At 58.9% G+C, this 120,068-nt stretch overlaps 5 protein-coding genes across 5 annotated transcripts; all 5 read left to right on the top strand.

Moving 5' to 3' along the window:
• Positions 1-682: 682 nt before the first annotated feature.
• BPIFA3 (BPI fold containing family A member 3) lies at positions 683-10,954 on the top strand. The gene is made up of 7 exons (XM_062202547.1): positions 683-806; positions 5,776-5,926; positions 7,692-7,799; positions 8,343-8,492; positions 9,816-9,900; positions 10,223-10,393; positions 10,799-10,954. Exons 1-7 carry the CDS (start codon positions 683-685, stop codon positions 10,952-10,954), a joined length of 945 nt encoding a protein of 314 aa, XP_062058531.1.
• A 10,267-nt stretch (positions 10,955-21,221) lies between these two features.
• BPIFA1 (BPI fold containing family A member 1) lies at positions 21,222-28,052 on the top strand. Its single transcript, XM_062202338.1, has 8 exons — positions 21,222-21,294; positions 23,191-23,277; positions 23,449-23,605; positions 24,868-24,975; positions 25,251-25,400; positions 27,001-27,085; positions 27,606-27,669; positions 28,012-28,052. Exons 1-8 carry the CDS (start codon positions 21,222-21,224, stop codon positions 28,050-28,052), a joined length of 765 nt encoding a protein of 254 aa, XP_062058322.1.
• Positions 28,053-47,814: 19,762 nt separating this feature from the next.
• On the top strand, positions 47,815-67,411 carry BPIFB1 (BPI fold containing family B member 1). Its single transcript, XM_062202548.1, has 15 exons — positions 47,815-47,929; positions 50,529-50,661; positions 51,209-51,316; positions 52,157-52,306; positions 53,019-53,100; positions 57,369-57,432; positions 59,100-59,185; positions 60,224-60,403; positions 61,181-61,234; positions 61,651-61,809; positions 63,348-63,415; positions 63,891-63,936; positions 64,653-64,716; positions 65,603-65,679; positions 67,379-67,411. Exons 1-15 carry the CDS (start codon positions 47,815-47,817, stop codon positions 67,409-67,411), a joined length of 1,419 nt encoding a protein of 472 aa, XP_062058532.1.
• A 4,035-nt stretch (positions 67,412-71,446) lies between these two features.
• On the top strand, positions 71,447-86,123 carry LOC133768176 (uncharacterized). The gene is made up of 18 exons (XM_062202549.1): positions 71,447-71,523; positions 71,684-71,929; positions 72,094-72,229; positions 72,353-72,473; positions 73,670-73,886; positions 75,304-75,408; positions 76,671-76,802; positions 78,140-78,224; positions 78,320-78,383; positions 79,095-79,180; positions 80,267-80,449; positions 81,674-81,727; positions 82,402-82,554; positions 83,428-83,495; positions 83,640-83,685; positions 84,940-85,003; positions 85,893-85,972; positions 86,091-86,123. The coding sequence occupies exons 1-18, from the start codon at positions 71,447-71,449 to the stop codon at positions 86,121-86,123; spliced, it is 1,950 nt and encodes a 649-aa protein (XP_062058533.1).
• Positions 86,124-99,617: 13,494 nt separating this feature from the next.
• Positions 99,618-111,836, top strand: LOC133768177 (vomeromodulin-like). Its single transcript, XM_062202551.1, has 14 exons — positions 99,618-99,888; positions 101,980-102,481; positions 102,785-102,886; positions 103,806-104,069; positions 104,766-104,850; positions 105,121-105,178; positions 105,803-105,873; positions 106,983-107,129; positions 107,793-107,915; positions 108,137-108,204; positions 108,498-108,528; positions 109,724-109,784; positions 110,452-110,531; positions 111,813-111,836. The coding sequence occupies exons 1-14, from the start codon at positions 99,618-99,620 to the stop codon at positions 111,834-111,836; spliced, it is 1,887 nt and encodes a 628-aa protein (XP_062058535.1).
• The last annotated feature ends 8,232 nt before the right edge of the window (positions 111,837-120,068 follow it).

The raw sequence follows: 120,068 nt of genomic DNA on the forward strand, positions 1-120,068 counted from the left end.
GGCTTCAAGCACCTCTGTTCCCCTCTAATCTCATCAGAAAGATCCGTCCACCATCCACCTTTCCTTCACACACTCGTGTCATCAACAAACACGGGTGCGTGCCTGCCCGCGGCCAACACGGAGACGCCGGAGACGTGATGATTCCGTAGCCGCACACCTGGACCTCCAGGAGCTCCTCGTTTGGCGGGAACCCCAGGCTCAGCCACCCTCACTCACGCATCCCTGCAGTCCCTTGGCCACCATCCATGAGCCCTCGGTTCCTGCCAAGCAAGCATCGTCCTAGGGACTGAGTAGAGCTCGCCCTTCAGAAAGTGCTAGGCCAACCGGAGAGCCGAGGGTTAGCCGTCCTCACCCATTTGTTCATTCGTCCATTCACCAGAGTCACCAGGACCTGCTGGGTGACCCAACAGTGGGCCCTGGTCAGTGTCTCCAAGCAACAAGACCACCCCCTGGAGCCCTGCCTCCCCCGCCCACAGTTCCACCTGCTGCTCATGCCATGTGGGCAAACCCTGGTGGCAGCTGCCAGAGCCAGTCGCGGCTCCACACAGCATGCCGGGGGCTAACTCTGGTGTCATCTTCCCACAGAAAACCATGAGCCCACCTATCCAGGTGGCTACCCTCGCAGCCAACTGCCCAGGCCCGGTCTGACCCTTCTCAACACCTGCAGGTGCCGGAACCCGAGATGCTTCTGCTCTGGAGGCCTCTCTTCCTCCTTGGATTGCTGGCCTGGCCCTCCGACCTGCGTGTGCAGCCATGGCCTGGCCTGGCCAAGGCCCACACGGACAGCAGATCCACCCTGGCAAGAAGTAAGCGCAGCCCAGGCTCTGCCTGCTGTCGGCCGGGTGGGTGGGGAAGGTACGGTATCCTCTGGGCTCCCACCCCCGGCCTGCTGGGTGACTGTGCTGGGTCACTTTGCCCCTTTTCTTCTTTCCTTTCTTGGACCTCAAGTACAAAACATCGGGGTTAACTGTGCCACTGCATAGCGCATCGTCATGGCCACAAGCCTGCATGCCCGGGAGCCCCCTCCTCTGCTTTATTTGTGCGACTCCCCCTGTATTCCTGGTCCCCTCTCCCACTGCCCGGCCGCTGCATGTGTTGGATGCGTGCGTGTGGTGCACTGAGCGAGGCCGTGTGCATCTCATCCTGGTTCTGAACGTTTTCTCTCAACACCGCCGTTCACATCTACGCCGCTTCAGCCGGAGCAGAGACTTCCTTAAGCTGCGTCACCTCCGGTCACCTCCCCTAGAGCTGGACACTGAGGCCATCTCTACTCTCCCTGCTGTGAACTGTGCTGAGATGAACACCTTTGCCGTGTCCATGTCGCAGTCCGTGGGAGAATTCCTCTGGGATCTACCCAGAAGGACGAGGGCGGGGCTGTGGGCAGAAGTAAACTCCATTCAACCCCAACTGCCAGAGTCCTCTCCAGAATGGCCGTGCCCGGCTACCCGCGGCCCACACCTGCGGCCCCTCTTCCTCAACGCTGGGGAGGGTCTGTCCGCACCAGCCTGCTCCTCTGCCCTGGCAAGAGGTCACGGGCTGGGGGCTTCAGTGGCAGGCACTTATTTGCTCACAGTTCTAGAGGTTGAAGGACCAAGGTCAAGGTCAAGGTGCCTGCAGATTTGTTTCTGGTGGGGCCTCCTTGCTGGCTGACAGACGGCTGTGCTCTCAACACTCCCCTACACCGCCTGGCCTCTGTGTACCCACAGAAAGAGGTCCCTGTGTCTCCTCCTCCCCCTGTGGGCACAGCAGTGCTAGCACCAGATGAGGGTCCGCTCCTATGACCTCATTTAACCTTAACGACCTCCCTGAAGGCCCTGTCTCCAACTCCAGTCACACCAGGGAGAGATAGGGTCATGACTCAGTCTGTACCACCGTCTTCTTACTTCTTGCCAGTCTCATGTGTAGCTGACAGACAGCTAACGTCTTAGCCTGACCCCGTCTGCTTAGTGGGAACTCTGAGCATCTCATCGAAATGTTTTGACCATTTCAACTCCTTTGCTTTTTTCTTTTTTTAAGATTTATTTATTTATTTGAAAGGCTTAGTTACAGAGAGGCAGAGACAGAATGAGAGAGAGAGAGAGAGAGAGAGAGAGAGAGAAAGAGAGAGAGAGAGAGAGGTCTTCTATCCACTGTTTCATCTCTAGATGGCCACAATGGCCGGAGCTGGGCTGATCCAAAGCCAGGAGCCAGGAGCTTCTTCTGGGTCTCCCATGTGGGTGCTGGGGCCCAAGGACTTGGGCCATCCTCCACTGCTTTCCCAGGCCACAGCAGAGAGCTGGCTCATAAGCGGGGCAGCAGGTTGATTCCTTTGAATTCCCTTTTATCCATTTTCAGTTTGTCTCCTATTTTATTGTTCATCCTCTTTGGTCTGAGTGTCAACATATTCTTAGCATCAGAATCACTTAAATCACTGGCATGCCATTCAGCCCTGGGTCCTGTGGGCATTGGCTCCAGGACCCTGGCCCTGTGTACAGAACTCCGCAGGTGCTCACGTCTCTTAGGAAACGGGGAAGCCTTTGCGGGCAACCCACACAATCCTCCCGAAGACTCCAAATCATCTCCAGATTGCTTCTCTCGCCTGCTCCAGCTGAGTGCTGCTGCATTGCGTGGGGCCTGGCGACACGAGGGCACGCACGTGCTCAGTGCATGCCCTTTGCCTGCAGTATTTCCGTCTGTGACTGGTTGGTCTGCAGAGGCAGGGCTGGGGCCCCCGTGTTTCTCCCTGATCGCCCTGTCCTGTGTTGGTGGAGAGACAACGTCTTCTAAGTCACTGCTAGTTCATGGCTGTGTTGGGAGGATCTTGAGGCCGCGCCCCACCCGGTGATAGCCTGCTTTGTGTTCTCTAAGAGCTTCTACTTTTGCCTTTCTTATTTAGGATTTTAATCCATCTGCAGGCCATGCTGCTTTGAGCCATCTTAGTATTTCTAGAATAAACCCATTTTTAATAATGTACTGTGTGTTTATTAGCTAATTATGTAGGATCTCAGCAAATTCTTAAACTGCTATTTAACTTTCTTTCCTCGTGCCGCCCTGGGGCTAGGTAAGCCATGCTAGCCTCATGGAATGAATTCCTCTTACTTTCCCTCTTTTCTTCCACAGTCGCTTCTTTTAAAAAGTTTAATAAATGTCTTCCATAAAGCCTTGTAGGCCAGAGATGTGGGGGATGGGATCTTCATCTTTTCACCTGGCATCATAGGACTTGGCATAAAGGGATCCCTCTCATTTAGGTTGTTACATTTATTGCTGTGTAGCTGTGGGCTCAGCTAACCGCATCTATACAATGGGTGCAGTTAAAATGCTAGTTCCTGAGGCTGCTTTTCAGACGTCAGTGAGAGAAAACATGTGTGAGGTTCTTCCTGAGCTGCAGGCGTGTTCCTCACCGTAGCCACTCCCCACGCATGTGTTAGGGTGCAGGGGTGCACGTAGCAGCGAGCCCGGCTCAGTGGCGCTCAAACAGCCAAGACCTTATCATTTCCACAGCTGAGAGTCAGAGGGAGGCAAGCTGCAGCCCAAAGCTGCCATCTGCACTGGGTTTTATGCATCTCGCAACTCTGTGAGCCTCACGGTTTCGCTCTCGGGCCTGTCCCCAGTGTGGCAGGGAAGCCACTGCATAGTGCATCATCATGGTCACAAGCCTGCATGCCTGGGAGCCCACTCCTCTGCTTTATTTGTGCGACTCCCCCTGTATTCCTGGTCCCCTCTCCCACTGCCCACTGCAGTGGCAGGAAGCCGTGGTCAGTGGTGCTACGGGCCTGGAAGGGAGGATGGATGGGTGGATGGGTGGATGGATGGGTGGATGGGTGGATGGATGGGTGGGTGGATGGATGGGTGGATGGGTGGATGGGTAGATGGGTGGATGGATGGGTGGGTGGATGGATGGATGGATGATGGATGGGTGGATAGGTGGGTGGATGGGTGGATGGGTGGATGGGTAGATGGGTGGATGGATGGGTGGGTGGATGGATGGGTGGATGATGGATGGGTGGATGATGGATGGGTGGATAGGTGGGTGGATGGATGGGTGGATGGGTGGATGGATGGGTGGGTGGATGGATGGGTGGGTGGATGGATGGATGGATGATGGATGGGTGGATAGGTGGGTGGATGGGTGGATGGGTGGATGGGTAGATGGGTGGATGGATGGGTGGGTGGATGGATGGATGGATGATGGATGGGTGGATGATGGATGGGTGGATGATGGATGGGTGGATAGGTGGGTGGATGGATGGGTGGATGGGTGGATGGGTGGATGGATGATGGATGGGTGGATAGTGTCCGCTGCTCATAAGTTCCCATTGTTAACCAAGTACTGCTAAGAGCAGTAGTCTGTAGTCTTTGAAGCTATTTGTTTAGCTCATGTGGGTACTTAAAAAGTTTTGTTGAAAGTAGAACGAAGCGATAAGCTGATTTAGGTGCAAAAAAATTAAAGCCACACTTCAGGGAGATCTTCAAAAAGTTCATGGAAAGCAAGTATAATGATAAAACTAGACAGATTTCAAATTTTTCTCTACCAAAATAAACAAAGATTTATCTATTTGAGAGCCAGAGTTACAGAGAAAGAGAAGGAGAGACAGAGAGAGAGAGAGAAACATAGAGAGTGCTTCCAACTGCTGTTCACTCCCCAAATGGCTGCAACAGCTGGGGCTGGGCCAGGCCAAACCCAATAGCCAGGAGCTTCTTCCAGGTCTCCCATGTGGGTGCGGGGGTCCAAACACCTGGGCCATCCTCCACTGCCTTCCCAGGTGTATATCAGCAGGTAGCTGGATTGGAAGTGGTACAGCTGAGATTTGAATCGGTGCCATATGGGATGCTGGCACAGCAGGCCACAGCTTTAACCTGCTCAGCCACAATGCTGGCCCCCAAATAAAGTTATTTTTGAATTCTGCTTTCCACAAACTGAAACATCCTCTTAGGTCTCTCCTACAAGACAGAAAATGGACTTGGGTGTTTAGTGCTGAACACAGGCCAGACACCAGGTCAGTGGCCAGTCAACAGCTGCTGGATGAACGGTCAGCGTTCCTCACCAGGCCCTGTGACTTGGCCACTCTCCCTGCCCCCTTCTGCTGACACGGAAGCCGAGGAAGGCTCAGGGAGGTGAGAGCCAGGCTTTGAGGCCAGCTTTGTGATGCAGACACACGCTCTCATTTGCAGGCAACAGAATCAGGGGCCCCATCAGGAGGGCTGGGGCCGGGAGGGGCGCCCAGGGCGCCCCACTTGGGATCCAACAAAGTGGGGCAAGTCGGGGACATCAGTGTCCACTGTGGGGACCTCTGAGCTTCCTAAGTGCTGGCCCCAACCCGGGCAGAAGGTGTGCAGCCCGGAGAGGCAGGAGGGACGCAGGCCCATAGCTGTGATGGCTCCCCTCCTCGGGGAGTCTCTCCGTTTCAGCCAGACGCTCCCCTGGTGCTGGAGCCTATCCCCAGAGCGGGGCGGAAGTGGCCTGCGTTCCTCCTCTCCCTATTCACCAGCCTGTTGGTCTCTTCCTGGACATCTGCCGCTGTCTGCGGCTTGTATGTCAGCTCTGTGTTCCCAGCTCGGAGTCACCGCCCCGGGGGGCTCTTCTCAATCAGCTGCTCCCACCCCACCCCGAGCAGCCGCTGCCGGCCAGCCCCTCTGCAGGTGTAGGTTTGTTTGCTGTTTCATTTCCCACAGTGCTCTTGCACAGGGGAAGGATGCGGGTCTGAGTAGGGGAGGAGCTGACAGGCACCAGTCACGTGGTGGGCAGAGGGCGCCCCGCTGCCTGTGCTTTGTCCCTGGCCCCTTGTCTGTTTCCAGTTATCGCCCAGGGCCTCATGAACAGCAACGTCGAGGGCCGCATCCAGAGCATGCCCCTGCTGGACAGCCTGAATGTGTCCGGGCAAGGGGGCCCGGGGATGGTGGGCTGGCTCATCGGCGGCAGGAGCGCCCAGCAGCAGCAAGAGATCAGGTGAGACCCCGAACCCGGCCCTCACCCTGGGACGCTCTGCTGGGCTCTGGAGGTGACAGGCTGTGAAGAGGGAAGGGAGGGGGATGGAAAGAAGAGAAGGTGGGGGCCCAGGACCGAGACGGGGGACTCCGATGCCTTGCTCCCTGGGAGGTGGCAGAGCAGGGCCAGTGAACAGGCCCGCTCAGGAGTCACAGCCGTGTTTCAATCCTGGCTCTGCCACCAACCCTGGAGAAACTGCTTGACCGCGCTGGACTTATCTGTGAAATGGGTGCACACTTTCCCCAAAGGGCAGCCAGGATAACCATCGGGGGCCAAACCAGCCCAGGACCAGAGTCAGACGTCCAGGTTCCCCAGTCTATTGCCAGGTGGCGGCTCTGGGCAGAGTGTGGGTGTGCTGAGCGTCGGCCTTGGGTCTCCCCAGTGACATGGGGGCGACAGTTCTGCTGGCCTCTAGGAGCTGTCAGGAGCTTCCCGTCTGCTATACAGGTGGCCACATAACCCTGACAGCCGTGACTCTCCTGCGCCCACCGCCATGTGACTCCTTCCTCTCTCCAACTGGTGCACACATGGCCTGCCTGCTGCACACGTGACCACATAGCCCTGACAGCCGTGACTCTCCCACTGCTGCCCCTCCATGCGGCTCCTTCCTCTCCCACCGTGCACGGTGGCTCCCCAACCTCCCCGGCCCCTGCAGGGCTCCAGCCTGCTCTGCCCTGGAGCTCTCTCCTCCCTGATGCCTGTCCCATCCTCTGCGTGCTAACGGCGCAGTGGTCGCCAGCAGGGTTTTCCTATGAGACAAGCAGCTGCAATTACTCCCCTCCGTTCATCCCTTCAACAAACGGTACAGGTGCTGACGGGGCACCTCCCTGTGCCAGGACTTGAGCCAGGTACTGGCAATTCAGCTGTGGACAACACACATGGTCACTGCCTTTTTAGATATAGCATCCTGGCTAGGCAGTAAACAAGTTCAGGTGAAGGGGCAAGCAATGAAGACAGATTGAGCCAGAGAAGGGGTGTGGGTGTCTGTGTGGCTGATCAGAAAGACCTTTCTAAAGAGGCAGCCTTTACGTGGAAACTTGGAAAGAGAAAGAGACCTGGAGGGCGTGGGGAAAGCACTGGGCAGACGGAGCAGTGAGTGCCAAGGCCCTGGGGTAGGGAGGAGTTTGGTGCATTTGAGGAAGGGAAAGAAGTCCATGTGGGAGGAGATGGGGCTGCAGAGGCAGGGCACAGGGGCACGGGGACCTCACCCTGCAGGTCTTGCGGCATCTGGATTTTGTTCTAAGAGCCATGAGAAAGTGGTGGAGAAGGTTGAGGGGAAGGCGAGTGCTGGGCTCCCTCGGGCTTAGTCTGTACTGAGGCCAAGACCATGGCAGGGAACCTGGGAAGGAGCTGTAGCACCCCGGGGCAGGAGGTCGGTGACCTAGGCCCAGCCACAAAACTTGGAAATGGCCAGACTCCAAGTCCAATTCGTAAGCAGAGCCAGCGCACGTGGAGTGCAGGGGTGAGGGGTGGAGGGAAGTTAGCCACAGCTCCTGGGCAGGTGGGGTGCAGGGTGGCCCGGCCTGACGTCAGCACCATCCACAGCTGGCCTGGGCTGCATGAGACGGAGGAGCGGGCAGTGTCAGGGGCGCTCCCGGGCAGCCCCAGCCCCCGGCTGCTGCACCTGCCTCTAGCACAGGTGGCTCTGGTGGGCCCCTGTCACCGGCCCCGGGCCGTTTCTCGGCTCCCTCACCGTGGCGGGCCTCTGCTCTTTCCTCCCGTGCAGCATTGGCATCGCCCACGTTCAGCTGGACTACGGTGGGATCCAGACGTCTTTCCACGACGACTGGTTCTCGGCAAACATCTCGCTGCAGTCTGACATCGAGTTGGGCCTGTGAGTCCGAGTGGCGCGGGGCCTCCTCCTGGGGGAACCCGGGAGCTGGGGGACAACCTGGCAGCCTGGGAAACCCAGGGCTGTCTGTCCCCAAATCCTTCCGAATGCAAACCCTGACCTCCAACCCCCCTTGCTGTGTGACCTCGAGCAGGGCGCTTCACCTCTCTGAACTGAGATGGAGGAGCAGCCCCAGAGCTCATTCAGACCCAGCACAGCTCACTGCACTGGGCTTGACTGGGGGAAGAACCGCTCGCAATTCCTGCCCAGCCTCCGCTCACCATTCCCCCCTCGGAAGAGCCCTCCGTGTCCGCCATCCCCGTGGATGCGGATGGGAAGGCCCTCATGGAACACAGAGTGACTCCCGGTTCCATGATTGCAAGGGCGTGTAAAGGCCGCTCTGGCTCCCAGCAGCTTTCCTGTTCATCACCAGCTTCAGGGTCTGGCCGGGCCTGGCCTGTGGGGAGGGGCGTGACTTGGGGTGCCAGAGCCACCCCAGCAGCAGGCGGGCTGCTTCCCCTCGTCCTCCGGCCCCTGTCCCCGCAGGCCCATGGCTAACACCATCGTCACGATGCTCGCGTGCATGAACCTTGTGGTGGAGTTCTGGCTAGAGAAGGACGAGTTTGGCCGGAGGGACCTCGTGATGGGCAAGTGCTGTGTGGAGCCCGGCGGGGACCACGTGCAGGTCCTGACCCAGTAAGGCCACGCCCCAGTGCTGGGCCCTGCCTCCCCCTACCCCGGGATGAGGCCCAAACAGATCCCAGGATCCACGCCTCTTCCCGTGTCCCCTCCCAGCGATGGTGCTGCCACCCTTCCCAGAAGCCAGACCTTCGCTGGTTCCCATCCTGGTGGTCCTTGCTGTCCCCTCTCTCTCCTGTGCCCCAGCACCGCCCCCCCTCATGGTCCTTCTCTGGACCACCACAGGAGCCTCCTCCTGGCCTGGCCTCACTTTGGCCTCGCCCCCTTCCCTCCATTCTCTGCTCTGAGGCAGCTTGTGCCCCCAGCCCCTGCTGCCAAGCCATCCAAGACACCACGTAGGGCCCCACCTGCCCTCGCCCTGCCCGACTCTGCAGCCCACTGCCCTCCCGCCTGGCTGCAACGTGCCCTGCCCTTTTACACCGCTGTGCCTTTGCACAGGCTGGCCCTTTGGCCTGGGACGCCCTTCGTGTCTTTTCCAAAGCTCTTCCTCATCACTCCCGCGTTCCCGCGTTTCCCAGCGTGCCAGGATCCACGCCTGGTGCTGGGGCTGCAGGGTTTCACGAAGCTCTGTGGCAGGGCTGGCCAATCCTGTCAGCCTGTGCTGTGAGCTCCACGTGGGCAAGCTTTGGGGCTGGCTTATCCCCGAATCCACAACGCTCGGAGCCACGAGCACCTCAGTGCACGTCTGCTCGCGTGGTCTTCAGACGTGGTCCTGAGCACCTGGATTGTACCTGATGCTCACAGCGGGGAAGCCCATGGCCACTGGGGCTCCAGACACCCACAGCAGGAAAGCCCGCAGCCGCTGTGTGGCCGTGGACAGGCTTGGGAATTCCCCCAGGGCAGAGTGAGGCACGCAATCTGCAAGGGGCAGGGGGCTGTTAAGATGCCACTGGGGACGCCCACATCCCGAATCAGAGTGCCCGGGGCCAAGGCCCAGCTCTGCTTCCAGCTGCAGTGTCCTGCCCATGTATACCCTGGAGGCAGTGGCGATGTCTGCTTCCCGCCCGGGTCTCCCCTCTGCCCAGACACAACAGACGGCGCTCCTGGCCTGGCCTGTGTTCCCCATCACATCTTGAGCCCACATGGAGTTCCTGACCTCTGGCTTCAGTCTGGCCCAGCCCCTGCCGTTACAGGCATTCGGGGAATGAATCAACAGATGCAAGCACGCTCGCTCTCTCTCTCTCTCTCTCTCTCTGTCTGTCTCAAATTTAATTAATCAGTTTTTGGGAAGAAACTGAATGTGTCCTCAGCCCGTTGGGGCAGGCGTTGGTGCTGCCCGACGGCTGGGTGCGGGTGTTCCACACATCTTCCTCTCTCTAGGGCTATCCCACCAAAGACCAAGCATATTGTCCACAACCTCGAAGAGAACCTGGAAAAGATTATCCCACACCTGGTAGAAAATCAGGTAAGACTGAGAAAAAAAGTGTGCCTTGGGCATCTTTGAGTCCGAGGGCCAGGCATATCGCTTGGCAATTTGGCAAAGTTGAAGAATCGCAGTTAACAATGTCAGTTTTGCCCACCTGTCCTTGGGCAAGGAGACTCAGCCTCCCCCAGCCTCAGTGTCCCCACCTGCAGCATGGAAGCCGTGGCACTCCCTGTCTCAGGCAGCTGCCGTGAGGATTCGGGGGGACAAAGCATGGCGCCTGGTGTGTAGCTGGTGCTGCTGGAAACCCAGCAAGGCTGCAGCTTCCGGCCACAGGGCCCCACTCTTCTCTCCCGCGGCGCAGGTGTGTCCCCTGGTCAGCGAGATCCTGCAGCAACTGGACGTGAAGCTGTTGAAGAGCCTCATGGGTGAGTGTCTGGGCCGCCCAGGAAGACTGCTCTGGAGCGGCAAGGGGCCGAAAGGGGATCTCCAGTTCCCGGGGCCTGGCGAGCCCACCAAGGAATGTGTGTGGGCTGTGAGGGCACGTGACAGCTGATTGTGTTACCATGGCCACCGCGGTCCCCTGAGAGAGCCAGGGCAGTGGAGGAGACCGTGCCCTGCCAAGTCATGGAACCTCCCCCCAGTCCTCCCCCCAGAGCGTCACTCAACCCAGCAGGGACCCCAGGCCCCACCCCAACCCTGCGACCACCCCCACCCCAGTTGCAGAGGAATGGGCACAGTCCCTGCCTTCACAGGATCACAGCCTGGGGCTCAGAGGACATGGAGAAGTGAACAATCAGGTGTCACCTGGCAAGAGCTGTGACGGGGGTGCCCCGGGCACCCGGCCTTGGTCGTCAGGGATACAGGAGTGCTCCCCTCGCTGTGGACGGGCGCGGGCAGGGAGGGTCCCCGGTGACTGCTGGTGCCTTTTTCCTTCCAGAACAGGCTCCTGCTCATGAACTTGATCAACTGTGAATCCGGGCAATGCACTCCAGGCTGGAGGGCCGTCCAGCTGCCTACTGTTGGCCACAGGGAGATGCTACAGTTTGGGACCTTGTCTCCCACCGTGGGGCTCTGCGGCCTCTGGAAACCTTGACCCCAGGCCCTGTGGACATCCTATCCTCTCCCACAATAAACTGTAGCTTAGGTCCCCTCTGCCTGCACCCCACTGTTAAGCCCGGGAGTCAGAGCCGGTGGTGCTTCCACCCCAGGAGGTTTGCTCGTCGGCTCTGAAATAGCAGCAGAGACCCTCGGCCTGCCTTTGCACCAGGGAGCCCCGCCACGGCTTGCTCCCCCATGTGGGGAGGGGCCTGTTGAGACTTCCCATTCATTCATTCATTCGTTCAACCCATTTCTCTTGAGTACCTACCATGTGCCAAGAATATTGCTGGGCCCCAGGGAGGTGTAGAAAAAGGGTCACAGAGTGGAAATGCAACAACATTGGTGCCAAACAGCTGTGAGTCCAAATGTGGCTCCGTCCAACTGTAGAAGTTCCTTGAGGGTGTGACACTCACCTGCTGTAAGCCAGGAGGCCCCAAGGCCCAGCGGAGGGCTGGCCCAGGTCTCTGTGGCCACACACGCAAATGAAACCGGGTCTCAGGACTCCCTAGCAGGGTTTGGAACAAAGCACTTTATCCTTTGCTGTTCCCACCCGCAAAATGGGAAGAGGCAGCTCGCAGGATCTGAGCGACAGGGCCCTCCCGCCCTGCTGGAGGGAGAGGGACAAGCACTCTGGGGCAGCACCTGGGGCTGAGCCCGCGTCTGCTCCACACCCCAGCTCTCTGCAGCTCAGGCGCATGCGTGCCAGGAGACCAGCAGCAAGGTTCACAACCGCCCAAACTAGATGCCCACAAGTGCCAATGGGAGGGGGTAAATATCGGGGTCAAGACACTCACGTCCCATCAGAGTGCCGGGCTCCACTCCCGGCTCCGCCCCTGACTCCCCACCCCCACCCCGCCCCAAGAGGCAGTGGTGATGGCCGAAGTAACTGAGTTCCCGCCTCCCACGTGGGAGACCTGGACTGGGTCCCCGCTTCCAGCTTTGTCCCTGGCCCAATCTCAGCTGTCACGGGCATCTGGGGAGTGAACCAGTGTCTGGGAGCTCTCCCCCACCTCACCCTGCCTCTCAAATACACCTTTAAAACAATAAACTTTTTAAAAAGAATGAACAAATAGAGTGAGTAAATATCCATGGGCTACACACCCACTGGAGTGCCCGTAGTAACGAGAATGAAGGCCGGCCACACCGGGCCACACCAGGCCACACTGGGCCGCACCAGGCCACACTGAGCCACACCGGGCCACACTGGGTTGCATGGGGCCACACCAGGCCATACCAGACTGCACAGGGCCGCACCAGGCCACACCGGGCCGTGCAGGCCCAGAGGTCACCCTAGCCGGCAGAGGCCAAGCACAAAGAGCGGGAGCTGCGTCTCCAGGGTGCATGGAGCTCAAAACCAATCCCCGCCCCCGGGGTCAGAGACAGACACCTGGGGGGGCGGGGGCTAGGGAGCGGGCAGGATTCTGAAAAACAGGACAGGCACTGTCTCTCGAGCTGTTCCCACATGTCAGAATTTAACATCTCTGTGTAACTCTGACTTTCAAACAAATAAATCTTTAAAAAAAGAATTTCACAAATGTTGAAATATTTGCCATCTGTTCTAGGCCCTGGGGAAAGGCTTGCAACCGTCATCTCGTCCACTCTCCATTACTGGGCTGTCGGCCATGGATTATTCAGCACTGATCCCCACCCTGCTCAGCCAAGGGTCGGGAAGGCCTCCTGAGAGATCAAGGGGCAGTGACAGGCACATGCCAGCACCAGCAGCGCACACCTATTAAGCACTTGGTGTGTACCAGGCTTGGTGCTCGGAGCTTAAGCTCGGCACCTCGTCACTGCCTCCCAGCAACCCCAGGTAACACATGAGCCCACCGAGGCTCAGACAGGTAACGGCACCTGCCCTGGGCCACATGGGCAGATCCTGCAGCCCACAGCGTAACCGCTGCAAACCCCTGTGATGGCCTGCTCCCCCTTCCACACACACACACACACACACATGTGCGCACACATACACACGTGTGCGTGCGCAGCAAGGGGAGGCGAGGAAACGTGAGCTCAGCCGGCTGACCAGCTCGCACCGGGAAGTGTCAACAGCCCAGAGATGAGACGCGGCCAAGAGGGCTTCGTGTCGCCCTAATCCGAAACGCTTCACCGGGAACTTGCAACCCTGCACGGCCGCCCGCACAGACGAGGCTGTCTGACGGTGAAAGCTGCAGTTTGTGGCTTCTTCCTGCTCCCAAGGGAAAGGGCAAACATGGGAGGGCTGGTGAAGGCGGCTTTTGTCACCACCTCCCGAGCCCCCTGGGCTCCCTCAGGGCTTCCTCAAGGGACCTCCTTGGGTTTCTCCAGTTCTGTGTTCTTTTGTGTTAAGGTTCAGAGAGCGGGAGGCACCGCATCTTCTCCCAGAAGAGCTTGCTCAACAATGGGTCCCTCTGATGAGCCTGGAGTCCCTGACAGGGGCAGGAGACCTAGATGGGTCAGGGGAGTGGGAGGGAGAGGTCAGATAGCAGATAGCAAAGCACAGTCAGGGGCAAGGGACAAGTTCAAAGTCGGGCAGTAGGCCTGGGCTTAAGACACCTGCTAGGACACGCGTGTCCCATAGCAACACGGGGAACACCAGACGCGACCCCTGCTTCCGGCTCCCGAGTCCGCTCCTGCTAATTTGGATGCTGGGAAGGTAGCAGTGATGGCTCAACGAACTGGGTCCCAGCCATGGACGCGGGAGACCTCGACTGAGTGCCCAGGCTCCACCCCTGGCCCGACCCCAGCCATCGTAGGCATTTGGAGAGGGAGCCAACAGATAGGATCTCTCTCTCTCTCTCTTTCTAATAAATAATTTTTAAAAACCAAAATTCTTTTTTTTTAAAGAGTTATGTATTCAAAAGGCAGGTGACTGTGTGAGAGAGAGACAGAGATCAAGAGATCTTCCATCCGCTGGTTCACTCCTCAAGTGGCTGTAACAGCCAGCACTGGTCCGGGCTGAAACCAGGAGCCAGGAACTCCACCCTGGTCTTCCACATGGGTTTCAGGGGCCCAAGCACTTGAGTCACCACCTGCTGACTTCCCAAGTGCATTATCCAGGAGCTGGGTTGGACATGGAGCAGCTGGAACTCAAAGCAGAGCTCTCGTACGGGCAGTCAGCATGGCAAGAGATGGTGTACCCGGCGGTGCCACAGTGGCAGCCAGGAAAGAAGTCTCCGAGAAAGGAAGCAGTGGCAGTGTCCTGCAGTGCTGCATCGCACAGCCACGTGTCACGTGCTGTGCAAGGCACTGGAAGAGAGGAGCTGGTTGGCTCTGAAAGGAGAAGAGAATTGCCTGATTAGTCCATGCTGTATACCTGTGTTGTCGCATTGCACAGAACCCCCATGAAAGTGTATGGCTATTACACAGTAATCAAAAAAAAATGTTTTAATTAATATTAAAAGAAAGAAACAACTACTGGCCAGCCCTGCGGTGGCAGCCCCGGCCCTCACAGGCTGTGGAGCAGGGCCAGGGGAGACCTGGCATGAATGGAAGGCCCCACCCTGGATGACTGAGCAATGGAGCGGACACGGCCGTGAAGGCTCACTGGACTCCACTGCCCACTTACTGTGTGGCCCTGGGATCCAGCGCCCCTCTCTGGTCCCCAGTCCCCATGTGCTGATGTGTCAATGTGCACATCTTCCTTTTTAAAAGAATATCTATCTGACAGGCAGAGAGACAGAGAGCTTGCCTCTGGAGAAAGCCCCAGAGGCCTAAAGGGTTAAATACTTGTAAAATCCTACAGGTGCTTTCAAAAATACTGTGAAGTAAGCAAGTGCCTCTTGTTGGTTGATGAGTTTATAATTTTAAACATGGCGACTTAAAGTCTTTTGTCATCCACAGTTATATATGATTTGCTGCTCATAAAACTAAAGCGTTGTTGGTTCTGTGTTTAGCTGTCCTCCTCTAGGTTCCTATGGACTTTTTCCAGCCACTTCTATGGTATTCAGTACTTTGGGATGGCTCTGTAAACAGATGAAGCCAATAATGTATTAACAGTACCAACTGAGAGAAAGTATGGTTAACTGAGGTTACTAAAAACAAAAAGCAATTCAAATCAATTGGCAATCTACAAAAAGAATTAAAGATTTTAAAAGCTATTATTAAAATTGCTATATTGGTCTATTTTGCTATGTTATATATGTGTACATATTGTGTGTCCACATGGGAAAAGTTTATTAAGAGTTTTATTTTAATTGGCTTATAGATAAGATTGTCCATAAATTGAAGCTGCTAAAATCAATCAAAGATACATTTTAATTCGTGTGACCTGAATCTCTGTATCATATGTTTTATACTTGTTGGTAGAAAGAAACTAAAAACATTTTATATGGTTGTGCTTAAGTTTACTGGTTAAACAAACTATACCATATTAGATATTTAAGAGGTGTTTCCGGCCGGCGCCGCGGCTCACTAGGCTAATCCTCCGCCTTGCGGCGCCGGCACACCGGGTTCTAGTCCCGGTCGGGGCACCGATCCTGTCCCGGTTGCCCCTCTTCCAGGCCAGCTCTCTGCTGTGGCTAGGGAGTGCAGTGGAGGATGGCCCAAGTCCTTGGGCCCTGCACCCCATGGGAGACCAGGAGAAGCACCTGGCTCCTGCCATCGGAACAGCGCGGTGCGCCGGCCGCAGCACGCTACCGCGGCGGCCATTGGAGGGTGAACCAACGGCAAAAGGAAGACCTTTCTCTCTGTCTCTATCTCACTGTCCACTCTGCCTGTCAAAAAAAAAAAAAAAAAAAAAAAAAAAGGTAAGAAGAGGTGTTTCCAAATACATGATTCTTAAAATTTATAGAAGGCATTGGACCTTCTGGTAAATGTTTTCTTAAGTTGTTATCTAATGGTTGAAACTATTTGCTAAGTATTCATGTGATATTGCTATTGTCAGCAAGCGATCTAGGACTTCCTCCCTCATTTCTCTATTCTAAGCCCAACTTGTTCTTTCATTTCTCTATTCTCCTCAAGGTAGGAAACTAATTCTATTATAAAGGAATCTGTAGGACGCACAATTTAATCTTTAGACCTTATAAAAGAGGTGGCTAACATTTTTCTGTAATAGCATAGCCAAAATAAGAACTTAAATAATAATCTCGTAGCTAGATTTACTTCGCCATCAGCGAAGTATACAGTAAGTAGAAAAAACCTCCCTTTCAGACCAAAGGGAAAGAAAGTTTTAAAGTGAGAATATAATTTTCCTCATGGGCATTGTCTACCTTAGAAAAACTACTACAGAACATGCCTGTGACTATAGACTTGTAGTTCAGGCCACCGAAGATTAGAGATGGGACTTGGGCACTCCCTTGACTTGCATCCTCTGGTCTGCTTTAACAAAAACCAGGAGGAAAAGAAAGCTAGGCATCAGAAGCAATGGGTGGCAGGCCTATCAATGGCTGATCTGTACAGTGATCTGCCCTCAAGGAGACCCAACAGGCCAGTCCACTGCAGTGGCTTTCAATGTAGTAAGCCTGGGCTTCAGCAGAAGTCAGCTTGTGAAGAGCCCTGGCAGCTCTGCCAAGAGTTGGATCACTGGAAATGGACCTGCCCTGGAGTCGAAGGATGCCCAGGTCAGAGCCACAGATCTTTTTGGCTCTAAGCTGAAAAGCCCTTCACTCAGCCCAACTTCCAAAGTGACCACTGCAGCTGAGGGGATGGTCAAGTAGGGTCAGCAACATTGCAGGCAGAACTGTAAATTTCTTGTTAGAGATGCCACCTGCCTTTACCTGGCCAGCTCTCCTCCCAGGCCAGCCAAGTAATGAAAGTCAACAGAGTGCCTTCCCCTAGGAGGTTCATACCTCCCTTAGGATATACCCCATGTGAAGAGATAGATAGGTCTGGGCCTCTTAACTTACAAGGCCTAAAGCCCACCAGATTATTATCAAGCCCCTTCTATCAGGTTCTATTTGCCTCTCAATCAGAAAACTTAATTGTAGCTTAGACAGCACCTTTCTTAGCTCCTCTAATAATGACTCTGTCCTTTGTTCTAGACCCTGTCTAGCACACTTGGGCCTCATTCCTTTGTAATCATAACCTCTACTCTACCACCAATGGCTCTACTCCCTACCTGTGTGTACTGATGGTCCTCTTCCCCACTCAATGCTGTATAATTGTTCAAACCTGGTAAATGCCACTCTTAGGATCATTGGTTACTATCCTCACTCTGTCTTTTATGACCTTGTCTAAATATGATCAGAGTCGGCAAACTTGGAAGGCTTCCATAGCCTTGGCAACTCATGATGACAGCCTAGGGTGGTTACTGGCACCATAAACTAGAGTGGCAATTTGTTGGGTCAACAACAGGAGTCACTGTGCACTTGCTCCTCATGTGGGATCTCTGTCCTTAATGTGCTGTACATTGTGATTTAATGCTATAACTAGTACTCAAACAGTATGTTTCACTTTGTGTTTCTATGTGGGTGCAAACTGTTGAAATCTTTACTTAATATATGCTAAACTGATCCTCTGTATATAAAGAGAATTGAAAATGAATCTTGATGTGAATGGAAGGGGAGAGGGAGCGGGAGAGGGGAGGGTTGCGGGTGGGAGGGAAGTTATGGGGGGCGGGAAGCCATTGTAATCCATAAGCTGTACATTGGAAATTTATATTCATTAAATAAAAGTTAAAAAAAAGAATATCTATCTGACAGGCAGAGAGACAGAGAGCTTGCACCTGCTGGTTCACTCCCCAGATGCCCACAACAGCCAGAGGGCTGAAGCCAGGAGTCGGGAATTCAATCCAGGTCTCCCACGTGGGTGCCAGGGACCCAACTACTTGGGTCAATGTCACTGCCTCCCAGGGGGAGCATTGCAGGAAGCTGGGGTCACGAGCAGAGCTGGGAACCGAGGCCAGGCACTCCAGTGTGGGACAGGGTGTCTTAACCACCAGGCCAAGGGCTCACTCCCCTGTCTCCCTTTGGTCTTCAAAGTGGTGAAGACAAATGCTGGGTTGTCTCCCTCGGGAAAGCGTGGAGGCAGCGTGAGCGGAGAGACCTGGAGCCACGGGAGCCCTGGGGGGAGGCAGCCGGGAAGTCTTCTCCAAGATGTGAAGGCGGGAAGCAGAAAATCTGCAGGTTGGGGGGTGCGGGGGTGGGGCTTTCACCTCAGCTCAGAGACCCAGGAAGGAGCAGAGCGCGAGTGTCGGCCCCGGGGCCAGCTGGGCCACCGCACACCCGAGCCTCAGCGTCCCCCTGGTGAAAACGCATTCCTACCTCGCACGAGGCTGTGAACACTCATGAGATCTTGGGCGTGGTCCCCGCACCCCGCCAAGTTCCCACGGGGACGCTGGCATCCCATATCACAGTGCCCGGTGGGAGGGCCGGCTCCTCTGCTTCGATCCTGCTGCCTGCTCTGCGCCCCCTGGAAGGCAGCAGATGGTGACTCTGGTCTGCATCCCGACCACCCACGTGGAGACCCAGAATCAGGTGCACTGAGGCTCCTCCTGGCTTCAACCTGGCCCAGCCCTGGCAGAGAACCAGGGCATGAATGATATTTCTTTCTCTTTCTCTTTTAGGTAGTCTAAAATAAATAAAAAAGAAATATTTTTAAAAGATGTATTTTGTGTATTTGAAAAACAGAGTTACAGAGAGAGGTAGAGACAGAGAGGTCTTCCATCTGCTGGTTCACTCCCCAGAAGGCTGCAACAGCCAGAGCTGTGCCAATCCGAAGCCAGGAGCCAGGAGCTTCTTCCGGGTCTCCCATGTGGGTGCAGGGGCCCAAGGACTTGGCCCATCTTCTAATGCTTTCCCAGGCCACAGCAGAGAGCTGGATTGGAAGTGGAGCAGCCGGGAGTAGAACCAGCGCCCATATGGGATGCCAGTGCTTCAGGTCAGGGCTTTAATCCGCTGTGCCACAGTGCTGGCCCCGACATTTTTTTTTTTAAAAGAGAGAAAATCCCCATCAGACCTGGCACACAGCAATGGCTCCACAGGTGTGCACAGCTGCTGTGGCTCTTACTGTCCTCATGGGGTCCAACTCGGCCACATCCCCATGTGTCTTTGGGCACCGTCTCCTCCAGGCCTCAGCTTCCTCCTCGTAAGCAGGGAACCCCATGGTCCCAGGAGCGTCCTGCACCCAGGGAGACCCCTGCCCCAGTGCTGAGGGACACCCCGCTCCAGGGAGACCAGACACACATGGGCTCTTCCGACACCAGGGAGCAGGTGTCCTCTGATTACCAGCTGAGAAAAGGACAACGGCCAAGAGATAAGACCGAGGTCCCTCCCTGGGCTCTGAGCGGCTGCCTCTCCCAGTGTCCCACGCGCCACCTCCCGGGCCACCTGGGAGCGTGGGTCCCCAACCACAGCCTCGCTCCCAAACCACGAAGTCTTGAGTAACATCCCATCTCAGGTTCTCCTCTGTTTAATTTGTCGACCAAATAGCTTCACGGACCTGCCTGCTGATGTGATTGGCAGTTATTTACTTTGGAGAGCCCTGGAAGGCCTCACCAGATTGCAGAATGTTGAATTATCTGGGGAGGCATCCTCCCAAGGTACATTTCCTGATTCCGTGCTATAAAAGAGGCCGACGCCTGGGCAGAGCAAGGAGGAGAGGGAAGCGGAGACCAGGACAGCTGCTGAGACCTCCGAGCCCAGGTGAGACCTGCCCAGCCCGGCCCCTCCGCTGCCCTGTGCTGGGGCGGGCCGGGGCTGATCGTGGGGAGGGTCGTGCGCTGGGAGCCTTGCCGGAGACACGGACAGGCCTCGTTCAGGGCTGTGGGGCGGCCACTCGCTCTGCTTATCCTAGATGATGAACCAGTGCAGAAACGAGTGCTGTGCGCGCCCTAATCCGAAGTCTCTGAAGCAGGACTTTGAACCTGGGGTTGCCAATGTGGATCCAGATCATCCACAACCTCCCGACACTGACGACCCAACCGCGCGCCTTTGGGGCATTTTTCTGGGACTGAGGTCTTCAGCTTCCATCGGGGCCATAAAGGGTCTGTTGCCCCCAAAGAGATTCAGAGGCCCCTGATCAACGATCCCTCTCCCAGGGAGGCCACACGGGCTCTGTGGACCCAAAGACCTCTCTGTCACAGCCACAGCGTGCAGCGCTCTGGCCAAGTGCGGCCGCTGATGTGCTCTGCTTAAGCAGCCGGTGGTCTCCCGAGCGCGGGTCCCAGATCTGCCTGCCGACCCCGCTGAGGCTGCCGAGTGGACCCAGGGAGGATTGGCAGTATCGGATTCCAAAGACAGCCAAGCCTCATGGGTTGCCTCAGGTCCCCCAGGGCAGTCTGAAGAATAGGAAGGTGTGTGTTCATGTGTGGAGTTGGGGGAGAGCCTGGAGGACCTTCCTCCAACTGCAGCTCTGCCACCAATCGCTGTGTGACCTTGGGAGAGTCACTAGCCCTCTCTGATCCCTTGGTTTGCCACGTACAATGAGTTCTTTTTAAAAATATTACTTAATTTATTTGAAAGACAGAGTTACAGAGAGAGGTAGAGACAGAGAGAGAGAGAGAGAGAGATCTTCCATCCGTTGGTTCGCTCCCTAAATGGCCTCAATGACTAGAGTTGGGCCAGTCTGAAGCCAGGAGCCAAGTGCTTCTCCCAGGCCTCCCACATGGGTACAGGGGCCCAAGCACTTGGGCCATCTTCCACTGTTCTCCTAGATGCACTAGCAGGGAGCTGGATCAGAGGAGGAGCAGCCGGGACTCGAACCGGCGCCCATAGAGAATGCCAGCCCTGCGAGCTGGTGCTTTAACCCACTGCGCCAGAGCACCGGCCCCACAATGAGTTCTTAAATGGCCGAGATTTCCACGGCACAGGTCCATATGGGAGGTGGCTGTGGCCTGTGACCTGAACACTTGGGTCACTTATGAGGGAGTCCACAAACCATGGTGGCCTGAACCCAGACCAAAGCCCTCAACATGGGTGGCGGCAAAGCCATGTGGGTGCTGAAGCCTGCGTCCGCTCTGTCTGGGAGTAGGGTCGGGGCAGTGGCCCAAGCCATCGGGAGCAAGGCCGGGAAAGGCTGGCGGTCCCTACTGTCCACGGAGGCCTCCAGGTTGAGCAGACCTGGTTCACTCACTCCCTTCCGTGTGCGTGGGCTGGGAGGAGGTGACCCACGCTTGCCCGTGGGAGGCAGGGGATGAAGTGTGTCTCAGAACACGGTGAAGACATGGCCGGCGCCTGCGTGTACAGCAGGCGGCCTGAGGCCACCCAGAGGGTGCGCGACAGTGTGAGCTGTTCCTGGGTGCCTGGGGTGAGGCCCACCCCAGGGGACAGGGCAGGCAGTGGATGAGCCCCTCTGATGTTTGTGTCACCCTGGACCCCTCATTCTGTCCACAGAGCCCAGGGGAGAAGATGTCTCGCTTCGGAGGCCTCATTGTCTTCTGGGGGCTGCTGGCGCACACCGTGGTCCGGCTGGAAGGCCTACCCCTGCTCCAGGGCCAGACCCTGCCTTTGTCACTGAACAAAGCCCCATCTTTGCCCCTGACCCAAGTCCAGTCCTTGCCTGTGAATCCAGTCAACACCTTGCCCCTGGACCAGGCCCTGCCCTTGCCTGTGAGTCCAGTCAACACCTTGCCCCTGGACCAGACCCTGTCCTTGCCCCTGGACCAGGCCCTGCCCTTACCTGTGAGCCCAAACCTCAGCTTGCCCCTGGACCAGACCCTGTCCTTGCCCCTGGACCAGACCCGGCCCTTGTCCCTGGATCAGGCCCTGCCCTTACCTGTGAGCCCAAACCTCAGCTTGCCCCTGGACCAGACCCTGTCCTTGCCCCTGGACCAGGCCCTGCCCTTACCTGTGAGCCCAAACCTCAGCTTGCCCCTGGACCAGACTCTGTCCTTGCCCCTGGACCAGACCCTGTCCTTGTCCCTGGATCAGGCCCTGCCCTTACCTGTGAGCCCAAACCTCACCTTGCCCCTGGATCAGACCCTGACCTTGCCCATGGACCAAGCCCTGCCCTTGCCGGTGAGTCCAAACCTCACCTTGCCCCTGGACCAGACTCTGTCCTTGCCCCTGGACCAGACCCTGCCCTTGTCCCTGGACCAGGCCCTGCCCTTACCTGTGAGCCCAAACCTCACCTTACCCCTGGATCAGGCCCTGCCCTTACCTGTGAGCCCAACCCTCACCTTACCCCTGGACCAGGCCCTGCCCTTACCTGTGAGTCCAAACCTCACCTTGTCCCTGGACCAGGCCCTACCCTTACCTGTGAACCAAAACCTCACCTTGCCCCTGGACCAGGCCCTGCCCTTGTCCCTGGACCAGGCCCTGCCCTTACCTGTGAACCCAAACCTCAGCTTGCCCCTGGACCAGACTCTGTCCTTGCCCCTGGACCAGACCCTGCCCTTGTCCCTGGATCAGGCCCTGCCCTTACCTGTGAGCCCAAACCTCACCTTGCCCCTGGACCAGACTCTGTCCTTGCCCCTGGACCAGACCCTGCCCTTGTCCCTGGATCAGGCCCTGCCCTTACCTGTGAGCCCAAACCTCACCTTGCCCCTGGACCAGACTCTGTCCTTGCCCCTGGACCAGACCCTGCCCTTGTCCCTGGATCAGGCCCTGCCCTTACCTGTGAGCCCAAACCTCACCTTGCCCCTGGACCAGACTCTGTCCTTGCCCCTGGACCAGACCCTGCCCTTGTCCCTGGATCAGGCCCTGCCCTTACCTGTGAGCCCAAACCTCACCTTGCCCCTGGACCAGACTCTGTCCTTGCCCCTGGACCAGACCCTGCCCTTGTCCCTGGATCAGGCCCTGCCCTTACCTGTGAGCCCAAACCTCACCTTGCCCCTGGACCAGACTCTGTCCTTGCCCCTGGACCAGACCCTGCCCTTGTCCCTGGATCAGGCCCTGCCCTTACCTGTGAGCCCAAACCTCACCTTGCCCCTGGACCAGACTCTGACCTTACCTGTGAACCCAAACCTCAGCTTGCCCCTGGACCAGACCCTGACCTTACCCCTGGACCAGACCCTGCCCTTACCTGTGAGCCCAAACCTCACCTTGCCCCTGGACCAGACCCTGACCTTGTCCCTGGATCAGGCCCTACCCTTACCTGTGAGCCCAAACCTCACCTTGCCTCTGGACCAGACCCTGACCTTACCTGTGAACCCAAACCTCACCTTGCCTCTGGACCAGACCCTGACCTTACCTGTGAACCCAAACCTCACCTTGCCCCTGGACCAGACCCTGCCCTTACCTGTGAACCCAAACCTCACCTTGCCCCTGGACCAGACCCTGTCCTTGTCCCTGGATCAGGCCCTGCCCTTACCTGTGAGCCCAAACCTTGCCTTGTCCCTGGACCAGACCCTGCCCTTGCCCATGGAACAGGCCCTGTCCTTGCCCCTGGAACAGGCCCTGTCCTTGCCGGTGAGCCCAGCCCTGCCCACAGATCCCACCAATCTTGCTGGAAGCTTGACCGATGGTGAGTCTCTGATGGTCTCCTTCCTATGTCCGTGTGTGCGTGCCTGTGTGGACACACGCCGTCACCTGTCTGCCCATGCAGTGGGGGGAGAGGCAGGGAGGAACAGAGCAGAGGGGCTGAGGTCTGGACTTGTGGGATCTGACCGCCAGAGACACTTGTACCCATTTCCAGCGCTCAGCAGCGGCCTGCTCACTGGGGATCTAGGCAGCACTCTGGAAAACCTTCCTCTCCTGGACGTCCTGAAGACTGGAGGCGCTTCCGGCGGCCTGCTTGGGAACCTCCTGGGGACAGTGACTTCACTGATTCCCGGGCTGAACAACATCATTGAGTGAGTGGACCTGAAATAGGGCTTGGTCCCACCAGGGACCCCAGCCTCAGGAAGAGTCCTGGAAGTGGCGGGGGGTGGACTGGGACTCAACCCGGAGCTCCTTCTGGAGTCGGGCTGGGGCACCAGCTCTGAAGTTCCAGCGTCCTCTTCAGTTCTCACGGCAGCCCTTGGAATCTGCAGTTCACGGAGCGGGGCCTGTGCTCGCGGAGCCCTCCCTCCCCGAAGTCCAAAGTCAAGGCCTTTTCTGCTCCACTCTGGTTGCACGTTCCTCCCGACCTGGGTAATCCCTTGGAACGCAGGCAGCCTTTTAATACAAGCGAGAGGGTGCTCCCTGCTCCCCCCAACTGGACCATCACCGCGAGGAAGGGCGAGGAACTCAGACGCTGTTCCCCACGAGACACCTGGGAGCTCACCAAGCCAGAAACACTCTTCGAGAGCTCAGGGCCCCGGGCTGGAGAGGCCTGGGCCCTTGGTTAGATCAAAGCCTTTTCCAAGAACCGCCCCTGCCCCCTGCCAGATGCTTGCTCCCTGACTTGGGTTTGATTTCCAAAGGCACGACACACTGGCCGGGTGACCGGACGACTGTAGGCAGCACGCGCAGCGACTCTGGGCTTGGTTCTCCACCTGTCAGGTGGAGATTCCGGCACCTGCAAAGAGTGCCGGGAGGGCTGGCTCAGGGAGGGCTGACTTCCACGCTTTCTTCACTCCCCCTGACTTCCTGCCCCTCGGTCCCCAGGACAAAGCCTGGGGACCAGCTGGCCACTGAAGGGCACCACAGGGGTGATTCCCACCCGTAAATGTCTGCCGGATTTGCTCCAGCCGCCCAGCCGTCACCTCCTCAGCCCCAGACCGCTCCATCACTCACTTAGCCATCCCTCCTCCCATCCCTCAACACGTGCCTCCGTCCACCCACCCACATAGCCACCTCCCCACCCCCCATCAAGCCACAGGGGCAACCGATACGGAGTAAGCATTTCCTTTGTCAGCCTCTGAGCTGGGACATAGCAGACAAACTGAGGGCAGACACAGAGCTGTCCTGGAATAACTCGTGGACTTGAGGTGAGGAGAGGGCCATGTGTGTGTGTGTGTGTGTGTGTGTGTGTATCTCACTGAAAGATGGGTGTGTGGCTCAGAACCCATGTGGCTTTTTGTCCCCCATCCCAGGCAGGCAGGTCCACTCTGGGCAAGGTGGGGTGCAAGGTGGCGTCTGGGTTTGGGATGGAGGAGCTGATGCTGCTCCTCCAATGTTGCCCCCTGAGCAGTATCAAGATCACGAACCCCCAGCTGCTGGAACTCGGCCTTGTTCAGAGCCCCGCTGGCCACCGCCTCTACGTCACCATCCCCCTGGGCCTGATCCTCAGAGTGAACACGTGAGTGGGTCCCCGGGGGCATGGGGCATGGCTTCCCTTGGGAGACCTTGGTGCCCGTAGGCAGCCAAGGGCTGGGTGTGGGAGTCCAACAGACATTTGCTGCTGTGCTGAGTGACACTGGGTCACCTGGGAAATGCATCTGATTTCCCCCACCGGGAAATTAGCCGAGTACAATGGTGAGCCCGGTGGGGTGAGGCTGGCGTGTCAGCCAAGGGGCAGTGCTGTCTGCCTGGAGCGTGGCGGGCCAGATGCCAGCGCGGCTGCCTCCCCCGCAGGCCCCTGGTCGGGAATCTGCTGAAGCTGGCTGTGCAGCTCAACATCACGGCCGAGCTCATAGTCGCCAAGGACAGCCAAGGCAAGACCCACCTGGTCGTTGGTGACTGCACCCACCCCCCTGGCAGCCTGGAGATCTCCCTCCTAAATGGGTAAGACTAGGGGGCGCCTTCTCGTGCCCGGAGACAATAGGATGGGATGATGGATGGGTTGCTGGACAGATAGACCAACGGGAGAAGGTGGGAGGTGATGGAACGACAAGGAGGTGGATCGGAGGGAGAGAAGGAGGAAGAAAGGGGTAGATATACGGATGGATGGATGGATGGATGGATGGGTGGGTGGATGGATGGATGGGTGGGTGGATGGATGGGTGGGTGGATGGGTGGGTGGGTGGGTGGGTGGATGGGTGGGTGGGTGGGTGGGTGGATGGGTGGGTGGATGGATGGGTGGGTGGATGGATGGATGGATGGATGGGTGGGTGGATGGATGGATGGGTGGGTGGGTGGATGGGTGGGTGGGTGGATGGATGGGTGGGTGGATGGGTGGGTGGATGGGTGGGTGGATGGATGGGTGGGTGGATGGATGGATGGATGGATGGGTGGATGATGGATGGATGGGTGGGTGGATGGATGGGTGGGTGGGTGGATGGGTGGGTGGGTGGATGGATGGATGGATGGGTGGATGATGGATGGATGGGTGGGTGGATGGATGGATGGATGGATGGGTGGGTGGATGGATGGATGGGTGGGTGGGTGGATGGGTGGATGGATGGATGGGTGGGTGGATGGATGGGTGGGTGGGTGGATGGGTGGATGGATGGATGGGTGGGTGGGTGGATGGGTGGGTGGGTGGATGGATGGGTGGATGATGGATGGATGGGTGGGTGGATGGATGGGTGGGTGGATGGATGGGTGGGTGGGTGGATGGGTGGGTGGGTGGATGGGTGGGTGGGTGGATGGGTGGGTGGAAAGATGGTTGGACAAATAGATGATGGGGGAAAGATGGACAGATAGTTTATGGACAGATTGATGGATAGGCAAATGGATGGATGAAAGTCGCCAATAATGAATTATATTATTACTATAATATTATTATTATTATATTGAATTAGACAACTCGCTGTCTGAGTTGAGGTCCCCTCTGTTCTGGGGCAGCGGGGCAGGGGAGGTGGTGGAGAGAGACAGAGGGCTTCCTGTGTGAGCTTGGATCATGCTTCTCCGGTCCGGGCCTCAGCTTACCGATCTGTCACGTGGAGCTCCATTGGGGTTGCTGACAGAATCCCCCACAATCATAGGAGTGAAGCGCTTTGGCCCTGCAAGGAGAGAAGTAGACACGGGAGCTGACTAGGTCATTTATCCCAGCCACCTGTCACTCGGGGAGACTGAGTCAGACGTAACGGCCCGAGTCGGCCACGTTGTGGCGTTTACTGAACACGGGCCTCGTGCTACATCCGTGTCCTCTCACTGAGCGCCACCCCAGCCCTCCACTAAGCCCTGTGCGTTCACGTGTGGGGTCTGCCGTCTGGGCCGATACCGGCACATCCCGGCACTGTTTGTGCCACGCATCCCTGCGTGCGCACTGCGGCAGGAGCGTCACTGCCCGAGACAGGGAGGGCCCCTGTTGTCGACCCGCACGTGGGGGTGGGGATGGGCATGGGGAGACCAGGCCGGCTTCAGGTCGGGGTGCCGGGACTGGGGGATTCTCCAGACCAACCCCAGGCCCCTGTGCGGCCCTGCGGCTCCTCTCTTCCAGAATGGCTCCTCTGCCCCTTCAAAGCTTCTTGAACAACCTGACGGGGCTCCTGACTAAAGTCCTCCCTGGGCTGATTCAGGGCCAGGTGAGTGGGCAGAGGTGCGACCCCTGGGCCTGGGTCTCAGAGCTTCCTAGGCCGAGAGCGCCTGGGCTGAGCCAGCGGGGCGGGGAGTGAGTCTCACCCATCCGTCCGTCTGTCTGTCTGCGGCCCCGTCTGCCCGCTTTCCTTCTTTCCTTCCTTCCGAATGCATTCGTTGGCTTCTGCTCTGGGGCAGGCCCCGTGCGTGTCCAGACTTGAGCTGAGACCCATGGGCTGGAGACGCTCCCTGTCCGGCCCCCCTCGGCCACAGCCACAGACAAGCAGGCTTCTGGTGAAGTGGGGGCGCCTCCCGTGACCAGAGCCTCACTCCTCCCGTCACCCCTCCCCAGGCGCCCAGCCAACCTGGAAGCCCTGTGAACGCGGGGCTTGTGTGGGGTCTGAGGCCCATTAGCCTGAGGGGTCGCCCCACGCCAGGCAGAGTCTCCCCAGGGATTCAGGGGTCCGTGCCACCCACAGGGCCTCCTAAGATGGCCCGCTGCCTAACTCCCGCCCTGCCCCGGCTCAGGTGTGCCCGCTGGTGAACGGGGTCCTGAGCCACTTGGACGTCAGCCTAGTACATGACATTGCCCGTAAGTGCCCGTTCCTAGGCCCGTTCCTGAACCTCCCCCCCGGGGCTGTGCCCCCACGGCCCCCGGGCAGCTGGCTCCCCCTGAGCTCAGGCCCCCTGCTTTGGGCTTCTCTTACACCCTGAATGATTCGAAGATTTTGAGGTACAGAGCCTGTCTCCCCCATCCACCCTGACACCTGGGCAGGTTGGTGGAACGCAGCCTGGCCCCTCCCAGGCCTGCCTGGGCATGGTTGGGGCTTGGACACCCATGCCCCACCCTCACTTGGGGGTGGGGGGAGGTGGGCTATCCCAGAACCCTTTACGTGGGGACCGTGATTCCAACCTTTTGTTGTTGCTCTTACAGACATGCTGATCAACAAACTAGAATTTGTCATTCGAGTCTAAGCCTTCCCAGAAGAGCCCTGGCCTCGGCTAAGCCAGTGAGTGGTGCTCCCCGCTCCCCAGGACTGGGGGACCCGGGTGTTCTTCCCCTAGGACAGGGCAGCAGGGGGTGGGACGGTAGCATCCAAAGGAAAAGACACACACAGACGCACAGAGAAGTCCACAGCAACGCTGACAGGGTGGAGGGACAGCAGTGCGTCCCCACAGAAACACACACACACGCACATGGACACCCGTGCAGCAGGCTCACCACACACGGGGCCACACGGACACACAGAGCCACAGACACACGCAGCCCGGGCCTGGGCCACCCTTGTGGCTAAGACAAACCCCCAGCTCAGGGTCTCAGCTTCCTCCTGGGGGGTGGTTTAATGATGAGCTGGCGCCTGGGCGAGTCACCCCCTCAGGCGTCCCTCCTGATTGGGATCTTCTCCTAACAGAGCCGTTCCTTGCTGCTGCGCCCACCCCCTCCCACCCAGCTTCCCGGGCTCCCAGAAGGCGGGCCTGTGTGATGGAAAGTGACAAGCTTCTTTCCAAGGAACCTGCACCCTTACCCTTCTCTCTGCCCCGCCCCCCCCCCCCCCAGCAGGTGTAACATCTCATCGCTCGAAAATAAAACTGCTCTGCTGCATCTGGGGCTTTGTCATTCTTCACCGTCACGAGGCTGGAAGGGCCCTGGCGTGGCTGGCCTCTGCAGACCGTTGGCAGTCCCGCGCAGCCCAGGGAGACGCGCAGAGGGGTGTGCAGTCAGAGCAGCCGCCCTGCGGCCCTGGGGGAGAGTAGACGAGGCGGTCGGCAGGCTGTCATATTCCAGGCACAGATGACAGCGCTCCAGGAGCCCGGGTGAGGTGGGCCTGCAGGGGTGAGTGGGGGAGGCGAGTCATCTCCCACGGCTCTTTGGCTCACTGGGCACCTGTGCCTCTCGCCTGATCTCTGTCTGAGATAAGGGTAAAAATGACGAAAAGGAAGCAGAGCGGGAGAACGAGCCAGGGCAGAGCGCTGATGCCAGAGGCTTGCGACAGGCAGGCAGGGAGAAGGGCAGGGCGCTGTGCGGGAGAGGAGCCCCGGTGCCCTCCCGCTTCGGGGGCAAGCCTGGTGTGCAGGACTGAGACGAGGAGGCAGGCCAGGGAATCGCGGCTGTGTGCGCACACAGGACGCGGGGAGAACCGGGGACAAGAGGAGAGCAGAGTGCCCCTCCCCGGGCTGGGGACGTTGGTGCCTCAGATACGAAACTCAGATGTGGCCTTTGCATGGGAATCTCAGAGGGCCAGTCCAACGCCCCCATTCCACAGGTGTGGATACCGAGGCCTGGCAGGGAGGGGGAGCCACAGAGCGACAAAAAGGCCCACAAAAGACTGGAAACATCACAGGCTTCACAGAAAACCCTGCCCCTGCTCACTGGGAGACCCCATCGACCTTGTGAGACTAAGCAGACACCACTTGGTGTTTCTCAACTCTTTCTGATTCCGAGAGCAATAAAGCAAGGATGGAGCCACGCCCCAGCCGCCATCCAACCTCTGTCTGCCCACTGGCGACCTCGCCCAGGGAGCCTCCCGTGGCTCAGGCTGCAGGAAGGTTTGCTGTGGGGGCCGCAGTGCACTCTGGGAGGGGGAGCATCTCCCCCTCTCACCGCAGGTCTCCGAAGGGAGGGTGAGAAGTGAACTCTCAGTGAGCGGCCAAGCAGGCATTGTGGCTGTCGACCTCGACAGCGACCTGGATGCAGGAGGAGCACCCCCCAGACAGGAAACCAGCAACGGGACTGACTGTGCTCGGGGAAAACCCAGGCATGGGGGCGGCGCTGAGAGCCCCCCTGCGTGAGGCCCCAAGCACAGGGACACACAGCTGGGACCACGGGCACCAGGCCTGCTGCCCGTGCCCAAGGCGCTGGACTGTGTTCCCGCCTGCACCCCACTCCGCCCGCCACCGCCCGTGTCTGGGTGCTGTTTGCACTCCTTGAAAACCCGAAGCTCACCATTCTGGTGAAAGCCAGTAGCCCCCAGGGGCTGGGGAGTGGGGGCAGCGGGGCTAAAGCATCCCCCAGCCCTCATTCCCAGGGAACGGTCATTATGTCGCCTGCCTGTTGGTTCCTGGGACAACCCCCTCCCCAGGTGGCTCCGAGTCACCCAGTGTGAAGAGCTCCCCCCGATATTTGTCAGAAACAGAGAGGATTGTGTAATACGGCAACACTGAAGCTGTGGCGGAACAAACAATAGACTAAAGACGAGCGAGCAGGAGAGATCTGGGGCACAGGGCATCCGTGTGCTTGCTGCGGTCAGCGGTGTCCTCAAGGTTCATGTCCTGGGAGCTTGGCTCCTGCAGTGACGGTGTTGGGAGGTGCTGTGGGTCCCCTAAGACATGGGCAGGAGCCACTGTGGTGCAGTGGGTCAAGCTGGTGCCTGCAATGCTGGCATCCCATATGGAAGGGAAGCCTGGGGCTTTCTCCAGGTCTCCTACGTGGGTACAGGGGCCCAAGCACTTGGACTGTCTGGTGGCAGAGAGCTGAATCAGAAGAGGAGCAGCCAGGACGTGAACCGGCGCCCATAGGGGAAGCCGATGCCACAGGTGGAGGCTTAGCCCACTGTGCCACAGTGCTGGCCCCACTTGGAGATTTTTGAAGCTCGATGCATTTGCCTGATTTCCATTACTATAATGAAATCATGGCGGCTGGGTACTTATGGAGAAAAGAGGTTTACTTAGTCAGCAATGTAAGAGGCTGGACGTCTACACCGTGTAGTACCGGCCCTGGGGAGCCCCTGGGTGGTGGCGTCACCTCATGGCAGATAGTACCGTGGCGCCAGAGCACAGGCACAGACAGGAAGCAGGAAAGACATTATTATTTTGTTTATTTGAAAAGCAGAGTTACAGAGACAAAGATCTTCCATCGGCTGGTTCACTCCCCAAATGGCTGCAATGGCCAGAGCTGCGCCGATCCGAAGCCAGGAGCCAGGAGCTTCTTCCGGGTTTCCCACGCGGGTGCAGGGGCCCAAGGACTTGGACCATCTTCTACTGCTTTCCCAGGCCATAGCAGAGAGCTGGATTGGAAGTGAAGCAGCCGGGACTCGAACCAGCCAGCGCTGCAGGCGGAAGCTTAGTCCACTACGCCACAGAGTAGTTATGTTATATTTTTTTGCAATCTTGTTTTCTAACAGCCGTAAGTGTCCTGGCTGAGTGAGGCAAGGAGCCCTCTGCAAATTCCACAGGCATGGAGGGAGCGTCTGTCCCTCTGTGACCCGTCCCCGGGGTGCGCTCGGCATGCCACCGCCCACCGCCCACCGCCCACCGCCCACCGCCCACCACAGCTTGATGTGGGAGTCATAGCCAGCCAGGCGCTTCCCTTACACGGAGAAGGTGCAGAGCAGGCTCGAGTGACAGGCGCCTCGGTCCGGCGGCCAGCGGGGCTTCGGTTGTGGGGGAGGGGTGCCGGTCTGGTCCCTCGAGCCATGGGGTCTGAGACACCCAGAGCTGAGGGCATGCCTCCGGGCCTTTGACCTTGGTGCTTAAGCAGAACAAAGGCGCACACAGGGAGTCTGGGAACCGTGTCCCCACACAAGGAGATAAGCCCGGTGCTGGCCACCTGCCCCCTTATCTCTCGCTGAGGCCATGCTCTGGGCCCAAGGCCCGGTCCGTGTGACCAGGTGGGGACCAGGTCATGCCCACAAGATGCGCTTTCCCAGGAGTGCACCCTAACCCTCACCAGGCCACAGGGCCTCTAGGGGGTGACTCCGGGGAGCGGGGTTCAGTGCTTCCTGTGCCGACTGCATGGTGAGAGGGGAGGTTGCTGTCCTCCTGCTGTGCCCGCCTTCTGTCCTTGGTGGCCAGAGGCGTTGCCATCCGGGTACTGCGATCCAGGTGGCCGTCCCAGCCCTGAGACCACTGCCTCGTTGGGCCCGGTAGTCCTTGTCGCCCGATCCCTCAGTGCTTTCAGCCTGTGTTGTCCTGGCCGGGAGGGGCAGCCACAGCCTGCACAGCTTTAATGTGTCAATCAAAGGATCTTGTGTCCCCCCCTCCCTGTGTGGGGATCAGGGCTGCCAGAACCACAGCCACCCCTGAGATGTGCACTCTGGAGGCAGCCACAGGGTCTGCGTCCTCCCCCACCAAGCCTGGCACCCCAACACAGGCTGCGGGGCCGCTGGGGTCAGTGTCCAGCTCCGCAGGGCAGCCCCGCCCACCACCAGGCGGTCCCGATGCCGCCTCTGCCATCGCTGCTTGAGTCCGTCACACCATCACTCAGGGCCCGTGGGCTGCAGGGAACAGGGCGCAGGGAGAGCCACCGCATTCCATGCTGCACGTCCGAGTGACGTCCACAGTGTTCTTCCCACCAGCAGCTGGGCAGCTGCAGGGTCCACTGGTCCCACCGGCATGACAGCACTGTGGCCTGAATAGGTGTTGAGGGCCGCAAGTCCCAGCAGGGGCCAGACCCAGGCAGCCCCTCGCCTGCGGCTGATGTGTCCCGTTTCTCCTCTTCGGACAGTTAAAGTCCTGCTGTGTCCTTAGCCCCAGTGTCTTCTGCGATTGTCCCCCAGACCTTGCCTTCTCTCACAGCCAGAGGACTTGGTGCCCTGTCCATTGATGTACCAAGTGGGTGACTATCGCCACCTGCTGGGCACAGACAGGATTGGCACAAGAGCTCCGTTCACACTCTGCTTTATTTATTTTTGTCATTTTCTTTGTAAGGCCGAGAAAAGAGAGATCTCCCATCCACTGTTGCATTCCCCAAGTGCTCGCAACAGCCACACCTGGGCCAGGAACCTAACCCTGTCTCCCACCAGGTTTCAGGGATCCAAGTACTAGAGCCATCACCTGCTGTCTCCTACAGTGTGCCTTAGTGGGAAGCTGGATCAGAAGCAGAGAAGCTGGGACTCAAACCCAGAGACTCCGATAGGCGATGCGGGCTTTCCTAGCAGCATCTTACCCTCCGCACTGAACGTCCGCCTGCACACTGCCTCTTGTGCGGTCTCTTGCTATGAGTGCCCACGTGCGTGGCGGAGATTTGTCCCTCCCAAGCAGGAAGCTGCTGCCACCGCCCTTCTCCTCACATGGGGACGCTGAGCTGGTCCAGTCACGCAGGTGCTGTTCTGCTGGCCTGCTGGCGAGGCTGAGGGCGACGGCCCAGGACTCGGCAGAAATGTAGCCACATCTGTTGGTGGCCATGAGCCACAAGGCTGTCACCACCAAGCGAGTTCAGCCCATGGGGCAGAGCGGGTCCAGGCCCACTGAGGAGGACTGGGGTGCGTGTATTTTTATTCGAGGCTGTTATGCACTAAGAGAGGACTTCACGGTGCTGACCTATGTAAGGTAAATTGGTTTGAAAGGGGAGAGAATGGACACACGTGCACACACACACACACGAAAGATGCCCAGCAGGAGTGGGCAGGGGCCCAGACGCGGGGCAGGGGGAGGGGAATGAGAGCGAGCACCCCACCACCTGCCCCAGTCCCGGTCTCCGGTGGGAGAGAGCTCCCCTAGTTGTCGGCCTCTGTGTGAGGTTGGGGGGGTGTCTTTGCAGGCTTTATGATACCTGCGTAAAATTCCGCGTGGAGCTTAATTTCCACAGTTCCAAGGCATCTTCCCTCTGGATGGGGCAAAAGCATCCCTGGAAAGGGGGTGTTTTGATTGACAAGTAGGAGAGAATTACACGTGGGTGGGGAGTAGTGGCTCCCAGCTACCTCCGGCACAGCAGATCCCACTCTAGCTGCCTGCCTAGCCCGTATCAGTCCCAGTCAGAAGGTGGCCATGTGCTAGCCAGACGGCAGCTGTGCCCGGTGGCCCCTTCTGCCTTCATTGAGCAGAGCCTTTCCGAGCCCAGCAACACCGTCAGTGGGCGTGTCCTTGGATCCTGCCCCATGTGGCCACAGGAGAGGCCAGCCCCACGCCTCCTCAGGCTTTCCCAGCCCCCTCTGGTCATCTGGCTACTTGTTGGTGGAGCCCACCAGTCCCTGGGGGCGGGGCGGGGCCTGACTGTGAATGCAGTCATAGCTTGCTGACCGAGCTCCGAGCTCCGTGGAGCCTGTCTGATTTTGCGTGTGGGGTTTGTACACAGCCCATGAGAGCTGTTTGCAGGATCACGCATGGGGGCTCAACCGTTAGCAAGCACTGCCCTTCGAAGGGGCTGTGTATTGCAGCCACCTCCGGCAACTCGTGTGCTGAAAGCCGAGGGGCGAGCGTGCGCCAGGGGCAGGGGTCTGTGGCCCCAGGGGCCGGCATGCAGGCCATGCAGCCCCGAAGCTCCCAACGGCAGTGCAGTAGGACACGATCTGAGTCCCTGTCCCACAGGGGATTGAGAAAAAGGCTTAGCCAGCTCAACACCAGGGCACCGATCTCCAGCATGGGGCGCCACCACCTAGGGGCGGTGATGATAACGGGCGCTACAGGGGCCGCGGGCAGAACCTCGGCACTCAGCCCCACACAGCCGGTGCCACGGGCAGACCAGCACCACCTGGGAGCAGTGGGTTCCCAGGGGCCCATGATGGGTTTCCTTGGCAACCCTACTTACTGCCCAACCCTGAAGCATCACAACACGGAGCACTGGCTACAGTCCTGGGGGAGGACTCAAAACATGCTTGCTCATTGCGTCTTGGCAGTGGAGGCTCCGTGGAAACTAGAATTCAGGCAAGAACTGGATGGGACAACCAGACAACACTGAACAGGGACCGGCATTGAGGTAGAGCAGGTAAAGCTACTCGACTCCCAGCTGCTCCACTTCAGATCCAGCTCCCTGCCAATGCACCTGGGAAAGCAGCGGAGGATGGCCCAAGTGTTCAGACTCCTGCCACCCACATGGGAGACCAGGATGAAGACCCCAGCTCCTGGGATTGGCTAGCGCCAGCCCTGGTCGTTATGGCCATTTGGGGAATGAACCAATGGATGGAAGATCTCTCTCTGTCTCTCCCTCTCTTTTCTGTAATTCTGCCTTTTAAATAAAATAAATCTTAAAAAAGGCAAGGGCTTTTGAATAACAATACAATTAATAAATTGCTTTTAAAATTTTTTTAAAGGAATACTGTGCTTCACGTTGAAATATTTTGGTATTTTCCAACTGATTTCTATTGTTGATTTCTGGTTTACTTCCACTGTGTTGTGAAAATGTACTTTGTATGATTCATATGTTTATATTTTTTAAAGATTGATTTATTTGAAAGAGTTACACACAGAGAGAAGGAGAGACAAACAGAGAGAGAGACAGAAAGAGACAGAGAGAGACAGAGAAAAAGAGAGACAGCGAGGTCTTCCATCTGCTGGTTCACTTCCCAATTGGCTGCAGCAGCCAGAGCTGCACCGATCTGAAGCCAGGAGCCAGGATCTTCTCCTGGGTCTCCCACATGGGTGCAGGGACCCAAGGACTTGGTCATCTTCTACTGCTTTCCCAGACCATAGCAGAGAGCTGGATCGGAAGTGGAGCAGCCGGGTCTCGAACCAGCGCCCACATGGGATGCGGTGGCTCTAGCCGCTAAGCCACAGCGCCGGCCCCCGTTCATGTGTACTAACTTGTGAAGGTGTGCTTCGCGCCCAGCACGGGGACTATCTTGGTGAGTGGGGGTGTTGGTAAAGTGAGCTGCACTGAGGCATTCGGCAGTGGGACACCAAAGTTAGCCAAGCACCGCCACGGAAGTCGCGTCTTCACTTCAGCAGTTGACTGTAACCCTGCGATTGGCAGGCGCGGCCACTGATCTGGGAAACGTGGTAGAGTCCGGAAGCCTTGGAATGGCCGGCGACCACGCACGCTCTTTCCCCCAGCAGTCCACAAAGGGCCCCCACACTCCTGCCTGCTTACCTGTGCTGTGTAGTGTACCACAGGGCCGGCGCGTGATCAGGGTTCAAGAAGCATAACCAGTTCTCACTGGCGTCAGCTGTTTCCTCGGGAAGCCTCTCCAGCTGATTACTTGAGCCCCATTCCATCACCGTAAGAGCAGGAGGGCACGGTGGTACCCCGTGTGCCATTGGTGTGGACAGGAAGTGGTGTGCACAGGACCCGGCACGCAGCGGGCACCCCCTGGAAGCCAGAGCCCCAGCAACTTTGTGGTCATGTCTTACAGCCATTCTACTCCTCTCCGTTCTGGGTGTTCCCCCAGCACAGCCCACGGCCCAGGCGCACGCTTGCCCGAGCCACAAGCCTTCGTCCTCAGCAAATCCTTCCACCTCCCTTGGCGGTGGGAGCGGCCGCAGCGCCAAGTCTGCCGCGAGCATCATCACTGCTTGCATGGCCGGCTTCCCTCCCCATCAAACCAGATGAAGGCAGAGGCCGGTGTGGGGGTGGGGTCCCTCCAAGTCCTGCTCTGTGGGCTTCCTCAGGGCTGAACTTGGGCAGGGGTGGGCAGGTGGCTGGGGTCAGATGAACCCAGATGCAGAGGACTGGAGAAAGCTGCCCCTTGGCCTCCTGGCCGAGAGCCCAGCCGTGATCTAGGACTCCAAGCACCCACAGGCAGAAGCGCGTGCCGAGGTGCCTGGGGGCAGGGCACAGCCGTGCAGCGGCCAGTGAGGTGGGCAGATGGAGGCACAGGCAGACAGGCAGCGCCGTGGAAGGGAGACAGAGGGGTACACAGAGCGTGGGCTGTGGCAGGTTGAGCTGGCATGAAAGGCCACCCACGAGGGAGACCCGGGTGGAGCTCCTGGCTCCTGGTTTCAGTGTGGCCCAGGACTGGCCATTGTAGTTATCTGTGGAATGAACCGAAATGAGGAGGCCTGGGCTGGGGGAAGAAGGGGGTGGGTGAGGGGCTTCTAGGGACGTCACCTGTTTGAGGACTTGGGCACCAACTGAGCACAAACAAATGTGAAGCCAGGCGCACTCTGCTGGAAACGTGGGCACAGTGGGGGCTGAAGGGAGCTGGGTGGGCTGGGGGCGAGGCAATGAGAGCCATTGCAGGGGCCCCACCTGTGCCCTGGCAACCCCTCCCTGTCCCAGGGCCTGGGCCCCTCACCTGGGCAGCCTGGTGACTGCATGACTAAGTCAATGTTAGCACAGAAACCGACCTTGGGATGACCTCGGGGAGGTGCCCCTGCTTGGCCTCAGGGAGGCCGTGGGGGTTGGAGAGCTCATTTTGTCTGGGCTTTGGCCTTGGCCGGCCGGCGGACACAGCTGCCCACATGGTAAGAGATGCCACACGGTAAGAGACGCGGGCTCCGGCTCCCATACACTCAGAGGGGACAAAGGCACATCTGGTTTGGTTCTGTTCTGTTTTTTTTTTTTAAATATTCATTTATTTATTTGAAAGGCAGGGTGACAAAGAGAGGAAGAGAAAGAGATCTTCCATTTGCTGATTCACTCCCCCACATGGCCACAAGAGCCTGGAGAAACTCCATCCAGGTCTCCTACGAGGGTGCAGGGGCCCAGGCACTGAGCCGTCCTCCGCCGCTCTCCCGGGTGCAGTGACAGGGAGCTGGATGCGAAGTGGAGCGGCCAGGACTCTCCAGGGTGGGTCGCAAGCTGCAGCTCAACCGGCTGCCCCACAACGCCGGCCCCCACAAAGGCATCTCTTGATGCGTCCTGCCTAGCTCAGTGTGGAGTTTTCTGGAAGCATGGCTGCCTGCCATGGGTGGCAGTGGGACAGGGATTGGCCTGCCGCCTGGCTCGGTCCTGGGGACGATGGCAAAGGAGGGCTGGCCCTGAGCGCAGGGGCTCCGTGCTGTCCAGCCGCGCTGCATGCCCTGTGCCCTGTGCCCTGTGCGAGGGCGGAGCAGGCGCCTGTGAAGGGCTGGCTGCGCCCCCTAGCCCCTTGCTGTTTTCCTGAGGGCTTTGGAAAAGGGATGGCACCTCTCCCAGCCCCTCCCTGGCCATCTGTGTCGCTGTGTCGGTGCAGGAGGGAGTGGGCGCACTGAGCCCAGTTCTGTCACCTGCTGTCGGTCATCGCGATAGTCCTGTTGTCACCTGTATTCATTGGACAGGTTTTTTCACTAAGGCTAGTGAGACACGGCCTCCTGTACGGAACCCAAACTCACTTAAGCTTGCAGAAGTGATTTCCTTTATGCAAGTGTGTGGAGTAAAGCATAATCCCACAGGCGGACGGCGTGTGAGGCAAAGGCGGGGTGACAGGGGACACACGCCCCAGAGGCTAGCGCTCCAGGGGAGTCCGGGAGGCCCCGGGGCGGACCTGGGAGCTGCGAGGCCAGAGCCTCGGTGCACCTCCGTTTCCTCCTCTGCTCCAGGGACAGTGAAGCCGCAGGCTCCAGGCGCCTCCTGGCAGGTGGTGAGCGCCCAGGAGGGGGCGGCTCCTGCTCCTCCCAACACCACCTTAGACCCCAAGATTATGTTCCCAGCCAAGTGTGTGCAAGCTGAGCGGGGAGTGTGTTGTGTGTGTAGAGTGGTGTGCATGTGTGTGTGTGCGGGGAGAGCCTCTTGGGGTGTGCGTGTGTACATGTGTGTGTTGTGTGTGTGTATGGAGCCACCTGGGGTGTCCGTGTGTGCATGTGTATGTGTGCATTGCATGTGTGTATCTGAGGTGTGTATGTGTGTTGTGTGTGTGTATGAGGGGATCTGTGTGTGTGTATGAGGGGGTCTGTATGTGTGTTGTGTGTGTATGAGGGTATGTGTGTGTATGAGGGGATCTGTGTGTATGTTGTGTGTGTATGAGGTGTGTGTGTGTATGAGGGGATCTGTGTGTGTGTTGTGTGTGTATGAGGTGTGTGTGTATGAGGGGATCTGTGTGTGTGTTGTGTGTGTATGAGGTGTGTGTGTGTATGAGGGGATCTGTGTGTGTGTTGTGTGTGTATGAGGTGTGTGTGTGTATGAGGTATGTGTGTGTATGAGGGGGTCTCTGTGTGTGTTGTGTGTGTATGAGGGGGTCTGTGTGTGTTGTGTGTTGAGGTGGGTGTGTGTGTATGAGGGTGTGTGTGTGTGTACGTTGCATGTGTGTATATGAGGTGTGTATGTGCATTGTGTGTGTATGAGGTGTGTGTGTGTATGAGGGGGTCCGTGTGTGTATTGTGTGTGTATGAGGGTGTGTGTGTGTATGAGGGGGTCCGTGTGTGTATTGTGTGTGTATGAGGGTGTGTGTGTGTATGAGGGGTCCGTGTGTGTTGTGTGTTGAGGTGTATGTGTGTGTATGAGGGTGTGTGTGTGTGTACGTTGCATGTGTGTATATGAGGTGTGTATATGCATTGTGTGTGTATGAGGGGTCCGTGTGTGTTGTGTGTTGAGGTGGGAGTGTGTGTATGAGGGTGTGTCTGAGGTGCGTGTGTGCATTGTGTGCGTGTCTGAGGTGTGTGCGTGTGTGCAGGGAGAGCCAGTTGGGGTGTGAGTGTGTGCTCCTGCATGTGTGTGTGCACACGTGTGTGCTGGGTGTGGGGGAAGGGCGCTCACTTCGCGGGCCTCGAGCCTCTGCACCCTCACACACTGGCCTGGCCATGGGAGCGGCCTTCCAGGTGGGCACACTCGTTTCCTTGCTTCTGGCTCGTTCTCTGTCTCCCCGGGGAGGCTGGGCGTGGCAGGTGGGCACGGCTGGTCTGTTTCCTTCCTGCCGTGTCAAAGGCACCCAGAACCGCATCCATGCACAGACCGCATGGCGTGCGTGTGTGTCGACTGACTCACGGACCCGTGGGCTGACGGCATCTGTCTCTGCCCCAGCCCTGCTATGGAAAATGAGTGAGATACGGGGGCGTGGACCCCTGACACCGGCCAAGGCCGCCCACAGCGGGGCCTCAGGCTGTGGGGCCGCTGCTGGGGCCTCCCCACCCTGTGAGCCAGACGGGACAGAGGTGGGGTGGGGCTGGGGCTGCCTGGGAGTCTGTCTGCCAGGATGCCTATGTGGGGACGGTGTGGCTAACCCTCAGCGCGCCTGCGCACTGCAGCTCCACCCTGAGGGACTCAGCTGCCCAAGGACCCCCAGCACAGCTGCACCTGCTCCTAAGGAGAGACAGCCGCTCCGAAGGGAGGGCTCTCCAGCGCCCTGGACAGCCTGTGGCGGGGGTCTGCTCTCTGCAGTCACAGCCGACACCGTGGGTAACAGCAGGGGCGGCAACAAGGCCTGAAGCCGAACAGGAAGTGCCCCCCCACCCCAGGGCCCGGCTCTGCACTAAGTGAGCTCTCCCCGCTCAGCTCCCCAGCAGGCTCCTGCAGGGTTAAGCAAGTGCAGGCCTGGGAGCAGGATCTGCCTGCATGGTTGTGCTTCCTGCGTCCTTGGTGCCAAAGGCTGGGGCCCACAGCCCCTCTGCCAGGCCCAGAGAGGTGAGGACACTTGCCCAAAGCCGCACAGCAGGGGCAGATCAAGGTCTGTGTGTCCAGCTGCTGATCCCTGTGCTCTCCACAGACCCCCAGTGGCCATCCAAGGGATGGACAAAGAGAAAGGAGTCCGAGAAAGAGGGAGAGAGACAGGCCAGGGACAGAGGAGGAAGGAAGGAGACAGAGAGAAGGGGATGGAGAGAGAGAGAGAGGGAGAGAGAGGGAGACGTGGAGAAAGCAGAGAGGAGAGGGGGGCTCCGGAAGAGCTGGGGTCAGAGGTTAAAGACAAGCGGGGACCTCACGGCCCAGCCGTGGGATCAGAACAGACTGTCCCCTCCCTGGGGGACGCTCCGCAGTGGCCTGCTGCATTCTGGGACGTGCAGAGGCTGCCAGGACTCCAGCCCCACGTGGGGTCTGCTCTCATCCTCACCCTGTTGCCCTCCCAACCCCAGCCCAGCCCTGGGTTCTGGCAGGAGCAGCTCAGCCCATGCTGTCTGCCACCCGCCTGGCCCTCCTCAGACAAGCCTGCAGGCTCCGTCCTCCTTCCTCCCCCTCCCAGGGCCCCCCCACCCCCGCCCCAGGCCCTTCTCTCCCACCCCTCCATACAAACCTCTTGCTCTCATCCTAACCCCAGGCCCAGATCAAATATCACTTCTTCCAGGAAGCCTTCCTCGAACAATCAGGCAGGACACTCCCTTCCAGGCCCCACCGAGCAGGTGCTGGCCACCTGAGTGTTCGCCTTTGTTCCACCTCTGACGCACGTTGCACCTGCGGTCCATGCTCTGGCCAGGGTCAGCCTCTCTCCAGCACATCCCCAAGCCGGAGAGGTGGCTCTGGCTCCCTGGGCCTGACTGTGAGCCCCGCGGGGCGGGGGCGGGTCTCCGTCCCCTCCCCAACCCCCCCCCCCCCCCACGCACGGAGCTGCTTTGTTTGCACTGAACTTAATCTCGTTCTGCCCCACCAGAATGCACTTTTCCTTTCTTCCCTCACAGTTCCGGGACTGGGCGACCGGGGTGACTGCGCCTTTGTTGCTGCTATCAGCAATGCCATCCACCATCTCTGATGGATGCGGGGCCCCCTTCCTCCACCACCCCACCTTTGTTTACTCATTTGCAAGCCATTTACAGGCCATGTTTGCTGATCCTAAAAATGAAGTCAGAGTGAGGATTTTGAAACTCTGAGCTATCAAGAGGAGGGCGAAGTCACCTGCCATCACACCCCAGGAAGCGAGCGGCGCCATTTCGGATTCTTTGCTAGAAGAAAAGGCCTTTCTTCTATTCCCAACTCGCCCTTTCCTCTTGCGTCGCCTGCTCTCACTCCCTTGCTTCGTAGGGGCCCGCAGCGTTCTCAGCACGTCTGAGTTACTGACAGCACAGTTGGTCCCCCTGGGGGCTGGTCCAGGCTGGCCCAGGGGGGCGGGTGCTGCCGGAGCATCCTAAGCTCAGGGCAGCGCCCTCGGCAGGCAGGACCTATGCAGACCCCAGGCGTGAGCCCTCTGGGCCGCCTCCACCCTCGGCCACAGCCCAGCCCTCACTGCACGTTCGCTGAGCCCCCTCTGCTCTGTGCAGAGGCAGCAGAGCCGGCGCCATGGGGCCCAACCTGCTTATTACAGCAGTAAGTGTTGATTTGTCCAAGGCCGCCCTGAAGACAGTGGCTCACGCCGTGTCCTGTGGAGATGTTCTCCCTGCTCCCTTACCTCTCTCACATTTCGCAAGCGAATCCGTGATCTCTAACACAGAAGCAGGGGGCACGCAGTCCACATGCAGCCTCTTTACTGCGCCCAGCAGACATTGCTAATTGATCATCGCATCCCCATCCCTGCTGAGCCCGGGAGCTTGGAAGGTGGCACGGGAGTGCAATGCTTGTGCCACACTGGTGCTGCGTGCCTGGTGCCAGCAAAAAGGCTCTTTTCAGTTGAGGACCTGAGCCTGCTGCCCCCAGCCGCTGGTGCTCTGGCATCCTCTGCTCTCTGCCCCAGGTGATTCTGTTGGGGAGGACGAGGTCTCTCTTGCATGCACACCCTGGGGAAAGGGCGCACAAGCCTTGGCTTCGTCCCCAGGGAGCAGAGAGCAGCAATGTCCACTCCCACGAGCCTCCCTGCCCACCGTGACTCCCACTCTCTGGCCTGTTTTTCTCGGGCGGGACCCAGAACCCAGGCCATGTCCCTACACGGGCCCTGGGAAGCGCACCTCTTAGCCCTGCACAGAGGACCAGACTGTCCCTGCAGCTCCCTGGCTGAGGAGGAGGAGGGACAAAGGCTGCTCTTGACCCTTGGATCACGTTCATCTGGCTCAGGGTCCTTGCATGAGGGGCCCTTGGCCACCTGCTTGCCCTGTGGCCAGGACCTTCTCCTTAGGGTACGGCACCTGTGCGGATGTGGTGCCTTGAACCACATACCTGAGCTCTCAAGTCAGTTCTAAGAAATGGGGGTGAGGACCCCACCCATGTGCAGCACACAGAGCTCTCCGTGAAGCATGGAGGTCAGGAAGGGCTGGGAGAAGAGTCTCCTGGGAGGAGGCTCAGCACGTGCAAAGGCCGTGAGGCTGGAGTGGAAACACAGAGGGTAACGGAGTGGCAGACAACAGAGAGCCTGGCCGGGTCTTGCAGACTGGGGTCCTCGTGTAAGAGCGGTGGAGGCCTCTGGGGGTTTTCGTAAGCTGGAGAGTAAGAGGGTCTGAGCAATGTTTCTTAAAGTTAACTCCAGCTGTTGGGTAGACGTTAGATTTTGGTCTGGGGGATAAAAGGTGGAGTCAAGGAGACCAGAGAGGAGGCAGGCACGGTATGAATGAGTGATGGTGGGAAGGAGGCGGGCACGATGTGAGTGAGTGATGGTGGGAAGGAGGCGGGCACGATGTGAGTGAGTGATGGTGGGAAGGAGGAAGGGAAAGCAGACGTCCCTCAAGCCTGAGGGGAATCCAAGCCCCATGAGCACAGAGTTAGTGCTTTGGGGGCTCGGGGAGGGGGAGAGGCGTGGGACTGGGGGCAGCATGTTCTGAATCAGGCCCGGAAGCCGGGTCAGCTGCCAGCAGTGATCACAGCACGGCCCGCGGCTGAGGCTCTGAGGATCCCTGCGCTTCCCAGGGTCTCGGGAGAGCCCCACAGCGGTCACGCTCCGAGCCTCTCAGAGCCACGCTGATGGCGACAGGAGAGGAGCTGAACCGTGGCTGTGCTGGCTGACCCCGGGGTGGGCCAGGGCGCAGAGGCAGGAAGCAGGAGCTGACATGGCCCAGGGCCCTGGCTCCTGGCCCGACACCCCACAGAGGGGCATTGTCCATGGGCAGCGGGCATGACCCTGGGGAGCGAGGAGGGGACGCTGGCCTCCCTCAAGAGGTTCCCTGGCCGTGGCAGTGCCTTCAGTGCAGGGCCATAGACACTCTCCGCCCTGCTCCTCTGATAACCCCAGGAAGAGGCGGCCAAGGCTGGGTGACACCAGGACACTGGCTGCGCCCTCCCCCAAGCAGGTGCGCACAGGACTCAAGGCCATCGCAGCTCTGACCCCAGCGCCTGCTGCTTTCTTTTCTTTCTTTCTTTCTTTCTTTTTTTTTTTTTTTTTTTTTTTTTTTTGACAGGCAGAGTGGACAGTGAGAGAGAGAGAGACAGAGAGAAAGGTCTTCCTTTTCCGTTGGTTCACCCTTCAATGGCCGCTGCGGTCGGCGCATCTCGCTGATCCTAAGCCAGGAGCCAGGTGCTTCTCCTGGTCTCCCATGCAGGTGCAGGGCCCAACCACTTGGGCCATCCTCCACTGCCTTCCCGGGCCACAGCAGAGAGCTGGCCTGGAAGAGGGGCAACCGGGACAGAATCCGGCACCCCGACCGGGACTAGAACCTGGGGTGCTGGCGCCATAGGCGGAGGATTAGCCTAGTGAGCTGCAGTGCTGGCCCTGCTGCTTCCTTTAAGATTTATTTATTTATTATTTGAAAGTCGGGGCTACAGAGAAGAGGCAGATGGAGAGAAAGAGAGAGAGAGAGATCTTCCATCTGCTGGTTCCCTCCCCCCATGGCTGCAACAGCCAGGGCTGGGCCAGGCTGAAGCCAGGAGCCAGGAGCTTCATCCGGGTCTCCCGCACGGGTGCAGGGGCCCAAGCACTTGGCCATCTTCGGCTGCTATCCCAGGTGCGTTAGCAGGGAGCTGGATCAGAAGCGGAGCAGCCAGGACCGGCGCCTCCACGGGATGCTGATGTCACAGCTGGTGGCTTTACCCGCTACGCCGCAGCGCCGGCCCCGTGCCTGCTGCCAAACTGGAGTCAGGCAGTGAGGCCCAGCCCCCAGGTCAGGCCAAGGCCGAGTTTGCATCACCACCTCCCCAGCACACCTGCAGTCACTGGGGATGGACAGTGCGGTGGTGAAGGCCCGGGCCTCCCCGGCAGGGACCTTGAACAAGTCACTCACTTCTCTGGTCCGCAGATGCACTCAGGGGTGGCAGGACTGCCGATAGCTCCCCTGGGTGACTGGTGGGTGCCTCCTTGGGTCCTGGTCACATGCCTCGGTCCTTGGACTCCACCGGATTCCCTGAGATTCCTGGAAGGACACACGCACAGGGGAGTACGAGGAAAGGTGAAAGCCGGGGCTGAGTGCTGAGTGCTGAGTGCTGAGTGCTGAGTGCTAGTACTAAGTGCTGAGTGCTATGTTGAGTGCTGAGTACTGAGTGCTGAGTGCTGAGTACTGAGTGCTGAGTGCTGTGTGCTGAGTGCTATGTTGAGTGCTGAGTACTGAGTGCTAGTACTAAGTACTGAGTGCTGTGTGCGTGTGGCCCTCAGTTCATGCCCTTGGCAGCCCGTGGGGAGGGGCTCCTGTTATCCTCATTGATGAGGTGGGGTCACTGAGGCCCAGAGAGACAAAGAACCTCGCCTAATGGCACACAGTGAAGAGGTAGCAAAAATGGGCTTCAAATGTATTCTCTTCAGTGAGTTCATCCATGAGCCGTGTCCCCTTGGCTGCGTTTAGGGATAAGAGGGGGCCAGTGCGTCACTACCACCCTTTGGCCATCAGCATTAATCGAAGCAGCAGCAGCCACCACTCCCACTAAGTGGGCACTCACGCCGCAGCAGGACCTACACCTGGGCCACGTGCCCTGCGCCCCTCCCCGCCCCCAAGGGGGTAGATGCCACCAGGATTCGCACTTCACAGAAGGAAAACTGAGGCTCAGCTGGAGCCACGGCTCACTAGGCTAATCCTCTGCCTGCGGTGCCGGCACCCCAGGTTCTAGTCCTAGTTGGGGCGCCGGATTCTGTCCCAGTTGCTCCTCTTCCAGTCCAGCTCTCTGCTGTGGCCCGGAAGGGCAGTGGAGGATGGCCCAGGTGCTTGGGCCCTGTACCCGCATGGGACATCGGGGGGCGGTACCTGGTTCCTGGCTTCGGATTGGTGCAACGCGCCGGCCGTGGCAGCCACTTGGGGGGTGAACCAACGGAAAAAGGAAGACCTTTCTCTCTCTCTCTCTCTCTCTCTCTCTCACTGTCTAACTCTGCCTGTAAAAAAAAAAAAAAAAAGAAAACTGAGGCTCACAGAGGTGGTGCGAGGCGCCCTGAGCCACACAGTATGAAGACGGAGCCAGGACCTGAATCAGGCTTGTCCCAAGACAGCCCCTGAGTGCCCAGCTGTGGGGACACCGCAGATGGATTCTGAAGTCAGACTTCCGGTTCAAATCCCAGCTCTGCCATGGGCCCACCCCAGAGGCTGGGGCTTCCTGAGCCAGGATAAGGACAGACCACTGGGGTGCAGCCTCACTGGCGCACGGGATGCAAGCCCAGCGCGGCGCCTGCCACGTCAGCAGTGTTCCTTCATCATCATGGCTACTGTTCTTGCCATTGGCCCGCGAGAGTGACTGCCCGGGCCCCTGGTCCAGCTCCCCTGCCACCTACCCCAGCCAACCTGAACCCTCCCATCTCCAATCCCCAGGAAGCCGGAGTCCTGGAGCAGCTCCGGGCAGGGCTGTGGTTCACCAGGAGCCACAAATATTTACCTTGGAGACCTCCGGGCGGCCCGAGACCACGGCCCACGTGCAAGGGGTGGCCTCCTGGGCTGGCCAGCAGGATATAAGGCTTCATCCCAGCGTGGTGGCTCAGGAGAGGACGCGGGACGTGGGCACGGGTCGCCGGCACGCCCAGGTGAAAGCATGAGGAAGGGGTGCAGGACGGCTGTTAACTGGAGACACCTGTGGGTGGGGGCGGGGCACGGGGCACCCCCGTGCAGCTGAAAGTCAGGCCCAGCTCCCCTGCCCAGAAGCCCCAGGAGGGGTGATGGGGGAAGGGGCGGCCGCAGAGTCTGTCCTGACCCAGCCACCCCGATGCCCTCTGCCCACACTGACTGCTGTGTGCCCAGCCTGTGCACAGGGCGCTCGGGGCAGATGGAGGCAGTGGACACTGTCTCGGGCCACAAGGACTCCCCATGGGGGCCAGGGCATCCCGGCAACAAGAGCCCCTACCTGTCTGGGTCAGGCCGTGGGCCGACGCTTCCGTCATGGGCAGAGCCTGGGCGCCAGCCAAAGAGCCCAGAACAGGCCCTCGGAGCTGACACTCCTCCCCACGCAGGGCGCAACTTTCCCGCCCTGGCCCCCAAGGCGCTGTCCCTCCAAGGCCAGCCCAGGGTCCTAGCTGCCGGACGGGCTGAGCTTTCCAGAGAAGGTGAAAATCTGGCTGCGGTGTTAAAGGATGAGGAAGAGGTCAGTGGTCAGAGAGGGAAGGAGCAGGTCACAACAGACACAGCAGGCAGCAGAGAGGGTCCCAGTGGCGCTGAGCCGCTTGGATTGGAACGGGAGCAATTGGCCAAGCGTGCTGGGGAGAAGTGGGAGGCACGGTTGGCTGAAGCTGGCTACATGATTTTTTTGTTTGCTTTATTTTTGGGGGGAGGTTTCTTTTTTTTTTAAAAGATTTATTTATTAATTTGAAAGGCAGAGTTACAGAGAGGCAGAGGCAGAGGCAGAGGCAGAGGCAGAGAGAGAGAGAGAGAGAGAGAGATTGTTTCCATGTGCTGGTTCACTCCCCAGATGGCTGCAATGGCTGGAGTTGGGCCAATCCGAAGCCAGGAGCCAAGAGCTTCTTCTGAGTCTCCCATGCGGGTGCAGGGGCCCAAGGACTTGGGCCATCTTCCGCTTTCCCAGGCCATAGCAGAGAGCTGGATTGATTGGAAGTGGAGCAGCCCAGGCTCAAATCAGCACCCAAAGGGGATGCCGGCGCTGCAGGCTGCAGCTTTACCCGCTATGCCACAGGGCATTTTAGATTAATGGGACGGGAGAGACCAGAAGCAGAGGGATTTTTGTCCTGGGCGTTGCTGGTGGGATTTCTGTAAGAAAACAGCTGATATTTCTAAGCGTTTACCACGTTAAGCTGTGCTGTGTGAATGCTTTCTTGGTAGTAACTCATTGAATCCCATTCGCTCTGTGAAGTAAGGGTTACTGCGCCCATTTGTTAGATGAGAAAACTGAGACACAGAGAGTTTAAGTTGATGGTCTAAGGCCACACAGCCAGCCCCTGGCAGTTAACCCCCACTGAACAGCCTCTCCTGGATGCCGTCGGGTGCCGTGGGCCTGCCCTCGGCCTCTCTGCCCGGCTCACAAGGCCCCCTTTGCCTACCCCAGGTTCTGCCACCCGCCACCTACTGCTCAACAAAACCCAGGAAGATGGCCGGCCCGTGGGCCTGCGCCCTCCTCTGCGGCTTGCTGGCAGCCACCTCGGTCGAAGCCACTCTCAGCCCCACTGCAGTTCTCAGCCTTGGCCCCGAAGTCATCAGAGAAAGTAAGTCTCGCCCCTCCCGGGCCTCAGCACCATAAGGCCAGGGGGCTGGTGGAGCAGACCCCCAAGGGGTGGCGTTCTCCAGCACTGGGGGCGTGCGAGGCATGGCTGGCGTCCCGAGCCTCCAACAGGGCGTGCATGGGTAGAGTATGAAATTCGGGATGTCTGTGACCGAAGGCGTCCGTGACCCTGAGATCCCCAAGCCTGAGTTTCCATGGCAGCAGAGGGGCTGTGTGGCCACCACGTGACGCACCTGCCCCTGGCCACCTTGCTGGAAATCCCCTCTGCAGAGCGAGCGCATGCCCGCCTTTGTGCTCCCAGTGCCCACCCGGAGCCAGCACCTGGCCTGGGCGTCTGTGGCCTGGCTTCCTCACTCCCCAGCTCTGCGGCCAGGGGCAAGAACCCGAGCCCTGGCTTCCTCCTCTGCAGACAAATGAGAGAGGCTCCCTCCCAGGCTGCTGGCCATCACCGGCGGGAAGGGACTGACCAGCACTGTGTCCCATCCCCGGGCCGGGCTGCTCAGCCCCTGCCCCACTCACCCTGTGGCCCCAGTCAGCTTGGTCAGCGGGGAAGGGGTTGCCCCGGACACTGCAGAATGCTAGCCACATCCTCAGTCCAGCCGTGGCTTCCAAAAGTGTCCGGGACATTGCCAGTGTCTCTCAGGGGACAAATCCACCACAGTGGAGAGCCGCTGCTCTAGGGCCTCCTGGGAGGGGGCGACTCTCAGCTCTGGGGGCCTAGGCCTGCAGGGCCTAAGGGGACGGGCCAGGGCCGGAGGCAGGGCCACGTCCCACAGGACTGAAGGGCTCTCCAGACAGAGGGTGCATCCCCAAGTGCAGACAGGGCTCAGAGACGCCTGGGAGGTGGTTGGGGAGGCAGGGGCCCTAGGCCCGCACTGGGAGTGTGGAGCACGGGGAAGTCCAGCGAGAGGGGCCTGGGACTGAGCAGCCATGGTTGGGGCTCCCCCATGAGCCCAGGAGGTATTTGCAAGCAGGCTTTGGAGGGGGTTGGGGGGGATGAGCCAGGTGCAGGGCGGCCCATGGGGTGCCTTTCCAAGCCACTGAGCACTGAGGGCCTGGAGCTCGGGACACAGACACCACCCAGTGATGCAAACAGGAAAATGCAGCAGAAATCATTGCTAGCAGGGGGCAGGTATAGTGGGTAAGATACCGCCTCGGACTCCCGCAATGCCATATTGATGTCTCTGGTTCAAGTCCCGGCTGCACACCCATTCCAGCTTCCTTCTGCTGTGCCTGGGAGGCAGCTGGCGATGGCTCAAGTACTTGGGTCCCTGCCACCCACATGGGAGACCTGGGTTGAGTTCTGGGCTCCAGGGCTTCATCCTGGCACAGGCCCAGCTGTTGCAGGCACTTGGGGAGTGATCCAGCAGGTGGAAGATCTCCTCTCCCTCTCCCTCCCTCCTCCTCCCCTCCCTCCCTCTCTCTCTCTCTCTGGCTAAGAGGGAGGAAGGAGGGACTTCTCGAGGATACAGCAGGAATAGAGGGGGGTATCCAAGGCTCAGAGCAAACGCAGAGGCAGAGCTTGCTGGAGAGCGTGGGCTGAAGGCCACAGGATGGTGCAGAAGCCCCCCGGGTTGTCCCAGGCCGGAGTTGGCCGGCGGGCAGAGAGCCGTCTCCTGGGAGCCAGTGACATTCTCTGGGGCTTACGGTTGGCTCTCTGAGTGCCATTGCTGGGAAGCCCCCTGGAAGCAGCAAGGCACCCACAGAACCCATCACAGCCCCGGAGCACAGCCGGGCACCCACAGAACCCATTACAGCCCCGGGGCACAGCCGGGTGTCCACAGAACTCATCACAGCCCCGGGAGTGCTGCTGCCTCATGGTCCTGGGCCACTGGGCAGTGACATGGCAGGGCCCTCGGAGGACCCCCGGTCTCCCCTCTGTCTCACCGGAGCCTCGACAGAAAGGACTTGCCTTTGTGCCAGCTGGCAAAGAAGAATGGTCACGGGGCCCAGCTCCATCATCCCAGCGGGCAGAGGGGTACAGGTGCGGCAGAGAGGCCGTGACTCAGAGCCCCGGAGACAGCAGGGCCACTTGTGGGGCTCATCCTGCCCGGGAACCTAGGGAGCTGGGAGGCTGGCGCACCAACCAAACGGGCACCGGCTCTGGCAGGGCCCGGAGCCCAGGGCTTCTGACTCGAGGTCCCTGTCCCCGGGCTCCTGAGTTTTTCCTTCTTTGGCTCAGCCCTGAGGCTCTGTGCATGACAAGCTCGGAGGCCGTGGGTGCAGGGTGAGCAGGAGGCCCCATGGGGCCTGCTGCACCCCTGCCCCTCGGCTCGCAGCGTTTGCTGCTGGCCGGCGGAGGACGCCGGGTGCTGCATGGAGTGGCTCAGGGGTGACTGGACTCCCGCTTTGTGTGAAAATGATCCCTTGGACCACCCTCGTCCAGGTGTATCTACACCGTGGAGGTGGCTGGCTAGTCCCGACCTCCAACACAGTGCACACGGTCAAACCCTGGCCTTATGTCAAGTCAGAGGAGCCTGAGCGACCCTCGCCCCAGGCCTGGAGCCCGCAGCCCCCGGCCATGGCCAGGCCATCCTGCCAGCCCCTGCCCCTGGTCCCTAACGCCTGGGCTCTGCCTGCAGGGCTGACGCAGGAGCTGGAGGAGCACAATGCCACGGTCATCCTCCAGCAGCTCCCGCTGCTCAGCACCATGCAGGACCAGCCGACTGGCCTCCTGGGCAGCCTGGTGAACTCGGTCATGAGCTCCATCATCTGGTGAGTGCGGAGACCCCCCGCCCGCCCAGGCAGCAGCCAACGGCGACCCATGCCCACCCTGCTCCTGACCGTGAGACCTGGGCCAAACCACACCCCTTCCGCAGGAAGCTCCCTGAGTAGCTAACCAGGACCCTAAGATGTTGGCCCAGAAACCCCAAGAGGGCAAGCCCGGAGGAGGGTCCGCTGGACTGGCAGAGTGAGGAGAGGAGGCGACCTTGAACCCGGGGCCAAGAAGATGGCCCCCAGGGCACAGAAGCCGTCTGGGCAAAGGCATAGAGGACAGCAGCCGGTCAGAATGGCTGGAGCTCGAACCCCAAGCAAGGAGTAAGAGGCGGGCAGGATCGGGTCTGCCCAAGGAGTCAGACACCCTCTCCCCAAAGCCAAGGAAGAGCAGCGTGGTGGGCGGTGGAGAGGAGCCAGGCGCCAGGCCAGGGACCCAGGTCTCTCCAGGCACCCGGGGTAGGGACAGCAGGAAAGTGGGAGAGGTCTGGAGATGGCACCCAGTTGAGCCTGGGGCCTGTCCTCATCCCTCCCGAACCCCACGCAGGCTCAAGGTCACCTCGGCTAACATCCGCCAGCTACAGGTGTATCCCTCAGAGGACTACCAGGAGCTGGTGATCACGATCCCCCTGGACATGGTGGCCGGCTTCAACACGTGAGTGTCCCCTCCGCCAGGTGCGGGCCCACGCCCACCACTATGCAGCGAGAAGAGCAAAAGCAAAGGCCCTGAGGCAGGGGAATGCTTGCCTTGCTCAACATGGCAAACCGAAGGGAGGGAGAGGGAGGGAACAGTGGGAGATTAGCTCGGGCAATGGCCAAGGCCAGCTCGGGCACGGCCTCGTGGGCCATGGTGAGGACTTGGCTTTACCAAGTGAGACTGATGGGAGCCACAGAGGGCTCTGAGCAGCAGGGGACGCGACATGTCTTCATGCCTCTGGCTGCTGTGGGGCAGGAAGCCATCCAGAAGCTGGTGGGGCGAGCCAGGGGGAGGTGGTGTCGGCTTAGGCCCTGCAGGGGTGGGGAGAAGTGCTTGGGTCCTGGGTATGTTCGGGACGTTGGTGGAGACAACAGGATTTCCTGGTGAGTTGAATGGAGAGAGACAGCGTGTGTCAGGCATGACTGCAAGGCTTTTGCCTGCATGACTGGCAAATCCAGGAGTGGCCGGAGACCACGGCAGGGGAGGCCGCGAGCGGAGCGGGTTTGGGAGACGCTCCCAGCTCGGGGCGCTGCTTGCCGAGCTGGAGAAGCCAGCAGGACAGCCGAATAGGGACCTGGCTATTGGCTCGGAAGCTGCGGGGCTCCAGAAGGGACTTGGACCAGGGGAGGACCCCAAACTGGGGTTTGGGATGTGCTGGGACGTGCCGGGGGAGGAGCAGCAAGCAGCCAAGAGACCGACCAAGGAGTCTGGCGAGGAAGCTGGCAGACAGAGGCGGGCAGCAGGTGCTCTCCAGCGCCGGCTGTGGTGTGCTCACGTCCCGCGCTGCCCGCGTCCCAGGCCCTTGATCAAAACCATCGTGCAGATGCACATGGAGACCGAGGCCCAAGCCGTCATCCAAGTGCAGGCCAGCAAGGGGACCCCCACCCGCCTCGTCGTTAGCGACTGCTCCAGCAGCCACAGGAGCCTGCGCATCAGCCTGCTCAACAAGTGAGTCCGCCGAGCCGGCAGGGAGGGACACCAGGCCGTGGTCTCACCCATTTACAGATGGAGGGCGCTGAGGCCCAGAGAAAGAAAGGACTTTTCCCTCCTGGTCCTAGATCTGGGGCCCCTTCTCGGGCACCTATGGTGCCTAAGGAAGCCCAAGACCCCAGGGGTGGGAAGCAATGGTGGGGTTTCAGGTAGGTGCCAGGGGACACCTTTAGAGGCAGGTGGGAGCCGCAAACCCTGCCCCCCCCCCACCCCAGCGAGCTTGGGTGGAGCCACGGGGCAGGGGACAGAGGCTCTGGAGTCGGGCACACGCAGCTTCTTTGCTGACCATCTGGGTGATGCTGGACCAGACACCTCCCCGGGTCACGCCTTCCTCATCGGCAAAGGGCAGGGTGCAGTGGAGGATGAGCGTGGGCAACAGTGAGTGGGCTGTGCCTATCTCACTGCCCCCCGGCAGGAGGATGGGGAGAAGTGCCTGCTCCCTCACCCCAGTATCAGCACAGATTTCCATGGCAACACCCAGCGCAGGATCCCCGAGCACTCCCTGCCCCGTCTATACCCGACTCAGGGCTGACCTCCAGCCCTACCACCAACAGCTCGCGACCCTGAGCACGCCTCCTTCCTCCCTGGCCTCCGTCTCCCCTCTGCAGACCGGGATGGGAGTGATCCTCTCTGGTCCTTCCTAATCCTCGCACCCCCTCTTCTCCCGAAGACTCTCCTTCCTGGTCAACCCCTTAGCGAAAAAGGTCACGAGCCTCCTGATGCCAGCCCTGCCGGATATGGTGAGAGAAGAGGTGAGTGAACTTGGCCGCTGTGGCCTGTGCAGACTGCGCCCTCTGTGGGGAAGGGGCGGAACTGCAAGCTGGTGCCACAGGACTGGCGGCTTTGGAGCCAAGAGCCACAGATGGAGCCATCCACAAGGGCAGATGGTTGAGGTCAGGATCCCGGATCTGCCAAAAGTCAGTGGGGAAGCCTTGAAGAGTGACAGTTTCCTCCGGAAGGGCTGAGGAGGAGGAGTCTTGATTTGGAGGGTTGCTGCAAGATTTATTTTGTTTATTTGAAAGGCAGTCACAGAGAGAAGGGGAGACAGAAATCTTCTATCTGCTGGTTCACCCCCCAGATGGCCACAATGGCCAGGGTTGTGCCAGACCAAAGCCAGGAGCCAGGAGCTTCATCTGGGTCTCCCACGTAGGTGCAGGGGCCCAAGCACTTGGGCCATCTTCTGCTTTCCCAGGCACATTAGCAGCAGCTGGATCAGAAATGGAACAGCCAGGCCTCAAACCGGTGCCCATGTAAGATGCCAGCGTCGCAGGTGGTAGTTTAAGCTGCTGAGCCACAGCACTGGCCCCTAAATTAATTTTTTAATTGTTTGTGTGAGAGAGGGAGAGCTAGTGCCCTCCCATTCCCTGGAAGCCAGGGACTCAATCCAGCTCTCCCACGTGGGTGGCAGGAACCCAATTCCACTTGAGCGCCCAGGGTCAGCTGGCGACAGCTGGGCAGCAGCACGCTCGCAAGCAGGACTCCCAGAGTCGTCGGTAAAAGGGCAACACAGCAGACAACGTGGCAGCACTGAGTGCGGCTATCATTGACTCCTGATGATGGCTGGGTTTAGCACCCAGCTCAGAAGTTCCTGAAAGTTTAACAAGTGGCCCTGAAAAACGAGCGTGACCTGAGTGTAGCACTGCCTCTGTCTCACACCACGCTGGCTGAGCCCCTTTAAGGGCTGTCGCCCACCCTGGCCTGGGGGACTGACTGCTGACGTGAGAAAGCAGGTGCACCTCACTATATTTGCCTCTTTTTAAAAAAGACTTATTTTTTATTTATTTGAAAGCCAGAGTTACAGAGAGATGTTGAGCCAGAGAGAGAGAGAGAGAGAGAGAGAAGTCTTCCATCTGCTGGTTCACTCCCCAGATGGTGGCAATGGCAGATTCTGTGCCCATCCGAAGCCAGGAGCCAGGAGCTTATTCCGGCTCTGCCATGCAGGTGCAGGGGTCCAAGCACTTGGGCCATCTTCCACTGCTTTCCCAGGCCATAGCAGAGAGCTGGATTGGAAATGGAGCAGCTGGGACACAAACCGGCACCCGTGTGGGATGGTGGCACTGCAGGCCGAGGCTTTAACCCACTGCGTCACAGTGCCGGCCACATATTTGCCTCTTATGGGGCACAGTGAACTGAGAGCTTGCAGGTTGGAGTCCCCCACTCTGGCCGATGGCACGCTCACAGCAGTGGGCCACCCTCCTCGGGCCTGTTGCCCAGTTACGCCAGGGCCTTGCCAAGTCAAAAAGATGACACAATAGCAAACGACTGGGTGGGGGGGGGGGAAATGCCCATGACCCAGCTGCTTCAATCCGGCAGCTGTTTTGTCTGCTGCTGTGGCTTTCCACGCTGTGTGCCAATTATCAGGTGGCTGCACCACATCTCAGCCCGGGGGTGCTGGCTGTGCCTGTGCCACCACTCAGTAGTCTCAATTATTGTCGGGGCTGCCGCACACAGAATGACTTACTAAACCGCTCCCGGGAGTTTTATTGAGTTAAACAACCCAAGTTTCCACTTTGCTCCAGATTGTCTCCCTCACCTTCAAGACAAATCCAATAAAACATTCTGCCTCCGTTTGTGAAACTAAGCACCACCCGGACAGCACAGAGTCGTGCGCTTGGTTTTTTAGGAAGTCAGGGTTCAGGTTTTTCTCTTTTTTTTTTTTTTTTTTTTTTTTTTTTTTTTTTTTTTTTTTTTGACAGGCAGAGTGGACAGTGAGAGAGAGACAGAGAGAAAGGTCTTCCTTTTGCCGTTGGTTCACCCTCCAATGGCCGCCGCGGTAGCGCGCTGCGGCCGGCGCACCACGCTGATCCGTTGGCAGGAGCCAGGTGCTTCTCCTGGTCTCCCATGGGGTGCAGGACCCAAGTACTTGGGCCATCCTCCACTGCACTCCCTGGCCACAGCAGAGGGCTGGCCTGGAAGAGGGGCAACCGGGACAGGATCGGTGCCCCGACCGGGACTAGAACCCGGTGTGCCGGCGCCGCAAGGCGGAGGATTAGCCTAGTGAGCCACGGCGCCGGCAGGGTTCAGGTTTTTCAACTGCTGTTTCTGCACTAGTAAGCTTACGAGTGTGACATTCCGTCAGAGGCAAAGCTGTTGTTCTAACAGAATAGCTACGTATTCAAGAGACCAGGCAACAGCAAGTGAATCCTCAAAACTGATGAGATTTGCAAAGGTTGGCTTAAGAGGCGATACTGATGCGGTCCCGTGCAAGCTGCCTGCTCCAGCACCGGTCAGAAGAGGGTGAGGAGAGATGGTGGAGGGGGGATGAATGAACGCGTGGGACCAGAGCTGTGACAGCGGCGGGCTTGTTAGCGTTGGAGTTTCGAGACCCCCACCTGTTAGTGAAAGTCCGTATCTGGGGAGTTTTCAAAAAGGAGTCTGAAAGGGAGTAATTTTCTAAACTCGGGCATTGCTTGTATATTTTTCTTTGAAGAATTTTATTTTTTCTATTTAAAGATGAGAATTTATTTTTAAGATTTATTTTATGCATTTGAAAGGCAGAGTGATAGATAGGATCCGATGGTTCACTCCCCAAATGCCTGCAACAGCCAGAGCTGGGCCAATCCGAAGCCAGGAGCCAGGAGCTTCTTCCAGGTCTCCCACGTGGGTGCAGGGGCCCAAGCGCTTGGGTCATCCTCCGCTGCTTTCCCAGGCCCATTAAAGTAGGGTCTCGCCATAAACTCTTCCCAGCCTCTACCAAATCATGTTTCCTCTGGCGTCATACTTTAATAGGTGAACACAGATCTCCCACCAGAGATGACGGCGAGCACTGGGAATCCTGAGATGTCGTAGCAGCCGTGTGTAAGGACGTGGAGCCAAGTGCCGAGCACACAGAGAAAGCTGGGCCGGCCCTGGCCTTGACACAGCGCTCACGGCCATGCTCTGTGGCTGCAGGGGAGGCATGGCCACAAGAGAGCAGAGTGTCTGACAGGCGCTCATCTAGAAAATGCCGGCTTTTTTCCATGTAGACCTGTGCATCCACCCTGGCTGCAGCGACTGGAGAAATGCTCATGCCTGGGCTGAGTGTGTAGCTGGGGTTGAGACCCAGGCAAGAAGTGGAGGCTCGGGAATTGTGGGAGAAAATGCGGCGGTTGCTAGGGACAATTTTCCCACGAGGACCAGGTGGTCCCCTGGCCATGCATGCTGGGAGTCTCTGAGCCAGTTCCTCCATCTGCTGAGCAGTCCTGGGCTGGCAAAGCAGCTGAGAGAGGGATGGTGACCACAGGAAAAGCCACCATCTCTCAAAATGCACCATCACTCCTCCAGAGTATGGAGCGATGGCCAACTAGAAGCTTCCCCCGCTGGGGTGACTGCACCAGTCTCGGAGCACTGCCTGAGACGGGCTGCCTCTGGCACAGAGCCTGGCACTGCAGTCCCACGGCCGAGGGACTCCAACATTGAGTGTCCTCCCTAGCGGGACAGGCAACACGGGGGCTGTGCTGTGTGTGCAGGAGGTTTAGCAGCCCCGCTGGCCTCCGCCCACTGGCCAGGCACCCCCCCCCCATGCTGTAGCAACTATCAATGTCCCCACAAACTTCCACATGTCTCCCAAGTGCTGGGAGCCCACAGCAATCTGAGGAAGCACACGCTGGGTGGACAAAGGGCATGTGGGGGTCAGAACTGCCCCGAAGGGCACAGAGATGGTTCCAGAGCCTGGGGGCTGGCTTGCTGGCCTCTGCCCAGAGGCTGCAGGTGGCGGGCACTCGGCCCAGGCTTGGGGAGGGCCGGGGCAGGCTCTCCATTTCCCTAAGGAAGAACGTGGAGTTCTGTAAGCAGGACAAAGGGGATGGGGGGGGGGGGGTGGCACCAGCTAGGCACAGAGCAACGGACAAACCATCGCAGAAGGCCCCAGGGAGCAACAGGGATGGTGAGGGTGTGGATCTGCCATGAGTCCTCCACTCCCTGCACGCAAGCCTGGCTGGCTGGGTCAGGGCCACAGGACACGGGAGGGTGGGCAGGCGTGGGGCGCTGCGGGCTGGGCTCTGGCCTTGCTGACACAGCCCCTGCCTTCGTACTGCTGCAGCTATGTCCCGTGATCGAGGCGGCCTTCGACGACATGTACGCGGACCTCCTGCGCCTGGTGACAGGTGCGTGCCCTGCTCTCTCTCTCCCTCTCTCCCCCCTCTTCCACCCAGGAGAGGCCTCCTTGGCCAGGCCTGAGCAGCAACTCGGGCCGCAGCTGACCCCTGCCCAGGACGAGCAGGCAGGAATTTGCCACAGTTGTGACTCCGCGAGCCCCTTCTGTGTGCAAGGTTCTGGGTGAGGCCAGCGGGTGCTCCAGATAAAGCCAGGTTCAAATCCCAGCTCTGCCACAGTTCCCTCCCTGGCTTTGGGAAAGTTATACCACCTCCTTAGCTTCAGTTTCCTCGGCTCTAAGATGGGGCTTCTACATCTCTACCTCTTAGAATTCTTGGTGAGAATTAAAGACTAGGGGAAAGTTCCAAGCACAGAGCAAGTGTTCTGCCTGTCTCAGAGAATGACTGACAAATGAGAGATGGATGGACAGACGGATGGACAGATGGACAGACGGATGGATGGACAGATGGACAGACGGATGGATGGACAGACGGATGGATGGACAGATGGACAGACGGATGGACAGATGGACAGACAGATGGATGGACAGACGGATGGATGGACAGATGGACAGACGGATGGACAGATGGACAGACGGATGGATGGACAGATGGATGGATGGACAGATGGACAGACGGATGGATGGACAGATGGACAGACGGATGGACAGACGGATGGATGGACAGATGGACAGACGGATGGACAGACGGATGGATGGACAGATGGACAGACGGATGGACAGACGGATGGATGGACAGACGGATGGACAGATGGACAGACGGATGGATGGACAGATGGATGGATGGACAGATGGACAGACGGATTGATGGACAGATGGACAGACGGATGGATGGACAGATGGACAGACGGATGGATGAGTGGATGACGAGTAGATGGATGGGTGGATGGATGACAGTGACCACCGCATGCTATTAGGAAAGAGAGGAGGTGTGAGCCCAGGAAAGAGGTCATTTCTCCCCCCTGAGGGCAGCAGAGATGGGGGCACAGGGGTCCTCACCCACCTCAGAAATCTGCCCGCCTTAGACTTCTCAGAACGGAAACTGCCCAGGACGAAGAAAACTCTGCCACCTACTGATCTGGGCTCTGAAGAGGTGCATTCATTCAAAGGGCCAGCGGGAGCAGTGGGGTGGGGGGCGGGAGATGGGCACAGGGTGCACCTGCTGTGGCCGAGCCCTGGGCCCGGCGTTACAGACATGGGCTCGCTGGCTCGGCTAACGATCCGTGAAGCAGCTGTCACTCCACCTCCCATGAGAGGACATGGAAGCTCAGTTAAGTCACGTGTTCAGGCTCCTAGAGGGAATGAGTGATGGGGGAGGCTTGACTCGGATCCTCCCGGCTTCAGGGGCTGTCATTCAGATTTGGGGGCCACTTGGTGCAAGAATTCCCCAAACCCTCAATTGTAAGAGGAGGAAACAGACTCAGAGGCCAAGACACCAGCGAAAGCCACTGGGGCTGAGCGTGAAGTGTCTCTGGCTCCTCTGCTCTGGTCTCCCCAGGCGCCCCCTGCCCCCAGCTCAGCCATTCACAGCAGGGGAGGGGTTGCCGGGGAGATGCCAGAGCCATCTGGTGGCCGAGCAGGGACTCCCAGACCCAGACCTAGCCACCCCCCGCCCAGTGCTGCCCCCCACCCTCACAGAACCCTCCTCTCCCCGAGCAGTGCCCGTGGCACTCAACCCTGGGAGCCTGCAGTTTGACCTTCTGTCTCCTGTCATTGATGTTGATGTCATCCAGTTCAACCTGGTGGTGAGTGTCCCGGGACCGTGGGAGACAACCGGGGACACCCGGCCCCTCTCGGCCACCTGAGTGTGCTCTCACCCTGTGTGCGCACAGGGTGGCTGTGTGCACACCTGGTGACGTGAGCTCCGGGTGCAGGTGCGTCACTCAGCACCACACGGACCCAAGCTTCCCTCCCAGCTGCACGACCTGCTGGCTCTGTGACCTTGGGCAGTTTCTTCACCTCTCTGAGCCTCCATCTCCCACGTCTGTAAAGTATAAATAATAATGATCGCTGAGGAGAGAATGAGATGAGCTCACACAGGGCCTGGCACGCAGGAAGCGCCACGTATCTGCCCACTCTGTGTGACACGTGGGCCACACGCGCCTGCTGGGCTGAGCTGTGCACGGAGCCAGGCCAGAGAGGGCCGTGTGAACCCAGGACCAGTCTCCATGGGCCCTGGGGAAATGGCAGCATGGAACATCCCCTCCCGCTCTGCTGCAGCTCCGAATTAGCCCTTCAGCAGGTATCTGAAAAGTTGAACCAGAAGTGCGAAATAAGATGTGTGGGTTAAAAAAGTTTAAGATCAGGGGCCGACATGCAGCCTAACATCCGAGACGCTGCTGTTCCACCCAGAGCGCTGAGTTTGCCACCCGGCTCCCGCTCCTGACTCCCGCGTCCTGCTCATGCAGACCCTGGGAGGCAGTGGGGATGGCTCACGTAGTTGGACCCCTGCCACCCACTCAGACCTGGTCTGAGTTCCCAGTTCCCAGCTTCAATCCAGCAGGCATTTGGGGAGTAAACCAGAGAATGGGAGCTCACTTGCTCGCTCTCTCCCCACTCCCCTCAAATAAATAATAAAAATATTTTTTAAATAAATAAAAAGCCAGGACTGATCTGAGAGATGCATAGAAGGCACCTGAGATAATTCACTGTCTACCACAAGGTGCTGAGCTTCCCGGCAACAAGTGCAAAAGGGGAAACAGGTGGAATGGCTCCATTTCCCCCTGGGTTGCTACTGAGCGAGCTGCACTTGGAGTTCTCAGCCCCGCTCTGTGTCACCTCAGGCCAGCCTGGTGAACTCGGAAGGGAAGGTGAGCAAGTGGTTCAACGGCTCTGCAGGCTTCCTGACCGTGCCCACCCTGGACAGCATCCCCGTCCGCCTCATCGTGAAGTACGACCTGGTGAACGCCGCCGTGGCGTCCTTGCTCCCGCCGGAGGAGTTCCTGGTCCTGCTGGACTACGTGGTGAGCCCGGGCATGGGGCAGGCAGAGGGTGGGGCCGCCTTAGCTGCGTTGTCGGATGTCCCGAACCACGGGGAGGCAGGGACAGGAGTCCTGTCAGGCCCAACCTCAGTGTTGCGGTCATGGGTTACTCCCTCCGCTCCCTGACCCCTGCCCCACCCCCACCCCTGCGTCTGGCGCTAAAGCTGACTACCGCCCACCCTCCCCCATCATACCCGGCCTGGTGCACATTCTCTGGAATCCCATGCTCCTGTTCCTGCACAGACACCAGCCCTGTGCAGCCACGGCACCTTAAATACCCAGTCTCCCGGGACAGCAATCAGGCACTGCTCACCGCGATGGGACCTGGGCAGACATCACCCATCGAGCAGGGCCCTCTTCCCCACTGAGCCTGGACTGCGACCCAGCCTCTGATTCCCTAGGAACCCAGCACAGCAGCAGCTGGAGTCACCATGGCCTCCAGAGCAACTGATGGGGGACAGGGCTGGCCCAGCAGTGGGGGAGGGCTCAGCTGCGCAGATTCAAATTCATGGGGGAGGGGCCTGGGGGAATGGGGCGGGGTCACCCCCACCATAGTCAACATCCAACATGCTGGGGAACGGGGAGCTGCCTGCAGACCCATAGCCGCCAACAGCCCCCAGCCTGCAGGCCAGCGGGGACCCCCCAGCACAGAAGCTGACCCCGGCTGGTTTCCGCCCATGAGACAGCCTCGCTGGGTCCCGCACGCCCCCCTCCCCCCGCCCCTTGCAGCTGACCTGTTCTCGTTCATTCTGCCCGCAGCTCCCCAAGCTGGCCCGCCAGCTGAAGGCCAGCATCAGTGCGTTCAATGCAAAGGTTGGTCCCTCTGCCGGGGGCAGCTCCGCGGGCCCCTGGGGCGTAGACTGTGGAGGGGGCGGCTCTCTTCCCCCCCAGCACTGCAGGATGCAAAGCAGGCCCCCAGCTTCACGGAGAGCTCAGCCTGGCAGGGCAGGTGGACCCGAATCAAATCATCAAACATAAGATGTCCATTCCAAGTGCAGTGACGGAGGACGGAGGACGGAGGGCGAGGGGAGCGCTCCTGGGCCCTGACACGGGCTGGGAGGAGAGCGGGGCTGCCCCCCAGGGAACCCAAGACCCCATGCTGCCAGGCGGTGACAGGTGGAACCAGGTGGTTGGAGACAGACAGGGAGGAGGGCAGGGGCCGCGCCACAGGGGCGGCGTGGGCCCTGGGAGACACTTGGGAGGCCACGTGGGGCCTGCTGTCCTTCCAGGCCGCGAGTCAGCTGGGGCCCACGCAGATGGTGAAGATCCGAACTCAGAAGAGCCCCGAGATCCTGCTGAGCCAGGACGAGGCCAGGGTGGCCCAAGTGATCCAGCTGGAAGTGTTCGCCACCGAGAAGGCCCACCACCCCCTCTTCACCCTGGGCATCGTGAGTTCCACCTTGGCAGCAGCCTGGGGACCCTCCTGTTCCCTGCTCTTGTTCACCCCTCTTGCTCTGCTAAGCAGAGGCCGGGGGCGGCAGGGGACTCAGCAGTTTCAGGGGCCCAGCCCGGCCCCTGTGAGTTCAAACAAAAGGAGTTGTGTCAGGTCAGAGAACTGAAAAGTCCAGAAGGTGTGGACTTCAGGCATCGCTGGAGCCTGGTGCTGCACAATGTCATCCCCACTCCTCCTCCCTGTCCGGCCTCTGGGATGTTGCTCTGTGCTACCGTCCTCCCCAGGCAGGCTGGCCGCTCCTGGAAGGGCCCCAAGCGACATCAATTCCAAATCCTAAAATCTAAGGGATTCCAGCAGGATGAGCCTCTCTTTCCCCACAGTTCCAGCTAAAGTCTCAGGGCTGACTCCCGTTGGATGAGCTTGGGTCATGGGCCCATGCCTGAAGCAATCTGTATGGCCAGGAAATGAAATATGTAAATTTTCTGAGCTGGGGCATGCGCGCACACACACACTGGTGGTGGTGGTGGGGGGGTCATGCAAACCACACAGCGGGGGGCGGGGGCGGGGGCCTTCTCAGCTGCCTTTCTCAGGAACCCCAGCAGTGCAGATCTCAACTTCCACTGGGTGGAACCCGGGGGTGCAGAGTGAGGGTGGACAAGCCTGGGAGGGGAGCACTGTCCACAGAGCCCCTCATGGCCACACTCAGCAGCCGCCCCTGGAGGGGCCCAAGGGCAGCGCCTGCTGAGTCCACCAGGGACGAGGCGGGGCCCACGGGCGGACCAGGCTGTGTGCACGGCAGCTGGCTGCCGGCAGGGTCCGCCTGCCCGTCCAGGCTTGCTCTGTGCACACCATTTCAGGGGATGCCTTTCGCAAAGCTCACAGGGTGAACGGTGCCTCCTGCTCGGCGCCCTGGTTTCCTGCATTAGAGCTTCTGATGCCCAATCAACTGCCCCGAGGAGCGGCGGCATGGACTGGCCAGGCCAGGCCTACCCTCTGGGGACCTGGCCCCACCGTGACCAACAGGGGCCACTTTGCTCACCAAGCCCAGACCTGCAGGGCACCTTCGTTCTCTGGGTGCAGTGGCCCTTGGGATCCAGCCCAGCGCAGAGGTCAAGCTGCTGCACTTCTCGGCCCATCCTGGGGGCTTGGCGTAGCTTCTCCTCTCCAGTAACGATGGCCACCGCTGGCCGGGGGCTCAGGCACCCAGTCTGTCCTTTGGTCTCCTCCCTCGAGGAGGAGCTGGGACCCAGCTCACAGGGTTGCAAGGACCATGGCGCCCCTGCCGAAAAGTCGGGCGTCTACGTTCACGTCCTCATCGTCCCCACCAGCAGCCCCCACAACAGGCCCACACTGCCATCTGCTGGACGAGGAGTGGGTACAAGTACTTTCCCACCTAACAGACGAGGGAAGTGAGGCTCCAGGGGCCAGGCCCTTTCCGAAGGTCACAAAGTGGCTGAGATTCAGACCACCCAGAGCCCCTCCCCCCGCACTGGTGCACCCTCTCACAGGGGCCGCGGGCTTCTCTTGCTGCAGGAGGCCTACTCGGAAGCTCAGTTTTACAGCAGTGGGGATCAATTTGTGCTCAGCTTTAAAGACATCAGGTAAACGTGTGAATCCCCATGAAGACTGATGGACAGCTGGGTGGGTGGATGGAGGGATGTGTGGATGGATGGATAATGGACTGGTGGGTGGGTGGGTGGATGGATGGGTGGATTGGGGATGGATTGGGGATGGGTGGGTGGATGGAGGGATGCGTGGATGGATGGATAATGGACTGGTAGGTGGGTGGGTGGATGGATGGATGGATTGGGGATGGATTGGGGATGGGTGGGTGGATGGGCAGATGGGGGGTGGACAGATGGGTGGGTGAATGGAGGGATGCGTGGATGGATATAAAATGGACCGGTGGGTGGGTGCGTGGGTGGGTGGGTGGATAATGGACTGGTGGGTGGGTGGGTGGATGGATTGGGGATGGATTGGGGATGGGTGGGTGGATGGGCAGATAGGGGGTGGACACATGGGTGGGTGGATGGATGGAACTTCAAGGGGCCATTCTCGTGGGCATCTTACCTGCAGTTCTGACCGGATCCACCTGATGAATTCGGGCATTCAGCCGTTCAATGTGAGTATTTAACCAACTGTGCCTGGGGGCACGGTAGGGAGGGGGCCCCAGAAGGGTCCATTCTGAAGAGACCTCCTCCAGGCTTTGCTTTGAACAAGGTCCCTGCAGGAATCCGTCCCCACCCCATACCCCCAGCATTGCCAGCCAACACCCGGGCTCCTAGCCAGGCACACACTGAGCACCTGCTGTGCGTCAGGCACATGGAGACACACGGTGGCACGCTCGCCTTCTTTCCGTGAGGCTGTAATCCTAAATCGGAGCCCAAGGCCGCTCTGCTTGCCACCCCATCTTGCTCAGGTGGCCTCACCTCGTCACTCTTGCCCCTGGTCCTCAGTTTCCCCATCTGAGTCACACTGACCCAGAATTCTGCCCCCTGCCAAGTTTCTGGTCTTTAGGTTTTTGCCTTATTTTCGGAATTTTTTAACCCATATTTTAAAATGAGACGCTTCCGTGTGAAAATCGGGGCTCGTGGCTTCCCTTGAGAAGTCAGGAGCTCGGGCAACCGCACGCAGAGCAGTGGAGCCCCGACCCCACCCCCACCCCCACCTCTGCCCCGGGTGGGGGAGAGCTGCACATGTGCCCTGCCCATCCTGCGACCAGCCTGGGGCTCCAGCGTCTCCACCAGCTACCCTTGCCTCGGGAGGAGCCGTGTCCATAGGTGGCTGGGGAGGCCTGGGGCGCTCGGCCGGGGTCCTGGAGCCCCTTCTCTCTCACAGCCCGAGCTCCTGAAAGACGTCGTCACCGACATCCTGACCTCTGTGCTGCTGCCGACCCAGAACGGTGCGTCCTCCGCCATCGGCCCCTGCGTCTGCCCCATGCGTCCGCCCCTGCCGTCCCCTCCCCACGCCTTGCTGTACCTCCCGGGCCTGCATCTCCACCTGGGGCCCTTTTCATCCATTTCCACCCGTCCTACAGAGCCCAGTCAAACTCGGCTTCCTCCAGAAGGCCTTCCCAGTCACCTGTCTATCTGGACACGCCCTCTCCCGCTCTGACCTCCCAGTCCAAATTCCCTCATTGGTGCCAGCAGCGCCGCCGGCGAGGAGTAGCCAGGCAGTGCCCAGGGAGGAGGCAGAGGTGTGAATACACAAAAAGAACACACCCCAGGTGTCTCAGGCAGACTCGCGTGCAGCCCTGCTCCCCTCTTGCTGGCTGCCTGGCCTTGGACAGACTCTCTAGTCCTCCTGAGCCTCAGCTTGTCCATCTGCAAACTGGGACGATAAGAGGCCCTTCGCTGGAGGCAGACAGGGTACCTCTGGAAGGGGCTGAGCAGGTGCCCCACGTTTCTCAGCCATTGTCGCTTGTGTGACGAGTAGAGGAAACCCACGAGGAGGTGGGGCTGCTCTGAGCCCCAGGCCCCGGGGCTGAGGAGGGTCGCTCACCTGTACCAGCCTCGCCTTTTTCATTTCTTTATCAGAACAGGGAATCTCCAAGCACAGAATCCCCTGCTGTGGCCCATGGGAGCCAGGGAGGGCCCTTGACAGGAGTGTGCGAGGATGTGCGAGGCGTGCGTGCCTGGCAAGCAGCCAGGGCCGTGCTGGGGCAAGGGGTGGGGAGATGAGGTTGGGTGCACGCTGGGGCCACCAACAAGTGATTGTCCACTGCGCATGCACAAGCTGCCCGGGCCAGCACCAGGCCACCCGCCTCAGTCCCTGCCCTGCTATTTCAGGCAAATTAAGACCTGGGCTCACGATGTCCATGATGAAGGCCTTGGGATTCCCGGAAGTCGTGTGGTCTCTGACCAGGGTGAGTGGCAGCTGGGCGGGCTCAGCTGCAGCTGGGGTGGGTCCGGCCCTGCCTACTGTCACTCGGGGGAAGCCGGGAGCAGTCCCTCCCCTCCACACACACACACACACACACATACCTCCTCTGCAAGCGAGGAGGTTGCCGTGCCCTGGGAGTGGCCCCTAGCCCCACTCGGCATTCACTTATGTGTGTATCACTTTCCTGAGGGCCTACTGCGTGCCAGGCCCGCCTCTGCACAGAACTGAACAAACAGGAAACAGCCCTGCCTTGGCAGTGGTAGGGGTAGGCAGACACGGGTACCAGGAGCTCAGCTGGCCTGGGCTCCACAGGCCGCACGGCAGCCAGGGGAGTGACAAAGGCCTCTGGGAGGTGAGGGGGTGAGCCCGGTGGCCACCTGGGACAAGTGCAGAGGTGCACAGCAGGTGTTCCAGAAACTCCTGTCCAGTGAATGAGTCACCCTGGCAGCCCCAGCGCTCTCCTCCGCACAGGGGAAGCGGCGTCCTGCTCAGGCCTCACATGCCCCCCCACCCCACGCATGGGTCCTGTCGTGATCCCCACTTTACACATGGAGGAACTGAGGCCAGAGATGGCAAAGCCCACTGCCCACGTCACACACCAGCACGTGCCCCTAGAGCCCCCTGCTCTAGGCCGTGGCCGATGGCAGCGAGGTGCCCTCAGGCAGCATGTATGAGCACCTACTGTGTGCAGCCACGGGTTGCAGCAGTGAACACAACAGACCAGACAGCCTGCCCGCTTGGAGTTTCTAGTTTTACTCTGGACGGGGAGAGATCCAACCTGGCCCAGCCCTGGCTGCTGCAGCCATCTAGGGAATGAGTCAGCGGATGGAAGATTCTCCCTCTCTCTCTCTTTCTTTCTCTATCTCTCTGCCTTTCAAATGAAATTTTCTGCAAGAAAATCCACAGGTGAATGGCCTGCCTCCCTCCGTGGCCACAGTGCCCAAGTTCCGGCCAGGCAGGCACTTCGGATGAAAGGGCACGCGCTCTCGGCTCCGCTGCCCAGCATCCTGACTCACGCCTTCATCCTCAGCGAGCACGCGGGGTCTCTACAGCTCTCTGACGTCGTCTGGTTTACACGCGGGGTCTCTACAGCTCTCTGACGTCGTCTGGTTTACACGCGGGGTCTCTACAGCTCTCTGACGTCGTCTGGTTTACACATGGGGGTCTCTACAGCTCTCTGACGTCGTCTGGTTTAAAGTCTAGTGGGGGAGCGACCAGGAGCACAGATGTGAGGCAGGGCAAGGGCGCTGGAGGACGAGCGGGCGGCAGAAGCCAGGTCGTGAGCATGCAAGCCGTGGGGCATGGGCCGTGAGACTCCCTCAGCCTGCGGCGGTCGGGAGGGGCCGCAGTTAAACGCTGAGGGAGTCTAGGGCAAGCCGGGCCTGGATAAAACCCCGGCTGCCTGGGTGGAAGTGGACCCAGCCAGGAATCTGCATCTTTCAAAACCTGCAGGCAAGTTTGGTGACGGCGGGCGGGTGCGGGGATCCCACCCGCTGCAGACAGAGGCTTTACCCGTGTACCGGGTCACGATCCCCCCCCCCCCCCAACATGCCAGCAGTCACCTTGTGGAACAAAACCAGCTCCAAATCCAACAAAGCAGGAAGCTAAAACAAAACAAAACAACAAAAACAAAAACAAAAACAAACCAAAAAACTCGTTTGTCTTTTCTCTCCCCGTTCCAGAACGCCCTCGTGATCACCCCGGTCCCCTGGTAGAAGCTGCCCCATGTGGCCTGGGGAAGGCTGGGTGCAAACGCAGGCTCTGGAGCCCTCCCTCTGCAGGCAATAAACTCTCTGTGCCATCTGCCTCTGGACTGCGTCTTTGTCCAAGCGTCGGCATCGCTGGTCCCTGGGAGGCTCGGGGGTTAGCCGTCTCGGCCTCATCTGGGCCGGGCCACGTCTGACCTAGGCCGGGCTACGCGGGGCCATGTGTGGCTGTTGCGCTCAGTCCTGACCCTCCCCCATGCTTCCTCCCGCCCTCCATGTTGGCCTCGCGAGCGTCTGTGTTGGGTGGGAGATGTGGGTCTTGATCTTGGCAGTGTGGTGGGCCCAGGGCTCTGAACGATGGAGGCAAATGACCCAGCCTGGCCCTTGGTGCTTCCAGATCCCGCCGCATGGCTCCCCTGTGGAATGGGGCATCGTAGCTCCCACGTTTCCTGGCTGTGGGGCACATGGCAGGTGCTCAGTGTCATCGCCTGCAGTGTTCCCTGGCCTCCCCACCCACACAGCACACCACCACTCGCAGTGGCTCCTCAGTTTCCCTGTCCAAGTTCAGAACACGGGGGCCCCTGTTCTCCAGGCTGCAGGCGCCCCAGTGCCCAGGGCCCTTCAGTGACACGAGGGGGCCCCAGAGGAAGACACGGGGCAGATGTTTCGGGAAAAGGCGTCTCTCAGATTCAGAGCACACACGAGATGCCAGCCGGGAGGCAGCGGGGAGGAGCTTCTATCTGCAAGACCCGGCTCAGGCCAGAGGGACTTGGAAGCAGTGGGGTGGGGGCCAGGACGAGGCCCGGCACCAGTGTCAGTGGCACTGTGGCTAAGGACTAGGTGGCACATCCCTTCCCACTGGTTTTCCGCATCTTGTCCCCCAGGGCTGTCCTACCCCCTCACACTGGAAGCGAGAAAGTCCATCTTACCTCTGGCCACCTTGGGGAGGCGCCCTGGAGCTGTGCAAGGATCTGTGAGGCTGGGGGCTTCCGAGGGGTCCAGGGGAAGGAGCAGGACCTCCCTGCCTTGGTCCCACCTGGTCCCATGGAGAGATCTCTGTCCCACATGTGTGACCCTGTGGGAGTGAGCAGCTCTGCCACCTCGGCCTTGCTGGGAAGCGGGGTCCTAAACAGCTTTGGCCGTGGACCCCCGGGGGCTGACCAACCACGTCCTCTGGGGCTTCCTGGGGCTGGGAACAACCCTGGGGCTCTGCCCACCCTGGCTCACACCACCCACAGTGGGAGTGGCCAGCAGGACTGCGCGCCAGGTGCCCACGGTGACAGCTGCTTCTCCTCCCAAACGTTGCTAGTGTCCTGGTCTCGGGGCTTGCTTCTGGGGGATCCAAACCCTGCTCCTCACAGGCACCGCCCAGGCGACTCGGCAACCTCCAGGACCTGCGGCACAGCCTCTGCCCTCAGCACCTGGACAGAGCTCTGCCAACTCCGCCCCGTGCCCACGCCCCACACCACGGCCCCCAAATCCCTGCTCATGGTGCCATCGCCATCTCCCAAGAGAAGGAGAGGGGCTGTTCTCCTGGGCCAGCCTCCTGAACTGGGCCCAGAAACTCAACAGTCATCCATGGACACCCTCCCCCCCCCGCCCTGCCCCCCAGGCAGGAGCCCCGCCCAGACCAGAACTCTGAGACTCCACCCCTTCCTGGGTCAGGGAGAAAAAAAAATTCTGCTCCCCTGGGAGTCTTGGAGCAAAGAGAAAGCAGCGGTGACGTGGTGTAAAGTTTGCCCCCCGCACAAATGATGACCGTCGTCACACCACAGCCAGGCCAGGGACGTGCAGCCAGGCCCCGCCCACCATGCCTGAGCCTCGCACCAGGTCCACAGCGGGACATGCACCCAGTTTTCCTCCAATAACAATAACACCAAGCCCTGTTCCCGAAGGGCTGCTCAGGTCCCAGCAGGGGCTACTCCCGTCCTGCGGGATCAGCGTTCCCATTTTACAGACAGATGAACCGAGGCTCGCAGGGGTTCATGAACAGAATCTCTCCCAGGAAACCCTGGCAGAGAGCGGGCGGGGAAGTGAACAGGGAGCAAGGGGGCCAGCGTTTGCAGGGAGGGAGCCCTCCGAGCTTCCCTTCAGCCCGGCGCCTCCCGGGACACTCTGCCCGAGCAGCGGGAGCACGGTGCTTGGCAGTAACGCTGAGACCCGGTCAGCAGAGACGAGGGCGACACACCAGCTCTTACAGCATCCTCCGGCCCCCTGAGTCCACAGTGAGGGCGACGCGCCAGCTCTTACAGCATCCTCCGGCCCAGCGAGCCCACAGCGTCCGACTCTGGGATCCTGGGATAAGAACAGCCCACTTCACATGCTGCTGGGCGGGCACTTGGCACAGCGGTTAGGACGGCACTTGGGGTGCCTGGTTCAAGTCCCGGCTCCTCCGCTTCCAATCCAGCCCCCTGCTGTGGCACAGCCTGAGAGGTAGCAAGTAACAGCTCAAGTATGTGAGTCCTTGCCACCCACGTGGAAAAGTCGTATGAAATTCCAGGCCCCTGACTTCAGCCTGACTCAGACGCGGCTACTGTGGACATTTGGAGTGTGGACCAGTGGACGGAAGATATTTCTACAACTCTCCTTCCCCCTCTCCCTCTCCCTCTCTCTCCCCCATCTCCCTTTCTACCTTTCAAATAAGATAAAATAAATAATTAAATTTACAGGGCTGGCTCCGTGATGTAGTGGGTAAAGCCACTCCCTGCAGTGCCAGCATCCCATATGGATGCCAGTTCTAGTCCCGGCTGCTCCACTTCCGATCCAGCTCTCTGCTGTGGCCTGGGATAGCAGTAGAAGATGGCCCAAGTCCTTGGGCCTCTGCACCCATGTCAGAGACCAGGAAGAAGCTCCTGGCTCCTGGCTTCCGATTGGCCCAGCTCCGGCCATTGCGGCCAAATGGGGAGTGAACCATCGGATGGAAGATCTCTCTCTCTCTCTCTCTCTTTCTGTCTCTGGTTCTACCTCTCTCTGTAACTGTATCTTTCAAATAAATAAAACAAATCTTTAAAAAAATAACTAAATTTACATATATACACATATGCTGTCGTCAGATCAGCATTGCCATTTGCACTTGACGTTCGTCAAAGCAGGAGCTTGCGACCCAGCTAACGCTGCCCTTGCATCTCCCAAGCTTCCGTGGGGCCTGACCTCCCTCCATCAGCCCCTGCCCCGGGTCTGGGGCTGAACAGGGTGAACCCCTGCCCTGACCACGTCCTTGAGCTGTGCAAGGGGAAGAATTAATCACGGGGAAACCCTACGAAACATCAACGCCGCCTAGAGATGCGTCAGGTCCACCTCTGGGATGGCCACACCCTAAGGCTGCTGACACAGCCAGCTGGGCCACTCGCAGTGGGGGCGCCAGGACCCCCTCCCCTCATTAGGGGACCTTCGCACAGCAGCCGGGATGGGAGTAAGGACTTGAGGCCTGGCCCTGCACAGTAACATGGACCTTCCCTCTCACTCCTGTCCCTGAGTGCGAATTCCAGCTTCACCCTAGATGGGCTGTGTGACCTTGAGCAAGCCACTGAACCTCTCTGGGTCTTAGCTTGCTTGCTTTTTCAAGTTTACTTGTCTTATTTATGTGAAAGGCAGAGAGACAGACCGGGAGAGATCTTCCATCGCTGGTTCACTCCCCCAGTGCCCAAACAGCCAGGCTGGGCCAGGCTGGGCCAGGCCGAAGCCAGGAGCCTGGACGTCAATCCAGGCCTCCCACACGTGCGCAGGGATACAAGTGCCTGGACCATCACTTGCTGCCTCCGGGGGCTCCTGAGATCTGAAGTGTGGTCGCGCCTGGAAGCCAGCGCTCTGACGGACGTGGGTGTCCCAGGCGGCATCTTTGTCCCTGCACCACACACCTGCCCCGAGCCTCAGCCTTCTTATCCACAAAGTGGAAACCAAAACTCCCAACTGTTTGGAACCTACCTGCCTGGTCCTGCCCTGGCACCTACGGGAGTCACTCCGGGAAACCTCCCCACTCCCTCCCGCAGACCTGGGGTTCAGAGACACGAGGTCAGAAGGGACAGTCACAGTGACTTGAACAACATGGGGGCCGGAGCCGGGCCCGCAGGGGTCCTGGCCTCCGTGACCACACCGCAGCAGAGACCACAGCTGAAGAACAGGTGCGGGGGATGGCGGCGGCTGCCCGCCCCGCCTCCCCACGCCTGCCCCTCACCTGCCCTGGTTCCACATCTTGTCATTAGCAGCCAAGAACTGGGGCCTGCCCCAGGCCAGAGGCTCTGATGTGGCTCCAAAGGGAAGGGCCCCGCCCCAAAACCACAGGGCCCCGCCCACCTCCCCTGAGCCTGCCCAGGCCCCCCCGCACTCCCCCTGTGATGGGCCCTGTGAGTTTGGCCAGAAGCCACTGGCCAGCCCTGCCCACGGCCCCGCCTTCATGGAGAACCTGGAGCAGGAGGCCGGGCTCCCCGCCCAGGGCTGCCCCCACCCCCAGCTCAGGGCACTAAAGTGTCTTCCTGGGAAGCCGGACACAGAGTCCAGCGAGATCCCGGCGGCCCCATTCTGGGAGAGGTGAGGACCCGAGGCCACCGTGGGCCTCTCTCCAGTATTTTGTGAGGATCTGCAGTGATGGGATGTGGTCCACAGGTTCTGAGCACCATGCAAGCCTGGGTTCAAATCCCAGCTCTGCCACTTACTGTCACCAGGGGCAACTCCTTTCTCCCTTTGAGCCTCAGTTTCATCATCTGTAAAATGGGCCTGGCGTCAACGATCCCAGGCCATGGTGGTGAGGACTCGGTGAAGGGCTGCCCACCTGGTGCCAAAGTCAGCGTGGGCCCTCCAGGGGCCGCGATTCGGGCTGCGCTGTGTGGGGTGTGGGGAGGGCGGGCTGCGTTCCAGGCTGGGGGCAGCGGCAAAAGCGGGAACGAGGCTTCTAGGAGGCAGAGCAGGAAGACACCAGGTGGTGAGGCCCTCTGAGGACATCTGTGTCCCCAGGTCCCGGACAGGATGCTGCTGCTGCTCTGGGGGTCGCTGCTATGCTGGCGGCTGCTGCCCCACACCCAGGGAGAGGCCCACAGCCTGTTCTTACGGATCAGCAAAGACCAGGTGGAGACAGGTAAGGCTTAAGGGGCAAGCGGCAGAGGGGGGAACCTGGGGGAAAGTCAGGGGGGAGACACAGCACTGCCCCCCATTCAAGGCTTCTCCTCTGGCCGCCCCTTCCAGCCCGAATGTACCTGCCTTGCCCCAGGGCTGAGCCTCCCCTGCTCTGGCACCTGCCGTGGCTCCCCAGTGCCCACCCGCGGGACTTCACAGGGCCTGCTTTGTTCTTGCTCTTCCTCCTGCCTCAGAGACCTTCCTGTCAACAAGGGGAGGCCCTCTCCCCTCAAAAGCCCCTCCTGAGTGCCCCAGGCAGAAGCAACCTCTGTCCCCGGGCTGCCACAGCCTTGGGCGGAGCCTCTGATCCAGTGCTCGGTGCCTCTCGTCCCGTCTGCCCACCTCTCTACTTAACTCTTTTTCAAAAAAGATTTATGTAGGTAGTTATTTGAAAGGCACAGTTACAAACGGAGGAGGAGGAGAGAGAGAGAGAGAGAGTCTTCCATCCTGTGCTTTACTCCCCAAATGCCCACAAGAGCCAGGGCTGAGCCAGGCCAAAGCCAGGAGCCTGGAACTCCATCCGGGTCTCCTACATGGGTGATAGGGGCCCATGCACTTGGGCCATCCTCCGCTGCTTTCCCAGTCACATCAGCAGGGAGCTGGATCAGAAGTGGAGCAGCCAGGACTCAAAATGGCGGCCATCTGGGATGCCGGCACCCAGGCAGCGGCTTCACCTGCTACACCACCATGCCGGCTCCTCCCCCTAACCTGACCGAGCTGCCTGTTGTCCCCCAGTGCCTTCCCTGGTCCCCACACTGCGGCTTCACCGATCTTTGCTTTAGAAACTCACCAGCCTGGTAACCACCTCAGGGCCTTTCGTGTGCTGGTCCCCCCTGCCTACCTCACTCTCTCCCCAGACCTTTCCATAATGAATTCCTCTGCTTCGTTCAGGTCTCAGTCCAAACGCCCCCTCCACAGAGAGGGCCTCCCTGACCACCTGTCTGAAACAGACACTCATCCCCTCACTCCAGCCCCACTCACCGCTTCCATAACTGACCGCGCCGTGGAGAAGGGCAGGCGCCACCGTGTTCCTGTCCCCTGAGCCCTGCCGAGCCCCTAAAGAGGACCTGCTGCTGCCCGGGGCTCCAGTGCCTCCAGGCAGGGACCGGCGGGGCAGGACGGGGGGACCCGCCCCTGAGGAGGCGTCTGTGTCCGCAGAAATCTCCGATCTGCTCTCGGAGAATCAGATCCTGCACCGCCTGGCCAAGATGCCCGTGACGGGGCCCCCGGGCAAAGGGGCCGCCGCCCTGGATCACCTCCCCTTCATCAAACAGCGCTTGTCCCACAGGCACGGTGGCCTGGACCTGTCGCTCGTCGGGGACCTCCTCTCCGGGAGGAGTGGCCCTCTGCCAAGCCAGCTGCTCCAGGCAGGCGGGTGAGTGGCCAGTGGGGCCGCCTCGGGCCTTTCCTCTCCCCTCGGGCAGGGCCAGGCACCCTCGGAGCTGAGCACCTGCAAGTGCAGGGTCCCTCTGCCTGGCCAAGCCACGGACACCTTCCACGTCCAGGCCGGGGATCTCAGCCTGGCACCTCTGCCGCCCTCCACGCTTCAACAATGCCTGGATGTTATATACTTGCATAGCGGCGTTTGCTTTTAATGTATTTATTTAAGAGGCAAAGAGACAGAGACAGAGGGGGAGAGATCTCCTAGCTACTGGTTCACTCCCCCAATGCCCACAACAGCTGGAGCTGGGCCAGGCCAAAGCCAGGAGCCAAGAGCTTCATCCAAATCTCCCATGTGGGTGGCAGGGACCAAGGACCTGGGCCATAATCACTGCCTCCCAGGGTGTGCATCAGCAAGTATCAGGAGTCAGGAGCCAGAGTCAGGAATCAAACTCAAGTACTCTGATGTGGGCTGCAGGCATCTGAGCTGCTTGGCTGAACGTCTACCCCGAAATATTTTTAGTGAATCGTCAACACCTAAAAATCAAGAAGGGGCAGGTGCAGCAGGCTAAGCCACCGCCATGACACCAGGACCCCATGTTGTAGCACCTGTTTGAGTCCTGGCTGCTCCACTTCCTAACCAGCTCCAGCAGAGCATGATAGCCCAAGTAGTTGGGCCCCTGCACCCACATGGGAGACCACATGATGGCCTTCCAAGTAAATTAAATTCAAAAATCGAGAGAAGCAGCATTTAGTGCAACAGTGGAGATGCCCCTGGGAGGCTCACACCCCGTATCAGGTGCCTGGGCGCAACAGTGGAGATGCCCCTGGGAGGCTCACACCCCGTACCAGGTGCCTGGGCACCAGGCCTGACTGCTGCTGATGCAGCTTCCGGCTATCACACACCCTGGAAGGCAGCAGATGATGGCTCAAGTCACCGGGTCCTACTGCCCACATGGGGACCAGGACGAAGTTCCCGGCTCCCACCTCCAGCCTGGCCCAGTGGGCAGCAGCCGTGTCCCCAGCTTGTACAGGATGTGCACAGGAATGGGCACACCTGGCCTCCTCCCGGCTCGGCAGCAGAGGTGTCACCAGCCTGTGTCGCCAGCAGAGGGCTCAGCAGGCGTCCAGTCCCCGGGTGCACCTGCCCGCTTGGCTTTCGCAGGCACCCATCCCTGACTGCAGACAGCTCCGTGGTCTCCGTACACTGGAGCACGGATGCGTCACAGCACAGGCGGCACCTCCTTCTCAGTCTCCCGAGGTCGACACCAAGGCCCACAGAAGGGGAGGGCCTGTCCCAAGGCTGCCCCCCACCTCTCCTGGGGGCTTCCCCTGCACAGCCAATCCAGACACACACGTGGCTCAGTCACAGGGCCCCGCCGAGCCACCCACACCCCCTGCGCCTCTCACAGGTTGGTCGTAGAAGATGCCAGGGGACCCGAGGTCACCCTGAATATCCTGAGTGACAGCCTGCTGCAGGTGACGCTGCGCTGCAAACTGTACCTCTCGCTCCAGGGGTAAGTCTCCACGCGCCTGGGCCCGGGCAGCCGGCACAGCGGCACAGCCGCACAGCCAGCAAGAGCTGTGTTGGACGCACGCCAGCCAGAGGGATAACGTCATCCTTCCCACCTGGCGTGTCCAAAGCTGTTTTGGCTGAAGGGGAAACTGAGGCACACAGTGGGAGAGGGGCCCGTCTGGAATCACACAGGGAGTCAGCCGCAAAGACTCAGGTAACAGCCAGGGGCCGTGCGTCCCGGCTGAGTGAAGGGGCAGCTGGGGGCACCGAAGGCGGGGCAGGGGTAGGGCCTCGAGGGGGTCTGTGCCAAGCTCACCTTGGAGTCCCTGAGCAAGGGGCATCTAGTCCCTGGGCCTTGGTTTCCTCATCTATAAAATGGGTAGAAGCCAAGCTCCGTCCTGATGTGAGAGTTCACCAGCAGAATCCTGAGCGCTGGCTAACCGTGAGGACCCTGGGGCTGCAAGCACGCAGCCCACAGAGGGGCGCGCCGCCCAGTGCGCGCGGAGCTGGAGTTCTCGCTGCCGCTCGGCGTCACATCCGCTGCTCTGTCCTCACAAATATGCCTTTCCCAGTCTAATCAGAGAGCTGCGCACAGGGAAGCAGATCGCTCTCTTTTTTAATTTATTTGTTTATTTGAAAGTCAGGGTTACAGAGAGAAAGGAAGAGACAGAGAGGGAGAGTCCTTCCATCTGCTGGTGCACTCCTCAGATGGCCACAGCGGCCGGGCGCAGGAGATTCCTCCGGGTCTCCCACGTGGGTCCCTGCACCCAAGGACTTGGGCCATCTTCCTCTCCCAGGCGCATTCGCAGGGAGCTGGGTAGGAAGTGAGGCAGCCAGGACTCAAACCGGTACCCAACTGGGAGGCTGACATTGCAGGTGGAGGCTTAGCCCACTGCACCACAGTGCCGGCCCCGAGAAACCTCTCTGATAGGGACAGGACACAGGACAGTACTCTCTGCTGGGCGTTAAACACTCACTACCCTGTACTGACCCTGCGGTGGAAATGCAACTTGACCACTGCCCCGGCTGGCACAGTGGCAAACTGGAGCACGAGCGGCCATCTCAAGGGCACCTGAGCCCCAAGTCCACCACCTGTGGGGACACTGGCCTGCGTTGTTAGATCTTCCAGGTCTCCCTCTTCTTAACCAAGTCTCTCAGTTTCTCATTTGAGCTGCCGGGCAGCTGCCGGCTACCAGCTTGGCCATCTCTGGCCTCAGCCTGGAGCTTGGGGTTGGAGCCAACCCAGACACGCTGCCCACACAGGGTCCTGTGGCTCAAGGTCATTAAGAACATTCGCATCGGAGTACGGCTGGAACAGAGCGAGAACAGGACCGAGGTGGCCTTGGAGGAGTGCCACACACCCCCTGGATACCTGAGCATCGAGGTCCTGGAGCAGTGAGTACCTGTGCCCCCATGTTCCCGTCCCCGTGACTGGCCTGGACACCAGCCCTTCCCACATGGATCCTTCGCTGAATCTCACCAGGGCCAGGGTCCTCTCCAGGGGTACTGACTGCCCTTGCTACCGTCAGCACGTCCCACCTCGCGCTGGACGTCACCACTGAGCACGTTCATCCACGCAGGTGGAAGCCTCAGCTTGGCCACTTCCTAACAACGGAGCCCCGGCCAAGCTAACCTACGTCTGGGAGCCTCAGTGCCTCTCGATTAAAATGAGGTTGCTCACAGGAGGGAGCCAGCGCAAGGCCAGCAGTGGGGCGGGCGGGGTGGGAGCTAATCATGTGAGCCATGCAGCGCAGAGCCTGCCACGGAAGGTGGCACCAGCTGTCATTCTCACGTGCACCCAGCACTAAACCTCCTCCAGGAAGCGTGTGTGACCTCTCCCTGCTCGGAAACCCCAGACTCCACTCAGAAACAGAGGCAGAGAGAATCAGGAAGAAACGCAGAGAGGGAGGGAGGGGCGGGCGTTTGGCCCAGAGGTTCAGGTGCCACTCGGAATGTCCCTACGTCCCACAGCAGGGGGCCTGGTGCAAGGCCTGGCTCTGCTCCCGATCCCAGCTTCCGGCAGATGCACAGCCTGGGAGGCACCAGGTGCCGCTCAAGCGCTTGGGTCCCTGCCGCCCACGCGGGAGACCTGCTCTGATTCCTGGGCTCCTGGCTTTGGCCATCGCAGGCCTTTGGAGACGGAACCAGTGGATGGGATCTCCATCTCAACTGCTAAGTAAATAATTCCTTTAAAGATTTTATTTATTTATTTGAGAGGTAGAGTTACAGACAGTGAGAGGGAGAGACAGAGAGAAAGGTCTTCATCTGCTGGTTCACTTCCCAAATGGTCACAATGGCCGGAGCTGGGCTGATCCGAAGCCAGGATCCAAGAGCTTCTTTGGGTCTCCCACGTGGGTGCAGGGGCACAAGGACTTGGGCCATCTTCTACTGCTTTCCCAGGCCACAGCAGAGAGCTGGATCGGAAGAGGAGCAGCCAGGACTTGAACCGGGGCCCATATGGGATGCCGGCACTGCAGGTGGAGGATTAACCTACTGCACCACAGCGCTGGCCCCAGTAAATACAATTTTTAAAAAGCGAGAGAGAGGAGAAAGTCAGAGAAAGCAGGAGGGCAAGCAGCAGGAAGAGACAGAAATGGACAGGAGGGGCGACGGAGAAGAGGCGGCGCGGAGGCCAGCAGGGAATCGAAGGAAGCGGCCGCTCTGGGCCTGCGCGCTACACCGGCCATGGCTCCCCTGGGCGCCAGACCCCACGGGCTGTCCCCTTCCTCCAGGACGGACTCCCTGGTGGTGAACAAGCTTCTGGAGCTGGTGTCGGGAGTCCTGGACGAGGCACTGCCCTTCCTCCTACAGAAGATCGTGAGTTGCCCGGCCTCCTGGGAGAGAGGGGACCCCGGAGGCAGCCCTGCGACCTCGCCCCAGCCCCGCTGAGGCCCCTCGTGCCTTCCCTGCAGGTGTGTCCCAAGGCCACGAGCCTGCTCAACTTGCTGCTGGCAGACCTCCTCCACAGCACTCTGCGTACGTTGCTGCTGGCCAGGGCGGGGCTGGCCTGCCATCCCCCTGCTGGGAGCCAGGCGCTGTTCTAGGCCCTGGGAATACAGGGGACCAGGACAGACACACCCTGCCCACGGGTAGCCGGCTTCCAGTGCAGTGGCGGGAGGGATGATGTAGCTTGCGACCTCGCTAAGTTGTTTCCCACCCTGAGCCTCAGTTTCCCAGTCTGTAAAACGGGACTAATCGTAGGCCCACAGAGTTGCACTGCTGTGATAATACACATAACCTGGCACAAAGTTGTCGCTCCGTGAACGTTCGCTGCTACAAGAAGCACAAGCCCAGCGCTCAAGGAGCCTCCTGCTAAGCCGAGGGCCCGGTATTTGGTACAGTGGTTAAGTGCTTGGGACTCCTTCGTGTATCAGAGGGCCTGACCCACATCCTGGCCGCTCCACTTCCAATCCTGCATCCTGCTGATGAGCACCCAGGGAGCAGAGGCAATGGCACAAGGACGTGGGTCCCCGCCACCCACGGGGGAGGTCCAGATAGAGCACCTGGCTCCTGGCTTCAGCCTGGCCCTGCCCCAGCTATTGTGGGGATATGGGGAGTGAGCCGGCAGATGGAAGAGCTGTGTGTGTGTGTGTGTGCGCGCGCGCGTGCGGCCTTTAATACCATGACAACATCAAATAAGCTGGGAGGGGGAAGCGCAGGCTGAGCCATCTCGTGTCCCCCCTGCAGCCCCGACCGGCTGGGGCCGGGACGACTTCCAGTATTACGTCACGTCCACGGAGTTCACGGAGGAGGCCATCCTGATGCGCGCCCTGGTGAGCCGGCCCCCGCTGCTGCTGCAGGCGCCCTGTGCGTGCTGGGCCGCTGTCCGCGCTGCTGGGGGAGGGGTTGGCCTTCTCTGGACAGGAGAAAAGCGACAGAGGAAGGAGGCAGCCGAGGAGGGGAAGGGGTGGCTCAGGGGTCCCGGAGGGCGAGAGGCCGGGGCGCTGCAGGGCAGCAAGCCGGGCCAGGCTCTGACCAGAGGGCCTGGGGCAGGCGCAGAGCTGCGAGAAAGCAAGGCTGGCCGTGTCTGCCCGGCTGTGTCCCAGGGAGTGACAGGAGGTGGGTGGGCAGGATGGAGGGGCAGGAAGGTGGCCCTGTCTGCCTCTCACCCTGATCTCAGTGAGTCACGTCCCCCTCTGGGCCTCGAACTCCACAACCAACACGTGCTGCAGGTGCACTGCGCATCGGGCGGCGCTGCCATAAGGCCCCGGTGGGAGGGTGGACACAGCAAGCCGAACTGTGAGGCCCCGGTGGGAGGGTGGACACAGCGAGCCGTGCTGTGAGGCCCCGGTGGGAGGGTGGACACAGTGAGCCAAGCTGTGAGGCCCCGGCGGCAGGGTGGACGCGGCGAGCGGTGCTGAGAGGCCCCGGAGGGAGGGTGGACACGGTGAGCCGAGCTGTGAGGCCCCGGCGGGAGTGTGGACGCGGCGAGCCGTGCTGTGAGGCCCCGGAGGGAGGGTGGACACGGTGAGCCGAGCTGTGAGGCCCCGGCGGGAGTGTGGACGCGGCGAGCCATGCTGTGAGGCCCCGGCGGGAGGGTGGACGCGGCGAGCCGTGCTGTGAGGCCCCGGCGGGAGGGTGGACGCGGCGAGCCGAGCTGTGAGGCCCTGGCGGGAGGGTGGACGTGGCGAGCCATGCAGTGAGGCCCTGGCGGGAGGGTGGACACGGCGAGCGGTGCTGAGAGGCCCTGGCGGGAGGGTGGACACAGTGAGCGGTGCTGTGAGGCCCCGGCGGGAGGGTGGACACAGTGAGCCGTGCTGTGAGGCCCCAGTGGGATGGTGGACACGGCCAGCCACTCCGAGCCAGCGCTGGCTGGGGAGCTGCCCCCGCTGAGCTCCGTCCCCCTTCTTTCTCGGGAGCTCGTGACCCGCTGCAGCCCGGGCCCGAGAGCCCCAAGGCCTGACCGCCCCGTCCCCCAGCCCATGCCAAGGCTAAGCCAGGGCAGCGTGGCAGACCTGGTCTTCTGGGTGGACGTCTACAGTGACATCCTGTCCTGCCTCTACTCCAGCGAGGACACCCACGTGGACCCCCAGGACTCCACTGTGAGTGCTCGAGGAGGGGGGTGGGACAGAACGTCACCACTGTCTCCCAGGGTGCAGGTGGTGAAAGGTCCTTTCTGGGTGGACCCCACCTGGAGAGCTCCTACCCAACCTTCAGAACCCAACACAGAAATACCCTCACCTGGGGAGACTTTCCTGAACACCCACATCTCTTTGTTGTTCCTCTTTTTTTTTTTTTTTTTTTTTTTTTTGGACAGGCAGAGTGGACAGTGAGAGAGAGACAGAGAGAAAGGTCTTCCTTTCCGTTGGTTCACTCCCCAATGGCTGCTGCGGCCAGCGTGCTGCGGCCAGCGCACCGCACTGATCCGAAGCCAGGAGCCAGGTGCTTCTCCTGGTCTCCCATGCGGGTTCAGGGCCCAAGGACTTGGGCCATCCTCCACTACACTCCCAGGCCACAGCAGAGAGCTGGACTGGAAGAGGAGCAACTGGGACAGAATCCGGCGCCCCAACCGGGACTAGAACCTGGTGTGCCAGTGCCGCAGACGGAGGATTAGCCTGTTGAGCTGCCGTGCTGGCCTTCTTATTTTTTTTTAATGTATTTATTTATTTGAAAGGTAGAGTTACACAGAGAGAGGAGAGGGAGAGAGAGAGAGAGACAGAGAGAGAGAGAGGTCTTCCATCCACTGGTTCACTCCCCAATTGGCCACAACAGCCAGAGCTGAACCGATCTGAAGCCAGGAGCCAGGAGCTTCTTCTGGTTCTCCCATGTGGGTGCAGGGGCCCAAGGACCTGGGCCATCTTCCACTGCTTTCATAGGCCACAGCAGAGAGCTGGATCGGAAGTGGAGCAGCCAGGTCTTGAACCGGTTCAGACCAGGGCATTTAATCTGCTGCGCCACAGTGCCTGCCCCTCTCCCTCTCTCTGTCTGTAACTCTACCTCTCAAACAAATAAATAAATATTCTTAAAAAAAAAAAAGAAAAATGTTAACAGAAGAATCTGGGTGGTGAGTAACCACATATGTTCTCTATAAAGTTCTTTCAGTTTTGCTGTATATACAGAAACTCTCACAATAAAATATTGGGAGAAAAATCATGCAAGAATAAAAGGTGAACTTTTCCAGGTAGACCACGAAGAGAAGGCAGCTGACCGACCCTCCCACGCTGTAACAGGCCGGCGTGCGGGCGGCACGGCCAGCTGCCCCTCCGTCTCCTGCCAGCACAGCCCTGCGGGTTCTGACGGCCGACGCGCACTTTGTTCCTTTCCAGGCGGCCAGCCTCCTGCAGCTGCTGTCACCGAGCGAGCTGGAGCCTGGGTCCGAGGTGGGTGTGGGGTGTCGCTGGCCCCTCCTCCAGCACTTGGCCCAGGGAGCCCATAGGCTGCGGGTGATGGGACTGGGCCGGGAGGCCGCCTGGGTGTGTTCCATCGGACCAGAGTTTCCTGCTGTGGGCTCCACACGTCCCCGCACCTGCTTTGCGGGTGTTGTAAAGATCCAGTGAGACGGTGCCGTGAAGGACTGAGCTCCCTGCACAGCCCCAGGGACCAGGGCTGCGTGGCTGTCACTGCTGTGCCCGGCTCACGGAGAACACAGTGGACAGTGACACAGCCCTGCACCGTCACCCCCTCTTACGGGTGAGCAAACTCAAGCACAGCACCCAGCAGGTGAATCCCCTTGCCCAAGCCCACACTGCCCAGGAAGTGGCAGAACCAGGGTTCAAACCTGCTCAACGCCCCCTCTCCAGAGCCTCCAAGAGCACGCCCCTCCCACCGCCCCCCCCCCCCACAGCTGCAGGTAGCAGAGCTGGGACTCTCGTCCCCAATCGCTCCCCTCTTACCTGCCACGTGTGCTCAGGCCAGGAGCAGTACCCCACCTTGAAGCAGCTCAGGGCAGGGAAGCAACCTCCCCAGGGCTGCACAGCAAATGGCTGCAGAGCCAGGGTGAAAACCCAGAGCCCTGACTCCCCGCCCACACCTCGTCCCCTAGGACCTCGTGCAGGCCTCTCATCAGTGGAGAGGGGGCGTGGGGCTGACCATCAGCACCCCTCATCCTCCCAGCATCCACTTCGATGGCCACAAGTTCACGGTCGTGCAGCCGGGCACGCTGGTGCTGCCAGGGCCTAGCAACACCTCTTCAGTCTCGGTTTTCTGGGTGAGTGAGCCACGAAGGGGGCTCCTTAGCTTCCCCGGGGGCCCCTCCAAGGCAGGGTCATGGGGGCACAGGTGTTTCCTCCTCACCTTCAATCAGCCCACGCCCGGACAGCCGTGCCGGCCACTACAACGTTCAAGCACTTGAATGCCGGTTCCGCCCAGGTCACCCCAGTGCTCCCCCAGGGCCCAAGGCGGGCCATGTGTTTGCCCTGCGGCCCCTGGGCTCGAGCCTCACTGGGTACTCGGGTACTCGGAGAGTCCGGGAGGAAGTGCTGAGACAGCAGGGTTCCCAGCCGGCCTCAGTGAGCCTGGCTGTGTGCCTCTACCTCCCATGGGAGACGAACCCCCACCCCAGGTTTCAACTTTACCCTGAGCCCCTTGGGACTCCTCCTGCCCATTCCACAGACTTGGAAACTGGGAGGGTACCTGCCTAGAGGGTCACCCACCATGGTGACTCAGGTGGCATCCAGGGGGTCAGCAGGATACTGGGGGCATAGTTGACTGATCCCATGGCCAAGAATCGGGTCCTGTTTGGCTGGCGGTGACCCACATCTATGACTATGACTGGTGGAGGCCCAGTGGCACCCTCTCAAGGCCAGAGTTCTGCAGCCTCCAGCAAGGGGGACTCTGGGGCCCAGAGATGCTCATCCCAAAAGGCTGGGGCTCACCTTCGCCCAGAACACCCACAGCCAGGCACACCTGTGCAAGGTCTGCTCACCAGGCATGCAGCGGCTGCAGCCCACGGCATCATGAAATGGGGGCAGGGACCAGATGCCAGCCCCCTCAGCCCATGTGCCTTGGGGCGGGGGGTGAGCACCCCCCTGGCTGGAGCAGAAACCCTCTGCCCTGCCGACCTAACTCTGCCTCCTCACAGCAACTCCTTTCCGAGCCTGTGTTTGACTCCCAGGATCAGGAACTAAAGCTCCAGTTCGCTCCAAACAGGTAACGTCCTGGGGTTGGGGATGTTGGGAACAGACAAGACGGCCACTGGACAGAGCGGGCGGTGGTCGGTGTGAGGGAGGGGCGCGGGGCTCTGCACCCCAAGCGGCTGCCCCAGCCTAAAGTGCCATCTCCTTTCCCCGCCAGCATCGCAATCATCCTGGGCACTTTCCCCGCGGGCCTCGGGGGGCAGGTGAGTCCCTGCCTTCAGCCTTGGCCTCTCTGAGGTCCTGACCTGGCCGGGTCGTCCCTGACCTCACTGTGCCCTGAGGCCCCCACAGCCCCCTGGGGCGGGGCGTGGGGTGGGGGAGGAAGCCTCTGGGACTCACACTTGCCCGCTGCATCCATTCCTACACTTAGCAAGTGTTTTCTGAACACCAGGATGGCCACAACGGCCAAAGCAGGAGCCTGGACTCCATCCGGGTCTCCCACAATAGTGGCAGGGGCCCAAGCACTGGGCGTAGGTTATTGGAGCTTTCAGCCCCGATAAGACAAAGGGGCAACCGGCCAAAGAGGAGAGTTTCCCCAAAAACAGGATAGCAGAGAAAAGATGGGGGGGGGCAGGTAAGAAGTCCCCTGGGACAGCAAGCTGGGGCGGGAGAAAGCTCGGCCCCCGGGGACAGACGCTTGCCTTTTTAGTCGTTTGCAAAACCCCATGTCCACAGCAAAGAGGTGTCCCTGACCGTGCAGGACGCCCCTGACGGGTGATGGGTGTTACCAACTGCTATGTGTGCTCTCATCAGCCTCGGGGGCCCAGGACTGGTCTGATGCCCCCTAAGATGCCCCCTAAGGGGGAATAAAACTTAGGCCATTGAAACTTCATCGTAACATCCTCAGGGTCATTCCTAACTAGGATTTGGTTTGCCAGGTGTGAAGTTAACTATGTCTGCCCCAAACGGCCTAGCAAGTCCTAACACTTGGACCATATTCAGCTGTTTCTCCAGTCTCATTAGCAGAGAGCTGGATGGGAAGTGGAGCAGCAGGGACTCAAACCGGCGCCCATATAGGATGCCAGCACTGTAGGCTGTGGCTTAATTCTCTGTGCCACAGCACTGGCCACTAAGCACCTACTTCGTGTCTAGCCTTGTGTCCCTACCTTGGAGGCACTCATGCCCCAGCACAGTGACAGAGGCAATGACACAACCCCTGTCCCATTAGAGAGCCCCTTGGGGGCTTGGTCCCTGCGAGGCGCGGGCCCTGGGGGCCACACTGCACGGGCTTCCTCTTGCCCAGGCTGGCCCTCAGGGTGCCAAGTGGGTGGCGGTGTCTCTTGTTCAAGCTCCCGAGGTTTCCAGGCCTTTCGTCCCCAAAGTGGGTCCAGTTCACAAGTGGTGCCCCCAGGGCTCCTCCTCGCCCCTGTGGGCACCTGCCCAGGGGGACCCCCTTCCTGTGGCCAGAACCTGCCCGCGCAGCCCCGTGACCGTGCTGTCCTCCTTCCGTGTTGCAGAAGACACAGCTGCAGGCCCTGCTCGCCGAGCTCCTGAGCAGGACGTTTCTGCCCCGCCACAACCGTGAGCCACTTTCCTTCTCTGATGTGCCCACGGGTCCTGGGCACAGCTGCAAACGTGGCACGGGGGGCCCCAGACAGCTGCTTCTGCCTGTCCCCCTTCGGGTGGGCTTGGGAGTGCTTGAGCCAGTGGCTGAAATCTGGGTGGGGTGGCCCAGGAGGGGCTGTTCTTGGCCCAGCTAGCGGTGAGGTGGGCTCAGGTGCAAAGCAGGGGCCAGGAAGAGGCTTCAGCCAGGTCTGAAGGTGACGGGAGCCCAGAGGCAGCTCTTTTCCCGCATCCTGGAATGACACATTAGGCCAGCAGGGGGCAGCAGAGGCCCAGACCAGACCCTCAAGGGAAAATCATGGAAACTCAATTTGCTGGAAACCAACCCACCCAGTGGTTAACCCGCTGAAACGCAAACCACAAAATGATCAGCTCTCCAATTCACCAACTTACCAAAAACCTGCATTAGGCATTCTTTACCATGTATCTGATCAGTAAGTATAAATCTGGAATATTCTGCTCTGACCTAGCAGCGGGTATTAATACAATCAAATGTCCACCGCTTCCGCGTCTGCCCACTCGCGGACACATCCTGGGAGCACAGCCATTTTCCTCCACTAAGAAAAACCGAACTCGTCAAGAGCGTCCTAGGAGACCTTCCTCAAGCCGAACCCCCTCACAGTGCCGCCAGGAAGGAGGTCCCCCGAGGAGACGGCCCCCGACAGGGGTGCAGCAGGTGCACAGGAGCCTGTCAGAGGCCGGCTCCCCACTGGGAGCTGCTTGCACCTCAGGGACCCCTGAGCAAGGGGAAGGGGAGGGGGCATGCCAGTCCCTTTCCTGTTCTGGGCAGCTGGCCCAGCCCCGCCCTGTCCTCAGCCCCCGCGTCCTCCGCCCTCCCTTCTTGCAGAGCGGCTCAGAGACCAGGGCCTCCCGCTGCCCAACATCAAGGGCGTCTCCTTCGAGCAGGCCCAGGCGGTCCTCTCCCAGGTAGGTGCCGGGGAAAGGCGCTTCCCGAGACACGCGAGGGTGGGAGCCCGTCCTGCAGGGCGCAGCAGCACTGCTGAGTGCCAAGGCCTCTGCTCCCTGTCTCACCTCCTGCCCACAGGCAGCCTGGGTGCGAACCCCCACTCACAGATGAGGGAGATGAGGCCCCGAGGGGCTACCTGGACCCCTCGGGCAGTCAGGCCACAGGGCTGGCCCAGAGCTGCCACACCTTCCACAGGGGCCCGCAGTTAGCACCATGAAGCTGGTGCCATTTTCCCTCGTAGTTTTTTAAAGATTTGTTTACTTGAAAGCCAGAGTGACAGAGAGAAAGGGAGAAGGAGACATAGATATTCCATCTGCTGGTTCACTCCCCAAATAGCCGGAATGGCCGGGGCTGGGCCAGGCTGTGAAGCAGGAGCCAGGAGCCACATCCGGGTCTCCCACATGCGTGACAGGGGCCACCCTCTGCTGCTGTCCCAGGTGCATTAGCAGGGAGCTGGATGGGAAGTGGAGCAGCTGGCACTCAAACAGGCGCTCCGACATGAGATGCTGGCATCGCAGGCGGCAGCTTAACCTGCTGCACCCCAACTCCAACCCCTGGTCCTCCTGTTTTACAAGTGAGGGAACTCGGGCTCAGAATTCCAACCGGGCTTCACCTGACATCAAAGCCCAGGTCACACAGCCCCCAGCCCCCGGGTGCTCTGCCTCCAGCCCCTGCCGTCTGGGAGGTAAGATGCAGCAGAGAGCAGACAGACCACCCACTGCCACGCTCCCACCCGGAGTCCAGAGGAGGCGGCACGGCACGGAGGGCCCCCGGGCCACCGCTGCCTCTGAGCAGCCTGCAGCACAGCCCTGCCCACTCGGCTGCCTTCCCTCCCACTGTGGGGGACTCCGAGAGGCAGGCTCAGCGGGAAGGGCCCCTTCCTTTCCTTGTCTCCCACCTTAAAGAGCAGAACAGGAAGAGCAGAGGCAGAGAGAACCACTGCGCCTCGATGAACCTGCTGTCCCTGTCTGTGAAATGGGTATAGAGACACTTCCCCCCCTGAGCTGCAACACAGAACTGTTAGGCCCACGGATCTCACCCAGCCCTACTTGACCCCAGAAAGCAAGCTTCAGGACCCTTGGCTTCTGCCCGAGCCGAGATCCAGGACACTCCCAGTCCCTGTGCTCAGGAACCCGCTTTCAAGCATCAGAAGTTGCTGTGAAGGGGGCGGGAAGGGACAGCAGCAGGTGCATCCTGTAACGCCAGCTTCAGGCCAGGGGTGCCTGGCAGAGGGGAGACCCTGACATACGCCAGAGGGGCTGAGGGACCCACTACAGGGGACACTCCAGAAGTGAGGCCGCAGGTCCCGGCCAGGTGGGCCCATCGGCTCAGGGCACCGCCCTGGCAGACACAGTTGAAGAGGCGCAGTGCCAGGGCACAGCCAAGCCTGAAGCAGCCACGGCCCTGGCTCCTAACCAACCTACAAGAGGCAAGGCCCCTCCCTGGCTCGCTTCTGGGCAGGTTACAAATCACACAACTCCGGGGTACACCGATCAGAGGCAGTGTCTGTGAACAGTGCCACCTGCAGTTGGGCAGTGTACAACCTGCACACCCTCACGTGGCTGCCCTGACTGCTCACCCACTCACGCACTGTCACTCACTCAGTCGCTGTATCTCTATAAGAGCCCCGAATCCGGTCTGTGCCTTCACACACAGTCCTGCAGCTCCGCCCCCTCATCCAGCAGGCCCCTGACTCTGCCGTCCCGGACCACACTGAGGACGCGTGGCCTGGAGAGAGCAGGCTCGGTGGGTGCCAGGTTCGGATGGGGGGCGTCTCTGCTTCTACCCACAGGGTTTCCTGCTGCTGACCGTCCCGGAGTAGCCGGTGCTGACAGCCCAGTCCCTGCCCCAGCCCCAGCCGCCACAGACCTGGGGGTCTGAGAAGGGAACGCCCGATTCCACCAATAAAGATGCTTCCTCCCTGAGCAGGAGTCCGGCTCTGAGTCTGCGAAGGGGCCCCGGATGGCGGGGGTGGGGTTGGGGGCTCCGAGAAAGATTTACGTGAGGGTTTTCTCACCCTGCTGGCCCCTGGCAGCGGGCAGCAGAGTGATGTGCACACACCCCAGAGCACTGCCCTCAATGGCGGGGAGGGGGTCCAGGGAAAAACCCCACCCCCCAGACTCCCTAGCCCACGTGGCCAGGCAGGACAGGGCAGCGAGCAGAGCAGGCCCAGCACCAGACGGCCTCACAGGCGGACGTGTGGCCAAGGCCTGGCTGCCGGAGTGCAGAGATGACGACACACGAGGCCCCTCCCACACCTGAGCACCTGTCGCTCCTGGCCCAGCCAGGGCAGACAAGGGGAACTTTGGACTCACCGTGATGAAATGCCCGCCACTAGCAGGGGGAAGCCCATGCCAACCTCTGTCTCAGGCGTGAGCGAGTAGCCCCAGCTGGCCCTTGGAGGGGCCTGGAGGAGCCCTTCTACACCAGGTGACCCAGACCCAGGCAGGACCCTGAGGGCTCTCCCGGGTCTGGTGCAGGTCCCAGTCCTGCGGTAGGCGGGTGGGACCCAGAAAGACCCCCTGTGTGCTCTGCACGAGCCCAAGCAGGTGCAGGAGGAAAGCCCCCGGGAGGGGCCCCTGAGGGCGGGGATGCCCGCACTGGTCTTGCTGTCTGTGAGACACCCCCAAGTGAGGAGGGGGCTGCAAAGGAGACACTGCCCCAGAGGAAGGCACGGTGCTCGCCCCAGCCCAGAATTCCCTGCCCTGGGAGTGGCTGCAGGTGACGTGGGCCAGGCAGGGAGCAGGAAGGGACATGGAGCTGGGGACGCCAACACCAAGTCCCATCACCTTCCATGCTCCATCAGCAGGTTGGACATCAGCACGCGCACTGCTCATCAGGCAGCCCCGCCTCACAGCCCGTCCTGCTCCATCCTGCTCCATGCCACACCTCACCCCATCCTGTCTCCGTGGGTCTCCCACCAGGCCCTGCCCCACGGTGACCCCAGCCACGTCTGAGTGTGTGCCATCCCTTTGTCTTTCAATACCCCTTACTCTTGGCTTCACCTCTACCTACCCTCCCATGTGGGGCGACGAGAACCTGGACTGAGCAGGTGGGGGGGTCTCTCCAATCCCAGTCGGAGCTCTCAATGCCTATAACAGATGGAGACTTCTGGGACCAAGACGGGGGCTGGACAGGTCTTGGCCTCCCCCAGGCACGTGACCTGTCCAGGCACGAGCTGGCCTCTCCCAGCAGCCATGGAAGCCCCTCGTTCTCCTCCCACAGTCCAAGCAGGGACCCCTCACTTCAGAGCTCCCAGACCCGGCCTCTGTGAGACCTTCACACACACAGGGGGTGCCACCCAGGAGGTATGGTCATGGTCACCTGCCAGGGGGAAGCCTACCTCGCTTCTGAGCCTGCACATGGTGGGCCTGATGTCAAAGACCACGCTCCCTCAGGCTCCACCCACGGTGTCTCCCGGGACCCAGCCTCACGCCCAGGACCGTCCCCTCTCCCTCCCCGCCACCGGGGCAGCAGAGCACCAGCCCCTGCTCCCCGCTCCGGGCCTAGCCTTCCCCACTGCGTCACTCCCTGAGACCAAGGAAGGCCACGTCCTCAGGGTAAAGCGCACACAAACCTGGCAGATGGACCGGAAGACAGCAGAGCGCTCCGACTGGAACACGGCGAGGCGCGGGGGCTCTGCCCCAAGTTCCACTCCCAGGAGCCTCTGTGCTCCTTGGAGTAAAGGCCCCGAGCACCGGGGAGGGAGGTCGCCACGCGGGAGCCTCCTGCCGCCAGCAAAGGGAACGGAGGACCTGTGCCTTGACAGCTGCGATAATGCTGAAGAATGAGGGGGATTTTCCTTAGAAAAAAAGAGGCCCTAAGGGAGACCCCGGAAGGCTCTCACTCCTCCCACCCAGGACATCCCCCAAGAAGTGGCCCAGGCAAAAGTGCGGGATGCCTCTGTTCCTCCACACCTGGTCCCACAGCCAGCCCGGGGTCTGACTTTCTACGTACCTCTCACCCCCACCCCCACCCCCACCCCAGAGCTGCCGGCAGCACCACGCTAGGCAAGGCCTCCAGCTTCGCCCCGTTTCCACTCCAGCTTCCAGCCTAGATGCCTGTGACAGCCAGGGTGAGCTTTCACAACACAGACCCAGGGGCCAGCGTGGCGCAGCAGGTAAGCCACCACTTCTAACCCCGGCATCCCACCTCAGAGCGCTGGTTTGAAGCCCAACTTCCCTGCTTCCAATCCAGCTCCCTGCTAACGCACCTGGGAAAGCAGCAGGTGACAGCCCAAGCACCTGGGCCCCTGCACCCATGTGGGAGACCAGTTGGAGTTCCTGGCTCCTGGCTTTGGCCGGGTCCAGCCCTGATGGATGCAGCCATTTGGGAAATGAACCAGTAATTGGGAGGTCTCTGTCTCCACCTCTGCCCCTCAAATAAAGTGAACAAAAAAGAAAGAGATCACTCTGAGGATTCAGGATGTTCCCACAGGAGGCAATGACAAGTGCTGGTTGTGATGGATGTGCCACTGACCACGACCCGATCCTTGCCCACTGCTCACGTGCACATCACACTCCATTGCAAAAGCGTGTTTCCTTGTTGTGTGTCCACTCAAAATAAGAACTGTTTTCAACACTAGCAGCCTTTTCCTTTGTGGCGCCATAGAATGGTATGCTGACTTTACGCTCAGTCTTTACCGCATCTGGGATAAGTGACTCCATGAACGTTACTGCTTTGAGTTCTACACTGAACACTTTGATTCGTCTTACTTGAATGATAGATAGTGAAAAACAAAAAGGTAATTTGATTTTGAGGCTGTGCTTTGTTTTATGTCCTGGCACAGAATGTTTAAAAAAAACTGTATTTTGGGGGCCAGCACTGTGGCGTAGCGGGTAAAGCCACAGCCTGCAATACCGGAATCCCATATGGGTGCTGGTTCAAGTCCCAGCTGCTCCACTTCCGATCCAGCTCCCTGCTAATGCACCCAGTAGAAGATGACCCAAGTCCTTGGGCTCCTGCACCCATGCAGGAGACCCGAGAGAAGCTCCTAGCTCCTGGCTCCAGATTGGCCCAGATCCACCATTGCGGCCATGTGGGGAATGAACCAGTGGATGGAAAACTCTCCCTGCCTCGGCTTCTCCCTCTCTGTAACTCTGCCTTTCAAACGAATAAATAAATCTTAAAAAAAAAAAAAAAAAAAAAGTCAGGACCCAAACCTATTTAGACTACGACCCCATATCTGAATATACATAAAATGAACAAAATGTTGGCTGTGGTTGCTGGGCAAGTTTGGATGATAGGAGTGCAGGTGATTTTTATTTTCTACTTAAAATTTCTTCCAAACTTTCTATGGTGAACGTGGTTGATTTTATCATTAGGAGGAAAAATGTCCTCATCCATTCAAAAAATACACAGTAGGCACGGGCTGAATCCGATACGCCAGACAGAGCCACATGGCTTCTGCCCTCAGAGAGCGCGTGAGGAAGGTGACCCGAAACTACTGAGCCAACTGAAGGACACGGGGCTACAACGCCTGCTGAGGACCTGCAGGGTCCGGGAGAGAGTAGGGCAGGGCAGCCTGGCTCGGGTCGGAGGTCTGCGAGGGCGCTCAGCAGAGAAGCTGCAGGAAGTGCGAGCCGGGCAGTGAGAGCAGCATGCGTAGAGGCCCCGAGGCGGGAACAGCTGGGCGGGCCAGGGACACTGGGGGAAAGCCTGAGAGGGTGGCGGTCTGCGGGCAGTGGGGAGCCGTGGTGTGGCCTGAATGGCATCACACGTTTTTAGGAGAAAAGAGATTGAGCCGTGGCGACAGAGCCACAGACCCGCAGAGCTCCGGGAGGAAAGCCAGCCTGTTTACTGCAACACGGCAGGGGGACCTGCCCCGGGCGGGCCACACTGACCACCCCGGGGAAGCCCAGGTGTCTGCCCCATGGCCTTCTGGACGGGAGAGAGGAGGGGTGAGGAAGGGAGGCCCTGCCACGTGCCGGCTGTCCCTCTACACACGAACGAGAAGCAGGAAGGGAGCGGCCAGTCTAGGTGACAGACAGACGGAGCCCAGAGAAGCAATCAGAGCTCCACACTGAGCACACACTGTGTGGACACAGTGGGTACAAGACAAGCAGGACGTGTCCCAGGCTTCCAGCAGCTCATGGACGAGGGGACAGGACGACACGTGGCAAGTCCTGGGCCATGGCCCCGTCGCTTCTGCAGGGGAAGCACTTAGCCGCCCTCCTCACCTTACACACGAGCTGCAGCAGCGGAGGTGTGGCCGCGGTGGCCACAGGCCTCTGACTCAAGCCCCGCTGCGATCACCATGGCACGTCCCCTCCATCCTTGGCATCAATAATCCTCTCCATGTGAGCACCCAGCTGTGTCCACAGGCGAACGGCACCCTGGTGAGACCTGCTGTATGACACAGAAGAGGGTGCCGACGGGAAGCTCGGCACACACGGTGGGTGGGAACGAGGCCATGGGCTCACAGGAAGCAGCGGAAGCCAAGCGCCCGACTGCTGGCACAGCGGTGGCGACAGCGACAGCAGGAGTCATCTGCAGAACCCGCACGTACATCAGGCATGGTGTGAATCGCCTTGCGTCACTCTCAAGTGGCAAGTCCCAAAGGGACAAACCCATCTCTACTGCATGGATGAGAAAACTAAGGCACAGAAGAGGTGGACAGTGTGCCAGGGCAACTCCGCCAGCAGGCAGCTGGACAGGCTGCACACCCAAGTCTGCTGGCACCAAACCTGAGAACACAAACTCTGCCTCCTCCTAACCCACTGGGCCCTTAAAAAAATTTTTATTTGAAAGTCAGAGTTATAGAGGAGGGAGGAAAGCAGAGAGAATGAGAGAAAGAGAGAGAGAGACAGAGAGAGAGAGAGAGAGAGAGAGAGCTGGCCACAATGATCCAGGCTGGGCCAGGCCGAAGCCAGACACCAGCAGCTTCATCCAGGTCTCCCACGTGGGTGCAGGGGCCCAAGGACTCAGACCTTCTGCTGTTTTTCCCAGGCCATTAGTAGGCAGTTGAATTGGAGATGCCAGGACACGAACCAGTGCCCACATGGGATGCCAGCATCGCAGGCAGTGGCTTTACCCACTATGCCACAACCCCAGCCCCAAACCACTGGTTCACTGCCTCTTATAAATCGCAAGGCTAATCAAGAATTTCATGAAATGGGGGTCTCTGTTGTGGTGTAGCAGGTTCAGCGGACACCTGTGGTGCCGGCATCCCATATGGGCACAGGTTCAAGTCCCAGCTGCTCCACTTCTGATCCAGCTCTCATTAATGCACCTGGAAAACAAGAGAAGATAGCCCAAGTACTGGGTCTCTGCACTCACGTGGGAGACCTGGATGAAACTCTTGGCTCCTGGCTTCAGCCTGGCCCAGCCCTGGTCATTGCAGCCATGTGGGGAGTGAACCAGAGGATGAAAGATCTGTCTCTCCTCTTTCTAACTTGACCTTTCCAAAAAAATAAATCTTTGGAGGGGAAAAAAAAGAGAATTTCTTGAAATATATGTCTCTAAGAGGTGAACATTAGCACCAAATTCTGCGTGTTAACGTCAGAGGGCCCATGGGGAGGGCCCTGGGGGAGGCCCCTGTGAAATCCTGTCACTGCCTAAGATCTGAGACCAAGGACAGCAGGGCGCTGAGGCATGAAGGCCGGACATGACCAAGTTCCAGAGGACCAGAGAGACGCAGACGAGCGCAGGAGAAGCTGCGGCATAAACGTGCACAGGGCACGTGTGTGTGTGAAGACACACCCACGAAAGGTCAGACTCATGAAGTCTGTGTCAATAGAACGCACTCAGCTCAACCTGACCCGCAGCGATGTCTTTGCAAACAGGCCATTAGCCATGGGCAGCTGCCTTCCCAGCGACAGCTGTGATCCCAGGCGAGCCTTGGCCAGCCTTGAAAGGGCTCTCCCGTCAGAGTCAGCAGGTCAAATCACAGACAGGCCCTTGTGCTGGGCCGATGAACCACCCTGCACGGAACGCTCCACGCCCATCTGGATTAGCAGAATTCAATGGCGGCCCCGCCTCCCAGGATGGACCAGGACACAGACAAAGAAGCAGGAGGCCCCTGAGGGCCATCGGAGGCCGCCTCCCGGATGTGCCCTTCCCGACACCTGGGGTCGGTTCATTCTTTGGGTGCAGAGAACCATCAGGGGCATCAAAATCAAGGGACCCACCCACCAACAGGTGGCACAAGTTTCCCCTAAAAGATGATTCAATTTCCCTCAAATGTCCAAGGAAAATAAGACCCAGGACAGCTGGGCTTTGTCTTCTACTTATCATCGCATATCAAACCCAAGTTCTGCCCTCTGAGCAAAGGTCATCTGATGCCAGGATCCACGCCTCTGACATTTCGGCAGGGCCCCGGATGGGACCTTTGGCAAGCAGAAGTGTAGCTGCGGTTTGAGGATGAAACTCAGTGGGGCCGGACAGGGCCCTGCAGCCTGAGGCAGGCAGCAAGCGCTGGGCCCACCCGAAGGCAGGGACCCAGCCCCACTCCCAGCCACACATGACCAACCCCGAGTCCACACCGGCCCCCTAGCCCAGACTCTTACCTAGAAAGCTGTGACTGCACCAAACACCACGACAGTCCACACTAGGCCAAGTCGCAGACCCCAGTCTGCAGGGAACAGGTGACTGAGCCTTCCCCAGAAACAGACGAAACTGGGACCCGGACACAGCCTCTGGAACCCAGGCTCCACCAGATGAGACAACGGCCGAGAAGGAGCCTGGCCTAGAGACTGGAATGGCAACACAGCAGGCAACCAGCGCCGTTCAAGGTCATTCCAGGGGCAGCTCCAAAAAGGACAGGCACTGAGCCAACTGTGTGACTCCCAAGTTTAAAACCCTGGCCAGGGCTGGTGTTGGGGCGCAGTAGACTAATCCGCTGCCTGCGATGCTGGCATCCCATGTGGAACGCCAGTTTGAGTCCCAGCTGCTCTGCTTCTGATCCAGCTCCCTGCTAATGTGCCTGGGAAGGCAGCAGAAGATGGCCTAAGTACTTGGACCCCTGCCACCCATGTGGGAGACAGAGATGGAGTTCCTGGCTTCTGGCTTAGGCCTGGTCCAGTCCTGGCCCTCTCCTGCCGACTGTGTGTGTATGTGTGTGTGTCTTTCAAACAAACAGATCTTTTCAAAAATAAAATAAAAATAAAAACTTGCCCAGTCACCTTGAAAACACACCCAGACACCACCACAGCCGGGCCCAGGTAACAGAGAGCAGGTCCCGTGCACGGCTTCTCCCCCGCGGTATACACAGCAGCGCAGCCCCTCATGTGGCGTTGTCTGGATCCCCGCCGTTCTTCCCACCGCACTCCTTGCCTCCCAGGGGAGCTCCTGAGCCCTCGGCAGAGCTCCCTTTCTCCCACCCTCGGGCGAGCCGAGCTCTCCCCACTCCAGGTTCTTTGGACATCCCAGTCCCCCTGCATCCATTGCTGGCCCCCCAAGGCTCTGCGTGGCAGGGTAGAGAGGCCACACCCACACATCCTGTCCAGAGGACCCCATCCCCTCTGCCCATCATGTTTGCTTTTCCCTCCTCATCCGTGTTTACTATCAGTAATGGTCCTACTGTGACAGTCCCCGTTAACGGTTGAGCTCCACATGGGAGGTCGTGGCACCTCCTGTCCACTGCCCGGGGCCCGGCACAGAGAAAGGGCTGGGAGATGTTTGCTGAATGAATGCATGATGCCAAGAGGCCAAAGACAACGTCGCCTTTCATCTTGAGAAAGGAAAAGCCAGCACAGGACCTGGTACGAGGGCCTGAGTTCAAATCCCAGGCCAGCTCCAAACCCCAGGGGTCATGACCTTCTCTCTAGAACTCAGTGCTTCTCAAACCTGAGCCACCTTCCTGGGCCCCCTGCCCCCTACGCTTACTCATTAGTGCAGCTTCTGGGAGCTGGGGAGGGGAGGATCCAGGAGAAAACCGTGAACAGCCCTGCCAGGGTGCTAATGATGTCTACAGGGACGGCCAGGTTCAGGATAAAGGGCAGGGCCAGGCCCATGGCTGTCCGAGGACTCTCCAGAGAACCTTCCAGATGCTCCTCCCAGGCTCCCACACCAGCTGCCTTCCCCTCAGAGCCAGATCCCTGGTGGTGCCCGCATTCCTGGGACAGTTTGGGAGCATCGCTCTCTTCCCCTGGAAGATCAGTCCCGTTCGGGCTGGAACCAGCAATGCCAAACATGCTGTCCACTGCCACCCAGGAGCAGTGCCTGGCCCAGTGGGAACAGGAAAGAGTAAGGACCCACAGGTCCTTGGCTGTGGGACTTTTCAGAGCCCTCAATAAACTAAGATGCTTTGAGGACCTCCAGGAGAGCCTCACTGGGCCACCTCTGCCCGGCCCAGCTAGGCCCTGGGGCCCTGGGGCCCTGCACCCTGAGATGGCAGGCAGGGTCTGGCACAGGGGAACAGTAGAAGCACTTGGTTCTGCAGGAAGCATGATATTGTCACATGTCTTGGGGGTTAATCAAAGCCAACAGATAGGGTTGGCACGGTGGTATAGCAGGTAGACACTATCTTCAGTGCTGGCATCCCAAATGGATAACCAACTAAGTCCAGCTGCTCCCTGTGAATGGCCTAGGAAAGCAGTGCAAGATGGCCCAAGTGCTTGGGCCCCTGTCACTCATGTGGGAGACCTGGATGAAGCTCCTGGCTCCTGGCTTCAGCCTGGCCCAGCACTGACCATAGCAGCTACCTGGGGATTGAACCAGCAGATGGAGGATTCTTTCTGCCTCTCCCTCTCTCTGTAGCACTAACCTTAAAGATAAATAATTTAAGAACAAAACCGTAAAAGACAGACAGGGATCTCATCCAGTGACTTTGGGCAGATCTGAACCAGGTCTTGACCCAAACTCGTCATTCAGAATTTATTGTCTGCCCCTTCTGCACCGAGCTGCTCGTGTGCTTCTCCCCTTCTCCCCAACACCTGTTCCCGGGAACTGAATGCCCCAAGCTCACCATGGCCTGTGAGCACGTCTCTGCCTGGGACGGCTGTCCGCAGGCCAGACCCAGACCACCTCCACAACACCTGCTCATCCTCGGACGCCAGCTCCCGGGGGCTCCCCAGCTCCCATGTGCACTCGCAGAACTAAGCTCCCTCCCCCCAGAGCACCCCCTTCTGTCACTCGCCCTCCAATAAATCATCATGCGTGTTGAATGACTTCACGAGTGTCTGTCCCCCTCAGAAGCCTGGACGCTCCCCGCAACCAGAGGCGGAGTGGGGTCTGCCTCAGGTGTGCCCTCAGAGCCTGGCACATCTGTTACCAGGTCAGTGAATGGGGGCACTGGCACTCCAGAGAGGTCAGGTGACGGCCAGAGGTCCCAAAGCCGCCGAGTGGCACAACCAGGACCTGAACCCAGGACTTCCTGACTCCAGGACCCAAGCAGGGCCCACCCAGCTGCCCCTGGGGCCAGGACATGGGGTGGCCACTTAGCGCTGAGTGCCCAAGGCCCCATCCAGGCTCCGCCAGCACCCTCGTGGCTCCCAGCCCAGGAAGGTGGCAATGAGGGCAGGACAGAGCCCTCCCACCTGCTTGGTCCTGAGAAGTGCCAAGCCCTCCACACGCCATCCAGGGGGACACAGAGAAATGTCGGAACAACGGCAGGTGCTGATCTTGGAAGGCAGCCTGGGTCACGCCACCCTTATCAGCACATCTGACGGCTTCTCCACGAGACGCGGGTCTATAAAAATGAGACGCAGCCTCAGCACCAGTAGCCCAGAGGCAAGAGCGGAAGGAGTGGCAGCTTCGAAGACATCCCGTCCACTCTGTGCAAGGTAAGAACTCGCTGTGTGGCACGCACGAAAGTGGAAACTGATCCGGAAACAAGCAGGGGACAGTGCCTGCTGGGACCCCTCGCTGGGGCTGACGCATTATCTGGTCCGGCACACACAGGCCACCTGCCTGCAGGGGTGGGGAGGCCTAAGACACAGGATAACTGATTACCGATTCTCCCAGAGATTTCGGTTTTTCCTTAAACTGTGCACTGGTATCATGTGAGATGCTTAGTTCAAATTTCTCGCAGATGAGGGTAAAATGAGAAGACTGATGAAATTCTGATGAGGTTGCATTTTTTTTCCAAAAAGCCTCATTTATATTCAAAGATGAACAGGGGGCACTGGCTTCAGAGTGTGTCCTGCCAGGCACTTCCGCCATGTTCGCCCTTGCTGGGGGCTGGCAGATGGCATATGGATTGCTTCTGTTAATGCGTGTGCGTGACAAGAGCAAACACCCATGATCCTGACGTCACAAACCCTGATGGAGACAAAAGGCAAAGGGGAGAGGAGACAGAGTCTGTGGGGTCCATGCGGGGAACTGCAAATGACACCCAGCCTCCAGGGCGCCCCTACTGTGGGCGAGGCACAGACACGGCCTCCAGGGCGCCCCAACTGTGGGCAAGGCACAGACACGGCCTCCAGGGCGCCCCTACTGTGGGCAAGGCACAGACACGGCCTCCAGGGCGCCCCAACTGTGGGCAAGGCACAGACACGGCCTCCAGGGCGCCCCTACTGTGGGCAAGGCACAGACACGGCCTCCAGGGCGCCCCAACTGTGGGCAAGGCACAGACACGGCCTCCAGGGCACCCCTACTGTGGGCGAGGCACAGACACGGCCTCCAGGGCGCCCCAACTGTGGGCGAGGCACAGACACGGCCTCCAGGGCGCCCCAACTGTGGGCAAGGCACAGACACGGCCTCCAGGGCGCCCCTACTGTGGGCAAGGCACAGACACGGCCTCCAGGGCGCCCCTACTGTGGGCAAGGCACAGACACGGCCTCCAGGGCGCCCCAACTGTGGGCGAGGCACAGACACGGCCTCCAGGGCGCCCCTACTGTGGGCGAGGCACAGACACAGCCTCCAGGGCGCCCCTACTGTGGGCAAGGCACAGACACGGCCTCCAGGGCGCCCCTACTGTGGGCAAGGCACAGACACGGCCTCCAGGGCGCCCCTACTGTGGGCAAGGCACAGACACGGCCTCCAGGGCACCCCAACTGTGGGCAAGGCACAGACACGGCCTCCAGGGCGCCCCAACTGTGGGCGAGGCACAGACACGGCCTCCAGGGCACCCCTACTGTGGGCAAGGCACAGTCGTTGGGGATCGCGGTGGAGAGGGAACAGGAGCCCACGCAGGGACGTGACCGCTGAAAGTCATCCAGAGGTGTCTTTGCTAAGGCAAGAGGGCGGGGCTGTAACGGGAAGCCTGGACTGGCGGGCAGAGTTCCAGGAGAAGCTGCAGACAAGAACTCAGCAGACTGCACAGTGCATACCAGCTGCTCACTGAGCAGGTGCCTGGGGAGCATCCCAGGGCTGAGAGACCAAGACTGCAGCTGTGTAAATCAAAGCTCTCCAGTTCCCGAGCAGGTGACTAAGATGGCACCAAAGACCTCTGCCTGAGGAGGATGGCGGGAGGATGGGCAGCCCGAGAGGGGACGCTGCAGGCAGGGGCTGGCACATTCATGCGGGGCTGGGCAAGCAGCAGAAAGGGGCCTTGGATGGGCCCCTGACTACCAGGTGCTGCTGTACTTGCCTCCAGCTGCCTGGGAATGGTGCCCTCCGGCCCCAACCGGGGCTCCGCCCTGCACAGACACACACAGCAGCTCTGGGGCCCCACGGGGAAAGTGGTGTCTGACGAAGCCTTCTTTGCAGGTGTCAACCACTAGGATGCTGACGCTCTGGGCCCTGGTGCTCACGCTGGGCCTGCAAGCCAGGGCGCTGGACCTGCTGGAAGCAGCCCCAGTGATAGACAATCTTCCTGTAGCTCCCTTGGCCATCCCTATCAATGCCCTCGAAGCCGTGCCGCTCAGACTAGGCCCTAGACGACGCCCGCCAACACAAAGAGACTTTACATCCAAAAAGCGTTCAGCCCGCAGCGGCAGCGGCAAGTGCATACCCGTGGCCGAGTACTTCCTGTCCAAAAGCAGACTCAATGACTGTAAGTAAGCACTGTTGTCCTACACGTCTTTGATCTGTCTACTCTCTCATGCAGCTTCTCGGGTTTTTATTTTAAGGATTTACTTATTTTATTTAAAAGGTAAAATGAAGGAGGGAAGGGGGAAAGAGAGAGAGAGATCAATCTTCCCTCCACTGGTTTATTCCTCAAATGGCTATCATGGCTAGGGCTGGGCCAGGCCCCAAACCAGGAACCTGGAGCTCCATCTGGGCCTCCTACACAGGTGGCAGGGCCCCAAGTATTTGGGCCATCCTCCGCTGCTTTCCCAAGCGCATTAGCAGGGAGCTGGATTGAAAGTGGAGCAGCTGGGACTTGAACCAGTGCTTCAATATAGGATGCCAGCACTGCAGGTGGCAGCTTAACCCACCGAGCCACAATGCCAGCCCCATGGCTTCTATGTCTAAGCCAGAGGGCTTAGCTCCACCTTCTGAACAAGTGGCCCCCAAACATGAGGTGGCTCCACCATCACATTGGGGGCTTAGAGAGAGAACGGGCTCCCAGGCCCGCCCCTCCCACACACTCAGGGGCAGCACTGCCTCGGCTCTGGGGCCCTGCTTCCTGATCAGCTCCAAGACCCTCACATGGGCTAGGACTGGACTAAGCCTCCTCCGAGAAGGCAGCTCTCAGAACCTGCAGACTGTCTAACAACCCACTTCCGGTCTGACTCTTCTCACCTGGAGGCTGTGCCAGGAGACCTCCCCACTTTTCACTGTGGGTCCTGGTGCTCCAAGTCCCACAGGGGCTTCAAACCTCACCCTGCTTTATCAGGAGCCAGGAGATGGCAAATCCAGGCCCCACCGCTGCACCCCATGACCAGCCTTGCTCTCTGCAAAGTCCTGTTTCACTCTCTCCCTGAGTCTCACCTTCCTCTAAGAGACGAAGGATCCTCACTCCCCCAAAATCCCGCAGAGGCCGAGAGGTGACTCCCATTTACAGAACGGGAAAAGGGGAGGGGCTCCTGGCAAGTGGAGGCCTGCAGGAAAGCCCGCCCAGCTCCCCTGGCTGCTGTCCGCGGTCAGGGCCCAGCTCAACAGATTACAGGACAGGGCGACAGACAGGGACGTGGCACCTGTTGAGTGATCACATTCCTTCCCCCAAGGCGAACTGCTCAGCTTGTTACAAAACCTCCAAAGACAGACAGGTCCAGCCAGTGACCAAAAGAACAGCCTCATGCCCACCACGCAGTGACCTGGTGCTGGTGCTGTTAGTTTCGTTTTCAGAATTAAAAACATGAAGGATAAACCGAGCACATACCCCTGTGCCCACCGCCTCACTCAAGGCGTACAACGGCTCACTGGAGGGCAGGTCCCGCCTTACCTGCTGCAGCCTCTCCCTCCCCTCTCCCTCCCATCCCAGGAGGTCTCTACTCCGATTGTTTTTCCCCAGAGATTTCTTTGTCATTTATGACACAAGTCACTACCTGTTGTGAAGTCTCTGGGAGGTGGCCTGCTTGCCTGGTCCCTCGGGCTCCAGTCTGGGAGGCAATGCATCCGTGTAGATGAAGCCAAGTCACACACGGGCTGAATCACACATGGGGATACGAGCGTCCACTACCGGCTCCTCCACTACTTCCCCCCACCCCCCCGCCCCGCCTTCTGCTTTGTTCAGCACCTGCGTAGTCATCTCCTTTATCATTCTCCAAGCACCCCATGCACCAGGTTCCAACAAGCACTCCTTGGACAGGGGCAGAGACTGGGGCCCCAAGGGGCGAGACCTGCCTCAGGCCTCTCGGCCCGAGGGATACACCAGAAGCGTGCCCTACCCTGCTGGGCTCACAAACCAAACGAGGTCCCTCTGCTCCACGCCAGGATGGCTTCAGCTGTAAGGCACTCAGCGCCAGGCCGGCCTCAGCAAGCACTAATGAGCGTGAGCTCTTAACAAGGGGCTGGGCCTCTTGCTCTAACGCAAGGCTGCCGGGGGGGGGGGGGGGGCAGCAGCAGGGGTGGAAAGTTCAGGGGTGGGGACCACTACACACACCCCTTGGGGGCCCCATGCATCACAGGGCTGGGCTCCCAGGCAGGGGAGGGTCCGCGGACGGCCCGCAGCAGGAAGCTGTCGCTCTGCCTTTTCCAGATCTCAACAACACCCTGCCCGCGGAGATCGAGAAGCTGTTCAAGTGTAAGCAGGTCAACCTGGTTGGTGTGGTGGGCACCTTGGTATCCACGCTGAGCACCACCAAGCTGCTCTCTGCATTGGACCTTGGTTCGCTCCTGAGCCTGGGAGGCGGTGGCCTCGGCGACATTCTAGGCAAGGGAGGCAGTGGCAACTCCCAAGCCCTGGATGTCCTGGGCGGCCTGCTGCCGCTGGGAGACAAGGGGCTGGGCGGCCTGCTGCCGCTGGGAGACAAGGGGCTGGGCGGCCTGCTGTCCGGCAAAAAAGGCAAAGGAACTCTCAGGCGGCTCCTCGACGGCACCGGGCTCTCCAGTCTCCAGCAGCCGCTGGACGACGTGCTGGGCAAAGTCACAGAGCTCAAGGAGTCCACCAAGAATGTGGTGAACAAGGCCCTGCCGCCAGATGTCAGCAACGCCCTCTCGGGCTTGCTGGGAGGCCTGGACCTGAACGAGCTGCTGCTGGGGTAAGCGCTGCCCTCAGCCCGCCGTGCCTGGCCGCAGGAGAGCTCCAAGCTAACAACCCCAGCAAGAGGGGCAACCCCTTTCACGAAGCCATTCACCGACTCCAGCTGAACCCGTGCCCAGGGGATGGGGTGGGGGACATGTTCCGGGTTCCTTGAGCTTACACATATGGGAGGGATGGGGCTGGGGACCCAGGAAATGGGCAGTGGCAGGTAGAGTCTCACCTGGCTGCTCCCACGTGAGTCCCCTGAGGTCCAGGCTGAATCCTGGCACCAGGGCAGACTCCCGATGCTGTCCCTTTGCAGACTGCAGGTTCAGGAAGTGACTGTGGACAGCATGAACTCAACCACGGCCAAAGATGGGATCCACATCCTTGCCACAACCACTGCCGTCATAGGCGGGAAAGGGTAAGTCTGTTTCCAAGGCAGCCCCCTGGGTCACCTTGGACCGGGGCTGGGAGTTCTGGTGTCCATGGTCCCCTGGGAGAGCAAGGGCACAGTGGCAGCACCCACAGCAAGGGGCCAGGCAGGAGAAGGGCCTGGAGGAGCCCCATCCTCTAACCATGTCAGCAGAGGTGTTCAGGGGGAAATCTGCCCAAGTCCAAACAAGGGCAATGAGGGCCAACACTGCTGAGAACACAGCCCACTGTGACGCTGCCACTGCACTCACGCAAAGGGGACTGTCCTGATGCTCTGGACGCCCCAGAGAGAATCGGCCCACGCCAGCATTAGAGGTGGTCCTTGGTCATCACACAAGGGAGGAACAGGCCAACCACGTGAGCTCAGGGCACACAGGAAGACATCAGAGAGCCAGGGTGCCCCCACTTAGGGGAGGAAGGCTGTGCAGTGCCAACCCCTCTCACTCATACCTATCTACCAACACACAGAACCAGTGCCCAGCCTCAATGGAGAGCAGTCCAAACCGCACTCAAACTCACCCCGCAGGAACAGGGCTCAAACCCAGGCAGTCTGTGACACTGCTGTCACCCGTGCCAGGAAGACCCAGCTGTCCAGTCCAGAACCCCGTGGTGGGGTTCCTTCTGCTGCTGCCCACATGACAGGAAGCCCCAGTGCTGGGCACAAAAAGGAACCTAAAATGGATGGCTTGGGGCCACAACAGAGGATGTGCGATGCTGCTGGGGGGAGGGTTCTGTGTCCTGCCGTCTGACTGCCAAGCACGCGCGGGGCGGCCAGCCACGGGCCATGTCCACTGGAGAGCACCGAACATCCCCTCCCTAACGCCTTTTTCACAAACACATGCACCCGAACTGCAAAGGGCCTGCGGCTAGCTCAGGCTCCCCGCTCACCCGTGTCCTGCTCTCCACAGCCTTGCCGGACCCGTCATCAGCCTGGTGGGATTCCACGTGTACTCAGATGTGACCCTGACTATTGGTATTTCCACCAACGACACCCAGTGCGTCAACCTCCAGGTCCAGAACAAAGACATCCAGGTCAACAAAGTGACCCTTCAACTCGTAGAAACGTACGTGAGCCCGTTTATCTCCGGCCAGCCTACGGGTCAGAGCGCCCACCCCTCCACCCATGGCGGCCCCGGGGACGACTCCGCCCAGCGCAGCGCTGAGAAGCATCAGTACACAGAGGCCGGGGGTGGGGTGGCGGCTGGGAGGGGCCTTCTCGCGCACCCCGCGTTCTGCCTGCTCGCTGTGCTGCGATCATCCACTGTTTGCGTGAGCAGCGGTCACCTGGACGGAACACAGAGAACACAGAAGGGCCGTGGAGCCCAGAGTGTCCCTCGCAGCTGCGCCAGCCTACTGACCACTCACCCTCCCCGGAAGCAACCAACACGTCCAGTCTTCTCTGTTTGCCCTTTGCACACGCTCGTAAAATGTTCACACTCAGGAAGACACAGAGCTGCTGCCCGCCTTCCTGCACTTGGCTTCGCCTACAGAAAGTGGCAAGGACACGGTTCAGCCGCGTACAGACGGCCTCTTCTGTGGTCACTCCCCAGTCCTCCCTTACCAGGTGGTGCAGTAATTTACCCAGTCCCTGACCCGGCTTCTGTACCCACCTACAGTGGGCGAGGTCAGACGAGTGAGCCTGCGCCCTGCTCTCGGGAGTGAGAATTCCCGCGGGCCGCACAGCAGGCCCAGCCATCCTGTGCGCCAGTCGTGTTTCCAGGGGTCCTGGTGTCTTCCATAACAGCTGGCGATGAGACGGGAAGAGCTCAGACCACCGCGGCTGTCTCCTGGGCGGCAGGGCTTTGCCTGAGGCCTGAGAAGTCCGCAAAACACGGGACCAATGCACTCCCCACACGTGTCTTTCTCAGGATCACGGACGTTTTGCCTGTGTCTGTCCCTGTGCCCCTGGGCGACGTGGTCACTAAACTGCTGTCAGTGGAGCTGAATAAGAATGTAAGTCCCAGGAGGGCAGAGGGGCCCGGGGAGGTCTGTGGCACTGGGGGCAGGAGGGTGCAAGGGGTCCTGCCCTTGGATCCAGCCTGATGCCACAAAGGCCCGGGGCCGGCTGGAGTCCCAACCCCAGGGACCAGCAGACCTGACAGTGCCTCCGGCTGGGGAAGGAATGGCCTCCAATGAGGAAGCCGAGAGAACAGACAGGAAAAGGGGAAGGAGGGCAGGCCAAGGGGGCGTCCTCAGCAAAGCCGACCCCTGCTGACCTCCCAGGTGGAAGAAGCGGACTCCTGTGACATCGTTCTCAGTGGCTTCAATGACTGCAAGAACTGTGAGTAGCAACACCCACCCCCAGGGCCGCCCACGCCACATCCGTGGACAGAGGGCCCAGGCCCCTTAAGGGATCCCATCGGGCAACAAGCCACAGCCTGCCCACTTCCCAGTCCCCAGCACCCCTCCCAAGCACTCAACTAACCGTCTCCTCCAGGCCATTTCCACTGCTCCCCAGGAAGGGAACGGGACAAAGAGCCCCCAGCACCCTCTGTGGGCAAAGCAGACCCAGGTGTGGAAGCTGAGTGAGGGGCTATCTTAGGCTCTCGTGCCTGGCAGCCCGGAATCAGGCAATCCCTCCCTGTCTGCAGACACGCACCAACTAAAAGGGAGGAGAGGACCAGCCGAGACAGCTGAGGCAGGGGATGGAGCCCCTGCCGAGTCCCAGGGTGGACGAAACACAGGGCTCAGCTTCCCCATGGGGGCTCTGGCACGTCTCTGGAGGGCCTGAGTCCTCCTTCCAGATGCGTGAGAAGTCAGCTGAGGGTACCCGCGTTCTGCCTGGGACCTGGAGAGTGAGAGCGTGACCGATCCGTGGTGGAGGGTGGCACAGGGACACGCCGGACACAGCAGCCGGCAGCGCCTCACCTCACTGCGCTCACCCCGTCTCTCCTCTCCCCTGCAGCCACCGGCCTGTTCCGGTACCACGTGAGGGCGGCCCGCTTCTCCCCCAAAGGCCTCTCAATCTTCTACTGCGTGAGTGTTCTCTGCCGCAGGGCCGGCTTCTGGGCCAGGAGCTAAAGGCACCCCTGAAGCGGCACAATGCCGAGGGCAGCCCAGCTGTCACCCCACCCCTTTCCCTCAGAGGCACTCCCGACAGTGGCCACCACACCTCAGGCACCAGATCCCCAAAGCCCATGTCCAGACACTGCAGGCACAGCACAGAGGCAGCCAAGGGTGCTCACTCACCCACGCCCCTCTTCTCCACCAGGAAGACACAACGCAGGCTGCAGACAGAGCTGAGAAAGGCAATGTGTTAGACTCGGGTAGCTTTGCTTCCAGGAATCCACCCTAAGCACAGACAGACATGATTCGTGGTGAGAGCAGGGGAAAGGCTGAAACAAACAAAAAGGAAATACCAAAGCCAAGTTCGAGATCGACCCAGGTTTACAGTCTGCGGTGCTATATGGATACGCTCGTGCAGGCACTGGTGAGATTTCCAGGGTGAAAGCAAACTGAAATGCAGAATGCGTGCACACGTGCGGAAATGCCAGGGTACTGTCCCCCGTGTCCTCCGCTTCCCTGCGTCTTCTACCTCTCCTGCCACGCGGGGTTTGCGTTGCATAAGCAGAGGGGGAAATGCGTATGAAAGAAAAGGAGCTAATGAGTGGAAGACAGAGTATCTGTGACACGAGCTCTTGAGAGCCTGGCCTTTGACATGTGAGAGTGAGGATGGAACCGGGTTCTTCCAGACTGGGAGAGGAGGCAGGGAACAGGAAGGGGTGTGAGCCGTGCAGGGCACATCTGTGCACACACGCCCACACCGGCACACGCACCCTACTGGGGACAGCATAGGAAGGGGAGAATTCACCCGGACAACAAGGACTGTGGCTTCCCGGGGAAAATGAAAGGTCGGGTGCCCTGGGCCACGCTGCGCCAAGCGGCGACTCCTCTTCCACCCACACTCCTGCTCGCCAGTCTCCCAACCCCGCTACCGCCCACACTCACTCAACATGGAGGCCAGGAGGTCCCCTGCCGCGGCAAGGCGCACCTCACCCTGCACCTTCCCAGCTAAGTCCCCAAAGCCAGGAGCCATGTGTCAGTCTCACGTGACGCCCGCGGTGGTCCTGCTTGTGTGTCTGCAGGCAGAGGCCCTCTTTGACAACAAAGCAGTGCCTGTGCCTGGAAGACTTCTCCCTCCACACCCTAAGAGTGCCAATGTCTCCCTGACCCTGTCGCGCACGCTGCTCGACGCGCCAGCGGACCACATTGCCAAGCAGAGCACCTTCAAGGTGAGTGTGGGGAGTGAGCTTCCTCCTCGCTGACCCCCGAGTGCCAGCGTGGCTGAGCCGGGGGATTCTGGTCGCCCTTCCAGAGATAAAGATGCCGAACAAGGGCGATACCGGTCCCTTACGGGTCCTGTAAGCGGGAAAGTGTGGAGGCTCCCTGAGCGCCAGGCTCACCGCCAGCTGTCACTCCACTGACCGAGGGCGCTCTGAGGATGCTGGCGGTCTTACCCGTTTCACAAAGGGCCTGAGTGGGGGGTGACTCTGCCAACACCCTCAGCGGGAGCAGGCAGGGCGTTTATCGGCGTGCGAGGTACTCCGACGCCGGCCCGAAACCTCACAGAAGGGAGTGACGACGCGAACAGGCACTGCTCTCCCTGCACCGGGCTCTCTGGGAAGCAACAGCCCATGTGTCCTGTGCACGGTGCCCCCAAATCATCAGCCCAGCGCTGCCTGGCCACAAGCAGGATTGGCTGTGACAGAAACATGGAACTCCACATGTCACGTACCCAGCCCCCCTCCAAGAAAGGAAAATGGGCAGACACAGACCCTGCCAGCTCTGCGCCCAGCTCAGACTCGAGGGCCAACACTGGAAGACAGGCACAGCACTCCAGGGCCCCAGGGTGCAGCCTTGCTCCCCAGCTCTAACCCAAGACTTCTTCACAACAGATCGACAACCTGGAGGCAAGCATCACCAGAATCCGCCGGGGGTACCAGAGCAACGACACTTCCCAGGTCACCTACTGGAGCAGCATAAAGAAGGACGGCGAGAGCTTCGCCACCGGGGAGTCGGTGAGTGCTGAGAAACGGGTCACGGCCGAGTGGGGAGGAGGCAGTGCGAGGAGCCGTGCTCCATCAAAGTCCCCAGGACCAGAAGCCCAGCCAGGCAGCCTGGGGCCTCCGCCCCACGACGGGAGAGCTCGCAGGTCCACGGCTATGGACCCCGCCGGCCGTGTCGGCTGAAGAGAGTCAAGGTACTGTGTCACACCCACGCCCCCTTTGTGTTCACTCAGAAATTGACCATCTGGCACGACAGCAAGATTTCAAAGGACAAGCTGGTATCAGAGGTCAAACTCGTGAGGTACTGTCCGTGACCACACGACCCTCCCGCCAGCCTGAGGGGCAGTACAAACCCAAACCAACCCAAAGCGCATGAGCTCGGTGCCACATACGGCTCTCGGGAGGCGCGGGGGGGACGACGGGGAACTCAGTCGGCAACTCGCACGCCGTCGCCCGCCTTACGTTTGCCCTGTGTGCCTCTGACTGCTAAGCGGCGGACTCACGCCGAGAAGCCACCGGGACAGCACTGCAGCTCCACAACCGAGAAGCGTCCTTCCCTGAACCTAACGGCTGTCTGTACTTTCTTTCTTACAGATCTGATTTCAAGGTGACACCACCTGAGGCTGTAAGTTGGTGTGGTTTTTGGTTTACTTACCTGTGACAGGTGAAAAATGCCAGGCGCTCGGTGACACGGGGACTCTGGAAAGAAGGGCGTGCGTCTCACACCCCAGACGCAGTGAGGAGTAGGACTGCGGTCCCAAACCCCAGCTCTCTTTGGGAGCTGCCCGAGCCCACTGCAGAGTTAGTTACGCATTCAGAGCGGCCAGAGAAGGGCTCCAAGTCCGTGCTTGGAGGTTTCCAGGGAGCCAGATACTCCAGCAGGCCTGGGGATGCCCTGGAAGAATGACAAGGCTCCCATGGAGTGGGAATGTTCTATGACACAAGCACGCGGTGGCTCAGCAGAGGAGAGACTGGGAGAGGTGAGGGCAGGGCCCAGGGCCCACGGTCCGCCACAAAGATGATGGAGAACAGAAGGTTCACCAGCCAACCTCATGCTTAAGCCTGTTCATACCTTGGTTGGTGTTTACTGAGCACCTGCTATACACCCAGCTCTGCAATGCAACATGAAGTAGGGATGAGGGACGAAGCACTAAACTCTAGGAACTGATATCCGGTGTGTGCCCAATAGGTGCATAGAAACACAAAAATAGGCAAAAAGTATTAGTAGCCTGGGAGCCACACAAGGGATGGAGCCACACAACGGGCACCCAGAAGTGAACGACCTCATGGCTACGGATTTAAGACCAGGTGCCCCATGCCAGCCTTGAGATCACAAGCAGTCGCTCAGGAGGCAGACCCTGGGCACCGCCACAACCCAGTGTTCCCTTCGTCCCACGAGGCTGGAAAATGCTGTGATGGGCCAGGCTCTGTGCTCAGGAGAAGCCACTTGAGCAAATATTTGGGCTTCGCTGAGGCACGTGAGTGAGGGAAGGGAGGAGAGACGAGACCAGGGAGGGCCTCACGTCTACCGCAGAGGAGTTAGCAGCATCCCGGCCTCAAGGCCAGGGAGCTGTGCCACTGTCCCTACAGCAGTGTCTCACACACACCAGGAACCCAGTGACCCTCTGCTCAGGGAGCCACTTGAGGCAGCACAACCAGAGGAAGTCTTTGCAAAGCCCCAGGGAATGGACGAGGCCCACGTCCCCACTGGCCTTGCCCACCCACACTCTTACAGAAACCCCTTGCGGGTAGGAGGCTCTGAGACTGGCGGGGTAACTACCAGAAGGTATTGACCTAAAGGCCCCTCTCGCTTCTTGCAGACGGACGAGGTGCGAGATGTGATGAAAGGACAAGAGAAGAAGTTCTGGTCTGTCCTTGTTGGTATGTGCAAGTAATAACCTGAACCCCTGGGAGAGTCAGGGTGTGTGCCACGCTGCAGAGGCCTCGGCAGCCCCGAGCCCAAGATCACCCACCCTGAGCTGCGTCACGGGTACTTTTCTGTCTTTAGAGGGGGGCAATAGCATCTAGAGATAGCAAGAAAAGAAAAAAGAAGAATAAAGAAGTGAAAACGAAATCAGAATGCCTCTTCTACAGCCCCTAAAGCAAGCCAGACCACTCAGCGTCATCAGGGCCAACCCCGCACGCCAGGAGGAAACACAGACCCAGGCGCCAGTCAGACACTGCGACTTGGAGAAACTCAGGTGGCTGAGGTCACAATGCTCGTGACCAACAAGGACGATGGTGTCACCTGCCATCGGCACAAGTTTCTTTCCTAGGGGGTTCAGAATGGCTGCCTCTTATGGGGGCCTCAGGTGGAGAGAACAGACAGCCATCCTCTGACTTGGCGTAGAATCCTAGCCAAGTTTCTTCCTGGTTCTGAAGTCTTGTCTTCCTTGCCCCCCCCAGGCTAGGAGTCTGTTCACTGTGTGAAACAGACAGGGGCCAGATTTCTCCTGAAGCCACCTACTGCCCAGAGATCCCTCCAGTAGACTCCGGCCCAGTTACTGTCTGCAATTTGTTGGCCTAAGATAGTCCTTCTTTTTTTCAGAAATTTTGAAAGCATGGAATATACCAGCAGGAGTAACCTCAAATCATCTGAACAATGCCAAGGTTAACGTGACCAAATCGGTAAGAGAGGAACACGATTATTTTCCTTTTGCACCGACGCTCGCTCTGTGCTTGCACCTGTGGAGAACTGAACGGGTCCAGTGGGATCAGGCATCATGGTCTGTCCTGGGTGCCTGACAAGCTCCACCAGATCTCCCCACTCCTGCCCAGGCAGAACCATTACCCTGTCCTCTCAATCACCATAAAATCCCACCTGAGACAATGAGCCCCTAGCGGATCGATGATCTGTCCCACTGTCGCTGTGAGGACTCTCACACTTAGCTGAATATGGAAACCTGAATGTGGTTTCCATGGAAACCTCTGTGCCTGCACCCCCACCCCACCGCCTTCTGCCTTGCTGGAGCGTCTCCTCGCCGCCCATCCTCAGACGACCTTTCTGCTTGTCTAACTCTGAACCCAGACAGCATCTGAAGGAGGATGTGCTTCCTGAAAAGCAGCTACGAGTCAGGTTTTTATTCAGTTCTGTCACAAGTGGAAGATCAAAGGTTGCGGATGGAGCCAAGAGGGAAGCTAAGGTGTCAGAAGAGCCAGGTGGCACAGTGAGGGGCGTGCCAGCCTCGTAAAGAGGTTCGGCATCTCCAGGGCCCCGAGATGCTGCAGTCCAGCGAGATCTGCTCCATGACCCTGCAACCTGCCCAGGAGCGGCCATGTCTTTCATCCGGGCTCACACTTCACAGGCTACACATTCTTACCTTGACGTAACCCCGGCTTTCAGTGTGTTCCTGCGGCCAAATCTGTGACTGGAGCGTGCACTGGGGTAACACCGGCAGGTGCCAGTTCCCCGCCTCCAGCTCCCACACTCTGTAGCTGTGAGTGGCCTTGGACACACTACGGAAGCCCGCAAGTCAGCCTTGAATCAAGGGGTTAGAACAGATGAACGCTGGCAGCGCTGCAGCTGCAAGCGACGGAGGGCCCAGCCGCACTGCTTCAAGGAACAGCAATAAAAATGAAGCGACCTGGAATCCAGGTGCTCAACAGCAGTGAGTGCCTCGAGTCACGGTCGATGATGACTCGAGATCCAGTCACTCGGCTCTGCTATTTCTGGATGGAGTCTGGTAGGCTCTGCAGGGAAGGCCCCAGCTACCAATTCTTTCCCAAACAGCTCAAACAAGGGTCACCCGGAATTAGCCTGAGACTCCCAGTGGCCTGACTTGCTCCATACCCCACCTATGAAGCAAGCACTGACCTCAGGCGGGTGGAGTGCACAGGCTCACCCAGCCTGTGCCAGCAGCCGGCTGACCTGTGTGTGTGCCTACCTGGTTGTTCTCTGTCTCCCCACAGAATGATCTTCAGGCGGCCAACTGAACCCAGCACACTCAGAGCCAGGCAGTGTTCCAGGATGAAAGCAAAATCCCTCTATGAAACCTTCCTGCGAAACACCGGTCACAGAACAAGGAACCAAGTAGAAGTAGCGTTCTTAGAATGTCAACGGCCCTTCTGAAGTTTGCCAATTACCATCACAGACAGACAAAAAGTCAGGGATGTTGGCATTTCTGTAATCAGCTCTTTAATAAATGAACTTTTTTCATGCAAAACTTGTCTCACTTGTCTTCAGTTCCCGTGGATAGGAATTTCTTCATATGCTTATTGCTAGTCAGAGAACTTCTTTCTTTGCACATAAAAATCCACAACATGAATGATGAACTTACCTAATGTGCTATGTCCCCGAACCACCATGACAATGATGCAGACTTTTTTTCTTGGGAGCCCAGCATTGTGGCACAGAGGGTTAATGTCCCAGCCTTCAGTGCCTGCAACCCATATGGGTGCCCATTCAAGTCCTGGCTGTTCCATTTCTGGTCCAGCTCCCTGCTAATGTGCCTGGGAAAGCAGCTGAGGATGGCCCAAGACCTTGGGTCCCTGCACCTACATGGGAGACCCAGAAGAAGCTCCTGGCTCCTGGCTTCAGATCGGTGCCTCTCCAGCCATTACGGCCATCTGGGGAGTGAATCAGCGAATGGAAGACCTCTCTCTGTGTCTCTGCCTCTCTCTGTAACTCTGCCTTTCAAATAAATAAAATAAAAATCTTAAATATATATATATATATATTTTATATATGTGACAGACAGAAGGAGGGAGGGAGATCTTCCGTCCACTGGAAGATTTACTCCCTAAATGGCCACAACAGCCAGGGCTGCGCCAGGCTGAAAAGGAGGAGCAGGAACTCCATTAAGGTCTCCCACGTGGGTGACAGGCACCCAGGTACTTGGGCCACCTTCTGCTGCTTTCCCAGCAGCATTAGCAGGAAGCTGAACTGTGGGTGGAGCAACCAGAACTGGAACTGGTGCTCCACTATGGAATGCTGGCATCACAGCAGTGGTTTAACCCCTAGTACCAGGCCGGCGCCGTAGCTCACTTGGTTAATCCTCCACCTGTGGCACCGGCATCCCATATGGGCACCGGGTTCTGGTCCCGGTTGCTCCTCTTCCAGTCCGGCTCTCTGCTGTGGCCCGGGAAGGCAGTGGAGGATGGCCCAAGTGCTTGGGCCCCTGCACCCGCATGGGAGACCAGGGGGAGGTACATGGCTACTGGCTTTGGATCGGCGCAGCACGCCGGCTGTAGTGGCCATTTAGGGGGTGAACCAATGGAAGGAAGACCTTTCTCTCTGTCTCTCTCTAACTCTGACTTCAAATTAAAAAAAAAAAAAAAAAATTAACCCCTAGTGCCACAAGGCCAGCCCCTACGTGAAAATCACACACGGTCGGCTGGCGCCGTGGCTTAACAGGCTAATCCTCCACCTTGCGGCGCCGGCACACCGGGTTCTAGTCCCGGTTGGGGTGCCGGATTCTATCCCGGTTGCCCCTCTTCCAGGCCAGCTCTCTGCTATGGCCCGAGAGTGCAGTGGAGGATGGCCCAAGTCCTTGGGCCCTGCACCCGCATGGGAGACCAGGAGAAGCACCTGGCTCCTGGCTTCGGATCAGCGTGGTGCGCCGGCCGCAGCGGCCATTGGAGGGTGAACCAGCGGCAAAAAAGAAGCTCTTTCTCTCTGTCTCTCTCACTATCCACTCTGCCTGTAAAAAAAAAAAATCACACAGGGTCTAGACTCCAACTTCCCATGTTCAACAATGAGAGGCACAGCCCAAAGAGTGAAGCTGAAAGGGGCATGGCACGTAGAAGCAGGTATGTAACACCGTGAACCAGGCAGCAAATGATCCAGGTGCCAGGTCAGTGACTACAGGCTCAGCTAGGAGGCTGTGAGTAGAAAGCCAAGTCAGTCGATGCAAACCAGTAAATGCAGAGAGCCCAGAAATGCAGACAAGAGGGATACTGGGAATACAACGGCTGTCTCTATCCCAGGCAGAGACCATCTGCCCTACAGACAGTGTCTGCACACTACACCTGCTCTGTCACCAGAAGAGCTCAAATTCTGGACACAAAGACCAGGTAAGGAGAAGGAGGGCCAGAGACTGGGCTTGCCTTAGAGCAGGGGCAGTGCAATGCAAAATGAAGGCCAAATCACACTATAACCTTTAGCTATTTACTCAAACCTAAAGTCTTGGTCTCCCCAGGCCGGTATTTGCAATAGTAGATACCACTATGGTAAATAACAGCACAGCCCACCCAGCTTTCCCAGACACTTGGGAGTCACCTAAATACCTCCATCTCTCTCATCGACAGACCACCTCGATACCTCCATCTCTCTCATTGACAGACCACCTCGATACCTCCATCTCTCTCATCGACAGACCACCTCGATACCTCCAGCTCTCTCATCGACAGACCACCTCGATACCTCCAGCTCTCTCATCGACAGACCACCTCGATACCTCCATTTCTCTCATCGACAGACCACCTCGATACCTCCATCTCTCATCGACAGACCACCTCGATACCTCCATCTCTCTCATCGACAGACCACCTCGATACCTCCATCTCTCTCATCCACAGACCACCTCGATACCTCCATCTCTCTTATCGACTGACCACCTCAATACCTCCATCTCTCATCGACAGACCACCTCGATACCTCCAGCTCTCTTATCGACTGACCACCTCGATACCTCCATCTCTCATCAACAGACCACCTCGATACCTCCATCTCTCATCGACAGACCACCTCGATACCTCCATCTCTCATCGACAGACCACCTCGATACCTCCAGCTCTCTCATCGACTGACCAAGTCCTGCTGATTCTACCTGCAGTGCCTCTCTCCAGGCCCCCAGTTTCTCTCCTTTTCTATCTCCCCTCTTTTTTTTTTTTTACAGATTTATTTTATTTATTTGAAAGACAGAGTTACAGAGAGAGGAAGAAGCAGACAGATATCTTCCATTCTCTGGTTCACTTCCCAAACGGCCACAACAACCAGGGCTGGCCAAGGCTATGCCAGACCAAAGCCAGGAGCCAGGAGCTTCTGGGTCTCCCACGTGGGTAAAGGGGCCCAAGCACTTGGGCCATCTTCTGCTGCTTTCCCAGCACATTAACAGGGAGCTGGATTGCAAGGGGAGCATCCAGGACTCGAAACAGTGCCCGTATGGGAGGCCAGCAGCACAAGCATCGGCTCTACCCACTACACCACAATGCCAGCCCCTCCCTTTCCATTCTAGTCCATGCCAGCATCGTTCATTCATCAGAGCTACTGGTCTGGCTTCCAGCCAGCAATCTATGATCCGTTTATAAAACACCTATTTTTCCTACTTAAAAACCTCCAGGGAGGGGCGTTTGCCTACCAGCCAAGACGCCACCAGCCCACATCAGAGAATCTGACTTCGAATCCTGCCCTGGATCCCGACTGCAGCTTCCTGCCCGTGCAGACCTGAGGAGGCAGCCATGACGGCTCAAGTGACTGGGTTCCTGCCACTCAGGTGGGAGAATTGGATTGAGTTCCCAGCTCCCAACTTTGGGCTTGCCTGGGGACTACTGGGGCGTTCAGAGAGTAAACCAGAGGATAGGAGCTCTGTCTCCCAAATCAATAAATTTAAAACCAAAACAAAACTCCCAACCACTGGTGAGGATATGGGAAAATCCGAACCCTTATATATTGCTGATGGGAATGTGAAAATTATCGTCCCTGTGGAAAACAAGCTGGCAAGGCCTCACAAAGTGAAGCACAGAATTAACACATGACTCAGCAATTCCACTCCTAGGTGCATGCCCCAAAGAACTGAAGCCAGATGCTCAAACTCTACACATAGGCTTCAGGGCAACACTGTCCCTAACAGCCAAGAGGTAAAAACAGCTCAAAGGTCCACCTGCGGAGGAAGGGATAAACAAGCATGGTATATACACCCAATTCGCTGTTAATTCAGCCACAAAGAAGAATGAGGCTCTGACAAATGCTACAGTGTGGATGAACCTCAAAAACATGACGCTAAATGACAGACGACACAAAACAGCACATACTGTTATGACTCAGTTCATGTGAAACACTCAGAACAGGCAAATTCATAGAAACAGAACACGGAGTGGTGGCCTCCAGGACCACAGGACACAGGGGGCTCCTGCTCAATGGGTATGGGCTTACAGAGGTAGTAACTGCACAAGACTCTGGCAGAATTAAATGACCATGAACGACCCTTTAAAAGGATTCATTTTACATCATGCGAATTTCACCTATATTTAAAAAACAGAAAAATCTTCCAACTTACAGTAGCTATAAGTATACCTACCAGCACCTAGCTGTTGTTGTTGAATACCACTCCCTTTTTTTTTTTTTTTTAAGGAATTTTCAGCCGGTGCTGTGGCTTAACAGGCTAATCCTCTGCCTTGCGGCACCAGCACACCGGGTTCTAGTCCCGGTTGGGGCACCGGATTCTATCCTGGTTGCCCCTCTTCCAGGCCAGCTCTCTGCTATGGCCCGGGAAGGCAGTGGAGGATGGCCCAAGTCCTTGGGCCCTGCACCCCATGGGAGACCAGGAGAAGCACCTGGCTCCTGGCTTGGGATCAGCGAGATGCGCCGGCTGCAGCGGCCATTGGAGGGTGAACCAACGGCAAAAAGGAAGACCTTTCTCTCTGTCTCTCTCTCTCACTATCCACTCTGCCTGTCAAAAAAAAAAAAAAAAAGAATTTTCATTTATTTGAAAGGTAGAGACAGAGAGAAAAAAATCTCTCATCTGCTGGTTCGCTCCCAAATGCCCACAATGTCAGGGACTGGGCCAGGCCTAAGCCAGGAGCCAAAAACTCAATCCAGATCTCCTGTGTGGGTGGCAGAGGCCCAAGCAGTTGAACCACCAGCTGCTGCTTTCCAGGGTGAGCATTAGCAAGAAGCTAGAATTCGAAGCAGAGCCTGACTCAAACCCAGGCACTCTAAGGAGGGGAGTGGGCACCCCAAGGGGCATCTTAACTGCTGTGTCAAATGCCTGCCATCTAATACTGTTACTATACTGATATTATTCTTTACAAACATTACCTATCAGGGATCCCTGGAGAAATGACTCATTCTAGGACTAAACAGAAAAGATAACAGATGATCCTGAAGCATAAGATAGTTCCTGAAAGTAAGTAAATGCTTAAAATAAATAAATAGGGGCCCGTGCTGTGGCAGAGAAGGGTAAGCCTCTGCCTGCAGTGCCAGCATCCCAAACAGGCACTGGTTTGAGTCCCATCTGCTCCATTTCCAATCCAGCTCCCTGCTAATGCACCTGGGAAAGCACTGGAAGATGGCCCACATGGGAGACCCAGAAGCAGTTCCTGGCTCCTGGCTTAGGATCAGCCCAGCTCCAGCTGTTGCGGCCATCTGGGGAGTGAACCAGTGGATGGAAGATCTCTCTCTCCTTCTATGTATCTCTGCCTTTCAAGTAAATAAATAAATATTTTTAAAATAAGTAAATAAATATATATAAGCCATAGTGGTACGAACAAATCACTGAATAAAGACTTGAGGGAGAACAGACTGATGCCCTGTGTAGAAGAAAAACAACTTATGTTGATTCAGCATCCTTACAAGGTAGAACATAACTCCCAAGCCTTAGGTTTCCTTCCTTCAAAGACTAAAATGGAGAAGAATTTAAAAAGTCCAATTACACAACAAAGAAACCTAACAAACATGACCTTAAGTGATTAAGTTTAACATGAACAGCAATAAATTAATTAATAGTATGTACCCTTGTTATGATGTGATGAGAATGGCACCTCTGTGGGCTTCCAAAACTATGTAACTCCAGTCGAGCCATGAGAAAAACATCTGAAAAACCCTGAGACTGTCTACAAAACACCTCACTGGTTTTCAAAAACTGTCAACCTCATCAAAACAAGGAGTGTCTCAGGGCTGACACTGTGGTACAGTAGGTTAAATGCATATCGGAGTACTGGTTTGAACTCTGGTTGCTCTTCTTCCAATCCAGCTCCCTGCTGATATGCCTGGGAAAGGAGTGGAAGCTGGCCCAAGTGGTTGGGTCCGCCACCCATGTGGGAGACGAAAATGGAGTTCCCGGCTCCTGGCTTTGGTCTGGCCCAGCCCCAGCTGTTGTGGACATTTGGGGAGTGACCTAGTGAATGAAGATCAATCTCTCTGTCTTTCCCCTCTCTCTCTTTAACTTTTTCAAATATATAACTATTTTAAAAGGGGGGGAAAAAAAGTAAGTCTTGAAGAACTGTCACACACCAGAAGAGATGGAAAAGATATGACAACTAAATCCAACAGTGTGTCCTAGATTAGATCCTGGAAACGGAAGGGTACACTCACTGTTAGAAAAAAATGGAGACATCCAGGCCAACCTGGTGGCACAGCAGGTGAAGCCACCACTTGTGACGCTGGCATCCCATACAGGAGTGCCAGTTCAAGTTCCAGAGGCTCTGCTTCTGATCCAGCTTCCTGCTAATGCACCTGGAAGGCAACAGCAGATGATCCACGCACTTGGCCCCCACCACTCACGTGGGAGACCAGGGTGGAGTCCAGGCTGCAGTCAGCCTGGCCCAAATCACTGCTGCGTACATTTGGGGATTGAACCAACAGGTAGAAAAGCTTTCTCTCTCTCTGTTACTCTGCCTTTGAAATAAATAAATAAATCTTTAAAAGAAAAGAAAAATTAGGGAAGAGGGATCACGAATGAAAGGAGGAAACTTTCACTGCAATACCCAGCCCCCACAGCACGGCACTCACCAAACTCCTGTGGCATCCTGCTCGGACATGCCAGAAGCAGATGAAGCCCGGACCCTGATCCGGGGTGCGTGGGCCACTTGACAGCCAACTCCGGTGTCTGCTGACATCTTCGTGACACAGTGAGGGACACCGCTGGACTGGATGGAGGTCAATGCAGTGGGGCTTTCCTCCTGCAGGCGCTCAGTCACAAGCTCCACACGAGCCTCTAAGCATCTCCTCTTGGGACGGGAAAGGCCTGTGTTTTGTGCAGGTCTGGCATCTGGTGGCAGGAGGCTTGTTGGGTGAGGCTTACAACATGACAAGGGCACTCACAGTTCCAGAATTCTAGAAACATTTTTGTTTCTAGACATGAAAAACACATGTAACAGAGCCAGGAATGTATTCCTTACATCGGTGGAGAAGGAGCAAGCTAGTGATCAGGGCACACCCGGCTCCCCAGAAAGTTCAATTCCACACCTGTTTCTAGAAGCGGGCTTTTTTTATGGGAAAAGAAAACAGCAAGTAAGTTACTCTCCCTAGCAGGTCAGGTGTCCTGCATGACAGGTGACAGCACAGTGAGTGTTCAGCGATGACAGACATGGCAGGAGTGGTGACATGGCTAAGACCCTTCCTTCTCTGATCCTGAGTTCTGCAGAGGCTGCCCACACAGACGGCAGATGGAGTGGCTGGCCAGGCTGACCAGTGCTGATCATGTAAGCCCCGATCCCCAGTAAAAACAAGAAGTGGGGTGAAGGGCCATAGTGACGTTCTGCTCACAAGATGGCTCTGAGGGCTGTTATCATCACCCAGGGCTGACCTGGCACCTGAGGAGGAGGCGCCCTCGGGCTGTCACACAGAGCTGATGGCGACCGTGGCGGGACACACAATGACACCCTCAGCAAGCGTGGGCGTCTGGTGCAGCAGCTAAGACACCACTAGGGATCCTCCATCCAGTACCCTAGGACCTGGCTCTGCTCCTGATTCTGGCTGCCCACTCACGAAAACTCTGAGAGCTAACAGTATTGGCTCAAGCAGTTGGGTCCTGGCCACTCGTGGGGGGACCTGGCTTGAGTTCCAGGCTCCTGGCCCAGCCCTGGCTGCTTGTGAGTATTTGGGGAGTAAATCAGGGAACTGGAATGTTTCTCCCTCTCTCTCTCCCTCTCTCCCTCCCTCTCTCCCTCTTTCTCTCTCTCTCTCTCTGTGTGAGTATGTGCACACGTGTGCCTCCACCTCTCAAATAAAAATGTTCCTTAAAATTGCTTTTTACTTTTTAAATATAAGCCTCAGCATATCCTAATACATAATCTTTTTTAGAAGCAAAATCTTTCACAAATCACTCCCATTTGGTGAGTGCTTACAATGTTCTATGGTGAATCCTTCCCATGCATAACCTCGCTGAACTCCATATGACCTAAGGATTTTATTAATACTGCCATGTCGGGCCGGCACTGGGGTGCAGTGGGTTAAAGCCCTGGCCTGAAGCGCTGGCATCCCATATGGGCGCCAGTTCTAGTCCA

Source organism: Lepus europaeus, chromosome 10 (genome assembly GCF_033115175.1).
Source record: "Lepus europaeus isolate LE1 chromosome 10, mLepTim1.pri, whole genome shotgun sequence".
Taxonomy (NCBI): Eukaryota; Metazoa; Chordata; class Mammalia; order Lagomorpha; family Leporidae; genus Lepus; species Lepus europaeus.

Bases quoted from the DNA above. Each gene is read 5' to 3' on its own strand.
- BPIFA1 (XM_062202338.1), top strand. From the start codon at position 21,222: ATGTCTCGCTTCGGAGGCCTCATTGTCTTCTGGGGGCTGCTGGCGCAC. The intron at 21,295-23,190 runs CCCTGCTCCAGG...AACAGGCCCTGT, and splicing joins GGTCCGGCTGGAAGGCCTAC to CCTTGCCCCTGGAACAGGCC. The intron at 27,670-28,011 runs GTAAGTGCCCGT...TTGCTCTTACAG, and splicing joins CCTAGTACATGACATTGCCC to ACATGCTGATCAACAAACTA.
- LOC133768176 (XM_062202549.1), top strand. From the start codon at position 71,447: ATGGGGGCCGGAGCCGGGCCCGCAGGGGTCCTGGCCTCCGTGACCACA. The intron at 81,728-82,401 runs GTGGGTGTGGGG...GACCTCGTGCAG, and splicing joins AGCTGGAGCCTGGGTCCGAG to GCCTCTCATCAGTGGAGAGG. The intron at 83,686-84,939 runs GTGAGTCCCTGC...TCCGTGTTGCAG, and splicing joins CCGCGGGCCTCGGGGGGCAG to AAGACACAGCTGCAGGCCCT.
- BPIFA3 (XM_062202547.1), top strand. From the start codon at position 683: ATGCTTCTGCTCTGGAGGCCTCTCTTCCTCCTTGGATTGCTGGCCTGG. The intron at 7,800-8,342 runs GTGAGTCCGAGT...CTGTCCCCGCAG, and splicing joins TCTGACATCGAGTTGGGCCT to GCCCATGGCTAACACCATCG. The intron at 10,394-10,798 runs GTGAGGGCACGT...TTTTCCTTCCAG, and splicing joins CCAAGGAATGTGTGTGGGCT to AACAGGCTCCTGCTCATGAA.
- BPIFB1 (XM_062202548.1), top strand. From the start codon at position 47,815: ATGGCCGGCCCGTGGGCCTGCGCCCTCCTCTGCGGCTTGCTGGCAGCC. The intron at 47,930-50,528 runs GTAAGTCTCGCC...CTCTGCCTGCAG, and splicing joins CCCCGAAGTCATCAGAGAAA to GGCTGACGCAGGAGCTGGAG. The intron at 64,717-65,602 runs GTGCGTCCTCCG...CTGCTATTTCAG, and splicing joins GCTGCTGCCGACCCAGAACG to GCAAATTAAGACCTGGGCTC.
- LOC133768177 (XM_062202551.1), top strand. From the start codon at position 99,618: ATGCTGACGCTCTGGGCCCTGGTGCTCACGCTGGGCCTGCAAGCCAGG. The intron at 99,889-101,979 runs GTAAGTAAGCAC...TGCCTTTTCCAG, and splicing joins CAAAAGCAGACTCAATGACT to ATCTCAACAACACCCTGCCC. The intron at 107,130-107,792 runs GTGAGTGTGGGG...TCTTCACAACAG, and splicing joins CCAAGCAGAGCACCTTCAAG to ATCGACAACCTGGAGGCAAG.